This window comes from Haliotis rubra, unplaced genomic scaffold (genome assembly GCF_003918875.1).
Source record: "Haliotis rubra isolate DU_JTF1 unplaced genomic scaffold, ASM391887v1 Scf54, whole genome shotgun sequence".
NCBI lineage: Eukaryota > Metazoa > Mollusca > Gastropoda > Lepetellida > Haliotidae > Haliotis > Haliotis rubra.
The window spans coordinates 1,844,512-1,967,034 of record NW_025767235.1 but is presented as its reverse complement, the minus strand read 5'-3'; the positions used below and the strand labels follow the sequence as shown (position 1 = coordinate 1,967,034).

Here is a 122,523-nt window from a genome sequence, read left to right as displayed (position 1 = left end):
AAAAAGAAGGTCAAGAGGTGGTCGTTGATGTAAAGTGGTTCCGAAGTTCTCACCAAGTGTCGTGATTTGGGGTAGTATTAGCAAACTCTGAGTAACGCCTCTGACTATTACAGGAAGGATGGGTTCACTCAAGTACTGCCATCTTATACAAGAGGGTATAGTGGGATCACACACAGGTCAGAGCGGAAAACCTTTCAACATTTTACAGGACAATGCACCTGTACACAAGTCAAGACACACCTGTAACTGGTTTGAGATTAATCACGTGACTTTACAGAAAGTTCCAGCCGCATCACCGGACCCCATTGAAAATGTGGCAGGACAAACTAGAACCAAAGAGAGTCGTGGAATAATCCAACCTCATCAATCAAATATGTAAAGATCTATCCCAGGAATGCACAGACAATTTGATAAACAGCATGGAACGCCGCATCCAACAGTGTATGGAGAGAAACGGCGCACTAACAGACTATTGACTACATTTTCTTAAACTTTCGTTTCCAAAGTACGTGTATGTAAAATACAGTGTATCTGTGAATTTGAAAATAATTACTTCTGTGAAAAGTCGCATTCTTTCTGTTCTGTACTGTATGTGTAAAATATACCGCTGTTCAGATCTGTTGTCAGAACAGTCATTGGTAAGGCAATCAACCAAATAAAGATATTTTCTGTCGGATTGTACAGGGAGCTCCAAGGAAGTGACAATCTGCAGAAAAGAGGGATCATAATTAGAATCGACCTGGGATTCCAACCTAGAATCAGTGGATCGGCCAGCTGTTCAGAGCGAACGGATTCACAAATGAAGTTACGTTGTCATGGCAACAAACGCATATGTTCAAGATAGTGTGTCAGTCATAACGTGTCACGTACAGGCAGTTCCCTGCTGAGCGTATATCACTGATACGGATCAGAAAGTACTGGTGTTTACTGTTAGCTGGGTCAAGGGAGGTGACGAGTGTTATCATTACAATGATAACGATAGGCAGGGTACAACAGAGGGTTGCCACTCTCTCTACGCATGGAGGAAAACAAACTGTTGACGGCAACGTGTGTGTCTCCATCTACATGCTCAACATTGCCACTTCTAGTGAAGCAATTTGATGTTTTGAATTTGAACTAAACTTGAAAATGTGTTTTGACAGAATATTACATAAGCTGTAGGGGATGGGTATTGCAGAGAATTTTCATATTGCGATTTATTGCGATGCGAAAGCATATATTGCGACATGTATTGCAACATATTGCAACAAGGTGTTTTTAACAAAATTATGCTTATAATCGAGTTAATGCTTGAGATATAAAGCAAAAACACAACAAAATCACTATGCTTGATTAAGCTTTAATAAAAGCTTTTAATAATGACAAAATATAAATATAAATAATATTTGGCACAAATGAAACAAGGAAAAGAACAATTTAACATCAACACAGTGGTTACTAGTTTGAACTAGTTCTCCACTCTCACAAAAAAATCCCTGAGATTTTAGACAGCAACTTGACCTGGTCAGGACATATCAGAGATCACTGGTCATTAATGAGTAAATATTTAAAACATTAAGATCCAAAACCTTGCAAAACACTTGAACAACAATTAAGAACACAACTTCAAACCGAACTTAACTTGACTTGTGAATATCCGAGTGTTACGAAGTTTTCCGAATGCATGTCAAAATACCGGTTTTCGATCAGCGTATCGCAATACGCATCGTTTTCATATCTGAACCGGTAAATACCGGTAAACCGGTTATAATGCACAACCCTAATAAGCTGGAATTTATGAATTATTATAAACATATTCTAGATCAGGATCCACGTGAAGATGCTGTTTGAATTCGTCTTCAGGATCCAATACTTGATACAGGGTGACTAACAGAATTGGTGGTCAGAATCTGACTTGGTCGATGCATGCCACAGTATCCCCAAATGCGTAGATCGATACTCGTAATATCAGTCACGTGATTCCGTTATTTACATGTTGCTGACAGCTGCGTCAAAGACAAACCAACAAGTTCAGGATATATAGCTATCTCTTGTGACGGCAATGACGAAGCAGTAGTTTGCACTGGATGCTCCACACACAGTGAACAGATAAATACAGTGACTAGAGCGTATCTTTATATTCACCTTATCACGATACACAAGTACGTTCACCACCATTATCTATATGAAGTCACACAAAGGCTGGTGAATCAGTGAGTGTTTCTTCATGACAATACGTTTCACTCGCTGTAGGGCATTTTATTGTTTCCACGAGAAACAATGACTGACACCTATTCAGAAACAGTACAAAATAGTGGTGTTGATGCTCAAGAGGATGGAGTACACGCGGGTCAAGATGGCGGACAAAATGAAACACGGACACCTCGTAGTGAACGCATCAGTGAAGGTGGAGATCAGCCAGTTACGACTGATGGCGGAAACAGTGATATCAATGTTGACCACGTGCAAGAGGTTGAGAAAGGTGGGATCGAAAGAGCGGAAGGAGACGGGGGGCACTCGGTTCACGCAAGGTATTGTGGGTTGTGTGAGGAGGGTCACCATGCGGAAGGCAGGTGCATGAATTGTTGTGAAGACCTCTGTACTAACTGTATTAACTATCACCAAAGGCTTAGAGTCACAGCTTCTCATAAAATCCTCCTGTTCGAGCCAGGGGCCACCAGTGAAATTGTCGTCCCTGCCAGATCTAATACGAACTGTCAGAAGCACAACGAACCACTGAAGTTTTACTGCCAGACTTGTAAGCAAGCCGTGTGTAGAGACTGCATCCTGACCGCTCACAAGGACCACAAGGCCGTAGACCTGGCGGACGAACTGGATAATGCTAAAAAGGAAGCAGAGCGGCTTTTAAAGAGGGTTCAGAACAGCGTCCATCGGTCAGAAAGGGAAATAGAGGATTTGAGGACGTACCATGTTGAATTCCTGGATAAAGTCCAGAAGGTATCCGATGTGATTGACAAGCTCCATACAGCGGTGCTCCAAAGGGTGGAGAAGTCCTACCAGGAGCTGACTCAGATGATAGCGTCGACCAAGGAGGATGAAATGAAGCGCTTGAAGCAGATGGAGGAGTTTCTGCGACAGCGGCTGTTGTCTGCGTCTGACTTCACTGCGCTGGCTGACCACGTACTTGTCAGCCAGGATGGGGTTGACGTCATGGTGAAGCTTGAAATGATGAGGCAGTCAGTGACACCTGTCTGTCAGCTTGTCGATTTCCAGAAGGGACATGCTGAGTTCTTCCTGGCGAAAAACCCACGGTTTACCTGCAATACCGCCGACAACATTTTAGGCCGGGTGGCCTTCTCCGTGACGTGGCCCCCTGTAACCAATATCCCGGGGAGACGGGCATTCATACGAGAAATACGCCTCAAAAGAGAAGTAGCGTTTCATATTTGGGAGATGCATTGCACCAAACCGTCGGTCAGGGGGATCGTTGAAGGCTCCAACGGCATTGTATGGGTCTCTACTCCTCGATCCCTGCTCACCATTGGAGTCAACGGCGAACGTAAGAATAGTGTGCATCTTACAAGCGATATAGAGAGCATTACCGGAGGGCCAGACGGGAGACTCCTCGTAGCCGTTGTACAGGGTAATACCAACAAGATCGTGTATCAGGACAACTGGTCAAACTTTGCCCCAGTCCCGGGCCCCATGCCCTCCATAGCTAGTACCATAGATGGACAAAGAATTCTGGTGCCTCAGATGTGCCAAGGGGCTCCCAGACTTCTGATCATATGCAATCATGGCAAGGACGTCGTTGACGTGGACCTTCCTCCGCAGCTTGCAAGCGACTTTGACATCCCAAGCTTCAGCGTCGGACCTGACGGCGAGGTCGCTTTGTGCATCAGTAGACGAGACATGATCGTTATCCTCACTCCGTCCTTCCAGTACAAGTGTGACTACCATGGACCAGATGGCGTCTTGTACCCTAGGAGCGTCTGTTACGACAAACTGGGCCACCTCATCGTTGCCGACAGCAAGAGATGCAATGTCCAGCTGGTCAGTAAGGATGGACATTTTTTGTCTTACCTGCTCAATAAGGAGGATTTTCAAGACATCGGATCGCCAACTGCTGTGACCGTCGATAATCGGGGGAGGCTGTGGATTGGGACCGGGCACGGTAACGTGTGTGCCTACACCTACATGCACGACGTTCTGTGACGACAATGTGTGTGTGCCTACACCTACATGCACATCATTCTGTGACGGCTACGTGTGTGTGCTTACACCTACATGCACGACATTCTGTGACGGCTGCGTGTGTGTGCCTACACCTACATGCACATCATTCTGTGACGGCTATGTGTGTGTGCCTACACCTACATGCACGACATTCTGTGACGGCAACGTGTGTGTGCCTACACCTACATGCACATCATTCTGTGACGGCTACGTGTGTGTGCTTACACCTTCATGCACGACATTACGTGATAAAAATGTGTTTGTGCCTACACCTACATGCACGAATTGTGTGACAGCTATGTGTGTGCCTACACCTTCATGCACGACATTCTGTGACGGCTATGTGTGTGCTTACACCTACATGCACGACATTAAAGTGATGGCAACGTGGGTGTCTGGATCTACATGAACGACATTCTGTGACGACAATCTATGTGTACCTACACCTACATGCACGACATTAAAGTGATGGCAACGTGGGTGCCTGGATCTACATGAACGACATTCTGTGACGACAACATGTGCCTACACCTAAAAGCAAGACATCATAAAGCGGAAATGCCTGCTATATACTTTCTCGACCGATTGTGGCAACGTCGACGCCTGAGCCTGACGACAGGTGGCACCACCGCGCGAACTTACATGACATTAATGTGATTATAAGGATCTTCTGTCATACTTCCACCATATCAAAAGCATAACTTAAAAATCATAACTTGTCTTGGGCGTGTGTCTGCAATCCCAGTTAGAATATCTCTTGTGGCTAGTGAAGCTAGTCGACCTGGTGGATTGTATTTCATGGTACCCTGGCGCTGTCCTGTTTGCTCTTGATATCAATCACCTGGTTGTTTGCTTCAGATTTGAATATATGCATGCTCTAGTCATATAACACACACACACACACACACACACACACACACACACACACACCTCTTAATGCTCTCACTATCAATTATTATAACTGCATTCCTCCTTTATGTTGATGGGGAGGATGGTAGCCTAGTGGGTAGTGTTTGTTCGCCAAGCCCAATACACGCGTTCGATACCCCACATGCATGAAGTCCACTCTTGCTGTGCGCCATGATGATGAAGGACTAACATGGTGATAAAGGCGTTAAACACACTCTTCTCAACCAGTCTAAGTAAACTTAGGTTCAGTATTATTCGTTACACTGGTATCCTTAGTAACACTGAGCCTAAAGTTATTTAGCCTCTCTTCTCAATAAACATGGTCTACAGTCAAACCGGGGCGGTGGGGTAGCCTAATGGTTAAAGCGTTGGCTCGTCACGCCGAAGACCCGGGTTCGAATCCCCACATGGGTACAATGTGTGAAGCCCATTTCTGGTGTCCCCCGCCGTGATGTTGCTGGAATATTGCTAAAAGCGGCGTAAAACAAAACTCAGTCAGTCAGTCTACAGTCAAACCACTTTAATCTTCAATATCATACCGTCCAATTATGAAATAATAGACTATAAAGTTCTCATTCTGAAGGACACCACACAACGCATGGCATTTTACTTAATTCGGTAAGGAATACGTTTTTAGTTAAGGCTCAGGAATGTGTATGTTTGTAAACAAACATTGCATCGCTGTTGCTCATGCACAAATATTATGTTTACGTCTGGGCCATAAATAAATTAGGTAAGGGCTAGCAGTTAGCGGGCTTAGTTTATAGCTGCTGTTTGACAAATAGCCAATTGTGTTGATTGATTTGGATTATTGGCTATAGACCACAAGCAGAGTTACAGTACATCTTGGGGGGCAGCGCACCTGTCGCCAAGGAAACGCCACTGCTACCGACACCTGTTTATAATATTTCTGTCAGATTAGCTCTATGTGGCTTCATTTTGATTGCTTTCCGTATGGGATGTAATGATTATTGTTATAAACCTGGAATAACTCGGAATTCTTCACATGGGCAAATTGTATTAAAGTGACTGTTCTTTTGGATTCAGGTCTGGTTTTGAATTGTTGGAATATAACGGTAGTGGAGTGAGAACTTGTACAAACACAACTGAAATTGTCCAAACTGGAACAATCGTTTAGACTGAATACATAACACAGAAATAGGACACAAAACACACATTCAGAGGAAGCCACAATGAATTATTTTAAAAAGAGTAAAATTTAGCATTCCCGTTCAAATACTTTGCCATTTGAAAGTTATGTTAAAATTGTATCAATTGTATCAGTGCGTCGGTGTGCTGTGTACACATACTCTGCACCTCCGACGTAGTACCCTTTAATGCCGTCGACGTCGTTGTTGATGCAGTATGCCCCCATCAATAATGGTGTAAAGACAATTGGGAAACTTGCCTCCATTTTACACAAACATGATCAGGTACAAGTGATGTGATGTAATTTAAAAGATAAATGCTCCTATATAATGTAAAGGTCTCATCTATTATTCGTACAGGACTGACACAACCACAATGTTTCACTATGTTTCTCGCACTGTATGGTGTTGAGGAATGCACAAAGTCATACATATTCTACCTGTTTACCACCTGAAGAAGTCCATACGGACAGGTAAGGTGTTGATCAAATGGCACGTCTATAGGAACCAACTTTAGATGGCTGGGCCGCCCATGCACCCAGAACGTATCTCGGGTGGAAAAATTCACCGTCATGTGGCTACAAAAATTGACTACGAGCGCTTCGTATGAATTTTGAACTCGATATCTTGAACCACATGAACAATGAAGTATGATTCCTTTTTTTGCAATATAGGTATCATACAGACAGACAGACAGACAGACAGACAGACAGGTTTATTTAAGTCTCACTCGTAGTACATATAAAACACATATAACTTCATATACCTATACAATATATATATATATAGAATTGCTACGATCAGTCGCTGAGCGACTTATGAGAGACATCTTAACAATTATTGACATCAAATATTCCTAAAATATATACAGCTATATAAAATCATCATGTAAATTAGCCACATAAAATTTACGTCTTTTAACTAAAATATCATGGCAGGTTTGGGCAACGCTAAAACTACATCGGGGAAGTATATGTATTACCCCAGGTGAGGTCTGTCTTGTTGTCTTTATCAGCGTGACTGCTGGTCGTCTCATGACATGACATCATCTCAGTGTAGATTAGATAGTGCATGTTTTTTTGGTCGCGTCAGCAATATTGCGGCTATTCGAGTGTGTAGTATGGCAATAAGTTATATGAAACATCAAACCATATTACCGCCTCCGTGGTGTAGTGGTTAGAGCGTCCGCCCGGAGAGCGGAAGGTCGCGGGTTCGATCCCGACCGCGTCATACCAAAAGACGTTAAAATATGGTACTTGTTGGTCCCTGCCTGGCGCTCGGCAGTAATGGGTACAACAAGGACTGGTCGGCTCGGAGTCAGTATAATGTGTCTGAGTGGGGTATTCATGCTTCACTGCGGCGTGTTATCTCAGTGGGCTAGCACTATAAAACCAGCTTCAGTCTGGGTTAGTACAAGCAGCCGCACATACACATACACACGCATGCACATCGTCATATGAGCGAAATATTCTTAATTACTTGTCATCATTCACTTGATGGTCAGTTAATGAATTTATAACAGGTATAATTAGTGGTAACACACTTAGATTACCCGACAAAGGTTCCCATTTGGCATTTCTTGTGTCTGGAGTAAATATTCAACATTATAAACATCGATCAAAGGATTAACCGATAACACGCTGATTGATTAATTACTTTTATCTTACACAGCGGAATTGTCAAAAGGTAGTGTTTATGTATGTAGATTTACTAATCTATACTGAATACACTCTGTCGTGTCGGTGTCTGCGTAAAAACAACGTCCTTCTTCAAAGGATTAACCGGCAATACATTGATTGATTGCCCATTATTGGCTAACTAAATTACTGTTTTAAAGAAAGGCGGACATTATGCAATTAGTTGCCAGGTGTGCTATCTTGGGTGACCAATAAGACTATACACCAATACCTGAAAAGATTTATCACTTTTTCGTATATTAAACTGTTAAAAGACACATCATTTGGAACAGTTTTGTGGATATTGATGGATACATTCCTCAAACAAGGTAATGGCCTGATATTGTTCCTATAACTTTAATCTGTTTTAATTTTAATATTTGCATTTTGTTTTTATTCATTTGTCGTAGCATTCAACAGAATCATTGTTTTCGCCGTGAAGTGTAATGAGACAGACAACATGCACTAGGGTGTGTGTGCGAATTATGATTCACATTGGCAAACTATAAAATGTCTAGATATTACAGTTCTGTTATAAATTCACTATAAGTATCAGCAGATCGTCTGCTTTTTATTTAGTTTCAAAATGCACCAGACCAAATATAAAGACGCACATTGACTAGTATCTACATACTGGTGAGTGGACGTTAACCATGTGAATGTAGCAAGAAATTTATCGCGCAGTATTGTGACTTCGACCCCCACCTCGCTTCCGTGGAAGAAATCGTTATGTTATAAGTTGTGTCATGCAAAATCCGTTTGGTTATGATTCCAATACATATTTAACAACGAGTAGAAAGTAGTCTTGATTTTCTAACTTGATGAAAACAAACTATAATCTCATTAATTCTAACAGATTTTTTATTTTTTAAAATGGCGGCGCCCTGTCGGGAACATCCGCCGGTCTGAGGATGAATGCTATTTAGGTTTGTTTTCACCGAGTTACAAAATCAAAACTACTTTCTACTGGTAGTAAAATATGTATTTTATTGATGGCCAATAGGATTTTGCATGACATAGCGTATATCATAACAATTTCTCTCTCGTGGCAGCGAGGTGGATGTCAATAAATACTACTTACAATATTATTGTTACTTCGACCACAATCTCATACTTCCGAGGAAGAAATCGTTATGTTACAAGTTGTTGTCATAGAAAATCTTTATGGTCATCAATCATATGCATATTTTACTACAACTAGTAAGTAGTTTTGATTCTTTAACTTCCGTGAAGCGATCTGAACACAAGTAAGATATCGTTTCAGGCTTCCACAACGCTCGCTTCTGCACTCACAAACACAACCCATTTAGCACGAACTGCGGGGTCCTGTGGAAATCTGTGCATGGGGACACCATCGCCCGACCCCTAGGAGCAATTGACGACAAAGCAACGATTCGGCATGTCGTCGTTGATGTCGAGAAATCATAAAATGATGAGCGTGCTACACATTTTCTATACAACTAACTGAAAATCGTTCCTCATATGACGTCACTGCAGTGCTCTGGCGACAGAGTTACGTAACCTGTCTGTGGCTCTGTTGGCGGGCGAGAGGGAAGCAGGCGACTTTTTTGGCCACTTTTAATCGCTCGGTATTAATTAACCACAAGTTTTTAAAGAATAAATTTGGTGTTCCGCATAAGACTTACCACAAATCTGTCATATGTAATGGTTAAAAGAGTAACAAAAAACAAAGTTTAGTGGTTCTTTAAGCACGACGTTAAACCGAATTTCACCTCACCTCACCTCACCTCACCTCACCTCACCTCACCAGTCTATTGATATTATATAGCGTATGTTTTAGTGTAACTGAAAACAACATTTCGGAATAAATGCTGATAAATAATATAAAGCGATAAGGCTATTTAAACCGATAATTTGTTGGTATTAACAAGAGTACAAGCTGTAAAAACACGTTTTACTTCAGTGGACATGACGTATCGTAGGTTGGCTCCACAATTCGGTTGCATAGTTGTTTTCCTTTGAAAGTCCTTAAACACAGATCATGAGTTCGAATCCCAACTATGCTGTTTCATGGTTTGCCGGCATCATATCGGTGCTTGTAACTACTGGCCAGATAATTTAATGTCGAGTTAAGCTGAATAAACATATATTGGCAGAGTTGAATAATTGAATAAACAAGAACAAAAACAAAACAACAACAACAACAAAACCCTATCAATTCTTCATTACAGTGAAGGCGTGAAAGATTCAATGAAATATCTCGACTACTTTCGGAAATAATATAGTTTGCTTTATAGCCGTCTGAAATATTCTACATTAAAGACCAACAGCAAACTTCCGTCCATCTTGTAGAATCTGTAGAAAACCACATTTAACATTCAACACTAAAATATGGGCGACCTACTACCGCCATTTCCGTGCCATCAACACAGAAAGAGCGGACACGGTCAGGTGCATTTTCTCCTGTGTATCAATATTTGAAAATCTGGACAATTTGATTTACAGAATATATGGCGATCTAGCATACAGCGATGACGTGGATTGTTGTACATGGCATTTCAGCATACAGCGATGACAACAAGACAGACTGTTCTACCGTGATAACACAGATTGTTGTACATGGCGTTTCAGCATACAACACAGCGATAATGTGGATTGTTGTATATGGCATTTCAGCATACAGCGATGACATTGATTGTTGTAATGTATGACATGACATTTCAGCATACAGCGATGACATTGATTGTTGTACATGGCGTTTCAGCATACAGCGATGACATTGATTATTGTAATGACATTTCAGCATACAGCGATGACATTGATTGTTGTACATGACAGCGATTTGATTGTTGTACAGCATTTCAGCATACAGCGATGACGTGGATTGTTGTACATGGCATTTCAGCATACAGCGATGACATTGATTATTGAAATGACATTTCAGCATACAGCGATGACATTGATTGTTGTACATGGCGTTTCAGCATACAGCGATGACGTGGATTGTTGTACATAGCATTTCAGCATGACATTGATTGTTGTACATAGCACTTCAGCATACAGCGATGACGTGGATTGTTGTACATGGCATTTCAGCATACGGCACGGCTTTGATTTTTTATTGCATAGCATTTCAGCATACAGCGATGACATTGATTATTGTACATGGCATTTCAGCATACAGCGATGACGTGGATTGTTGTACATGGCATTTCAGCATACAGCGATGGCATGGATTGTTATTACATAGCATTTCAGCATGACATTGTTGTACATGGCATGACATTACGATGGCTTGGATTGATTGTTGTACATACAGCATTTCAGCATACATTTCGCATGACGATGACGATTGTTGTACATGGCAATTTCATACAGCGATGATATTGTTGTACATGGCGGATGACGTGGATTGTTGTACATGGTGTTTCAGCATACAGCGATGACATTGATTGTTGTACATGGTGTTTCAGCATATAGTGATGACGTGGATTGTTGTACATGGTGTTTCAGCATACGGCGATGACGTGGATTGTTGTACATGGCGTTTCAGCATACAGCGATGACATTGATTGTTGTACATGGCATTTCAGCATACAGCGATGACGTGGATTGTTGTACATGGCGTTTCAGCATACAGCGATGACGTGGATTGTTGTACATGGCGTTTCAGCATACGGCGATGACGTGGATTGTTGTACATGGCATTTCAGCATACAGCGATGACATTGATTGTTGTACATGGTGTTTCAGCATACAGCGATGACGTGGATTGTTGTGACATGGTGTTTCAGCATACAGCGATGACGTGGATTGTTGTACATGGCGTTTCAGCATACGGCGATGACGTGGATTGTTGTACATGGCATTTCAGCATACAGCGATGACGTGGATTGTTGTACATGGTGTTACAGCATACGGCGGTGACGTGGATTGTAGTACATAAGAGCCACCCGTCAATGAAATGTCCGGAACAAACTCAGAAGTTTAAAGGATGTCGTCATATGAAGCAAGAATATCTTTAGAGCAACTATTATATTTACAAAATTCGCTTCCCATATCCTACCCGTGAAGATCTAGGTTAGAAGTGATCTTCAGCAATCCATGCTAGTCACAAGAGGCGAGTATGCTTGTATGTAGGTGATTAACGGAATCGGTTATACAGGCTCGTTGGTAATGATGCCAATCATCAGATGATATATTGTTGTGTCAGACAATTAAAACTGACTGACTGAGTTTGTTTTTTACGCCGCTTTTAGCAATATTCCAGCAACATCACAGCGGGGGACACCAGAAATGGGCTTCACACATTGTGCCCATGTGGGGATTCGAACCCGGGTGTTCGGCGTGACGAGCCAACGCTTTAACCATTAGGCTACCCCACCGCCCCCAGACAACTAAAACAAACGTATCATATATATCATAACCGCATTTAACATATTAACACTGATGCACCTCTGTATTATCCTGAATATTGTGTACATGGATTAAATATATATATTCTCAAAATTCGTGCATATTTTCATGTTATCTTGTTTAACCTTGAAATGTTGTCGATTACATTCATAGTATTCTGAATATGCAAAACATAAATTATGCAAGCTTAACGACATTTAATATATACTACCCATCAAAAGTTTAGACTCACCTAAAGCACTCACTATATGTCATGTATAAATACATGGTTACATCGAAGATGAATTTCCCCACTAATACTTCGGGGAACCAACAGCACCTCATTCAGATTAATTGTACGAGGATCATGCATCAAATTGCTAAAAGCATGTGCAAATATCGTTCATGTGAACAGCTACGTTTTGGTGTAAAGCTTTGTTAAGAATTCGCCAATTTTCACTGATTTTCATCATTTACTTAACTCATGACAATAATCTTTTCCAAGATACGAATTTGTTTTACAATACATTAGTTCATCTGTAAACAGTACCTTCAAACTGAATTGAATATTTTGCAAAATCAAGTTTAGAACAGTTGACTGAAGTAAGTGGCTACATTTACACTAGTGAGTCTAAACTTTTGATGGGTAGTATATGTTACCCTTTTATTAGAAATTGCACGAAATTGTTAACGTCATTTTGAAAACAAAAATCCAAAGATGATATTCCCTTACTGTACATATGTATTAAAACATCTAGTTTTACAACATAATATGGCTAATGGGTTTTGAATTTATATTTATTGCTCAAAAGGGTCAACAAGCCAAACATTTGATATCTTTGAATTGAAAATTTAGATACAAACAACATTAAACTAGAAAAATGTCACTGCCGTCACAAAATCTGTCCTTACCGTAACAAAACCCATGATAACGGCAGTGACCGTAACGGTAGTGACAGCCACTAACAATATCAGTTTTAAAACAATAACTCCTCCCCAAAGTTTACTGAGCACATGGTTTCAAATGATTTCCCCTACTGTCTAAGGTATTGGCATTGTTTGGTTTCACAAAAGTAATTGGTTTCAGCGGTAACCACTGTAATGGTTAGGACATGCAAAAATCTCAGATATCATTTTGTACACACATTTTTTGTGATAAAATTAAGAACAATGAAGCTTTCGTGTCAGTGTTTCACAGCCCTGTTTTCACACTGCCATTGCTTGCAAATATGAAGTAGAATTAGAAGACAGTACAGGGAGTAATCATTATTGCAATGTTGGGGGGATGTTACGGTAGTGACATCAAACCTTGTGACAATGATTGACCTTTCTTTACAAAAGAATTTTCCTTAGAAAAAAGTCCAAACCACGCCAAGCATGTAGGTGTTACGTCATTAATTATGATATGGTAAATAATTTCTTTTGAAAAACATTAAAAAGACAAAAAAAAAACAAATTGCACATCGACCACTGGAGTTGTGACACATGAAAATTAAGTAAAATTGGGTGCTTTTGGGGGTTTAAAATAAATATAAAAAATATTTTTTTCCCAAGTCTGTTGCTGTAAAGTGTAGAATTAATTGAGATAAATTGGTTACCTTACAAAAATTACTGATTTTGACTTACGTTTGTCGGAAACAAACATATAACATAAATATGAACGAATTTTGAGAATGACTCATATATATATATCTATCTATATACCACCCAAAATACGAATGACTGAATGATTTTGACTTACGTTTGTCGGAAACAAACATATAACATAAATATGCACGAATCTTGAGAATGACTCATATATCTTAGATATATATATCTCCCAAAATACGAATGACTGAATGATGCATTTATGAATTGCACGTAATAAACAATAAACATTCTTCAAGAAAACTTCAGTCATGAGTCCATTTTTAATAGCACTTCATGTTAAGCATACCATCCATGCCAAGAAACAACTGAAAACGTGCCAAGTTTATATCCTTGGCGTGAGTAGCTTAAAACAAACAAACACGCAGCGGCAACTGCACCGTCAGCACTGCGTTTGATACATCGTCAACCTAATCCGCCCCAGCTCAAGGCCCTGTGCCCACGCTTATACATATACCACGCCCTCTTTGTGACATCAGACTTTGGCACCAGGGGCATCCTATATATGTACGTGTAGCTAGGAGTCTGGCATGGCCCTGTCTGTATCACCGTTGCCCGCTGAAATGCTATGCTCTAATATCTGCGAGAATGGCCACAGGAAGCATAAGGCTGGTAAAATGCGGATTATGCTCAAAGTGAACTCCAAAACTGTCCTGGGGATTTTGTAACTTATGAGTTAAGGTTCAGCCACTTGCTGATTATTAAGTATAATTATGTCTTTGCGTACAGGCCAAAACAAGAATGAAATGGATTCACAATTCACACATTCACAGATTGTAATGTTCATATAATATGTGCTAAACCTAATACAACATCTGCTTCTGGTCCGTAATCTTGTCGGTGGTTATTTAAAACTTGCCATGCTCCTGACATATTTAGTGTTAACGTTAACGGAAATCCGGCTCTTACGTATATTGAATAATGGCCATGGACCGGCAAAACAACCCTATAAAGTTCACAATATTTCTTTTCTGACATGGTTCATGAAATGCTTACAATACCTCTGTGTTGTAATAGCGGACTTGTATCCAAGTATTAGACGACTACATTTACACAGAGTAAGATAAACATATACTTACAAAACCTTACTAACATAATAATACTAACACTGGGAATATACAACAGAAATATTTTACACAGGTGCACATATAAGTAGGACGAATATGCATTTCAACAGTATTCACAGGGTCACATTTCACAAAATCGAGGGTTTCTTGGCACAGTTACAAATCTACCAGCTTCAACATTTCGACGTGCGAACTACATCTATACTGTGCCAAGTCGGATTGTTTACACTGATGGAACCAATAAATGTTTCTACACATATCTACAAGTACAAGAGAATACGTTTTTGGGATTAAGACAGCAAAGCGAAAACTCCTGTTGATGCATATACTGGATTCTAGCCATAGAGTTATTTTGTCTAGGAACTGATACAGACAAATGAACAAATTTGATACAGTGAATAATTCCATTTTAAAATACAAAAAACCTTCCCATGGTTGGCGTCAAACAATGATACTATGTTAATACCAGTTCTCTGCAAATAGAATTACTTAATAAGAAAAATGCGGCGTAAAACTAAACCCATTCACTTGATAAGAAAACGAAGTATGTCAATATTAATTTACACGATGGATAATTTTGACACAAAGTCTATTATTTGGACCTTTTCTGTTTGAATTTTTTATTAATCAATCAAGTGCAACAAAAGTGCCCACAGTGGCACCTCAGTGGCACCACTCCCCTAATTATATAATCCTCTGTTCTTTAGGAACAGATCTGTACTAATACTGAGTCTGTATGATTCACCCTTTCTATTGAGCAAACCATAAGTCTGTACAATTGTTCTTCTTTTAAAAGATTCTTGTCAATGACTTTTTAAACTGAGATTGCGGATGTTTGAAATAAGCAATGTATATGTATATATATGTATGTGTCATAATAGTTGGAAATATTACAACTATGGCAGGTTTGCAGAAGGTAGAGTATGTCACACCACAGAGGGGAACAACACATGTGGTTTTTCAGCAGCATCTGTACAACAAGAACAAGACAAGAAGAATTGTGTTCACTTAACATAATTATCCGCCACCAGACGGCACATGACTCGGTTTCATCAGCTCCCTTAGTAAACGTGCGCGAGAAGAACCTACCATGCCGATACCATCACTTTACCAGAATGTAGTTCTGAAGTATAGTCAAGATGATGCAGCCACACTTTCATCATACACGACCCTGGACAGCGCTCTGTCCAGACACAGGGGTCTCACCATTCCCAGACTTCCACTGACACTTACCAATGTTCAGTTAGACGGGATTTGGACGTAGACCCTGGACTCTGAGATATTCCTGCTCTATATCATTCATGCAAGAGTTGGATCAGCACCTTATCCTTTTGGTGTACACCCTCATGCCCAGCCGTACGATTGCTACCTACCGCCGCCTACTGAGTCTTCTCAAGACACACGTCTACCGCATCGTGAATCGTCCACTTGCCCCAACCATGATGCAAACAGATTTCGAGATGGCTGCCTTTTAATTATTCCATGTTGCTACACGTGAGTGGATGTTTTTTTCTCAATTTGCCCAGGCGATAAGGCGGAAGTTACAAGCCCTGGGACCTGGTTGAGAGCAACCGTGAAGACCTCTTCTTCCGTTGGCAAGTGTCCAAGATGTTTGGATGGATGGAAACCTGAACTCATGTGCAAACGGCCGTTCCATTCAACGACTACATAGTGACGAGCTGGGTGGACGATGACTCCCTATTCCCACTGTTTATGTGGAATCATCATGTCACCTACTAAGAACGAGCAACAACTGCCTGGAAGGGTTCAACAGCCCACAGAATGCCTGCCTATTAAGCCGTCACCCGAACATGTTTTGCCTGGTCGATATTTTGAAGAAAATCGAGAAGGCAGACTGCTTGAAAATTACCCAGCTGGACTTGGGTGCTGCTCCTACAGCACGGAAGAGGGTGTGTAGAGAAATAAACAACCGACTGGGCAGGTTGGAGGACCGGTTAGAGGGAAGGATGAAGACTCCAATAATTGAATGCTGTGTAGAAGCTGGAGAAGCTGGGTTAAATTGACAATATCAATGTATATCATCATGTGTTGACTTTTAGTGCTGCTCAAGCCAATATTTCATAAAGTATTAACTAAAATATCTCTGACTTTCAGTGCTTTACTTAGTTTAGTGCTTTTTTGCTCATTAAAATATGTGCTTTATTGTGTAAATATGTAAATAACATATACCACACTATAACTTTCACCTTGTTATTAAGTGTCTGACTACCGGGCTAACAGTTCGACTTGTCCATTATCGTAATGGGTAACAGCGTTTTGCTTTGGTGTCTGACAAATGGGGTGACACCCTTAAAACTTATTTCTGCTGGATGATCCAATTAGGGTAATTAGTCTAATGACTCAAGCAGGACAACAGTTGCCACGCAAATACGGCATCTGTTATCCTCAGTAACACACCGATAGGCAATAATCAAGCCAGTGGCAATTAATTATCAGGGTATGTATGGCCTAATTACAAATCACTCACAGTATGTTAAAATGATCTATAAACTGTCAGCAGTTGGGGATGTACAAATACACTTGATAATCCGATAATTGCTTACAGAATGAAGGGAAACTGAATATCACTCGTTACAGATGAAAGTCAACTCAATCTGTTGAAAAACAGTTTTTCGACGTAGAGGACAGCGACTGGTGCCCAACTGCGTTCAAGAAGTTCACCCGGTCGATGGGGGGGCATACAAGTCGGACAACTTATCAGAGGGGTACACAAAGTCCGTGGTCTCGACTACCAGTTGTCCGACCTCCATTTTGCAGAAGTCGCGTTGTGTGCTGGCGATTAGGCTGAGCGGGTTAGATGCCTGATTCTGAGGGTGTGGGTTCGAATCATAAAGATCTGATACCACCAGGTGTCCGCCAAACTGTTATGCTTCTTTTTCGGCGGCACCAAGCAATACCCCTGTCATACTTGACTGAAGCGATTCTTGATCCAGTGATCAATATCATGAGCAACGATCCACGTCTATATGGAATAATGTCACCCATCATATAACCATCCGATCCACTAAAGTGAATGCCAGTGTGTAAACACGTGTGAAAACCCATGTAAAGTTCACAGTATGAATAAAATGTATCTTTCCATGAAATCAGCAGCTTGTAACTGTAGTTTGTTTTTAGACATAAACGGGAAATGCACGATGTGCAAATCGAATTCGTTCTTTTTCACCTTGATACAGAATTTGCCATCAGTTTGAATTTCCATACAGAGTGAGTGAGTGCGTATGGTTTTACGCCGCTGCTTTTAGCAATATTCCAGAGCAATATCACGGCGGGGGACACCAGAAATGGGCTTCACACTCCATGCATAGAGCCAGCCAGGACACTGAATATGGTTTCCCGATCATTCCGCTGATGTCCAACTTTGGTGGATATACATGAAAAACATTCATCTTTGCATCGTATATGTCAAGTATCTCACGAGTGGCAGACTTGGTACTCAATTCCCATTAAAGTGTGACGCAAGCACATCTCACGAGTGTACGTTTCTGTGAGTTTGTTGCTCTCAGTATTGACTGTTTATGTGAGCTGAAGGTTACAATAATTTGATGTTAACCAGATCGAATCATTTGTAGATTATCACAGTATTCAGCAGACAGACGTTTGAGAATTGTGAATATCCGTTTAACCTTGTACTTTTCAGAAACAAATAACGATAAGAAGAAACAGTGTCTCAAAAGCTACGAAACTTTGTCCTGTAATTCTAAACATGAACTAAACTTTAAAAAATATTAAATGCACAGAAATCGTCAATTAAAGTAAGTGCTAGTCAGCGAAGAAGCGTGAAAACACCTGCCGTAAACATCAATGCTATCTCATAAATGGCTGTTAGGTTTTTAAATTCCGCCTGACCAAATACCTGGAGGGAAAAATGTGTTTCCTGAAGAGTAATAAATCTTTGTCCAATGTGTACCAACAAATGAAATAAACACATCAACTCTAAACATGAATCCACATTAAAAAGTACAAAACTTTGAATCCAAATAATAACTGCACGGTATTGGTCACTTGAAACAATATCAAATATTGGCTGATAAGATTGCATAGCTGTATGTGTATACTCAGCAAAATTAGGTATCGTTGTTGTCTTTCCCTCTGTTGCTGCTACAAATATTACTCCACAAACACCACGGCTTTCTAAATATGACAACTCTGCACTTTATGCTCTCTGGTAGTAGGAACGAAGCTTGTGCCATAGCTAACATTACGTGATCGATTCCCAGAATGGTTAGAATTATTCAGTTTCTTCCAGCATTGTATCAACAGGCCAAGCCATCAGATACAAGCGACAACATCCTTTCCATCATCAGCAGAAGTGAGTCCATTGTACGACTCACACTACATCGTAAAGCAGGTGTTTATGAATCAGCGTTAAATTGTGTCGACGCCAAAAGGAGGGCGTATCCTGTCCCACCAGTGGCACCCGTCATAAACACTCGCAAAGGCATGTCAATTGTTCACTTGAAAAATCAAGCTTATGGTACAACTCAGTGGACTCGATTATCCGTCGGAACATATTCCGTTGGGCGTAAAAAGCAAACTAATGATTGACAATTGAGTACCCCTGCCGTACCATGATCTGACGGATACGTCAGTCGTCCTGAGTCAACTTTGTACGCATATCTATGTTCTCGATGACGTCTAAAAACTAAAATTCTGTGAGAACTAGAAATAAATGAATTCTATTTTTATATAAAATGTTTTGTTCCTCAATCCTGCACAATTACTAAGTAATGACATTATTATCTTTTGTTTGATGTAGGGGGATGTACAGAATATAAACTATGACTAAATGTAGAATCTGATATATGTTCAAATCCAAAGGAAGACAACTGAAAAAAGCTATAGAAATATGTAAATTAGACGAGGGAAACAAGAAACCAATTTTGACACATATTTTTGACATTTTGCAACAGGTGAGTAATGACAAAGCAAGTGTGATGATTAGCTACAGATACCAACAAATGATGACCTCTTTCAACGAAGGTATACCTTTTGGTGTTGTTAAGCCCCTTTGGTTTGCATTATGTGTTTGTGTGTAAATGCTATTTTCACCTGTGAGGCTAAAGTCGATGGTCAAATTACCAAGAAAACTGTATGCTACTGCTCAATTTCTCACACTATCTTTGAGTAACTGTTCTAACCAGAATTAATTGTTTTTCCTTACATTACATTAGTGTTCTAACATGTGTTATTTGCGGCTTTGCTCCCACAATAACTGACATGCTGCCATATAAGGGAATGTTTTCCCATGCGCAGTTGAACCCTACTCACTCACTCACTCACTCGCCAGATGCAACACGTGGTTGTAAACAAATAAAGAAACATAATTCAGTGCATAAATATAACATTTTATTTCAAACAATTCGAGCAGATCACCGTATAACATTTCCATCGTAGCAGTTTCACACGCTAACATTTAGTACAACGACTCAAACAAACGAAGTCACAAAAGCGGGTTTCATCATAATTTACAAAAAATTAAAGACATTACGTGAAAAAAATGCGAATGGCAAGTAAGGCTACATCATAACATCGATCCAGACCTTTCCGTCCCTTCCCCGGGGTCCCAGTAGGACTGGATCCCTGGGAATGGTATCCGGAGGTCATAAATTCACATTGGCCATTCGCTTTACAAAAGCACTTTCGTATAAAAGCTGAAAACAGACTAGAATTTACAAGTTATAAAAGTCTCTACTCGCGTCGTCATGGTCATGTACGCTAACATCATTTACAACCCAAGAAAGGTAATATCATAATATATGCATAGTACTGGGCCACAGGAGACAACACAGTCATGGTTAACGCAAGGCATCGTTAACAGCGTGAGAATGTACACATTAATATCTAAGACATAGCCTAGTTAACCGTCAATAATAATCAACAATTGGCAAATGGAAGAACTACAGATGTATAGGCACAGTTATTATAAGATACACAGTGGAAAAGGATTTGATATATTTTACAATAAATAATCGTCTCCGTTTGTGAAAGACTTGAATAGTCATGTAACCACTCAGATATACAACTCTTCACGTGCAATATCAATTGTCCGATACATTTTGCACGTGCGGTCAGATTATCGTCTTCGGTTTGGAAGACCTGTGGCCAGTTCCACATCAGATGTGGACTCTGTACAATGGTGGATCTGAGAGTGCCACGAGTAGGTCATCATATACCTATATATTCTTGGAAGACTATCACCTTATTTCCACGTACTTGACAACATTGAGCACAGTATCTGCAAACTTATCAGTCCTGTCTGTTGTCTGAGATTATCATCTCGTGTCACCATGACAACCACGACTTTGACACATTTTATTCACCATCTGGCGTCCATTTCACTTTTTTTTGGAGAACATTGTTACATTTTGATACAGTTCGTGGTTTATGATGCATTTGTTTGTCACAGTAATCACTTTGGGGATTAGTCACAGATTGGGGTTATCACCTGTTTAGCTTGTTGAATCTGGCTACCAGATCCTCAGCGGTTTCTCTCTTAGGACTGGCGTTGCTTGTAGATGTGACTCGTAGTGAGCCCCCAGCCCCGTTCATCATGTTGGAGTCAGTATTAACATCCGCGGAGTGCTGACGGAGGAGTTTGGTGTACCGCCTAACGAACGCCCGTCGCAAGGTATTGTTTTTATCTACCATTGTGGATCTGCTTCTTCGGGCGCGGTTCCTCCTTTTCTCCGTCGTGGTCTCGCCAGGAGCACCCTCCTCAATATTAGGAGTCGATTCTTGCTGGAACGCGGGATTGTCGAACATTCCCGGGAAAGGATTCTCCTGTGCGGAAGCGTTAGGGACGTCGCTATCCTCAAATGGCCTTGGAGGAACCGATGTTGGTCCAAATTCTCCACTGCTAGAGTATAGGTTGTTGTAGTCGTAATCTTGATCAGTCAGATCTTCATCAATACCGCGCAGCCTCTGCAGCATGCGAGCGTACTCCACGGCTTCTCGGATATGCTTCTTGGGATCGTAGCGCTTTCTGCAGCAACGGAGATCGGTGGAGGCCAGGATGTGGAGAAGTGTTCCGTAACGATGTCGCAACATAGCAGCGAACTGCAGAAGTAGGATGAAGGCGAAGACGATGAGGAAGACAAGACCGAGAGGTTCGATAGGGAGTGGCTTGGTACCAGGTCGAGGGATTGGGATACTCACTTTGTCCTTGACGCTTTGCAACATGAAAATGATGATCATCCAGAAAGCATTCATCATGAAGAAGGCGAAGGCGACATTGTTTCTCATGGACTTGAGGTCTTGGGAAACCTTTGCCTCATGAGCACGATCCGATGGTATAGGGTGAAGGTACTTAGCAATACATCTCTGCCAGAACTCAATCTCTCTCATAGGCAGATACTGCACCTCACCATTTCTTAGACCCATGTCTTCCAGCCATCTTGGATTGATTAACTCGTCCCGTTCCTCTTCAAAGTATTGTTCCTCGTCTGATGAAGACGTCGTTGTAGCAGAGGCATCCCCATGTTCGGCTTCTTCTTCTATGTCGTTGATGTTGTTCGATCTCTTTGATCTTCTTGATCGTGATGACGAACGTCGCCGCTGATGCTGGAATCCTGTACCGACATTACGCATGCCTGCTTCAACCTTATCCAGTTTTTCAATCACCTGCCTCAGAATTTCAGTATTGAGATCCTGGTGTCTTCCGCCACAGATCCGTCTGAAGAACCGAACAAATCCACTGCAGCACGCATTGTCGTCTTCATGCCTGGTGAAAAAGGACATCCAACTGGCTTGATTGTTCTTGGCGTTCGGCATCTCTGGTGGCTTTGGTCCCGGGACTCGAGTTGCCACTTCTCTGGTTCCCCAGGAGACGACGTGGAGGTTGCACATGGCGTAGATCATCAACAAAACGTAGCCGGAGGGGATGCACAGGAAGTACAGAGCCCCTGGTATCAAACAAATAAACTCCTGCGGATGGAAGCACGCCGATATGATGAAGATTGCCAGCAACATCAGCAAGAAGACGGCGTTGGGACTGACGATGGTATCTTCTGCAATCTGAACCAGTGTTCCCACTACCACAGCCATCATGAGCAAGGAGTAGACCGCACTCATGATGGCAGCTATGTTCAACTGCATACTGCCTTTGGCTATGAAGCAGATGATGAGATACAAGACAGATGGAGCAACGGCCAGGATGTAGGACTGCCAGAGACTGGTTCGCATGACAGCGTTGAAGGCACCAGCCATCATAAGCAAAACGGTTGCAGGTCCGAGAATGGTGGACAGCATCAACAGACCTTGGTATCCCATGTACAGGTAGGAGATGTTGTCGTTGATGTTGATAGTTGTTCGGTAGCTCTGTAGTAGGTCCATGATGTTGGCGAGAGTGGAAGGAATCCATCGACGACGCTGGTTGAAGAACTCCTTGAATCGTTCAGGTGCGTGTGTCATAGCGTCTGAGGCGGCACAGTACTCCACTCTGTATCCTTGTTGCAGCATCAGTGTACACAACCATCGGTCCTCACCTGCACAGAAGATGACATGAGTGAATTAATAAAAAAACGTTTACGTACAAGAAATAGATATTTCTAGTCATTGAGTGAGTTGGGTTTAAAGCCGCTTTGAATAGCATGTAAATTATATTACTGAGCCAAAATATAGTTGACGTTAAACATTCGAGTGTAACAATGACAACCCAATTTAACAGATTCAAGGTGAATCTAACAGATTCAAACCAATGCTCAAAGGTTTATGTCATCCGAAAGCATAAACATTGTGAAATGAAGCCCTGTTTCAAAACGGATCATGTGGCCAATGACTATCTTACTTTCACACGGAAGTGTTCATTGAGATAATCAAGGGGATGTTCATGAGATATGTGTGCATACCCTGATCGTACTGCAGGTAGTGTCTGGCCTCACTGGAACGGGTAGCATAGGTCCTCATTACATTGTCGTCCATTAGAGCAGATCCACGGAACAAACTGAAGCACCCAGGTGAACACAAAACGCACCCCAACATGTGCTCGGCAGCCTTTTGAAGCCAATGACCAACAGCGTACTCGAAAATCTGGTACCAAACCATAGGACCTGCGAAGAAAATATGCGACGTTACTGAAAATGTTAGGAGAAAAAACATCGACAGTCAACATTTATTCTTCAAGGAGAAGCTCAAGGAGAAGCTTCAGACTGCGTGTTGTGTGATATACATGTGGTCAAGGTTCATGTAAGCCCGTTAGAGAGACGTTGAGATGATATATAACATCTGTCTAGGGATTTGCATTGACAGGATCAGCTCCCCGGTCACATACCTGATCCGATGGGGTGGATTCGTCCGCAGGCAGCTCCAACTTTCTTGCTTTTCCTCATTCTGTCCACCAGGAGCTGGACAGCGCCAGGTTTGAAGTCCACATCTCCATCCAGGGCCAGTATGAATGTGTTCTCAGCCTACCACCAGACAAATGCAGGTGTTAGTTTACAGTGATTATCCCAATCCGTGTTAAACATTTGTAAAAATAAAATAACATTTTGTATGTGTGTGTGGAATATATATTTGGTCACAGTTGTGATCCCGTGTCCAGATAAAAATCTCCAAATTGTGGAAAGGTCAGGACAAGTGTTTGTTTGTTGTTGAACGCCGCAACCAGCAATATGCCAGCTATGTGGCGGCGGTTTGTAAGTAATCGAGTTTGGACCAGACATTCCAATGATCAAGAGCATCAGCATCGATCTACGTTACTTGGATACGATGACATGTCTCAGCGAGTCTGACAACCCGATCTCGTTATTCGCCTCTTACCACAAACATGGGTTACCGAAGACCAATTCTGACCCAGATCTTCACGGGTTGGTCAGAACAGGGAATTATCTTTTTTTATGAATGTACATGCATGTAAATTTTCTTAGTCTTCCGAATTAACAGTGTTCGTAATTTCCGTGTAAACGGTGCCTGAATGTGACCCCCCTCACCTGTACTAGGACTTTCTCAGGGATGTACTTGAACAGGTTTCCTTTCACGAAATGACTGGCTGAGTTTCTCCATTTCTCTTCTCGTTCCAGAGTTGAACTGCTTCCGTGGAGGTCGTCTTGTTGGCCCAGGAGACGGTAACCAAGGAGATAGTACATGTACATGACCTGCAAGGATTAACACATACATGAGAAATATACACAAGGAAGGTTCTCATGATGTGTTTGTACCAAATTATTACTGATTCATTTTAAGTGTACATTGACCGTTCATTATACAAGTAAACGTTGTTGGTGTTTGTATTTAAGGTCTTTGGCAACATTCATAAGGGTCTTCTATTTGAAGTTATTTTCAGACTGTAAATAGTTTTGTCTTTATACAACACGTACCTGTGACCATCTCTTCTTGTGTCTGATCTTCAGCCTGTCCTTGAAATGGGCAATCAACAAGTTTCCCCAGGGAGGGTCCATACAAGACGACCGCCGTAGGGGGTGGGGATTTTCACTGGGGGCATCAGCTTGATCTCAGATTCATGAATTTGACTGAAAGCAAGCAGAGATATATTTAGCACAAAGTTCATGCTGTAAAAATATTTTGATACACCGCCTTTGCTCGAGTCTTCGGGGATTCTTTTCAGTCGACTCCGGTGTTTATCCGAGATGTCTTATGTGAGTTAAGAAGCACTCGAAAGGAGGGGAAAACATCAATATTGGGACTTAAGAATTGATAGCGAACTGAAATGGAAATGAAATCATTTTGCCTAATCAGGCTAACAGGCATAATAGGAACTTACATGTATTCCATATGTACACAAGATGTCGGTGGTCATATTTTATTCATATCAGGGAAATTAACTGAACAATTTCTTTCTGGCGACTTGGTTTGTGTTTATGTGGGGACATTTACCCCTGTCTGTGTCCACTAGCATGTAGGTGTTCATGTGGTAATACATCCTTGTTGTGTCTATTCGCATGAACGGTGTTTGCGCGTTTATATGTTGGCATTTACATTCTCCTGTATCTGTGTGTTTGTGGGTATTGGGATGACATTAAATCATAGCTATTGCCTTAACGAAGTATATGTTACTCCTATTTTCTAATCATTTCTAAATTCACCTCTTCATCCGGCTGTTTGACACATATAGTGAATAACCGAGACCAAAATTTTCACATATTTATTCAAAGATTTTTATCATATGATTATATTTGTGAGCCCCTTTTCATAATTTTTAGTTTAATCACATTAACGCCAGGAGCAGACTGTGTCTATCGTAACGTGGTAAAACAATCAGTCTCGGTGTCAGTGTTTGGCCCTGTTTACATTATGCTAATCGTGCCTGCCAGTATTGACACAACGTAATACCCACTAGGGCAACACACTAATTGAATACTTCAAAAATCAAACTTTTCACATACAAAGGTCGGGGACTAAAAACCCCCATTCCCGGCCGTCTATAACATTCCTCCAGGACAATTAACCACTGGACTGAGATTCATCCCGAATGATTCACAAGATGACAAATATGATCAGAGTTTTCGCGCTAACCTTAAACAATCGCCTGTTGAGGAGCACGGGAATGTGACGTCAGAAAAAGGACGTCTTCAACACCTGGCTCGGCCAAATGGTATTTGAAAAAAATCTTTCGATCCAAGGCGTGAAAATTTGCAATCAAATGTTTTCTTTCTCTATCAAATATTTAGTCATAACAAACTGGATGCCGGTCCTTGCCTCCGTGATCGATCGTTGACATTCTTGTCCCAAGCTACTGGGGGATCATGTTTACTCGTCTCACACAATGCTGGGGTTACAATGTCCACTTCCAAACTGGCAGGGAACGATCAGGGGTCAAAAGCACGGTTAAGATAGTTGAAACATCGACAGATTTCTCATGAATAAACACGTGTTAATCTACCTGGTTTGTATCACAAAGATGTACATTTGACTGAGTCTACATCCATGCTGAATTACCGTCATCTTTGTCATATTCTAGATCACCAAACGTGAGGTCATCACACTTGCCATTAGTATTCCATGTCAACAAAATGCTAGGTAAAGCTTTCAGGGAAATAGTATATAGTTTTATCAATTAACATATTTACCGGAAGCAAGCCTTGTTGAATCGCAGGGCTATATTATATCAGATCTTCCTAGCAGCTGTAGATTAAGTCCTGTAGTTTTACTTAATGTATCAATATTATATATTATTATTATTGTTAATAGTTACATATATTATTAGGGCGGTGGGGTAGCCTAGTGGTTGAAGCGTTGGCTCGTCACGCCGAAGACCCGGGTTCGAATCCCCACATGGATACAATGTGTGAAGCCAATTTCTGGTGTTCCCCGCCGTGATGTTGCTGGAATATTGCTAAGAGCGGCGTAAAACCAAACTCAGTCAGTCAGTCAGTAGACATATATTATTATTTGTAAAAGCCAGAATGAAACGATTCAGTTTCTAGTTCCGTTCACAAGATACAAGAGTATTTCTTACTTTAAGCTGTGTCTGGACATTTGAATTGCCTTAACCCTGAGAACTATTACCATCCTATTTTTTCGAGCAAATCTAGAGATCAACCCCCAGTGGCCTGGAATCCGAAGTACGATAGTTTGTGAGAAGCACTGGAGGCCCAATGTTCATGATAAACCCTTGTCCCATCACCAGGGTTGTGTTCGTTTGCTTTGATAAATCCTTTTCAGACCCCCACACAGTCACTGTCAAATATTTGTCAAGAAAAAACACAAAAACAATGGATGCTCCCTTCTAGTGTTTGAATGCATACACTGATAGACACATCTTACGTGGGATAAAATCAGTCATTGTCACACAGAGTTTCTTAGTCACATACATTATTGAGTATTTGCTTACATTGATTCACCATTTCGTAAGAACAGATCTTTCAGTATAGTGACAATAGTGTACATTATGTTTCCATCATTTGATAAATTCAACTTAAATATTAACATAAAAATATCTTAACTTTGATGTGTGATGTTAAAGAAGCATGTCAATTTCAGTGTGTCTAGTATTTATGTCACTATGACCTGGTGACGTGTACAGCACCACTACAAGGTACAGAAAACAGGTTTATATATTTCAGAATATTTGTCTTCTCTTTCTGCTGTCGATGTTTCCACCCACTAACGTTATCTGAACAAATTGACAAGGTCCCTTGAACATAGATATTTACATTTCTAACCCAAGAACAGTTTACGGTTATTTAATTCAAAGTAAACATGATGTAGAACAGGAATTAGTTTCTATACAAGCCCCTACACCCGCTTTACCATGGAAACTATTTAAAAACTAGGAGTTAACAAAATCCTATACTTAAGCTACCCTTTCAAATGAATATATACTCTTGAGATCAAGTATTCTAAATATTGAATTAATGTCCAAACTATCACCGATATTCAGAAAATATTGAAATTTCAGTATCAAAAGAATTTTGCCTTGGCAGATTGAAGTTTCCAATACTTTATAAGGCGTCCAAGGGCGTACCAGCTGCCTGCAAGACATAACAGCAATCAAAGATCCCTGTGCTGCCTACTCATCTGCCCTTAAAATAAACGAAACTGACAAAGCCAGCAGTTACACGCAGCCTGCCGAACAAATAGCCTACACTTTTGTTTGCCTGAGATTTATTTACATTACACATCATTCTCTTTGTAGCGCTATACAGCGGTCCGCCTAGTTCGTAAACATAGCCCTGAGGCAGGACGATGCGCCGTCTACTGAAGCTCGGATTCTGAGGCTTCTCGGTCTCTCTAGGTTACTGGGATCCTAGTGTGTGTGTCCAGACTTAACTAGCCACACTCCGGCTGCATTGCTACACCTTGATGGCACAAATGTGCTTTACTGTGAAAAACACATTTTTCTGTGATCTCTTAGGGTCATGAAATCTGGGATTCTCGAACGCTTTGGGGGCTTAAGTTGTACTTACGTACATGAAGAAAGACGTTATTTCATTTTGCTTTTAAGCATTTTAAAGTTTCAAAAATGAACATGATAAACCTTGCTGCCGTCTTACCAGCTAAGGATTTTTCTATATCTTCGTAGATTGTGATACTGTGGTGAGCTATCCCTGAGTAAAATATTACACCCTGCCAAGGACATTTGTTTCTTTATATATTCCAACACTTACAATTCTTCCTTTATTAGTGTCAGTGGAGATGGCACATACTTTATAACACAATAGGGATGTGTTATCTACCACATCGTGCTTTGATTCAACGTATAAGTTACCTTTCCACAATGTGTTCACCTATCACTGAAGTAGCGGAAATTAATAAAAGTCTAGAAACATCGTTTCTCGAGTAATATGTACTTGGATTAATTTATACTAAATATAACGTAAGTTACCGCTACAGGGCGCTACTAAAACAGCCCATTCTGAAGGACAAGTGTCGTCCCTTTTAAAGAGGGTCCGCTGCCATCAAGTGGAATCTTGTATGTAAAATGCCACGTATTGTTTTAGGGAGCTACTGAAACTACTACATGACGTTATTTACCTGGCTGCCCAATCAATGGATTCGACGAGTTGTCTGGCGAACATGTTGGGCATCCATTCGTCGTTGTCGTTGTAATCCATGGCGTCATCAACGAAGATGTGCGCTGAAATATCAATGATGGAATATTGTCATCAACTATGTGTGGTACTAAGACACTGTCGTACCGAGACATTGTCCTTCATACCCCGTGATACCGAGTGGTGTTTATAGGCTACAGTTGACCATAATCAGGACACCAGCTGTCATCTTGGAGTTTTAGCGATCCATTGATACAATTTTCACCATTATTTCTCATTTTACTCCCAAATGAATTTGTTTTGTCGGATAATCGAAACTGTTTATTTTTATCGTTGACAATTTATATATACAGCCATTTGATGAATGACTGGAATTATATTTTAACAGGTTAAATTATCCCTGTCTTTTACTTCCCAGTATATTTTGATAATAACAGGTTGGTGTGGGAAATCATATATTTGTTGTATTCTTCAAAGTTCATAATTAAGATTATATATGCCTCAAGAATACATCCCCGTTTAAAACAATGTTACTTAACCCCTGCCTGTTGTGTTAATGTCTTAATGTGCGCGTTAGTACTGTTGTAAAGATCAATTAGACTCATATTGACTTAACAAGTCGCAGCATGTGAGCCCTTGGCCCCAGATATCTATGCCGCAGAGTCTCAGACTGTGTCGGTTACCTCACAGATTCAGGCAATGCCAAATATTGCCACGGCCAGACTCTATGGGTGTAATTCAACAGTTCGAAAGAGACTGATTCGGTTCGAAAATTAGCACAACTTACAAAGCAAATTTAAAAAGAATTTTTATGCTGTGAATTAACATGGCGTAACGTTATCCGCTTCGAACGTCGCAATGTACGGATGTTCAATATACATGAACTAGACATACAAAATATTTACCGTCTAGTTACAATTTCATACTCAGGTTATTATGAAGGTAAAACATAAACCGACAGGAAAACGAAGGTTACACTTGAAAACAATAGACAAACGTTATCAAAACGTTATTAAGTTGGACTGACTGACTGACTGACTGACTGAGTTTGGTTTGACGCCGCTTTTAGCAATATTCCAGCAACATCACGGCGGGGGACACCAGAAATGGGCTTCACACATTGTACCCATGTGGGGATTCGAACCCGGATCTTCGGCGTGACGAGCCAACGCTTTAACCACTAGGCTACCCCACCACCCTATTAAGTTGAAACTACATATGCTACGGTAGCAAATACATCGCTGAATAATATACTTTTTTTTTTTTTTTTCACTTTTATCTACTACCAGATATCAGTGTATGATGTGGTCGACGGTTTATGTCTAGTTGTTCTGTATGGTCGAGCTGCCAATAAACAACCTTGTAATACAGCCGCCATATAGCTGGAATATTGTTGAGTGCGGCGTAAAACTCAACTCAATTGTAATACCGATATCTGGGGATTCCAGGTACCCTTGGCCTTGAGCAGATTACAAGTAGAAACCGGTGGCTACGTTGTGAGAAATGTCTGACTGTGTGTTATCGTACCTTCACGACATAGATCCTGGTCACGCCATCGACTACTGGTTGGTTTGCCCAAGATTTAGTTATTATGAGTCACTGTGGTTTGAATATTGAGGATTACAGAGTAAAAAACCTTCCCGTGATACATCCATGAGGAAGAAGACAATGAAACATGAAATGGGTTTTGAACAAACCTTCAAATTCGTAATAATCCGGATCTTGAACGTTGAAGTAGTCCTGAGCATTGCGGCGAGCACTCTGGTCAATGTCAAGCCTGAAACACAAGCAAAAATACATGGTCATGATGACTTTCAAACAACATTAACACAAAATTACAAGTTTGATAAAAAAATTACACAATCGAAATAGAAAACTTCACTTTACTTGTTGTTTCTTCAAGAAGTTGCTGGCTACAAATAATATTTCAATTTCAGTTTTCACCAAACAGACGATTATATAACATATGTCATATTTGGTATTACACTTTCTATTTAAGCTAATTTCTATTTTGCATTAAGAATCCTGCTTATAATTTGGTCGGACTCATACAATAGATTCTGCTAAAAGCAGACATTCGTTATAACTATGGATAGGTGTCTCGCTTTTATTCGATTGTGGATCTAATGACACTTAGAAACAATTCATGTTCAGAAACAGAAACAAATAAGATAACAGATATAGATTGGTTTAGATAACGTAAAATGACGGAGGGCGAGAAATAATGAATTTGCCCTTCACAGTGTTCTTGGTAATTAATTGCTCTCTGCGGTTGTAGGAAAGATAATAACTGTCGGTGTTTAAAGGACAGATTCCCATACACATACTACAAAGACATTAAGGACCACCCGGTTCGTTCATGTCACTACAGTTAATCTGAATCCCAGGACAGGTACACTATGGTAATATGAAAGAATCGGGTAGTCCCTTACTTATTTCGAGTAGAATTGTTTTTGGCTCCAGTAAATGAGCCTCGTGGGGTTGTGGAGATTGGTTTCGGTGGGAAATATTTGATACCAGGAATTCAGATGCAGCGAGTCGATGCAACATTGCCGATGAGGCGTCAAGATAAACTGACGGGTTCACTCTGGAATCACGACCTTCCTAACGTTTCTGAGTCAAGGTAACTTTTGTGAAATCCCCAGCTTGTGGGAGTCTACACTCAAGTCGGTGTTCAAGTGTAAGGGGCAATGTTATGTTTGTGTTGGCAAGCAGAGTAATAAGTTTGTTTGAAGAGGAGACAAAGCATTTTGACACTGTCATTATAATCTGGGGTCTTTTAGGGAATTCTAAGAGACACAGACCAGAGCCTTGCGTGATCTGTCTCACGTGTCTCCAGTAAGTCGGGGAATAATAACTGTATCTCCCTCACAGCGCCACATCTTACATCACCATCACTAGTGATGCTGATAATCCATCCGTACTGTCATAGAGACAGGCAAACCACGCTACGTTACATGACTATGGCTGTTTGATGGCTGCCAGAGTATTTACGTTTAGAACAGGGCTTCCATCCATTGGAGGATTAGTAGAGCTACAAAAATGACAATTCAACAAGGGAATACCAGATTCTGATTGAATCCCCATGATTCAAGTGTACAAATGCCTAGATCACGGCCGTTGGTGAATATCATGCCAACAAGTAGTTTTTGCGTTTGTGTAAACTGTTTGACCTTTTCGGTTGTGGAAGCTTAGGACTATTACATGTGTACACCTTTGAACACCTGGTGTCTCCACTGAGTTTCATTGATCCCTATTTTGTATTTTACCGTTATTTTACCCTTTACGCCCAATGGAGTCTGTTTTGTGGGATAACCGAGGTTGTTCGTTAAATCAAATTGCTCAACATTCCATTATTTGTAATCTGGATCATTTTGAATACCTGAATAAAGATTTGAGTAGTTGCGTCATTTCGTTTTCCGTTTCGTGCCACATTGTAGCGCACACGTAGATCTTGGGAACGATCTGTTCACGTTGTTTCCGCATGGCGTCGGTGGAGTTGCTGTCCATTGAGGCATCGTCGTTGAAAGCCATCTCCTTGAGAATACGTTCCTTGTCGTTCCGACGCCGGTTCAGCAGCAGGGACTGCTCAATGAGGGCGCCACAGTACATCGGCAGGATGAATAGTCTGCGGAGTAAAAGCGCGGTGTCAGAGAAACGAATATTTTGACTTGTGTCGTTTATATCATTACCAAACGTTACGATAACTAAACAACCACATTCGTCAGAATAAAGATTAACCTGTTGCCGTCAGACTTTCACATCGACACAAATACATGTCGGTGGGTACAACTAGATGAATCTTTAATCGTTTGAACAACATTTTCTTGCTTTTTTGTGTTGAGAGTTACAACTTATTACCTTTCCGTAAATGCCAGTCTTGGGGCTTTGGGAGTCCAGATATATCTTGTTATCCACAGCTGGGAGGCCCACCAAAGACCAAAGCCTAATCCAAGGTGCCATATTAACCATTTTCTCTCCGGCCCATGCCCAGTACAGGCAAATGTCAAGAAGTCTTTGACCAGTTCCGTCCTCTCGGGTCTGAGGTAACACACGGTGATGATGGTAGCCACAGACACCGGGGTAGCAAGACTCAGCGGTATAGCGAAAGAGAACCTCTGCATGCATAGTTTACACGCCAGTCGAGCGAAGTAGTAGCACAAGCCAGTAGAGACGATTTGGAGGAGAAGAGGCATGTATGGCCACCATTGACGCCAAGGGTCAACGTATTTGGTATCGCAAACGGTTTCGTTCTGAGCACCCATGGATTTGTTTTGGAAAGAGCAGTTGTGTCGTTCCATCAACATGAAGTGTTCTTCTTCAATTCCACCCTTCGACACTCCACCTGGTTGGTCGGTGAGAGAGATAGGTGGCGCTGTTGTCACTTGTATGGGTAGCATGGTGGAAGACACGGTGCTGGCGTTCGACATGGTAATCTCGGCGGGTGTCTCAAACAGGGAGCCAAAGGCGATATGGACCATACTGAGATTTGGGATCAGGAGAAAGGCAAATCCGAATGTAAGACCAACTTTCCAGAGACTTGCAACTAGGTAGGATTTGACGCGGACACGGTGGAGTGTATCCTTGTAGTCCTTCACGGGGATCTCCAGACATCCAAGCCGGACATCCTTGTCGACGAAGTTCTCCCACCAGTTGGTAGAAAGGAGCAACAGAGCCAAAGGAATCTCCCAGGACATGTCGGACAGAGCGTAGGTGGAGGACCAGGGCGAATCACCAGTCTGGGGAAGACTTTTTGGGGCTTCATATTTCGGGGTCTGCGAGTCGAGTGTTATAGCGTCATCATCAATATCAGTTTCCTTCACACATTCAGACTTCATGGAGGCCAGAACTATGACGAAGGCCGACAGCTGCATGAGCACGGCCAGGAAGTCCAGGATGATGGTGGTGACCTTCCGCCGGTTGTCTTCGGAACGCTTAGTAGCGAACAGTCTGAGGATGGAGGGCACCGTGCAGAGAGCGTTCATCAGAAGGAGACATCGGACTGTGTCCAGACAAGGCAACACCCGGAACACCAGCAGGCTCAGCCCGAAGGAGTGGAGGGATTCCATGAACAAGATCTGAAAAAGATGTTGGAAACGTAATACAATGTGAAACATAGCCAATGATGATTAACTTCCGAGAGGAGGATACCCGAGATTTCAGGTATCAAATATAATTTATGTTCGTGCTGGGTTAATCGAAAAAAGATGTTTATGCATTACTTTGTATATCATCATACAGAGGATAAAAGCACAGCTAATTTTTACAATGCCATATCGTTATGATAACACTAAATAATTAATTTGTATTTATCATCACCTTATAACGCTGTAACAATTTGGGAGGGTGATTGTTTCTTCTTAGTTTTGAATGATTGTAAGATAAATTCTTTTGTTCTTAGTTTTAAGTGATTGTAAAATAACATTTTGAATCCAACGTTTCTGAATTACAGAAACTGGTAACCATTATCAGAATTAGATTTAAATTAAATGTATTTAATATTTAATGTATTCAAAAGACGAAAAAACATTGTATATAATATCACCATAATTTGTACTCAGACTTCAAAGCATTTACTGTGTTTTCATATATCGCTTTAACTGCATTTTATCTTTGAGCAAACCATAGGATTATTTTTCAGTTCTTAGTGTTGACTAATTTGACACCTTCACAAAACCAGTGCCATATCCTTACTTCCTGCATCTAACAGTTACACACATAGAGCGAACTGTTTGTGTTGTTGAACATACCCATGCTATATTTCCAATGGACGGTCTGGGAAGATTTCCGAACATAGACTTGAAGAGACATTCGAAGAAGGTTACTAGGTAGGGAACACTGACTACTGCTATGACCATGTAGACCCATCGGTCGCGGTTCTCCCAGCCCTGGAACACACATGGCAGCCGATATAGAATGCATCAAAATATGATATATGGTAACGTATATAATATCACATTGACATATAGCTTTGAGATGTAGTTATATTGGAGACGTATTGATATATAGTCTATGCGAGATATAACATCATATATTACGAGGTTTAGTATAGATATATACTTAACATAGCTACATAATGAAGCCTTTATAGTTGAAAGCATGTAATATTGACATATAACATAGTTCCATAATGTAGCATTGACACATCACTCTCATAAAGTAAAATTAATATAATGTCACAAAGGATACTGACATATCATATGTTACATATCGTTAACATAGAAACTCATATAATATAACTTTGTTATATCGCCGCATACAACACCGACCTGGAGTATCTTACATTCGGTAATGAAATTAATAGATATTAATTATATAGCAAGGTAAATTGACTATGGCGCTAACTCAGATTAACAGAGTCACATACCTTGCTAGAATTGCCTATAGCATGGGTCATCAACAGTAGACTGCCCTTGCTGGCCAGGGCACTGGACAGGACACACAGGAATATGAACAGGTACGCAAATACTTTGAGAGTTTTGGCAGCGACTTCAAACCAATTTGTTGTGGTTTCATATATCGTCTCACTGCGCCTAGATACTGTCTTAAAGACATCCCACGGTTGAAAACTGAAAACACACAAAGAAATTGTTACATGAAAATGTATAATTGAAATATTATCAAACGGTTTCGTATTTCCAAGTAAATAATATCACACACAATATCACACATTTTGGAGTAACTTGTATGAACACTTCAATTAAAAAATATAAATAATCAAGGTAAAATAAAATAAGATTTAAACGTATTATCAGCATTCTTGGAATTGACTTTTACTGTAATATTGGAAAGGTCATATAAAAGCATAAGTCGTCAATGTTGAGCAACAAGTGAGTACATTATTTCTTTATATTCTTACAATTAATGGGAAATGATAATAATAAACTCAAACACACAGGAAAGTATAAGGGATTGTGTGAGATGATAACATGCTCACTATGTCAGTCAGTAGAAATAAGCTAAGAGAGAAAAACAGTTTCAAGCATAGAAAGAAGGCGTCAGAAAAGATATGTATTCCTATACAGAGAAGAGTCATTACATAACAAGCCTTCAGAAATGTCTGTAACAGGGAAGGTGAACTCCTATTGCCCCTTAATAATCACAGCCGCATCTTAAACATATGTCTGAAATGGTAGACGTTTGTTTTGATGCGTAGTACTTCCTTTAAGTTAAACCTATAATGATAGATCAGAGTAAAGAATCATTAGTTACCTTATAATGCTCGCTCTTGGAGCCTTCATATCGCGACCCTACTGTTAGGGGTGCTGTTACGCTTTGGCATAGATAGGTGAATGGGCTCATTTAGAAGTATTTTAAAGACAGCACAAGTCCTATGCTAACTTGGCCTCTGTCTTATTCCTCAACACGGGATTAAAAGATTTAATGATTGAAGCCTTGAGATCAGGAGAGGGACAAGCAAACAAGGAGGCGGTGGAGACAGAACTCAGTTGCCATAACAACCAGGGTGTGGCGTGTAGGACACTGTTGGGCATGGAATTACGAAGACATTCTTAGTTAATTACATCACTGTTTCTCCGCAGTAGGGAACAAAATGTACTGAAGTGTGTGGGAAACTGGCGACGTGGGAGTTCGAATGGAATTACTTTTCCGTGTGGCGATACAAAGTGTTTTTATGGCTTTTTTAATTGCCATGTTAACTCAATATGCAAGGACTGAAGTGTTTGAGGAATATGAGTACCACAGGGTTATCAGTCCGTGGACACCGACTATTCACAATCATTCATTACTTAGACAATGGTAATAAGGTAATACGCATCATTTGTAAAATGAATTTCAGAAAACGCTCTGCCTAGATGCTTACATTAGTGGCAATTTTTATGCGCAAAACACATGTTTCTACTTTGCCTGTATTTCCTCCAAAATGGAACTTACTGATTGGTTTAAAGGTTGACCTTCCAATGAATATTTGTAAATCAATGCTAGAATAATGAATCAGTATTTACTTCAAGTTCGATAACCTAACACAGCCAACCCAATGATGACAAGGATCTGATGCAAGTGTGAGAGAGAGTATTGGTTTACGCAATATCACCAATAGTACCACAATAGCATGGCCCAGAACATCATAAATGAGTCTCAAATACTGTACCCATGTTAGCGACCGAACTCGGGTCTTCCGCATGATTAGCGAACGCTCACCCCACATGGCTACTCTACCAGCCGTTGCGAAACATGTGTGATCGTATATATACTGAGAGAAAGAAATAAAGGAACACAGGAAAATGCAAGCGTTCCTTTAATATTTTCCAGTTTTCATCACCAGCTTTCATCACCACATAGCGCTGTGGGAGGAAGTCTGAGAATAAATAAAGGAACACTGCCATGGAGTGGTATTACCTTATTTGTTTCCCTCAGTATATGTATATATGGGAAGCTGAGGTGTATATATACAAACTGAAGGGTGTACAAAGAGGATACATAAAGGCAAAAGAAAGGTAGGATATAGGATATAATAGGTTATATATGTCAGTGGTACTAGTGTGAGACTATGGTTCTATGTCACTACAGGTTATGGGTTATATGCTGGTTCTAAGGAGTTATACCTCTCTTGTCTTAAGGAGGTTTTGATCGTGAAAGGCAAGTGGTGGGATCTGTGTAACACAATATAAGCACATGAGTAAACAAAACAAATAAATACATGTTATCTAAGTATAAAGAACAAACAAATATAAAACCAAAATGAATAATGCTCAGTGTTCATCAGGGTGTGTCAGCTTTATGTTACCTAGTTTGTAGACGTTTTTCCCTTCCATAAAACCTAGCGTGGGTATCAGTGCCGGGTGAGTGAGTGAGTGACTTTGGTTTTATTCCGCTTTCGATAATATTCCAGCTGAAGACACCAACAAAGGCCTTCTCGAATAGCACCTATATGAGTGAGTGAGTTTAGTTTTACACCGCTTTTAGCAATATTCCAGCAATATCACGGCGAGGGACACTACAAATGGGCTTCACACATTGTATCCACGTGGGGAATCGAACCTGGGTCTTCCGTGTGACGAGTGAACGCTTTGACCACTAGGCTACCCCACCGCCCCAGCACCTATATGAAGAATCGAACCTTGGTCTTCAGCATCACCAGAGAACACGCAAATCACTAACCTACCCACTGTTTCCCGTTAACGCTGGCCAAGTTTAACGGAATGGAAGCCACGTTAAGCATGGCGCTATTAATGACGCATATCTGAAAGCAGGTGGATAAAACCTCTGTCTCTCAAATGAACATTTGTTCTTACAAGTATGAACAACATGAAACAGGTTAGTTGCTCTCCTATTCGCGGACTGTTACAGTATTCGAATTCCTTCCTTTCATGGTAACTGACATTAAGTCAGGCTTCACAAATTGTTCTCTGAACTTTGCAGGTTAAATAACACTGCATGTTCAGCGAAAGTAAATACCACAGAACAGGTGCAAATTTCATACTATTATCTCGATAACTAATCGCGGTGTTGCGGCAGCGGACGAGTCAACAAGGGCTGGTGGAGTTAAACACTGTCCTGGCCACAGCATCTCAACTCTTGGACATTGCAAATAGTTACCAGATACAATTCGGTGGATCATCTTAGGAAATATAATATATCATTTTCAGAACGTATTCACTTGAAAGAATTTTTTTCATCTATTTCAGATTATCAATAAATTTGCGTCATTTGCATATTGAATGGGATTTAAAAGAATAAGAGCAAATTCATTGTAAACTTCGTTAACTGTCAAAAAAACCCAATATCATATTAAAAAACATATTTATATTTTCAAGCCATTATGTCATGTCAAAGCTGTATTGTACCATAGTCCCGATAAGATATGTATTCCTAGAATACAGTGTCCACACTGAGGGAAGAAAGGCCCGTGTCCTGATGGTTGTAGTGCTCAAATATGTAAAACGGTAAATAACTTCGATATATATTTCCGAAGACCTCATTTTAGCATTGATACAACAATTCCCCACCAAAATTCTCAGGCACAATTTATTGGAAGTAAGATGCAAGTCTGAAGAAATCAGAAATGGGTGTGGTCAAGTCTTCGTATTTAACCATAGAGGCGAGTCTTAAGACGGCGCTATGTAAAGTGTTTACTTAAGAATACGTTCAGACAGTAATGTTCTTGGAAGACAAAAACCGTATACTGAGAGACTGTCCTCATTATTCGCCTTCAGACGTGTGATGCCCACACACGTAATGAAGCAGCCACTATGTTGGCGGGTTTTAATCTGGGTGTTTACCAGCGTATCTATTGTGCAAAGCAGTTAATCTGCAGCGAGCTAGGACTGTCCGCCATTGCTACCACAGACATTCTTTCAAATCATCACTTGCACTGCTGTTTGCTTTCCCACACTCAAGTCTCCATGTTGGAGGCCTATTGTACAATTCGTACATCTTAACTCGCATATCTTTAAAAGAAAAAACAACCATGCCAAAACTGGAGTATATTGTTAGAAATTGTCTTTGAAGGCTCTTTCAGATTTAAGAGTATCAATTTCTCAGACAGTCTTAGTTTCTTACTGTTCCAATTAAGACAAGCACACCTATTTCATCCATATGTGCTTAGTACGTACTTAGTAGTATATAATGAATCTAGATAAATTACACGTTACCGAATAATCAGATTCTTCTCGTATAAAAAAAATAGATGTCTGAATAGTCTTGGGTCACATGGTACAAACCCCAAATGGTTCGACCCCCTAAAGTATTCTTTCTACAAAAACTGGAGTAACCCTACTTGAAAACAGGGTGACTTTAGTGTCCGTTTAATGCATGCTAACAAGACAAATACAGATATTCCGTATCTAATTATATGTCGTTAAAAAAGCTACAAATATCATTCACAGTAGTTTTTTACAATAGAACTGACATAAAATTGTTATCAAATAGTTGTCCTGAGAATTATCTGCTCTTTGACCAAAGTCTAGAATCGTTATTGGTACAAAATGGCGGACTGAAGTATTGATTTATAAGTTACCTTTCGTTACTAAAACGTTAGCAAGTTATGTTTACAAAAGTTCTATTCATTGTAAAGGTTGGTGCTACTTTCATGCAAGTGTGACACGCTCATAAACGAAAGTAGTCATCGAGACATCTCACTCCAAGCATCCATTTAGGAACTGAAAGATTTTTCAAAATGGACGCCATGCACAGACGGGGCAGGGGACGTGAAGGACTACAAAAGTTATCTCCGCGCAAAATTTAAGTTGATACAATAAAATGAAAGTGTTCCACTGACCTGTCAGATGCCATAGTATCATCGTTTCAATTAACAGACATAATCCAATAGAAGGTGTAAGTAGTTCCATAAATCCATGAACAGAACGTTCTAGTTAACATCCTCCATTTTGTCATGGATATCGCAAAGGCTTCTGGGAATGACGTATGGGGGAAGCGTTAAGGGGAAGGGGGCAGTGGGATGCCTCTCTAGTGTGTAATGTCTCGATCGATTCCTTCCTGTTGGTACTCGGGGATTTGCGTATTTCCAAACACCGAGATGTTTGCCCTTATAGGCGAAATCCCATGCTCGCCAACATACAATACCATCAAGATCAGAACAAAACTTTTCTCACGTTTTATATGTAAAAAAGGAAAGAAATTTTAAAAACTTTTTTTTATCATAAGGTAAGACGTGGAAATGTTTGAAGCTAGGAATGAAATGGAGGTTGTCAGTATGTTTAAGGTCACCAGGTAATCAATTGAACCAACAAAAGATGGGGACAGTCGGGTTGTTTCCCTGCAATCCAGTTCTACATCCTTTCCCTTCTCCTCCAGCTCCACACGCCATGGCAGGTAGTCATCATGCTATAAATCGATAACTGATGTGGAATTTGGCAGATGTCACGATTTTTACCTACAAAGGTGTACTTCATGCACAGCTGAAACATTGCGCTCTCTGTCGGCATCTATCGCCCGCCCATTGGGTTAATTACAACACGCCTGTAGGTGGCCGATCTGCCACGTAGACGATAAGAAACGGAGTTGAAGTAACCAAAAGCCAAGGGTTTATCTCGTTAAGGTAAATCCTTGTCCAAACATGCACAAGAACGGATTCATACAATAGCAAACTATCCCCTTCCCCACACCTGGTTGAATCAGATGCAGCATCAGCATCATCATGGCCTTCAATCACCGTACATTCCCTCTGATGAAAAACTACTTCAAGGTGTCATTAAAAAGGAATGATTAAAACGTTATATTCTTTTAATGATGTAAAGTAAGGTTTTGAGGTATTGTACACCTTGTATGACACATATATAATGTGAGGTGTATAACATGTATGGCACATATTTGGATTAAATATTTATGATAGTTTTGTGATGATCTCACAGTTTGCAAACATGTCAAATCCCCCATGATCCTTTGCTCAATGATGTCATGAACACACAAATGACGTCACCCCTACAAGCCGCAATGGCGGCAATCAAAACGACGGATACACTGTAATATTGTAGAATGAAAAAAAGCTTTCTCTCTAATAAACCCTGTAACTCCATGATTATAAACGCTCTTAAACCAAAGAAAAAATCATATTAACCTTATAGCATGTTGAAATCGAATAAATTTGGGGACAACCTTTGTTTGAAACTGTCCCCAAAAATCGATCAGTGGAAATTATCTTGGGGCAGAACCAAACTTTTTCGACCTCTTATAATGCTGATTCGTTGCCTTCCCATAGATGAAACTTAATTTTAAGCTATCCCATTTTAAAGGAAGAACAGAAGAGTAAAGATAATTTTATTATACATTACTTTATAAACTGAGGATTAAGTACCTTTGTCAAATATTACGGATTAAGAGATACGTGGATTTCATGATTCTCAACAGTGCTGATTTTACCTGTGGTGGAAGGTTTTGACAAATACTTACTTGCAGTCATCCACAATCGGCTGACTGGAGAGATTAGTTGTCGCCGTGCTTTCGGACGTTGTCGTTGATGACTTTTGTGAATTATTCCTTTTTCTCCTCCGCCTCCTCCTCCTCGTATCATCATCGGTACCCTGGGGAAGGATCCCAACGTCCGAGGGACCGAACTTGTCTGAAGAACTCATCACTGGTAGGCGGTCACCATGCTTCTCGCTGTCTTTACTGGTGATGGGTGAAATAGGCTGATTAAGGTTCTTGATGATCTGTAGGAAATGGAATAAGTTGCTTTAGTTCCACCACTTTAGTTCCAGCTATGAAACGAAATAATCCCACTGAGTGTGGTAAAATCCTCTGAGAAGTGTCACGGGAGAGGCAGAAGTGGCCGTGAGAATGGTATGGTGTGAGAGGCTATGGAATGAGAGGGACCGGAGTTCCAGTGAGGTACATCGTAAGGTTAAGGCCGATTCCGATGTAATTCAATAGGCTGGGTGTACTCCTATCTCTCTGCCCGATGGCCGCGTCGCATCATCACCACTGAACAACGAAAAGTGTTGCACATCCGAGTAAATATTACGTAAGCCCAAATCAGAAAAATACAATAATCCGCTTGCAAAGGACACTGGGGCCTTCTTTGTCTCACACAGCCTTGCGCATGCGCTAGGAATGTTCTAAGCACTGGAACATTTTTGCTAGTGTTTGAGCCCCAGTGAGTGTCTAGCATGGAGGTAGCCACGACCAATGGCTGTGCGATGCAAATGTTGTTTAGTGATTTTGTTGTTTGTCAACAAATATTGGTCCCGGGAGAGAGAGCTTTTTGTGAGAGAGATAATCCGAGTTCTGGGCCGACAGCGGAAGATAGAAACACTTGCAAATAGCAAGCCGTCGATCGCTGATAGACAACCCTGTTCAGCTGACGGTGTGCCCAATGTCGTTGCCAGTCTTTGTAACCCAGGCCTGAGTATTGTTACCACATTCTCACGAAAAAACAGCTCGAAATACCTGGAAATTCGTTCTTAATCACTCCTTCTGGATTCGTAGGGCTACATAGAGATCTAATCCCAAAAGCCAAAAGGCACTTTATCTAAGTCTTAATTTGTTAGGAATAGGACAAGGAGCGCTGCTGCCTCCTTTATTATCTTACTTAAACTGATATTTATTTAATTTGATGACGATTTCTTGTTGTGTGAAAAATATACGAAAAATCTTATCTCAAAAAGCCTCAAACAGACATGGTCAGGCCTTTACAAATATTACCACTGCATGGAACTTTAACTAAAAAAGTTAAACGCCCTTGTCTTTTTCTTTGGTTTCAAGAACAATTTTTTCAGGATTAACTGAGCAAAACGTTACCGCGAAAGCCTATTTTGAGCTGTACTTTCGCGGAAAACCCAAAAGAAAATACCATTGGGAGAGATAAAGCTCGGACTCTTTAATCTAGGTTTCACATAAGTATTGATTATGTATCCTGTGGCGTCCAATACAACACATAGTTTTTCAGCAATATCCTTCAGAGAGTGCCAAGGTTGCTTCGACAACTCCACGCCCTCATAGCATAAGCCAAAACCATCAAGCCTCCCATCGAAAGGCATATATTCGTCACGAATACTTACGAGTTAAAGTTATATTGCAAACATTAACAACCATATTGTCTGGACGGCCATGATGTGGTTGATGAGGCAAGTGTCATTCTGGCGGTCAGTCTGTCCCAGTAGGTCTTAATGTCGCCATTTGCAGTTTGAACAAGCAGCATTCTGTCTGCATTCCGCGCATGTTCAGTTCTGTGTGCCATATATGGGACTAACGTGAGATGTATGTATGTGCAAAGTCAGTGATGGGTGCTTTGTGCCACATTGCATGACTGCCTGAATCACTGACTGACTGACTGAGTTTGGTTTTACGCCGCTTTTAGCAGTATTCCAGCAACATCACGGCGAGGGACACCAGAGCCTGAATCACATTGTCAACACCGAAATGCCTTTTCATATCTTTATCAACAATATATAAAGACATAGTCATAAACCAAATAGATATGAGGTACAGAGTCAGGTGCATCTATACACATCAGTTTGCTTTATTAGATTATGGTATGAGGGGATATACTGATACATCACAGTTGCATAGACAGGGTATTTGAAGTATTCAGGCTGTGAACTTTATATGTTATGTGTTAAAGGACAAGAGACTTTGCGATAGGGCTGTGATGGAACATATCGTGAAATAGTTCTCCATGATTCCGTAAAACATAATTTGCAAAATCAGATTTAACGTAAACATATCTTTTCTTCACTCGATGGATAAGTGTCCACCATGAGCTTTTGCCAAATTATTGGTATCATTCTACACATCAATATAATGAGAATATGTTGCCATAGAGGATTATGATCTCATACCTAAAATGTAAGATACATACCTGTGCCTTTCTTTAAACACAAGTTGGTATAATGGAAAAGACAGAGTCATATATGTGAACATATACATGTACGTCTACATGCATATAAATATACTATTTGCCAAATTGTCCCATAGAAAACCCAGACAGTTCAAATACCTCATCATACAGTTGTTCCTAACGTATGTCATTATGATGATGATGCATAGGAACATAATAATTATATATCACACAATAAATTAACACAGATTAAACACATCTAGAACCGTGATCAAACAAGCAGACAATAGCTAAATCATACAACAAAAGAAAGTAACTTACATCAATGTCATCATCGTTGATGTTTTGGATTTTATGCTTGAGGTTTTCATTGTTATTGTCCCTGTTTTGAACTGAGTTGACTCGAAGTTGAAGTCATCCATGATCGCCCTCTCCTTTCTGAGGGCCAGTAGTGTCTTGTGGAATTTCCTTGCCAGGAACCCTCGGACTTGGGTCTGGATGACAACGACCTTGCTCTCTAGTTCCTGCAGGAGAGTGTTCAGTAGATCCTCGTCACCGTATTTGAGGAAGATCTGTAACGAGACAACACTGTGCAGCTGACAAGGGTAGGTTATCTGGCTGCAGAGGGAGGGGCAGGTTTTGTGCAGCATCTGCCAAGATGTATGGGTGGGGTGCTTCAACTGATTGAAGAATAGAATACACAGAGGGAGGGTGGTATGTTCTCTCTGTGTCCATTGCAATTTACAAATAAACCTAGAAAAACAATAAGTGACACATCTCTAGCGTGAGGTCATAGTTAGTAGTTAGGTACCATGTTAATTTATTGAATGCATCGACATGTAATACAAATACATGGTCATCGCTGGACTTCAAACAGAATGATGGAAACGTACACAGGCTGTATCTAAAACCTAGCTGAATTAAACAGTGATTAATTGATGCATGAGCTACCTCAATACCTCGATATTAATATCAATACGTTGTAATCTCAAGAGATTTGATACAGTAGGATAATGGGCTTACTTAAAAGAAGAGATTCATGATTGGACTATTTGTAATTATGATAGTTAAACTTTTCGGTAAAACCCCAATTCAAATGCTTTCAATTATTCACCTGTCCAAATCTATGACATTTAGTGTCCATTGATGTCAACAATTATTGAACAACGCGCTGAGTGACAGTCAAAGATGACAACAGACTTTGGCAACAACTCGTCAATTACTTACAACATGAGTTATGTTAGCCAAATGGTAAATCCATCCATGTGCTAAAGGAAGACGATATTGTAATGTTCCTGCCTGGAAAGTATCCACATATATACACACCACTTTTTACAGTTTAAACCTTGGCTCTTTGTTGAAGATGTCAGTTTTTCACCAATTCAATGTCATATTTTCAGCAAGCAAACACGTTGTCCTCCGAGTTTTGCAAGAATCCTGATCAATAAATGTTGCCTCGAATTGCAATCCATATGCGCAGGTACACCTGGATCCCTAGTGGTTAACATGGTGGCAGGTCAAGGGGATGGTTCTATTTATACAAAGAGTGTGGCTTATAGTTTTGATGGCAGTATTAATTAGCATCCAAGTTCCAGGTGCTGAAGGTTAAGTCTCGACCGCTAGAAAATACCATCAACGTTGAGGACGATTTAATGGTCACCATGGGACTGCGACTCCATTAATGAATGTAACATACACTTGAAGAGGCCCATGCAGAGGAGACAGGTATCTCTGATATTTTCAGAATTCTGGCGGGAGGATAGGAGCTTGTCTTTATTTAAAGGCCAACTTAACCCAATTCCACAGACCTTTAAGACAATCGGTAATTACTGACGACTGTGACCTTGAACGCAACCAGTCTTTGTAATTAACAAAAGCTTTTTCTAATGTCTGTACAATGTCATCTACAACTCCAAGAAGGGAAACATTCGTGGCCTTGATTTATCGGAGATGAAAGGAGTAATGACTTGCCTCCTAAGCAGGTGATTCTGATAGGTTATTTGAACGTAGATAGGACGTCCTGATAAGAAGACGGTTTTTCAGTAATCCACAACATATCTTAACTAGTCGTGTGGCATGCATTATCACCCCCGTGCAAACACATTGCAAACTTCATAACGCTTACGTCATAACAATGATTGGCAGCATCATTGACACCTGAAAATAAGTTTGATCAAGCTTGCATTTTATTGGGGGGAATTTTTCTTTGGGTAATCTCAGTGCATACATGTTCTTTAATCCCATGGATGAGCATGTTAGCTAGAGTCACGTGACTCATGGCCACTGGCAAACTATGCTAATTGGTCTTCTGCTAAAACTAATGGATTCTATCCAAGGTGCAACAAACGTGTTGACAAGTGCACAGCATGTGCAGTCGGTAGCCTTGACCCGCCATTAGCCTGTCAGTCCAGTCTAACAACACAGTATGCACTTTCATAATCCCACCCATTTCAAAAGACAGAACGAATAACAAACGATTTCAGAATGTTTTACTAATATTAAGTCTTAAAAGTGTTCTGAACATTAAGATATGAAAGGTGTTCTGAAATTCTTCTTCCACGAAGACATGTTTAATTTTGAGTTAAGGATTTTTAATTAACCTTGACTTCAAAGCATCAACGGCGTAGTCATGGTGACACGTGATCCTTCTTGTAGATTAGCTGCAGAGAAGTGAATATCTTTAAACCAATTAGAGCACTGTCTATACATGCGTCGATCAATGCTCCTTTTTTGCATTCGGCGAGTCTTTCCATTGTTAAAATCTCCATCAGCCTTTTGGCTAAAGCCTCTTGATTAAGACTTTATTTGCCAAAGGAAACAGCCCCTTGCATGTCTGGTGGCCCGGGTTTCATTGACTTACAATGTTTTATGTAGTTTTTCATAAGACACGTTTCCCATTTTTGCTTTTGAAAAACTAGTGCGGTTATGTATCCGATCTGGCTGTGTCACACTGTAGCCGTTGCTTCACTTGTTGATTACAGCGAAGGTAACGTTGTTGAACATGGAACAGGCATTTTGACAGTATGTAAACCATTATTTGTAAAACCATACGAGGCACTATATACAGAAAGCATAGGCATGTCTATATTGATAAATGAAAAAATGGAACATTGTGTTCTTGTTGTGTCGGCTTTTATATCAGAATGTATTTGGAGAGGATTTATCGGTTCCGCAAGTAACAACAGAGTATATGTAAATGCTTCTACTGGCATTTTACACCAGATAAACAAGTATAGATTTTCTTGAGATGAGTCGCTCAGAATGAAGCAATGTTGAGGGACCGTTGCTGTTTATTGTGTGACTGGAAATGGTGCTCGAATGGAATGCAGATGGCAACATACATAGAGGATATTATATGAGTGCCCATTTCATACTATGTTTACGACACGAGTGCCTAAAGCTTGGTATTTCCCGAGCGAGAGCGAGGGATATACCGATATTTAGGCACGAGTGTCGTAAACATAGTATGATATGGGCACGAATATAATAATCTGTTTATTACCGAAGTCGTCAAATTGAGGAAAATAACCCAAATATACTTTCAAACATAGGCTGTCTACCCGCCTTCGCCGCATTTAGAAAGCAACGTCACAGAAGAACGTCACAAGGTGATATTTTGCCCTAGGGCATCGTATGAAAAATATGAACTCCGATATGTTCGCCCTCGTAGGTAATACATGGAGTTTGGAGTGTAATCTTCCAATCTTACATTTGACTATGATCAATATTAAATTTATATATTGCAACAGAAGCGTCCTTCATTCAGCATTATCATCGATTTGGACGAAGCAAAGTCAAGTTCAGAAACGCTGTTAAGCTATCTCCTTGTTGGAAGCCACCGTTTGAACTATGGGCATAACATCTAGCTGAATAACATATGGCTCTTTGGAGACAAGAATATCTTGTTAACTATTTGTTGAATTTAATGCCATTCAGGAGGCCTCAGATTAAATAATGACAGAATTTGTCACCTGACTAGTATAATAAATACATTGCACGTATAATATAAGGCAAGTAAACTTGATACATGAGGTTGGGACAGTCACTAATTTGTACAGTGTTTTTTTTAAAACAAAGTTTGAAAATATCAAACATAATCGTTCTATTATATCTTATATATATATATTTGGGGACTATTTGTCTGAATATTTACAACATAAACTGTTGGACAAAAGAAGGTATATACGTCACAACTGAAATGAAAGAAAGAACGGATCATCAGACTGGAGAGGTACAAAGTTGATCATGTGAACATCCCGAAGGAATACTGTACGTCTAGTGGTCGCTCTGTATATCGAGCTATACGTATTTCGAGACAAGTGGAGTGCTGATGTCAACCGAACTGTTCCACTGGATTAGTACGTTTAAATTTAACGAAATAGGAACTTAACTAGTACTTATTATATACAAACATTACTGCACATAACAAACACATTTACAGTTTCCGCTATTAAATTTTTTTCCTAAATATTTTAAAAATGAACATTAAAGGAAGGTAATATCACCACATTTCATAGTGCAGGTCTCCATTTATACTTGATTATTGCAGTTGACTTGGAGTGGAAGTTGCTGGAGACAAGATGAACCCACTCACCTTGGCAATCATTAAAACACTAACATGGAATTGATTGCCTACATTCCACAGTCTACTGCTAATACTAGAAATGTCCCAAACTCTTCAACGATTTGAAAATCTTCAAATTTTGAAATAAACGTGGGATTAACACTTTGCGAAGTCAAGTGAAATTGAAAAACATAGGTATTTCAATCTTTTACAACGTGCATTAGCATACAATGTACACAAGGTATCCCCTGTAAACCAATTTGTGTGCAAATACGAGAACTAACAAGCTCTGTCGATCAGAAACATTTAGTTAAACCATGAATGGTATGTAGTTTGACATGAAGTGTTGTATGTTTCAATCAGACCCGAAAGTCAGCCTAAACAAAGGTACGAATGTCTACACATAAAAGAAATCCGACTGAGGATCACGATCCTAATTCTGACATTTTAAGTTCATTTTTTCTCCGTGTAAAAACTTGCAAAACTAAAAGCATTTCTGTTTTTTCTTGAAGAACGTTTATCCCAAAGGTGTGAAATAAAGCTAAACAATGTGCCAAATCAAATGGAATCGATTTGTTTAGAGACTTAAACTTTATAGACAAGACCCAGGAAATAACTGTCGTTCCCCACACTTGTTGATTACACTGATCGAGGTGTTAAGTCTAGCTCTGGCCCCTGTCCCAAGGTTGCGACTGCGACCAGAGGGGTATGTAAAGAAGGGGGACATTCGACTTATGTCTTGCGATTTGTTTCTACTTCTCAAGGTGATAGAAACCTACTTATTCGCACACGTAACGAGAAATGTCCAAAACACGTCTATAGAATCTGTGGTATGTCAGTGAAACAAACCTGATTATTTATTGTTAATTGTTTCCCTGGTTACTGGAATACCTTCCCGGGACCAATGTACAGTTGTGTTCAAGGACATACCTTTAAACACGTGAGAACTATGAGGAGATTGTCTTACATGTATCTGTAGAATACAAAGGCTGTAGAGTCCAGGGTGATGTTGTACAAAGCAACCTTAGTGCTAAGGTGGCCAACAACTCCAAAACCTTACATAGACTTAAGGTAGTACAACAGCAGCCTGAGCTCTCAGTAGGTAGAAGATTTGGGATTTGTAATACATACAGCCTGTCCATAACCTTCCATACAATAGATTAGATGATCCATACACATGTGTTAATAGCTGTAATAACTCAATGTAAGATTACAAGGGTATTATTTCAGAACAAATTACAACCCAACCATTATACAACCGGTGACAGTCATTAACCTTTGCTGAAAGTAAAAACTTTGTAATTACATTTTGGATGGGGTTGGGACAAACGGTTGGTGTTTGTCGTATCTCGCACCTCGTGTGATTTTCCCCTCCCGCACCACACACAGACATATGTATGTCGTTGGAAAACAGACTACGTCACCAGCATGTACGGTACACATGTGCTCATATTCAGCACTCCTCCAGCAGCAGGTGAGTGAGTGAGTTTGGTTTTACACCGCACTCAGCAACATTCCATCTATATGGCGGCGGTCTGTAAATAATCGAGTCTGGACCAGACAATCCAGTGATCAACATCATGAGCATCGATCTACGCAATTGGGATACGATGACATGTGTCAACCACGTCAGCGAACCTGACCACCCAACCCCTTTTATTCGCCTTTTACGACAAGCATGTACTGAAGATCAATTCTAACCCGGATCAAGCAGCAGATGAACACCAGTAGTATTCAGACTCATAAGCAGACATCACCGCTAGGGTAAATAAAGTGAGGGTACTGGCTGTAGTTATAGTGGCAGTATTATCTGGTAGAGGTATTGCTGTAGATGTAGGACGAGGTTGTGTAGTGGAAGTACTGTTGTACATGTAGCATCAGGTGGTATAGTGAGGTATTAGCTGTGCATGTAGTATCAGGTGGTATAATGAGGTATTAGTTGTGCATGTAGTACCAGGTGGTATAGTGAGGTATTAGTTGTGCATGTAGTATCAGGTGGTATGTAGTGAGGTGGTATTGAGGGCATTAGTGCATGTAGTATCAGGTGGTATAGTGAGGTATTAGTTGTGCATGTAGTACCAGGTGGTATAGTGAGGTATTAGTTGTGCATGTAGTACCAGGTGGTATAGTGAGGTATTGGTTGTGCATGTAGTATCAGGTGGTATAGTGAGGTATTAGCTGTGCATGTAGTATCAGGTGGTATAATGAGGTATTAGTTGTGCATGTAGTACCAGGTGGTATAGTGAGGTATTAGTTGTGCATGTAGTATCAGGTGGTATGGTGAGGTATTGGTTGTGCATGTAGTATCAGGTGGTATAGTGAGGTATTAGTTGTGCATGTAGTACGAGGTGGTATAGTGAGGTATTAGTTGTGCATGTAGTACCAGGTGGTATAGTGAGGTATTAGTTGTGCATGTAGTACCAGGTGGTATAGTGAGGTATTGGTTGTGCATGTAGTATCAGGTGGTATAGTGAGGTATTGGTTGTGCATGTAGTATCAGGTGGTATAGTGAGGTATTGGTTGTGCATGTAGTACCAGGTGGTATAGTGAGGTATTAGTTGTGCATGTAGTACCAGGTGGTATAGTGGGAGGTAGTTGAGGTGCATGTTGTGCATGTAGTATCAGGTGGTATAGTGAGGTATTAGTTGTGCATGTAGTATCAGGTGGTATAGTGAGGTATTAGTTGTGCATGTAGTATCAGGTGGTATAGTGAGGTATTGGTTGTGCATGTAGAAATTCGTTGTGTTTGTTTATCCTTACATTGCGCTAGCCTCACAAGGTGTATGCTCAAGGCTTTCACATTATAATCAAAGGCAACTGATCAATGTGCCCAAGGTTGACAATCATATTACCATTTTAAACTGCAGGGTACCCAGTTCAACGCAGGAATAGCTCGAGCAAAGTCTTTTGAATAAAGAGACCTATCATATGCTACATGTGGTTCTATGTGGAGGAAGACTGGGGAGTGAAGCTGACCCACCCACAACCCTTTCCACGTAAGGTACAACTGGGTATAGTCGGGTAATGGTTAGACAAGTACTGTATGGGGTATTGCTGTAACGGTAGTATCAGGTGGTATAACGAGGTATTGTTGTAACGGTAGTATCAGGTGGTATAATGAGGCATTGTTGTAACGGCAGTAGGTGGTATGATGAGGTAGTGTTGTAACGGTAGTAGCAGGTGACATAATGAGGCATTGTTGTAATGGTAGTAGCAGGTGGTATAACGAGGTATTGTTGTAACAATAGTAGCAGGTGGTATAACGAGGTATTGTTGTAACAATAGTAAAATGTGACATAATCGGGTATTGATTGTAAATGTAGTAGAAGAGGGACCGTGAAGTATTGATTGCAAATGTAGTAGAAGATGGTATATGAGGTACTGAATGTAAATGTAGTACAGGACGGACAGTGAAGCATTGATAGTAAATGTAGTTGAAGAACGGATACTGAAGTTTTGATTGTAAATGTAGTAGTAGGGGAGACAGTGAAGTATTGATTGTAAATGTAGTAGAAGGGAGTGAAGTATTAAGTGTCAATGTTGTAGAGGGTTGAATATGAGGTATTGATTGTAAATGTAGTTAAAAACAGACAGCGAGGTATTGATTGTAAATGTAGTAATAGAGGGACAAGGAAGTATTGATTGTAGTAGAAGGGAGTGAAGTATTAAGTGTAAATGTTGTAGAAGGTTGTATATGAGGTATTGATTGTGAATGTAGTTAAAGACGGACAGTGAAGTATTGATTGTAAATGTAGTTGAAGGGAGGATACTGAGATAAATGTGAGTAGGGGACAAAAGTGATTGTAAATGTAGTTAAAGACACAGTAGTATTGATTGGTAGTTGACAATGATTATATTATTGATTATTGATTGTAAATGTAGTAGTAGAGGACAGTTAAGTATGATTGTAAATCTTGTTGAAGGGAGGATACTGAGGTATTGATTGTAAATGTAGTAACAGGGGGACAGTGAAGTATTGATTGTAAATGTAGTTGAAGGGAGGATACTAAAGTATTGATTGTAAATGTAGTAGTAGGGGACAGTGAAGTATTGATTGTAAATGTAGTTGAAGGGAGGATACTGAAGATACTGAAGTATTGATTGCAAATGTAGTAGTAGTGGGACAGTGAAGTTATGATTGTAAATATTGTAGAAGGGAGACAGTGAAGTATTGATTGTGAATTTAGTAGAAGGTGGTACATGAGGTATCGTTGTAAATGTAGTAGCATGTGGTAGGGAGGTGTTAGTTGTAGCGGAAGATGAAGCTAATTTCTCACAACAAATTAACATCATAGATAATACATCTTTGATGAACAAGCCGAAGTATCTCCTCCTTTATAATACCAACACAAATAAACACCAAGGACGTCATAGGGCTGTATATCCTCGGTCCGGAGACGTGTACCAAGAGACATGATAATAGCAAAACAATGAGTTGAAACGAAACCACATCGATGTATTCTACATACAGGAACCGTTTCAAAAAGATACTCTGTACAAATATTACAACTAAAAACACAGGCCACGCGTATACATGATATGTATTCACTGAACAGGCACATCCGGTTATTAACATCCAAATTAGTTCAGCTATTTCTGATATACAACATTCCAGAACGTTTCGTTAGTTGGAAGAGAAGCTGGATATTGGCAAGAGGACGTAGACACCTACCTTCGTGTCACCAAGCTGATAGTCTTCTAACCCAGAGACTTTGGCTATGAGCCCGCAATTCTCCCTCGTCGCTTCAACATTGTCCGACGGATTGAATGCAAGGAACTTGTACCTTAAACACAAGTACAAGCACATCAATGCAAGCATCACAGAAACGTGCACCATACTTGTACCTTTTTGTAGAATCGTCTCAAGGAAACTGATTTCCCGTAAAAACGCATACTATGAACAGTAAGACATGCCGCACAGACATTATGTACATTTGAACGTTGGTAAAAGGTCACTTTTGGGTGTTAAAGCGGTATTTAGAAGTGATACACATAAGGAAGCGAGTTTTATGGACGTCAACTTCTTTGTTATGAGGAACACAACGTTTTGGAGTATATCCTTACTCCTTCATCAAGTGAATGATGAAGGAGTAAGGATATACTCCAAAACGTTGTGTTCCTCATAATAAAGAAGTTGACATCCATAAAACTGTGTTCCTTAGGTCAGTCATATATCATCAAATAAACCTGAAAGATAATAAATAAATAATTAAACCAAAGACGTAAATAATATGTCCTTCAACACTTCTAGACAAGTGACTATTTGGAAGAGTATAGAAGAGTATATCTTTACCTGTCGCACCGACACCTGTCCTACAATCCACAATTTTTCAATCAAAGTATCTAAAGATACTGAGGACTTGGAGAATATCCAGTTTCTCATTACAAGGAAACCGGTGAAGGGGTAACTGACTTATGACACAGCCTGCTTGAATTATTCCGATAGAGATTTCCACACAGAGTGATGAACCTATATAGGAGGTAGTATTTCTTTATGACTGACTTCCTATCACTTCCTAGAGGTGACGTCACCAGGCCATACAGTACTGCAGCATCGTGATGCACAGGGTTATGAGGACATACGACAATACATTACAGTTCAAACAATGACGTTTCTTTACAATTCTTATCCCAGCGTTTCCCGTGCTAAATCGGGGATCAACAGAAAGAGGTTATGCAGTCATTCCTCAGTGTGCATTTACCTATCCCTCTGTGAATTCACGATGTTCTAAATTAAACAACGCATAGTGATGATAACCGAAGACGGAGAGCGCTCCCTACCCTACCTATGTCCACACACATGGCCAAAATGCATGGCTGGAGTGTCTAAGGATTAGCTATGTGCCACAAAAACAACAAATCTGGAATAAGTCGCGACCCCAGATGCACTCGGGTCAGATATGCCGCACATGTCTTTATGACTTATAACTCTTTGTCAAGCTTGTAAGGACATTCAAGTTATCCCGAATGGAGGTATGGGTAAAGACGGGCACTCAAAGACGTTGTTGTCCTGGTGAAGTACGGAAACCCGTACGAGCCACCTGTGCTGCATTCTCCACTACATAACTCACACCTTCCTGCAATTTGGCAGCAGCGCACGCACTATCCCGTTCTCCACTTCGGACAATGGCAGCATTGTGAAGACAAGCGAGATTCGAACTGTGCATGGGGTTATCGCGGCTGGCGTTTGTCTGCCATCAAAACACTGTTTGATTTTGTCAAATAAAATATTAATTTCGGCACCTTTGGATAATTTTCTGTTATTCGAGGGATTTATATAACTTCCTAATCGCATTACACATTGATGCATTGTAACACTTATTCTAAATGCAGCACAAAACGTTCTGTTAAAATGGTTTGCCATTCTGAACACATGATTAGGTTGCGTGTTTACACAAACTGGGAATCTGGAATTATTATCAGCTGCTTACAAAGGCTTCCTGATTTCAACTCAAAGAAGAGATTCCATAAGTGTCAAATAATTTGACACGCCTTCGCTGGATGTTTTTTACATCAGTGTATATTTACATTAATATCGACACGTACCCTACCACTTATACGTATAAAACAACTAAATGAACGTTATGAAATTAGTATTTTCCACGATTTTATCTACGTTGGCTGTGTTTGACTTCTCTTCGTTAAAGCCCCACCCCTAATATGAAGTATTTTGATCTATCAAAGTCCACGCTGCTTAAACGACGTCCCGCCAACAGTGACGAGCTGACATTATCAGAGAGTATGTAACCTGTGAATAGCGTCCACGTGTGGATTCACAACACTGAGTATACCCACACGGAAATATATGAAACACTTACTTGTCAATGAATTCGTCGAATTCAAATCTGAGGGGATATCCCATTTGTCGAACACGTGATATCTCGAACACGCCGTTTGAACGCAGTTGGCTGAATACTTGCTCGACTTGAAACTTGTCCGGGGATTTCTGATCGTTGGGTTTAATACACCTGAAAAACAAAACGTTGTCTACACATTGTCTCAGTATTCAGGAAAGTAAACGTCACCTATATATTGCAATGTTTATATTCAGAGCGCACATGAAGTATACGTTGGTACGTACCATAGTGTGTGGGCATGTACATGAGACTTTAGAATCTGAACACTGAACAGATAACTGATAGCTCAGGTAAGGGGACAACACTGAGAGTAAACATTATACGTTGTCCTAGAAGGACGGGTCTCACACTTCAATCACAAAGCCGGGCAATAGTATACGTAACTCCAATGTGAAACACGTTAAGAGGTAATGTAACGTTTGAACTTGCTTCGATGGAATGGAATATAAAACAACTGACTGCCACAAAAAATAATGGTGCGGGTTGGGGAAGATTCTCACCAGTTGACGTTCTATTTCGAGTATTTAAATAAATTCCTCAAGTTAAAATCAAGTTTAAAGAATGCACTTAATGACCTCAAGACGAAGTTCTCAAATGTAGAAATCAATTTAAACAAATACGAGTCGGCCTGTTCCAATCGAATTGTTAACACAACCATTGAAATGTTGTGAGGATATGGGTAACTAATAAAATAAATAGCATACTTTATAATCCAGTGTATCCACCATATAACGAATAAGATCATCTTTTCAAATAAACAAATAACTTAACTTAACTTAACAAGGTGTTAAACAAACCACTTTGTCAACCTAACGATCGTTGAGATTTAAAGAAACCATTTCCGTAAAACAACAGGTAAAATATAAACAGCATCTAAAGGACATGTCCACTGCATATAATTAAATAAAATTCAAATGAAATTCAAAACAAAATAAACTACAATTACATGTGTAAGAGAAAGTTGAAATACCTGAATATGTAATGAACTTAAAGGTGTATAAGCCAATGGATGGTCCTTGTACGAGTTAGTTCGCGCCATCGTTGCCACTGAGGCAAGTGGGTGAATATAAGGACTTCTAAAACCTGCTTCCACCTACGTCAGTCTCTCTGTGACGTCATCAGTATTATTATTATCCTGAGACGGCGAAGGTTGAATGAATCATTCGGAATCAGGACGTTAAGTTAGAAAACAGACACGCACCTTACAAAATGAGGCTGGGTTGAGTTCATCCGCGTCATTAGATCCACCAGCGAGTTCTGAGAAACAAACAAACAAACAAATGTTGGTGAATACTGTCTATCCAGTAACAGCATGGGGTAACATAAACACGGTAACCCAACAGCATCGTCACTGGCCACGTCATCACCACAACAATCACAACCAAACGAGCAGAAAACACACAAAGGAAGCTAATTAACAATGTCTTGTACGAGTGTGAGAAGAATAGGTAGTTATATATAGTCCTGAAAAATATATAACATCAAATCTATTTCAAATTTCTTTATATCTTAACCACAATCGTAAACACTCCTGCATCTTAAGTCATAGTTTACTAGTGTGTATTGTTTCAGCATTTCACAGTTGATTTTGCTAGACCAACGACTGAAACAATATCCTTTGATCTTTTATTTCCTTTTAAATCATCAATAACCCTGAAGTTTGAACATTTTTTTATTCCCAAAGTATTGATAATATACGTAGAGAAACAAATAAAGGAACATAGGAAAATTTAAGTGTTCCTTTATTATAATCTAGTTTTCATCACCAGCTTTGAATAGCGCTGTGGTGATGAAAACTGGAAAATAATAAAAGAACGCTTGAATTTTCCTGTGTTCCTTTATTTGTTTCTCTACGTATATAAATAAACTTAAGATAACATTTTCCATATAACGTACCCATGTTGGTGAGCGAAAGTTACGGTCCACCCCGCTCTGTAATCCCTGCGTGTGTGACTAGATGGTGCGGGACTGGGAGCCTCAACAAGTAGGCAGAACGTGTGGGTTTACATTATCTACAGAGGAACACGACACGGCTAGACTGCACGTGTATTGGTTTACACAGACTTTACACTACGTCACAAACCAAGCACCTAGCCCCTGGCGCTACTTCAGAGGTGGACCATTGACAAGTGGTAATTAAGCTAGTTCCGACACGATCATACCGGTGGCCAGTCTTGAAAAGAAGCACTCCCTTATAAAACAAACTTATGGAACAACTGCAAAATTCAGAAGCATCTGTTAAAGAATCCTGATAGGTTTGTTCCTAACTAATTGTTGACTTACAGGTATTTCACCTGTAGTTACTGCAGACTGCACCCTTCGTGTCATCGGAGCCACGCCCACAACCCCGCCCCCTGCTGAATGTAATTGGATATAGCAAATTCTTGAATGCTCATGAGGTTACGGGCTAAATTTATAATTCATCCACGGTAGATGTGTCTATTTTAAGTGTTTTTCCAGTGTATATTCAACGTGAAAGGTATTACCTATCTGTCGCAACTATAAATGATTTGTTAATACGCAATCCTTAACGAGAAGCTGTGCAAATATGGCACCGACCTATCATATGTAGGCGTAGTTGATGATGCAACACATCCCTTGCAGTTGCATAAAATTAATCTGTCATCTCAACAAGTACCAGATGAGTCACCTCATTATTTCCACCAAGTACCCATGTACCTGATATTTACATGAATATAAATATAATAGCAACCAAAACGTTTCCACATGCACATGCCAAGACTTTCAATATTATGTATGTAAGCCACCTTCATTAGCTTTTAAACTACTTCCTTCATCAATTAACCAGCATGTTATGACACAGCTGTCGTACTATATTGATTATGCTCTTATTATTCACAATTTGATATACAGTTTTGTAGATCCATCGTAATTCACTATTTGTAACTATTTGTATTTACTGCCTGCCACATGATTCGCTGTTTGGAACACTAATTACTATTTTGCCATAATTTGTACAAAAGACATGTTTGACTTTGCCTTAACTATAACATGAGTGTCTCTAGTACGTCAAGTTAGGTACAGTTACGACGAACCCAAAATGACCACTAATGTTAATTCGTTACTGCGGTTGTTCGTTATATGGGTTTTGACTGAACTATACAGCAAGCAGCCTGGACAAGAACGCCAAGTTCATTATAGCCGTCAGTTCGTTATAAGCGCTAATACATCCTCCCACCTTCACAGCTTTGCGACAGGAATACACATATTATTAAATTGCTAGGAAATACCACCGGTAACTCATTCAGGGTTGGACATTGACAACACATTTTATTTAGGGCAATTCATCATGTCAGCATCATTGTTACATTTCCAGGCAAAATGTTGTTCGTAAATACCAAGTTTACAAACATGGGATATGATAACTCCATCCGTTCACCTTCATATACCACGTCGTCATATGAGCGAAATATTCTCAAGCACGACGTTAAACCCAATTTCACCTCACCTCACCTCATATACCGTTACAGCACACCAGCAGATAATACATAGGATCACATTCTCTCTTGAAGAATTGGAAATGGCCACGTCATCAACTTCCACATACGTTCTATATAACACAAGCCGAATGTTTAAATAGGATAAGAGTTTGCACAGACAAACACATTCAGTTATATTCCCTCAAGCCAGTGACATTAAACTTTGCTGTACATCTGGTAAAGGTCAGATGTATTAGGGTCGAGTACCTTTATTCTCAGTCAATCATTAACCGGCGGAGTAAATTTGCCAATCTCTGTAGAAGCGTCGCCGTGGCATACTCGACCCAACATGAGAATCTTACCCATATACCGGAGGGAATGGGATGAGGCAAAGATCAAGACATTTCATGTTGACACAAACTGTTTGTATAACAGCATGTGTCCAGGTGAAACAAATATTTCAAAACAAAATATTGAACAGTTTTACCAATACCTCATTTTAAACCAAAGCAATAGGACTTTATAGTTGAAATCATAGGCTTCATTATTTACGCACCCACGACAAGAATGCCGAACAAACAATTGCCTCAATTAATAACATTTTGCGTAATGTCACTTACAACGTGGTATGTGACAGCGGATCATTTATCATGAATTCAGAGGATACAGATTTCAGTTCTAGTTTATGTTTTATACCTCGTGAAACAGGGGAGTGAATGACATCATCATCTTTATAACGGTAATCATCATCCTAGGTAAAACACAGTATCGTATTATATTTAACATATAAACATTTAGAATCATTTACCCGACAAGAATCGCATCAAATTATGAATAAAATAACATACCTCCTCGTCGATTTTATAGATTTTATAACGCTTTTCACGGTACCGTTGTGCCATTACTAAGTCCTCATACAATGGCTTCGAATATAACGGTAACAATTCCAGGAAATCCCACCCAACTCCGCAAGATACATGTCCCGCGAAGTATATGCCTTTAAACGTCTATTGACCATCCCTGGGTTACATGCTATAATTTGTTCCAATTCTTCCCTTCAGTCTATCATATCCTGTTACCTAAAGACTCTTTTGTACTTTTATTTAATCTTGGTCTCTTCGTAAAGAGGACAATTAAAGACTTCACCCACTTAAGAAATCTTCCTTTTGGAAAACCGGTCTGAATGCCCCGGATACTTTCTTTACAAAGAATGTCTCCGTTATACAGCTGTTTTTCCTTTTTCATAATTACCAATGAAATCGACAAACAGTTAAATATTGACGCAACTGCATGGTACCAAACAGTTTCAAAATGATGGCCGCCAATGTTTGTCAAGGGAGGTAACCAAGTCACGTGAAGCTTTCATCAGTGTCCGCGTGATTTCAATGCAAGTGTTAGACATAGCAGTGTATCAGCTATGAATAATCCTGTTAAGCATATAACATCGGCGATATATTGACTCATGTACTCCACGTTTAGGGATGGTAACACATTCCTAGCACTAAGTCAAATATTATTTCGGGTAGAATATTTGACATATGAATAATAATCATAAAGGGAAATACATATTTCTTGGTCCCATGCCCCACATAAATTGATACATACATATACACAGGATACATTGCGCCTAGCAGATGCTGTCAGAGGTTTATGTATTATCAACGGGTTCGTCAAATATGTTCATATTATCAGTTATTAGATGGAACTGAAACCATCAGTAATGAAGCACATATTATTAAAGGTACAAGCACAAAGAAAATAGATGTGGAATCGCTGATCCTCTATTCCGTGATTTCACTGTTTACATTCTCATCGTGTACCCTTCTTGAAATTTACTTTCAGTACGTAATTACATTATCTAAATCGGTTAAATGTTTTCAACTATGACCTAACCGTATGTTTCACTTCCTATTTAAATAATTACAGGACAGGTAAACACTTTTCGTTATATCCTTTTCCCCAAAATGTTGACATTCCCTGAAACAATGACGAATCAGTTATCCTCTTCCAGAAGGTTATATTTTCCTGGACGGGTGCACTTAGTGACCTCATGGGTTGGACATACAACAATTAAATCGTGTTGAGATTGAATTCAAGTGCTTGCTGGAACCCCCTCCCCTCCCAATAGCGAGGGAGTAACGGGGTCCACCACGCAGTTGGGAAGCAGCTGATGACACCTGACACCTGTGTACAACAAGGGGGTGTGCTACAGCCATGTTGCCATGACTCAAAGGGAACATGGAGCAACCTGCTTTGTACACACACACACTGTATCTATTTTCAATCTATTATATCGCAGATTCCCAAAACAGCGTCTTCCAATAATTATGCAATTGAAAGCTTTAAGTTCATTTTCATAAAAAAGCGTTTGAATTTGTTATTGGTCTGAAGATATTTACTTTGAATGACCATCCCCTGTCTACAAACCTAACCGTCACTAATGCCTACATGGAGCCATTGCAAAAGCAAAATGCTGTTTAAAGTTGATTCTGTTCATAATGAAAGTCCATGTCAGCTATGTGTATGGGCTGTGATATTGCAACACTTGAGGTAGCTGGCATACAGGTGTGTCAGTTTGCTCAGTACTGTAGGTGAGGCAGATAAACAAAACTGATTCTGATGTGTTGGGGAAATGGGGGTGGAGTTACACGTGCAGGATGAATAAATAAATAAATCACTTTCCCACATTCAGAAAGTTCCTAAAGCATTAAAAATACAACGGTTCTTTCTTCAGTGCAGAAATGTCAAATAACGCTTCATACATACTTTTTAGCGTCAATGATATGTGCGTGCAATTTCGATCGCAAAGGACAAGTTGTGATGTTAATTAAAACACATCAATGGAGAGCCAGACAGAACGTTTTTAGACCTAGCTCAGCATACTAATTAGAAGGCTACCTTTCAGGTACAAATATTTACCTGCATTCCATCATGCATGTCACATGACTTAATTGGACAGGTAGGCCTCATCACGAAGATCTGTTTTCCTTTAAAATGGTTCTATAGCCTTAAAAATATAGGCGTAGACACTTATTTGTATAATGTCACTTTTCATGAGATACTGTGAATCAGACATGTAACCTTATCGTGTTTGTCAGGGATGAGTTCTGAACAAAATGACTTCTATATCAGACCATTCAACAATTATTGTTTAGAGTATCATATTGTTAAGACACTGATTGCGTGTTGGATTATATAATGATAATCCACTGATGCTCAAGGGATTCATATTTCATTACCCCTACCATATCCTGTGTAGCATACATTCAAAATACTGTTTTCGTTTGTGCAGTGTTGGTCATCCGTGCCAGAGGCATACATAAATAAATTATATTGTTTTTGATGATTAGTAATTAGCAAATAAACATACTGAATTTGGAAATTTCAACTGTTAAATATTGCAGTTCAACACAGCGTGATTGTCTTCATTCTACCATGCCATAATGAAACCGATATGTTTGGTGTAAGTGTAAGTATATTATAGTATATAGCATTAGTTTAGTATTAGGGAAGATAATGTGTGAATAGGCATCGGTTGAGTTCCCTGGTTTGAGTAGGTTGTCCATCTGAATTATTAAGACACCTATGATAGAGTATAAACAAAACATGTCGCTGTATATATTTAAACACTAACGTCAATATACTTTACTGGCACATATGAAAAGGCCTTACAAACACTTTAACACAATCGAACAAAGAATACTGTAATGACGTCACAACTCTATGGCGTCACAGCACTCATGTTGGAGATAGAGCAGCTTAAATTTCAATATGTTGTACCTAACTTTCGAAATACACTTTGGGAATGCCGTACTCTGAATATCGTTGGAACACCAGGGTACCACATTGTAACCGTTACCTGTTCATGTTATAGATACTGCCTTCCGCAGTTGATAGAGAAGTTTGAAGTTTGAGAAATGGTTTCATTCTAGTTGACAAGGTATCGTCTATCATGGTTATTGTGCTGTAACACGTGTGTTCATTTGTGCAGCCTATACGTGACATTTATCCTGGGCGCCGAAGATTGCACATATATTAGTATCTACAATCTTACTGGGTACGTAGTATTGTGGCATATTCTTCACAAACCGAAAAATGAAGACCCATCCCAAACTTCACCAGCCAGGCCTGAGCCGCGTATGCTCTTGGTTATGCTAATCTTGTACTTCAGAGTGCTAATAAAATGACATGCTGTGTACTATTTACACATGCTAATTCACGCCAAGAGTGGACATGGGTCAACACACGTGAGTACATAGGAAAAAGTTCACCTACCTTGAAATACTGTGACACAGTTGTAGAATGCTTGTCTTTTAATGAACGGTCATATCTGTGACAAAGAGACAATGCATCTATTATCAATGGTATATCCTTTGTCACGGACACAGTAGAAATGTCAGCAATGTTTGGTAAGTAAGACAATACACAGCTGTTCCTTGCTATCACTTCTGACTTCTCTTGTCTCAGATTTCTGTACTTTAAGATCTGGTCGTGTGTTCTCAAGGGGTAATACTTCACACTCAGTGTTGTCTCTTCTCACTACACCATTGACAAGCCTAATGGTCAAGAGCCAGAATCTACCTCAACTAAAAACTTGTTTGAATTCGTCGAAAAAACAAACACGGTATATAATTGCCAGTCACGATCCGATGGAATCAAACACAAAACATGTCCTCAAAAAACGGAGAGTTCATCTTCAAGAAGCTGATGAACAGCCTTCAAAGAACGGGAGTTGTTTGCAAAGGTCGCCATTTGTACGTTTCGGGTTCTAATAGGTTCAGTCCTGTGATGGCGGTCGTCTAATTAGGTCTGCACAACAACTGAAGCCATGAGCTGCATTAAACATCAAAATGTATGCAGGGCTTGCTTACTAGGTGGAATGGGTTGTCCTATTTGTGTGACTTCACGTACAGGTAGAGGCAGATACCAGTCAGCACCTCCTGCCCGTGGAATTCAAACCTTGTGTTTAGTGTGACATCAGTGACCTAGACTGTTCATTTATTTCCACCGAGCCTCCAAACAGGGGTCACACTATCAAAAATGTTTTCAATATTTGCTAATTGAAAAAATGTCGTTCATATAAACAGTCAAATGTTATATTTTAAAACATATTAATAGTGAGATATAAGGTTGTATGTAATTGATGTCTGATGAATTTCGTGTAATTTGAGGATTCTGATTCTGAAAATATCAGTGGAATTCATTATTTTGAGTTGGGATCACCCATCTGGCCCCTCTTACCTATCATCCGGAAAAGCATCGTTACTGTTGTTTGCACGTTGGTGCTTTGTCCTCGGCCTCGTAGCGAATGAGCTGAAACAGAGGACGTGACGTCATGATACACACCTGTTTCGTACAATGTTGAAATACCTTAATTGCAATTCACTTGTGGGTGGCTCGTGTTCAGAGGGCGGTGGATGTGGAGCACTACATTTACAAGGCTGGTGACCAAGTGACGTCACTTTGGAATTAAGAAAGTGACGTTTGACAACGTCACTTACATAAAAGGGGACATTTGACGTTAGACAACGTCACATACATAAGATGGGACATTTGAGGTAGTTTGGATGTTTGCGGGGGGACAGTGTATATTTAAGAGGTGATGAAGTCCTATGTCAGTCGGAAAACAATTAAAATACTCGTGCATCATTCTTCCGTAATTTACATGTATTTTATCAATTAAAAAACCCCACATCACACAAACAACAGTAGGGTGATACCATGATGCCTATCTATGTCCACTCAAATATTAGTTTTTAAACGCACATGAAAAGATAATAAAATCATGAAAATGTCAGACTTAAAGGTGCGACAATATAACTAAATAAAAAATGTTACGGATAAAAATACCTGATATAATTTCAAAGAATACAAATCATTGAAAACTAACAGAATGAACTGATACATGCTGCTTAGTTATAAAATTCATACTGTCAATATTTACTTACATTTTATGCGCTTAATGTGTACAACTCAAAACACAATCGAAACACAACAAAAACTTTCAATCACAAACATAAATATCCGGCTCGTCACTGAGATGAATGCTTGGTCCTCAAATCACTGGGTAAGAAACGAAGATCGACGTTACAACAGCTATATACCCAGTTACATGAACCGTTACTCACTGACCTAAGGTTATGAGAAGATACATCCGATGTACTCTACCCCCGAAATGTTCATAATGCCGTCTTTATGAATAAGTATGAGTATGTGGTCGCGTTATTATCTTCAAGCTGTGAATAGGCTGTATCTACCTTGTGTCATCTCGCTATATTTGTACAAACTCTATACAATTCGCAATCCTTTCAATGTGCACCCCTCCCACCTCCGCAGTGACAACACTTCCCATTCACCCAGAGGCGTTGTTACCACGGGTACGTCATGGGTACACGTAAATAGAAGATATCAGTCCCGATTATCTGCTGAAGCAATTGGACTCAATAGTGATGAAAACTACATGATTGGATTACTAAACATTAGTGACAACAGAGGTTGCTTTGTCACACATAAGCACATCTGGGATTGTGGGATATTAAAAAAAGGTTACATTTTCTTTCATATTTTTAAAAATAACGGGTAGCACAATGATCAACTTAGAAACTATCCCTTATGATAAACTAACGGGCGTGTTCTTTAAACATATAAATTAGTATGTTTGCTTTGAACGTTACTTCAGCTGTACCACGGAGTGTCAGTTTCATAGGGAGGAACTGTATTGGGTGTTTTAGACTTTATAACTTTAAACTTTAAACCCAAAAATATGGGTACAGTGCTGTCAAAACTACAAACATTATCTCATCAGATCTGGAACTGGGACCCACGATCATGGATGTGAGTGAGTGAGTGAGTGAGTTGGGTTTTACGCAGCTTTTTGCAATATTCCAGCAATATCACGGCTGGGGACACCAGAAATGGGCTTCACACATTGTGCCCATGTGGTGATCATGGATGTCTGGCACTGTACATATTGGTAGTCTGATCGCTAAGGTTACCGTAACAACTGGTGTTAATCATTTCGTATAATGTTTGCCGCTATTTTGCCTTGTCCGCCCTGGTAAGACGGGTAATCGAGACTGGTTATTCGCTGACTTTGACGTTTATGTTCAATAAGGCCATCAGTCCCATGGCTTGATCTTAATTGTTGATTGTTTGAATTTACATCATAATCAACATGGAACATTCATGTCTTATTGAAAGATAAAACAGATTGTGAAGGCTATAATATCACAATAGCTAATATCAAAACGCAGTCTTCGTTTCGTAAGGTCATTGTCGAATGAAACAAAAATAATTCATCTAATAAATTATTGATACTGAAAAGGTTTGTATGTACCAGTCCTTTAAAACCAGCCCATACCCGTCTGTAATCCACATAAAACGGATATTGCATGTACGCATCGCAAGGGGATGCTAAACACGAATTCGAAAACCCCAATAGATCGGTTTTATTCCAAAAAACATAAGTGAGAGATCTTTCAACCAAATGCCAACTAAATGTACGCATCGCCAGGGGCTGCTAAACACGAATTCGAGAAAAACCAATATATCGGTTTTATTCCAAAAGACATGTAAGTGAGTGATCTTTCAACTAAACTCCCAAAGGCGTACATGTGACGGTATCCTCTTGCCGTTTAACGTTTAGTGGAGGATTGTGCGTGCAGGAGTTACTCCACTTCTAGCACTAGTGTACCACTATTGCACCACATACGGAAACTGACAGAAATGCCTCATGAACGTGGAACCTTCAAAGAAGGCAGGGGTCATCCAAATAGACAAGCATAGTTGACTCCTCAGCTTCTGGGTGGCAAGGCAGTATTCCAAGCCCGGGGACAGTGCGGTGGGGAATCTGACAAATGTCGCTTGTAACTGCCGGGGTAAATGGCAACACGGATTCTAGTTTGGATTAGCCATGAACACCCCGATTAACACTGAATTTACAGCGTTACGAAGTCGCAAACATTGCAAATTAGATTGGAGTTTTGCTTACAGACGAAATTAACGCCCAGGAAATTTGACATCCGGTACGGTGTTTTTTCACACAAAATCTACTTTGAATGTTGAGCATAGGTCATGTAAGGGGTGTTTTGCGTCATTCACAGTTGTCTTTCAGGAAATACCATTTAAAACAAAGAGAAACATTTTGAGATAGGTTCTGTGTAAACAGGAATACTTCTGAGTATTCTGGACATAAAAAAGTTAGCTCCGGGGAATACCCAGTCTCGATTATCCAGCGACACATCAACTGGGCGTAACAGGCAAATTTGCGATGAAATTATATGAATGGATCACTGAAAATTAGTGAAGACACCAGGTGTTCGCAAAAAGGTTAGCACTTCCTCCGCTATCGGTAGCAGCCTCAACTCAATTTGCACAAAAAGGTAAGTGAAGTATTTAGAAGTTATTTACTGCAATGAAGTTCCAGGATGATCATACATCTGCTTGTGTGGTTCCACCAATCAGTTTTGCCGTGCTGTAATTAGTGTCATTTCTTTTAACTCTGTCAATGAAAGCTTACTTTTTTATGGATAAGATCTTTCGCATATACCTGACATGATACAAATACACTGGTGTTCCACTTCGGATCAGCTCACTTCACGACTGTTCAAATACAGACTTCACGCAAATAGCATCAGATCCGTGGGGTGCATTTATCCGTCACATGATTGTAGTAGGACTAAATGGGCGTACATATTTGAGCACGTACAGTCAGAAGTCACTGTGACCTCTTGTTACGCCTTCCGTTACAGTACACCTTGCTACGTGTTTCTTCGGTAGGGCCAAGACAGGGTGACACTACATCGCCAGCTTTGTTTTCAGCATGTAGACGATAAAGCAGACACGTGCCCTCGATAGTTAGCAATGACGTTTGCCCGCCAGGTGACGGACTCATTCATAAAGCTGGCGTATTCTTTTGAATGTTGATAACTACTCGTGCTCATTTTCAAGCTTTTTGTTCTGGAGAACATGATTGCTTACGAACACTTTCGCTTGTTAAACAGTAAGCTTTCCCACAAAACTTGGATCAAACAGCATTGTCTTTTTAAACTTATTCCAGTTGCTTTGGGAGAATATTTGCATTAACTGACATTAGCTGTAACCTACCAGGTTGATATGAATGGAGCAGCCACGAGTGATAACGTCAGCTTCGGTCATTTGATTTCTTGCGTATTTTCCTGTATTATTTTCATGATCTTAACCTCAGTCAAAGTCTCGATGAAGTTGATTGAATCTAGTCCAGGAATAAATTGCCCTTTCACTTGAGTGAAATATCACTTCTAGATCTGGAGATATTTGACCACAAGTACATAATGTAAATAAAATCAGTGATATACAGGGGCTTGGAATGTTGAAAGGGTGTTAATTAGTTTTTTTACCTGGAGATGGTGCCAGTTCTGGAGAGTTTGGCCTTGAAGAGGTCACTGATGAGGGTGTTCTTGCTGCATTTCATGCAGTCAGCCAGACAGGCAGACAGGTTGTCCCTGTTCTTCTCCAGAAACCCAGCAGCCTGATACTCCACCTGCAGCCAACAACACCAACTTTACGTCACACCAAGGTATTGGTGTGACATCATATCCATGAAGGCTAGCATTATGATGTCACATTAATACGTGGTAGCATTATGACGCAATATGCATAAAGGGAAGCCTATGACGTCACATGACTGCATTGTGGCTTCACATTCATACAGGGCAACATTATGACGTCATATGCATTTGGGAAACATTATGTCATAACTTGCACGCAGGGAAGCATTGCAACGTCTCATTCACTATCAAATACTTAAAGCTGTTAGGTGATGTCATGCATGTGTTTCATATTCTGTTTATCAACATATCATCATTATTAACATCATCAACATCCTCGTCATCATTCCTGTCGTGGTATTTCTTCTAACTTTATTGATTTCAACTGCTACTGTGGACATCTTATTGCTTTGAAAATTAAAACAACTTATGTATTTATTAAATTTGAAACATAATAACCCGAACACGACAACATACTTCAAAATTGTATAGACTTTAAAGAAAACTGTTTCAAACAAGTGGTCCTTGAATTACAAGTGAATCCTGAAACAAGTGTAGGTCTGGTCTGCTAGTGTCTACAAGTCTTCAAGAGATTAAAGCACTCACAGTGCCCGCATAGTGGTGGATGCTGAAGGCGAGATCTGCCGCCTTCGACTTTGTGAGAAGTTTGTGGTTTCGGCAGTTGGCGGTGATCTTCTCAACTAGGGTTGAGTCGGAGGCACGGGGGAACTTGGACTCCTCATCCAGCAAAGCAAAGATGCTCAGGGGTTTCTGAGAGTAGAATAACCAGTGCCATTCAAAAGAAATGATTTAATATAAAACAAGATGATGCAACGCGATGAAACTTTCTTTGTCGTTCTTGCGGGTACTTGCGGGTACTTGCGGGTATCACCAAAGTGATAAATATCCATGACCCAGTCATTTCAGGGCTTCCTCCAACATACCGGAAATAAACTATTTCACAATTGAATGGTGATACTTCCGTTCAAAGGAAGATGCTTATTTTCAATTTTATGAGGTTTTCATTTTAATGGTATTCACAAAAATAATTAAAATATTTATATAAAGATTGGATTCGTTTTGTATTCAACGTTGCACGACAAATTTATTTTAAGGCAGACCATGAATAACAACAAAGCCAGTGATTGGCATATGCACCAACATCCCACTCCTTCACTGTACCATCCATTCAGTTGCCCTTTAAGACAAGCATACATAGCTAGGGATCTATGCCATCCGGAGACAACATGTTTACAAGGTGACATCATGTGTGAAGAAACACTTGTGAAATCCTGGTATGACTACATGACATTGGCAGATCGTGCTCCAGGTTGACGTCATAGTGGCCATAGTGGAACATGTTTATACAGCATCTACACCCACACCCACCATGATGAGGAGGTCCAGGAGGTCCTGGTTGTTCCGGAAGTTGATGTGCCGCCACAGAACGCCTTCACGTTCATATTCCCGCCTCTCCAGGACAAACACGTGGTCGTTGAAGAAGCTCTGCATTTGCTCATTGGCCACGTTGATACAGAGCTGTTCAAAGCTGTTAATTTTGAGGTTTTCGAATCCAGGCATATCCAGAATACCGATGCTTGGCCCAGGTGTGAAACTGAAACATGTACAATAGAGCGGATGAGGAAGGGGCGAGAAATGTTCAATATTGAACGTAATGAATAAACCAGGATGTTTGATCTGATGACGATCTTTAGGGTAGGATGAGTGAGTGAGTGAGTTTAGTTTAGTTTTGTGTGGAGGGAGGAAGGGAATATTCAGATATTTGTCTTAGCATTGTTAAATTTCAGTGCGCGTGTGAAGGTGGGGAGGTGGTCTCTGGGTGATCAGTAAAGATGTGCATGGGTGTTAAGATAACACCAAAGAGCTTATGGTTCAAATATAATGACTCACCCACCCAAACACAAACACATCCATACCCATCCGTCATTTTACATAGGGGTTTTGGTACAGGGGTAACCATCGTTATGCTGAGGTGATTTTGGGCCGATTTGGACCAATCAATATCCAAGTGAGTATTTTCTTCGCATTCATAGTTCCCCAAACGCGAACAAACACCGTGAAGACACCCACATGTACCACAGGAATCTATGACATAGGACAACGTTACCAGTGATGATCGCACCTGTATGCCTTGTCCGGCTTCAGTCTTGAATTCACTTGTTTCACAAGCCAGCCAAACAGTCTCGCATAGAGAGCCTTAGCCAGGGCATCACGACCATCGGCAGCTTGTTCGGCCGTCTTGGGGATGACCACTGTCTCACCTGAAATGTGTTATATCATAAACAATGAACCTATACCAAGTTTAAGCATTCGGATTTTTATCAAACATAGAATTATTGTAGAAATACAAGCCATATGTCTCTTGAGACGTACCCATGAATGGGGCGTATATTAACTGACAGTAACGGGAAATCTGTCAATAAATGAGGATAATTATTACTAGATAGATAAGGGTACGACATTTGTAATGAAATGAGTCGGTGGTGTAATGGTAGCAAATCCTTGGTGTGAACCTTTCACATTATCCCCTAAGCTGAACATACATACACACTTAAAACTGTGCCTATTTGATAGGGGTTCGCTGATTTTTTATACAGATGTTTTAACTGTTACAGATTTCAAATAATTAGAATTGAATCAAAATTTGAATCAGTTATGTCGAAAGAACGACATCTTATGTAGAAATGAAGTTTTACCTATACTCTAGTCAAAAGACTCATTTTCATTTAAACTGTGACGTCAGCATGACTTTAAATGTCTGACAAATACAACAAAACGAACTTGATGACTTTAATTTACATGGCAATTATCCCCTCATCCCACTCACTGCTCTTGGCACCGATTTGATACATTGTTGCTGTAGTTTACGTAGGGTACAAAACAAAAACAAAACCAAAAAAGCTAGTTTGATTAAAGCGCGACTAGCCCCTGCGGATTACACTTTCAGAAAAATACATTTGGCAGCAAACCGCCCGAATCTGGCGGCTCCGGGCACCGGCCACACACCATTCCTGTACTGTCGATTTTCCACTTAGGCGTCGGGCACAAAATATCTCACATTCCAATATGCATCAAGAAATGGATTTTTTTTCTAAGTTCACGAATGCCAAGAAAATCCCCCAAAGAAGAAAAATCCAGCATAGATTGAAGTACTTCATTTTTTCCAAATGGAATAAAATGATGGTCATTGGTATGAAGAGATTATCATTCGTCCAGTTTTTCTTTCACCAAATACAAATATATCGAAAAAGGTTTGTAATATTATACATGAATAAAATTTAACATTAATACTAATATATTTTAATTCAGCCAAAATCAAATTGTCATTAATGGTTGTTCTTACCACAATATTCGTGTATGTGCAATAACGCTGGAGTCTATATGTTTGTTTGTAAATCCATGTCGGGTAAGACGAACCTAATCAAGTACTACGACACCAAGAGCAGGAGAAAAAGGAGGAAGTTTTCTTTTTAAATCTTCTGGGAACGTCTCTTTTTTTAGAATGTTTAACAATTGTTTTAAATATCCGATGTGTTTGTGATAGAGAACAAAATATAAACGTATTTCCTCCCTTTAACGCAGTTCCAAAGACAATCGCGATGTTCAAACTCTTTTTGTACAAAGTCAAACAGGTTTTTAAGTTATCAAACGATCTTGCAGTTGACTGTCAAAGTGACTTTTTAAATGAAAAATCACTGTTTTTACACTCTTTCTCCTTCACGCCAAAATGCATTTACGAAATTAAACATTGAAAGCCAGTCGGCTTGACATGATTCTAAACGCCGGCTATAGTGCCAAGATTCATGTTTGTGACGTCGTTCACACTACACGGCCATCCTAAACGCAGTACCTGCAATACCCCTGTAAACATACAGCATTGGCATGGCTGTGTCAGAGACAGTTGCCTTGACACGGCGGGGACTCGGCCTATATTGCCATGCACCTGTGTCTGTTTATCTTAGTACTAAGTCATAATCCATGGATGGACTTTCCACATATCTGTCACCCGATGTCAGACACACGATAGAGCCGAAAGGTCAGACATCTATGTGTTATATTTTGGGAGAAATTATCGATGATATGTATGTATTGACACATAGATATATAAGGAAAACGCGTGGGACAAGCTAGATCTGCTGATTAACGTTACTATTGAAGTTTAGACTAAATTTTATAAGGTTTCTGAGGAACATCAAAATGATGGCATCATTTGCAAACCAGATATGTTTCGAACATTTCCATTTTGTCCATTTGACTCAAAATGCGGTTAGAATCTCCAACTTCTACTGATCTGAACGGCTCTTCGTGTAAGCATCTTCTTTGCATCTATTCATCTATTTGTCACTTTCTTATCCACTCCTTATCTACTCCTTTTGTACTATCCATCTACTCTTGACGTCCATTAGGATTCAAGTTATAAGGAGTAATACCTTAACTGAACAGACTGCCCTTATCCATTGTGCATTTAACAGGAATTATACTCAGTTGTCTTATGCCATGTCCACAGGTTTCCAATCGTGCCTTTTGTGACATGGCCTTGTGTAATCAAGGAAGCCGCCAAATCGTATACATAAAACTGACTTAAATTTTGAAGAATTGACAGTTTGGGACAGGCTTCTCTTTTAATCCTTGCCTTCCAAAACAAGGAACATTTTGTGAAATGTTTTCAGAGGTAACTGCAGTCGAGGGCTTTCATGACATCTGATCGACCTCTTAAGGCCCGGTTGAAACAAATGTACTTTTATTATTCTGGTTAATCTATGCAGGGTCAGCAGACCATCTGGGCCGGACTAGGCTGTATACATAGGCTAACTAACAGCATGATCTTTCACCTCCGCTAACACATCTCGACACCCCACTATACAAGTCTTCCAATTTGCAGAAAAGACGTGACAGACAAATCCTACGACAAACAGTTAACAGGTCGCCTGTAATAGGCTTTCCAAGCCCTTCGCTATGTCATGTTTGTCCATGCAGCCCACCAAGCTGGCCTTAGCTGAACTCCGCTGACCCGAGCTCCCATATGTAACCATACTGGTATTTGAAGCATGTTGTCTCCCCTCACTGTCCAGCAGCCCCCAGCACGCACACCCCACCCCCTCTCCCCGTCACCCCCAAGCCTTAACTTCTGATTTAGGTTTATTCCCATGACTCATTTCTTTAGCATTGCTTCTTCACCATTGTCCATTCCATCAGGAATGCGCAAGCGCACTGTTTCATGCTGGAGGTTTAATGTACCCTGCCACATATTGTAAGTGAGTAGTGATCACGAGTGATCTCCCACCACGGATTCTCCCATTAACGCATCCTCTACGTACTGTGCCCATGGTGCCCTTGAACTTGAAGGTAGCTGATATGCTTTAAGTACATCTCCTTGTACTGTTCTCTGTTAAAGCGTAAACGAGTCATCGTCATCGTTTCAAATTCTTGGTTTTGTTCAATCCAGAGGTATTCGAGGTTTGGGCAATATTGTTATATTATATCCAGTGGAGAATTCACACACGACTAGTCAGTCAATACATAGAGATATAATAGTGTAAGGTACATGGTAGAACGTATATTACAGCTCCCCAAATGATAAGTTTAAAATACCGGACCAAAGAACGTATATACCCATTTCTGATGGCAGCTAAAAATAAAACCAACATGGTGGTGTATTTGATACGGTATAATAGTTGTGTTATCATCCTTAATGTGTATCATTTCGGTGACTGTTTTCAGCCTGGTAACGTTTTTAATGTTTCGGTCAAATCCAATGTTCAAGTGGATAATTCTGTTACATCTCTCCATCCATTTCACTGACTGAAACATTTCCCTACAGTAACCGTTAAGAAGAGTACTGACTACCATGAATGTTAACACTCACAACCATTATGATTAGGTACATATAGACTCTTAAAGTAGGTCATATTTTGTGTTTAAGAAAGCGCGCGTCATTTACACTTGTTCCAGTTACTTTTCACGACTTTTTGTGACAAAGCCATCACAATTCCAAACTCGAAAACACAAAGTCCAAACCACATCTTTGAATCCCTTCCTCTGACAGTATTCCAACCCAGTGCCAATATGGTCCACACCAAGCATGCCTGTGGTTTAGTTCCTGAGAGTGTCTAGTAAGCGGATTTACACTAAGGTGTGAGGACTCCCTCGTTCCTTGTCCATCCCGACCACCCACCGGCCTCCCCCCGCACTCCCAGCATACTCCGTCCTTCGTCTGTTTGTCCTTGTCGACCCATGAGGTATTTCGGCGAAAACAGAAACTTGAAAGTGAAACTCTGACGCATATGCGATGAAATTTGGATATTTCTTTGAAAGATTAAGGTGCACATGGACCCAACATAAACATGAGGATATGTTCAGAGAACTACATCCTGCCCGCTGATACAGTGAAATACCGTTACTCTTAACAGTACCCTTCCAGCAGGGATAGTCCGGATTAAAACATTCATATCTCTGGCATGTGTGTGTGTGTGTGTGTGTGTGTGTGTGTGCGTGCGTGCGGGTGTACTGTAATTGTAAGTAGTGCTTATATAGTGTGTGAAGTATTGCACAACTTTAGTGTGTAAAAGTGATGTATGGTACTGCTAGAAAGTGATGCGTGAAAGAGTTATAGTGTGTGAAAGTGATGTAGTTTACAGTTATAGTGTGTTATAATGTGTGTGTGTGAAGAAAGTGACGTTGTTTTACAGTTATAGTGTGTGAAAGTGATGTGAAAGTGATGTAGTTTACAGTTATAGTGTGTGAAAGTGACGTGAAGTTATAGTGTGTGAAAGTGATGTTTACGGTTATAGTGTGTGTTTAAAGTGAGTTTACAATTATTGTGTGTGTGAAAGTGATGTAGTTTACGGTTATAGTTTACAGTTATAGTGTGTGAAAGTGATGTAGTTTACAGTTATAGTGTGTGAAAGTGATGTAGTTTACAGTTATAGTGTGTGTGAAAGTGATGTAGTTTACAGTTATAGTTTGTGTGAAGTGATGTAGTTTACAGTTATAGTGTGTGAAAGTGATAGTTTACAGTTATATAGTGTGTGGAAGTGATGTAGTTTACAGTTATAGTGTGTGAAAGTGATGTAGTTTACAGTTATAGTGTGTAGTTTACAGTTAAAGTGAAGTATGTTTAGTTATAGTGTGATGTGAAAGTGAGTTTTACAGTTATAGTGTGTGAAAGTGATGTAGTTTACAGTTACAGTTATAGTTTACAGTTATAGTGTGTGAAAGTGATGTAGTTTACAGTTATAGTGTGTGAAAGTGATGTAGTTTACAGTTATAGTGTGTGAAAGTGATGTAGTTTACAGTTATAGTGTGTGAAAGTGATGTAGTTTACAGTTATAGTGTGTGAAAGTGATGTAGTTTACAGTTATAGTGTGTGAAAGTGATGTAGTTTACAGTTATAGTGTGTGAAAGTGATGTAGTTTACAGTTATAGTGTGTGAAAGTGATGTAGTTTACAGTTATAGTGTGTGAAAGTGATGTAGTTTACAGTTATAGTGTGTGAAAGTGATGTAGTTTACCGTTATTGTGTGTGAAAGTGAATGTAGTTTACAGTTCTAAAGTGTTTCTTACCTCTGGCCACGCTGACGGATGAGATGAGCGTCTCCGACAAAGTATCTTTGTTCACTTGCAGCAGTTTGCTCACTGAAACACAGATGGGGAACAACGCGTCAAAACACACTACATAACATAAGTAACCAGAGACGGATAGCTGGTAAGCTGACACACCGAGTGTGATTTACAGATCCCCGCTACTAACATCTATAGTACTGGTCTGACACAACATCCACTTTAACCTAAAATATTCATTTCAGTTGAGCACATCTTAATTGGTATATTAATTTGCAAAAACATGGTACATGTTGTCAAGGTTAGGCTGTAAACATGTAACATGTCGCTTCCATCAGATTGAAATGTAACTTGGAATAACACAGAGAATCTCTTTACCAGACATGTGGTATGTTTAGTGGACCCTCTCTCCTCTTTTCCTCGTGAGAAAACTCATCATAGCAGTATTTAACATTGACATTTAAAAACGTTTGGGCTGTACACATTCTGTTTATAAAATGTGCTCTTCGCAGATCGACATGTATGAAATGGAAGAGAAAAAGAACGTTGGCAATTTGGATACTATATATTCCCTTTCTCGACTGAGGGTTGACATAAGAAACAATTCTTAATGAAAACGTTTGTCGCCATAGTTTTAGTTCTACCCATGAAGGACGATTTGCGGTTGTTGAATGACAAGATAATGTAGCCGATTTCATCTTTCGTGCCATGAACCTTTGGAAATATACGTATACAATCGTGAAATTCATTTAGCTTTTTGTGTCTCGCTCAAATGAACACTTTTTGCGGAATAAATCGTATCATTATATTCACGGACAATGACGTCTTTAGCAGCATGAACTACATGCTTAGCTTACTTCATGATATGAAGCTGTGAACCTGTTTCATGATTTGTGAAGTGAATATTAAGTATTTTGTATCATTGCTATCTGTGATGTATACCCACCCACTTGATATACATGTAATCATTCCAGGGACTACATCATTCCATGTATCGTCAGTATTGCCCCATGTAGAAAGTTCCATATTACTAATACAGCGTTACTATTCCTTGTATTTTAATAATTGGCTTACAATATGTTTGCAACTTCTACCTTCTGAATAACAGTATTATTGGTGTGGAATATACCACTGAATCCAGGAGGATGCATTCTTCTCACAGACAACATGGAGACCAGTCATGTTCTGACAAGAATTTTGGTTTTTCTCTTATTGACACAGGGGCTTCAGCTGCATTGCTTCAGTTAACCCAGTTGTTGAGAAACCATGAAGCTTGTCACCCCTGCTCTAAGTCGTCCACGGTACACTGTGCACTGAACAAAATCAACAATACACGAATATGCTGTTTCGACAAAACACGCATTGCTCTCGTGGGTTTTTTAATGTCGTATTGCTGAAGTCAGTTGATATGTTCAACGTGTAAATTTGATCTCTGCATTTAAATCGACTTGCGCTCATTGCTACTGTTTACATCTCCCCTTCAACCAGTGGTGAGAAAGAACGCAGGACCGACGGCACAGCAACGTGAGACAACCGGCCTGAACGTCTACAAAAACAGTTCCCTTGACTGGAGAGACATCTTCCTTGCCTTAGTTTTTTTGTTTTGAAGTCTGAGTGCAAACTTGAAAACCTTTAAAGCTTGGCATGTTTTTCCGGAAATGGATGCTGTAATCTATTTGGTTTACAATAAATGTTTACGCTAACCATAACGTGCTGTCATATTCTTGCATTATGCCTTTCACAATATTCAGGAAGGTTTATTATCAAGGTCTATTACACAGTTATTTCAATAAATACACAGACCTCATAAATACACTTATAAAATTGTCAACTTTGTCTGGTCAATGGACGAGAAAATGAAGAGAAGACAAAATACAAACAAACTCATACTGATCTCTCATAATCTTTTTCCCAAACCCTGAGGTTGTAAGTTCCGGGAAAAGTGTTATATCAAGTGTTCTCACGCCAGTGACTTATAATAGATAATATATCAAGACAAAATGATAAAATTCAAACCCCTGAGGATGGTAAAGGAGCTCAAAACTTTCAGTACCGATTATTTTGATATAACGAGAGACAAGGGTGAGATTCTATGTATTATCCTAGATTCATGTTCTAACCATTTCAGTCTGACAACAGTAATGATCTGCTGTCGCTAGTGTAACAATTGCAGCTCAACAGCTTCAGCAGCAGAGAGATTCGGATGTCATTGGATTAGAACACCATCATAACAATGGCGTCACAGTGGTCTGCAAAGCTGTTTGTTTGTTGTTTCAGCAATATTTCAGCAATATGGTCTATAATTACCGAGTCTTGACCAGACAATCCAGTGAATGACATCGTCAGCATCGATCTACACATTTGGGATTCGATGACATGTGTCAGCCTAATCAGTGAACCTCACAACCCGATCCCTTTAGTCGCCTCTTACAGGCATGGGTGCTGAAGACCAATTCTAACCCGGATCTGGCTGGAGCTATTTTGGGATGATATATCGCCTAATTACCGAATACATAATAACAGCAATGAGAGAGAAGATTAAAAAGGTGGATATATAGTTACTTTTGAAAGTAGTTCCATAGTGTAATACATTGTCATTCAGGGATGAATAACATTCCCACTGCTTCCAAACCACGCTTCAGCCTATTTACTTCACAAATCCATCGACATTTATAGCTAGATCAAGCGGTGTTTGTGAAGCATTCACACCCATTTAATCTTAGTTCTACGTGGCAATTATATCAATGTTAGATTCTGTCGATTGGCGTACCGATGGATAAACTGGATTTGTCTGCAAACTGCGCTTTCTCTGTACAGTCATCTCGCACGAACGAGATGTTTGTCACGTGCAATATGGCGGAGAGAAGAGTGAAAATCATCGTGATTTCCTGAAAAGAAACCAAAATACAGGAATTAAACGACAGAAATGCATGTTCAACTGTTAGTCATAGTGAAGCAGTCTTTCATTTTCATTTATTTCAAGGCTATTGTGATCATAACAGCCACGCATAGCAATTACTCCAGAGAGATGAGTCGGTATCGATGTCTGAAACATCTATTATTTAAATTATTCCAAACATTTTGCCCTAAAAGCCTGAAAAGAGAACTCCATTTTTATTCAATAAATCGCAAGTTACTGAGTAAGTTTCAAACATTAAAAAAATAAGCAAAACATTCGGGGATAAATGTATGTTGTTTCTAGAGTTTTTCAGTATTTATTGTTTACCCAATCTGTGAAGCCAACGAGTTTCATGACATTGAGCTGCTTGTTGAACATGAGTTTGTTCTGCTCTAGGTCACGTGTGCTCCGGAATACAGGCAGGTTCCTGTTGTCGTTCCTCAATATCCTGAAACAGCGCCGGAACTACTTGTTACATATGATAAGACACCTAAAAGGCAACCTGCCCGTGTTTACTGCAATTGAATGGTGTGTAAATACTTGAAACGCTATAATTAACTTCTGTAGGAAGAGAGAGGGGCAATGTTTTGTAGTTAGGATGTTGGATAGGAGGTGGACATAGGGAAGGACGATTTGAAAGGTAACCTGACACTCGCCTTGCACCTAGACAATAGACAGCTTGTACAAACAGAGAACAACAACTTTCTGGGAACTTTTTATCTATTTCGTGCGGAATATGATTATTAACACCAGGTGATCTCCATGATTTCAGGTAAGATTTGAGGTGATATGATGACTTTATCCATCGACAGCAACGGTACGTCCTTCTGAACTCTATTTGTATTGAAGACCCGTGAAGGTCCGGGTTAGAATGAACCTTCATAAACCCATGCTTGTCGTAAGAGGCGACTAACGGGATCGGGTGGTCAGGCTCGCTGGCTTGGTTGACACATGTCATCGGTTCCCAATTGCGCAGATCGATGCTCATGCTGTTGATCACTGGATTGTCTGGTCCAGACTCGATAATTTACAGAATATAGCTGGAATATTACTGAGTGCGGCGTAAAACTAAACTCACTCGCTCACTATTTGTATTGAAAGGGGCATGGGTATAACAAATTATGACATAAAAACATCGTGGAGAACATAGATGTGTATGATGATGTATGCCCTGTTTCCTTGAACTGACATTCATATGGTCTGCGCTGACTCATATGTTCCAGGTGTACTATCACAACATTTTAGTTTGTTGTTTAATATCAGTGATATTCTAGGTATATGACGGCGCTCTGTAAACGCTGTGGAGATTGGTCCAGACAATCCAGTGATTGACATTATGAGCATCGATCAAAGCAACTTGGGTAGCGATGACATGCAATTAACCAAGACACCGAGACTGTTTACTAATTGAATTGCATTTCAGAACACACTTCAGTTGCTGGGGATTCAGATTGTTAATGTAATCTCAACGGGTCTACCGCAACGTTGGTGCCATGGCCAATGTCTCCACTGAGCAAGTCAGCATGGCGATCACTGGTATCCACCATGGTTCGTTGCATTTCTTTTAATTTACTACTCGTTTGTTGACTCGTGAATATCTCTACGACATTGGCGGTTGTACCAGAATTTACTTTTACTCGTCTTCTTATCGTTCAAGTTTTTTTAAACTTCGTTTACGTTGCTGATATAACAAATTCTATTTATGGAAAATGATTTTTTTTCGGTGATAATGCAATTTTGATGACCCAGCAAAACAAAAGCATCTGCATAAGACGAGCCATGTCACATTCCATCTGTGCAAAAACACACTTAATGAGCCTAATTAAAGATGATTTAGCAGGTCCATAGCCCGAAATGTAAACAGCCCAATCTTAGCATTGTGGCTCAGCTGGCGGGAAACTAAACACGACTGTGTCACCACACGCTGCTTGTTCGCACCAGCTTGTTAAAGACTGGGATAATTACCACAGTTCGGTTGACATCGATTGAGTTTAAGTCAGGGCAGCTAAACATAAACAACATTCTGACTATGCACATCACCTGTTGGTTAGGAAACATAGATGAAGAAAGAAATCTGGAAGTGTGGTTTACTTGTATTTGAAGAAATGGTATTGTGAGTATATATTTATTTTGTTGTCCGTAGATTCAAACATCGTCAAACTATGTCAAACAAAGACATATTGTCATTACAGTGATTTCAGAACATTCACAAACAGTTTGTACTGAAGAATTCAGTTTCTATAAAAACAGAATGGATAATATAAAGTAACTTTTGGTAGTATGCATTTCTGTTACACAGTTAATGGAATTTTAATTTAATCTAAATTTTCACTTCCGCTGAAGTTTTATATTAAATTAATATACAAGAACATTAATACATTAAAATTATTTTACAACACTTGGAAACACATAGGTGCAAAGAATCAATCCCAAGAACTGCACGGTTATTATTTCGTTTCTATATATGACAATTTGAAACAAATAAATATTCAATTATCAAACGCCCACAGTTCTTTTTCAGATTTGAAATTGTCATATCATGCTTTAAAGTGAATAGAATAAAACGTTTTTATTTCAAAAGTATAATACACAGGTAATCGAAATGTTATTCCAGGAATTCAAAATCATATCACTTCGATCATATTTCAGTCAAAGTCTTTTTCCTCCATGACATTTTAACCCGTGGGTGTGTTGTCTCTTAATGAACATGGATCACACTCCTTGGATCTATTTGTACAGGGGTGTTCACGCCCATGCACTGCCCATGCACTGAGCGTTTTGCGATACTAGGAGCCTTATTCAGTAGATACTATACATATGCGACCCATATTTGTGAGGTATATGAGTATACTTTATGAAAACACTAAGTTTAAACCAAGAAAAGTGTGTTCATCGCGTACAAAATATATGTCTTTATAGCCTTACATGGTTAATCTCTTGTCAGACGAAAAAGCTGGTATTGAAAAATCCCACACCTTGGTGGAACCCTTTTAACATTACGTATATTGCAAACTGTGAAGTGAAGCAATTTTTTTAAATAGTTGATAATTGTAATTGAGTAACAGAGACATCATCGCCTTATTCAAGAATACCCCTGGCAAGAATGTTATTTACATGTATTTAATATGGTGTAAGCAGTTTGAACTTTTAAGTTTGAAAACGTGTAGGGTTATTGATTGTCCTCTTCCTGATCGTGTTCCAGTGATCCCATTCTTGACATAGAACCCGTCTGATAGTTCCTTATAAACCAGGTATTCCAATTTATTTAGTGTGATAAAATCAAATACTGCAAAGCCAGTTTGTTCGATTGGTCCAATATAACTTCACTGGCGGCTGACCGCCATAACCACGCGTGCGCCCTCGTGACCTCGGCCATTGAGAGCCACAAAGTCCATCTAGTGTTTAATAACTGTCCAGCACCTGACCATGTGACAGTGGAACAAATCAAGACAAGGTCTGTATAATGGGATTGTACAGCCATGTTTGAACTTGACTTCACAAAGGTCAGTTTAATATGGGCCATGACTGTTCCATCGTATATTTACAACAAATTCAACGTCGGCATGGTCTCTGCCCTTGGCCATTGCTTACATTCCTTCATCTACCTAGATCATTAATGAGTATCCCCTTCTGTATATATTAACTAACCGTGCAATTTAATTAATAACGGATATTTGTACGGATATTTGTCCTAGAGTTTATTATCATGTATATGATATCTGCACCAAGCACAGCAGAACGGTGTTCTTTAGATCCATGAATAAACTTTATATCTATTCAGTATGACAAAACAAATCACCACAAATTATGATGACGTCAACTTTTCAATAGTCATGCATCTTTCCCTTTCTGTCTAGGACAATTCCAACAGCTCAATCCTTCCGTTTGTACATTTCTATTGAGGTACAATTGCGCAGCCTCCTCTTGGAGGACTTCACACAACGTCTTAGGACTCTTGCTCAAAGGGTGGGTAAAACATTTCAAGTCCCCATAACGTTTTCCAACAGTTTTATGGTGGACATGTGGAGAAAATATCCAAACTTAACGCATAAGGAGCAAAAATGATGTCCCATGCTATTCCCTAGGCCTATTTTGACTTCACCATACGTTCTCGTTATGGATTTCAGGTGAGCAATTGTCTGGCCTAAACACACCTGTTGACGGGTGCCACGGATGATGCCGAAGCATACACTCACCTACTCGCGAACACCTTGTACCACCACTTTTTGATAGTGAGTTAAACAAACATACTCTGGGTTTCTTGAGAATATTGTACTTTTTTATTTTGTGTTCAGTAGCATTTTGTATCTTAAGGTTTACCTGAAGTCTTCCGGGGCTGTGAGACTGTACCCGCGAAGTTCGTCTCTGCTCATGCCAGCGAAGAGATAGTAGAAGATGTGGAAGTTCCTCTCGCCAGGTCCCTGTTGTACAACGCGAGTCTTCTCCAGCAGGTAGTCCAGCAGCAGAGCTGTGGCAGGAAGGGGCGTTCATCATCACTTATGTGACACTTTCTCAGTCATTATACAAATCATACTTATATAGCACTGCCTGAGTGTGTAGAGCAGTACACGCCACCACCTGCATAACACTGAATTAGTGTGTACAGCAGATTACATCACCACTTACATAGCACTGTTTTAGTGTGTACAGCAGATTACATCACCACTTACATAGCACTGTTTTAGTGTGTACAGCAGATTACATCACCACTTACATAGCACTGTTTTAGTGTGTACAGCAGATTACATCACCACTTACATAACACTGTTTTAGTATGTACAACAGTTTACATCACCACTTACATAACACTGTTTTAGTGTGTACAACAGTTTACATCACCACTTACATAACACTGTTTTAGTATGTACAACAGTTTACATCACCACTTACATAACACTGTTTTAGTATGTACAACAGTTTACATCACCACTTACATAACACTGTTTTAGTATGTACAACAGTTTACATCACCACTTACATAACACTGTTTTAGTATGTACAACAGTTTACATCACCACTTACATAACACTGTTTTGTAGTTACATGTTTTAGCATGTACAACAGTTTACATCACCACTTACATAACACTGTTTTAGTATGTACAACAGTTTACATCACCACTTACATAACACTGTTTTAGTATGTACAACAGTTTACATCACCACTTACATAACACTGTTTTAGTATGTACAACAGTTTACATCATCACTTACATAGCACTGTTTTAGCATGTACAACAGTTTACATCACCACTTACATAACACTGTTTTAGTATGTACAACAGTTTACATCACCACTTACATAACACTGTTTTAGTATGTACAACAGTTTACATCACCACTTACATAACACTGTTTTAGTATGTACAACAGTTTACATCACCACTTACATAACACTGTTTTAGTATGTGTACAACAGTTTACATCACCACTTACATAACACTGTTTTAGTATGTACAACAGTTTACATCACCACTTACATAACACTGTTTTAGTATGTACAACAGTTTACATCACCACTTACATAGCACTGTTTTTAGTATGTACAACAGTTTACATCATCACTTAGTGTGTACACATACATCACCACTTACATTACACTGTTTTAGTATGTACAACAGTTTACATCACCACTTACATCACCACTTTATATATGTACACTGTTTTCAGTATGTACAACAGTTTACATCACCACTTACATAACACTGTTTTAGTAAGTACAGCAGTTTACATCACCACTTACACTGTTTTAGTATGTACAACAGTTTAACACCACTTTTTAGTGTTTTAGTGTACAACAGTTTACATCACCACTTACATAACACTGTTTTAGTATGTACAACAGTTTGTCACACTTACATAGCACTGTTTTAGTATATGTACAGCAGATTACATGTTTTAGTCAGTTTACATCACTGTTTTAGTATGTACAACAGTTTATAGCACTGTTTTAGTATGTACAACAGTTTACATCACACTACTTACATAACACTGTTTTAGTATGTACAACAGTTTACATCACCACTTACATAACACTGTTTTAGTATGTACAGCAGTTTGCATCACCACTTACATAACACTTACATCACCACACTGTTTTAGTATGTACAACAGTTTACATCACCACTTACATAACACTGAATTAGTATGTACAACAGTTTACATCACCACTTACATAACACTGAATTAGTATGTACAGCAGTTTACATCACCACTTACATAACACTGAATTACATTTACATCACCACTTACATAACACTGTTTTAGTATGTACAACAGTTTACATCACCACTTACATAACACTGTTTTAGTATGTACAACAGTTTACATCACCACTTACATAACACTGTTTTAGTATGTACAACAGTTTACATCACCACTTACATAACACTGTTTTAGTATGTACAACAGTTTACATCACCACTTACATAACACTGTTTCAGTATGTAGTCAGTGTCTGTGTTGAATCACTAATGTATTCTACGCAGTTTGCATTGCGACACCCTCCTCAGCACTAATACCGTTTACTTTACAGGAAGAAGAGCTGAAACGTGGACACCAATTGAATGTGTACCATAAAGATAGTTTAAAACGAGTGTGTGTTTCCATATCAACACAGCATCATTTACAGAATACTACCCACGAACGGCCTCCTACATAAAATTAAATATACGACCAATAATAAATGTGACTAAAAAGTGACACACCTCTTTTACGAATGTACATAAGTTGGCCATATCTGGAGAGAACTAGAAGATTGGATCGAGCAGAAAACAGGAATAAAACTAGATTTTACCAAACAACATATCCTATTTGGCTATTATGAAAATCGAAATGATGTTGTAAGTCTGATCATAAATACAGCTAAATTCAACATTTTTAAATGTAAACTATCGAAACGACCACCACATTTCCAATATATCAAAAGAGATATAGCCAATACATATCATACAGACAAATATATCTCATCCTTAACTTGAGATTACACCAAATTCATGAAATACTGGTCAATTCAATTCATTGCCTATTTCCCTGAGCAATACATCTGTAAAAGCCATAACTATCAGCTCCTGAATTGTCATACCCATTTTGATTAAATACCATGTGTATTGAACTATGAACTATCCATTTATTGTACAACATGTACCGATGAAAAGAAATAAAGTTATGAAAAGGACTATATATTGTGATATGTTAGTACGCACTGATAATATATTATGTAACATAATAACGACATAGAACCACATGAGGGTAAGACCGTATAATAACAGATACAAAACAGTGTTTTTCTATATTTTCAAATGTATAGATTAATATATTTTCCATTACATGGTCAAAATACTACATACATACGTTCTGAATATCAACCATATGGAAAGTCTACCTTTGAAGTGTGTGTAAAGAATACAAAATATATATGCCTTTCTATTTTCGACTCTCCAGTTGACTAGTATATGTCCTACAACACGATATTATCGTCTCTCACTGGGTCCAGTGTGGTATTCCTATCACACAGCATAGGTGCTGAACACAAGGTGAGGGCCAAAACTGGGTTCTATAGTAGATGGGTTTATATATTGTAAACCCGTATAAAAGGATTTTGATATTCTCCTAACAGTATCCTAAAAAATGATATGCCTGCATGTCATTCGCTGAGTTGTTACAGAAACATTGATTTTTTTAATCAATTATCAGCTTTAAATAGATATCTCCAACAATGCATTCCGTGTGATATACTGTTCTGTGAATATCCATGTATAACCGAAGGTGCTGATGATGAAGGGAAGATTCGGCAAATATGGAAACTGTCTGGACGGGATACTTTCTGACAAACTAAGGTTGTTCTCAAACTTCTCTCACAGAGTTTCCAAGTACTTAAGCAAAATGGGCAAGACGCCTTCACATCACGCACTTGAACTGAAATCCACTGCAATAAATCCAGATAATTTAATTCTTAAAACATCTAAATCTCGGGAGTATTGTCTCGTGGCGGAAATAACATGTCCTCGTGGAATTAAAGGTGGCTGCGGGGTCGAGGGACATCACACACGTGAACTAACACACTGTTATGAGTTATGAATCTCTCTGTTTATTTTTGTAATAGTCCAACATCCTAGCATTAGCCTACCTCCTGCCATATTGCCATCGGCCGTGAATTTCAACTCCAAATATTTGCCGAAGCGACTCGAGTTATCGTTCATGGCAGTCTGCGCATTTCCAAAGGCTTCCAGTAACGGGTTCACCTGCAACAAACACATTGATTGGCTGAGATCTGGAGCTATTTATAGAGACACTAAAATATCTAATGTTGCTCGCGCTCATGAGCACGTGATGATCATAAATACAGCTAAATTCAACATTTTTAAATGTAAACTATCGAAACGACCACCACATTTCCAATATATCAAAAGAGATATAGCCAATACATATCATACAGACAAATATATCTCATCCTTAACTTGAGATTACACCAAATTCATGAAATACTGGTCAATTCAATTCATTGCCTATTTCCCTGAGCAATACATCTGTAAAAGCCATAACTATCAGCTCCTGAATTGTCATACCCATTTTGATTAAATACCATGTGTATTGAACTATGAACTATCCATTTATTGTAAAACATGTACCGATGAAAAGAAATAAAGTTATGAAAAAAGGACTATATATTGTGATATGTAAGTACGCACTGATAATATATTATGTTACATAATAACGGCATAGAACCACATGAGGGTAAGACCGTATAATAACAGATAAAAAAAGTGTTTTTCTATATTTTCAAATATATAGATTAATATATTTTCCATTACATGGTCAAAATACTACATACATACGTTCTGAATATCAACCATATGGAAAGTCTACCTTTGAAGTGTGTGTAAAGAATACAAAAATATATATGCCTTTCTATTTTCGACTCTCCAGTTGACTAGTATATGTCCTACAACACGATATTATCGTCTCTCACTGAGTCCAGTGTGGTATTCCTGTCACAAAGCATAGGTGCTGAACACAAGGTGAGGCCAAAACTGGGTTCTATAGTAGATGGGTTTATATATTGTAAACCCGTATAAAGGATTTTGATATTCTCCTAACAGTATCCTAAAAATGATATACCTGCATGTCATTCGCTGAGTTGTTAAAGAAACATTGATTTTTTAATCAATTATCAGCTTTAAATAGATATATCTCCAACAATGCATTCCGTGTGATATACTGTTCTGTGAATATCCATGTATAACCGAAGGTGCTGATGACGAAGGGAAGATTCGGCAAATATGGAAACTATCTGGACGGGATACTTTTTGACAAACTCAGGTTAGTCTCAAACCTCTCTCACAGAGTTTCCAAGTACTTAAGCAAAACTGGCAAGACGCCTTGGATCACACGCACTTGAACTGAAATCCACTGCAATAAATCCAGATAATTTAATTCTTAAAACATCTAAATCTCGGGAGTATTGTCTCGTGGCGGAAATAACATGTCCTCGTGGAATTAAAGGTGGCTGCGGGGTCGAGGGACATCACACACGTGAACTAACACACTGTTATGAGTTATGAATCTCTGTTTATTTTTGTAATAGTCCAACATCCTAGCATTAGCCTACCTCCTGCCATATTGCCATCGGCCGTGAATTTCAACTCCAAATATTTGCCGAAGCGACTCGAGTTATCGTTCATGGCAGTCTGCGCATTTCCAAAGGCTTCCAGTAACGGGTTCACCTGCAACAAACACATTGATTGGCTGAGATCTGGAGCTATTTATAGAGACACTAAAATATCTAATGTTGCTCGCGCTCATGAGCACGTGAGGGATTCAGATGGGTACTAAGTCATGTGATGACCTTTACCGGAAGAGATTAAAAATGGCAGCAAAAGAGATGGGTTTAGGAATTTAAAATCGATACCACAGAATGAAGAGGAACCTTAGATTGATAATTTTATGTTTGTTTACTGTGGCTCGACAGACTCAGTGGCCGTCATTTATTGATCAGAGTGAAAAATAACCCTTCATTTCACTTTCCGCACTCCGCGATAATAGGCTTGTTGCGTTCCAACAATTGCAGCCGAGATCTTTCGTAATCTTAAGAACAGATAAACAAATCTAAAATATGCTTTTGTTTGTTCATAAACAGGCATCATTTTTGTGATATCGGAAGACTTTCATCTCTACCAACAGCAGCAAAGATGTCTTCTCACACAGGAAACACTTGTCACGTGATATATACGCGATACTCAATGCCACAAAGGTCTGGCGGCACCGAGTCTGTAGAAGTCTCATTATGAAGAAAATTACACTAAATGTAACTGAAGTTTTACAGAACCTCCCGTGAATGTGTAAACAAAACAACAAGATTAATTTAAACGAAGAAAATAAGAACCTCTCCCACCTGATACAGATACGTTTTCACCTGATTTTGTGCAGCATGATTTGTGATGATTTAAAACTTGGTGATAACCCGATGTAGTAGTGGGAGAGTATGGGTATATATGACTTCGGGAGACCAGCGAAATAGGATCCACACATAATACCCATGCATGCCTACTTACTAACTATTATTTACTATAGTGACTGTGTAAAATGTATATAGTTTCTTTTATAGATGTAGTTCTGTTTCACTCCAGTGAATAGGGTTTTAAACCGTTTTGACCAGTATGTTATCTACAAAGATGTGAGCTTCATGCTGGAAGACATCCTGATTGCTGTGGGGTCTATACGTTCAGTTTGGTCAAACTCTCTGTCAGGGGTATAGTGCTGACATACGTAGAAACAGTCATGGAGAATCTGGGATTCGAACCCACGGTATTGGGCGTCACTGACGATTTTGCCAGCCGCACCTTCAGTAAATACATCATATACCTCATTGATCTTGACATCCAGGAAGGGATGAATGCTGCCGCTCTTATGTGTGATGTGGCTGATAGTGTGCTTCACGCTTTCTGTCTTCCCGGAACCGGATTCTCCGCTGACCACAATGCATTGCGGCCTTCGCGTGCGGAGCATACGCTTATGTGCATCGTCAGCGATCCAGAACATATGAGGTTTAAGTAAACCTCTGACTTGTACATCGCTGTATTTTTGGTGGTCCTAAAACAGATGCAATTATAGTATAACATCTGTACATGCTATACAACTATTATAGCTAAATAAATTTAAGATAAGTCCTTTCCGTCCGGTAAAACTAGTACAAACACGTACACCTATATACACGAGTTTCGACCTCGTATTGTACGTCATCGATGAATAAGTGACCTGAATGACTATGACGCCACTGTTGCCTTGAATACCTACAAAGTGGCAGAAAATACGCCTGATACACTGTATAGACCCCGATGGATATATATAGCATTGCTTAATACTCCCCAGTTAGATCACATAACATAGCTATATGCATCCCAGTTAGATCACATATCATACCTTTATACATCCCAGTTAGATCACATATCATAGTTTTATGCATCCCAGTTAGATCACATATTATAACTTTATACATCCCAGTTAGATCACATATCATAGCTTTATACATCCCAGTTAGATCACATATCATAGTTTTATGCATCCCAGTTAGATCACATATTATAACTTTATACATCCCAGTTAGATCACATATCATAGCTTTATGCATCCCAGTTAGATCACATATCATAGCTTTATACATCCCAGTTAGATCACATATCGCAGCTTTATACATCCCAGATCACATATCATAGCATATCATAATAATGTATCCATTCCAGTTAAATAGCATATCATAACACTGTATACATCATAGTTAGATGAGATGTCATGATAATGTATACATTCCAGTTAAATGACATAATCATAACACTGTATACATTTCAGGGTAAATGACATATCATAACACTGTATACATCATAGTTAGAAGACATATCGTAATAAAGTATACATTCCAGTTAAATGACATAATCATAACAATGTATACATTCCAGTTATACGACATAGCATGACACTGTATACACTCTAGTCACACGACATACAAAGTCTTATATACCTCATTTTGATTATAGCTGTATATACCGAAGTGAGATCACATATCATAGCTTTATACATCCCAGTTAGATCACATATCATAGCTTCATACATCCCAGTTAGATCACATATCATAGCTTTATACATGATCCCAGTTAGATCACATATCATAGCTAGATATACTTTATATCATAGATCCCAGTTAGATCACATATCATAGCTTTATACATGATCCCAGTTAGATCACATATCATAGCTTTATACATCCCAGTTAGATCACATATCATAGCTTTATACATGATCCCAGTTAGATCACATATCATAGCTTTATACATGATCCCAGTTAGATCACATATCATAGCTTTATACATCCCAGTTAGATCACATAGCTTTATACATGATCCCAGTTAGATCACATATCATAGCTTTATACATCCCAGTTAGATCACATAGCTTTATACATGATCCCAGTTAGATCACATATCATAGCTTTATACATCCCAGTTAGATCACATAGCTTTATACATGATCACAGTTAGATCACATATCATAGCATATCTTAATAATGTATACGTTCCAGTTAAATGACATAATCATAATAATGTATACTTTCCAGTTAAAAAGCATATCATAACACGGTATACATCATAGTTAGATGAGATGTCATAATAATGTATACATTCCAGTTATATGACATAGCATGACACTGTATACACCCTAGTCACACGACATGCAGAGCTTTATATACCTCATTTTGATTATAGCTGTATATACCTAAGTTAGGTTAAGTATTACAGCAGACATGATCGTTGGTAAATATCAGTAAGTTATGTCTATCGCCCAACAGATACTCAAAAAATATTTTAGACACAGTTTTTTTTCCAATATAAGTAACTAAAGAACAGAAATACACACATATCACCTTTCAAGGTAAAATGCCTTTCTTCTTTCCCTAGGTACTTACCGCGTGTGTATAGATGTCAACAGGTTTGAATGGGTTGAGGAAAACAAGGATGTCGCCAATGTAAGTCTGAAAATGAAATGAAAAACCTGATTAAAGCAGCACATTCTGTGTTACGGCCATTTGATATTACTGTCTGTTTATGCTGTTCCAAATATCGGGGTAGCGATATGGCATTGTATTATTTTCATAAACAATTGCTAAAAACAGTATCAAGATTTTGTTTGTTTTGTATTAAACCTCAAACCCAGCAATTTTCCAGCTACATCACGGATGTGCCGTGCATTGATCATTGTAACTGGGCAAAGTTCCCTGTCGATATCTCCCGATATTAATGCATTGCCATATTACAAAAAATACCTGTATAAGTATGCTTGTTAAATACAAGTTTCTGGGAGGTCTCTTAACTACTCTTAATATGCTTAATACGCACGTGATGTCAAATGAAATGAACACTTCCAAACACAAACTTTACTTAAATGTCTTTGATTTTCATGGTGGATTTAGCAATGCCATAGCAAAGGTTCAAACGAGTGATATGGATCCTCCATTTTCGATCAGAATTTACTCTGATGCATCATAATAATAATGAATGAAATAGTGCTGGTCGAGACGTGTGTTTTCTCTGTTTGTTTATCTTTATCAACCTATTTGGTTCCGTTGTAATGTTGTTGCGAGCTGCTATATCAGTAGCAGCAGATATGGCGTAGAAGTTGTCCGGTAAACGCATGTGTGCCATGGCAGATTTGCAAACTTGATAACAATGTATATTCTATATTGCTGTAAACAAAAGGTGTTCCGTCTTGAGCCTACATATATGTAATACGTACACGTTGTGTGAAGGATGTTTCAATTTACCATCGTTTATCTATTGTCCGGAAGTTCAGAATATCTTATCCTAATAACGCTGTGGAAATTTCTCGCCCGGATTCCAAAAGAACACGGCAGTTAAGCACTCCAGCAATTACTGACGAGTTGCAATGTATTTTTAGATGCAAATTCTTTAGTTTCTCTAGATCTGTGAGTATTTGTGATACATTTATCTGATGGTCAATCGTCTTCTAATTCAAACATATGTTAGCTTCTTAAAAAGAAAGTAGAGTAAACGTATAGAGTATATATTTCATAAATACTCAGAAGAAATAAACAATACTCAATCTTTACATTCTCACGTGACAACCCTATGGTCCATACTGATGTAGCAGACAACAGGACAATGATAAGACACCAACTGCGTGAACCGCAAGTGATGATAAAATAATTTCTTCCTGTGTTGGGGGTTGATGGAGGTTTTCTCAATAAAGGAGGTTAGATATTGACTTCCACCATCAGCAGGGATAGATGAAGGAACCCATGCATGTTAAAGAAACGGTATTATTTGAGAAATAGTTGCACTATATGCATAACGTTGTGACAACAGGTATTTAGGACAAGGCGACGCGTGTGACACGTCCATTCCATATTGCCGGAATTAAAATTTAAGTATAATGTTGGATGTTAATATCTCTTATGAGTTCCTCACCACGCCCATCAGCGTTACCTACACATTAATAGTTACTACGCCACAAGCATGTACCAAGACATCATCTAGACATACAGGACATTGTCCACGTCACGGCGTCGTGGACTACGATATGACATCCGCCACAGCATGTCACGGTGTCATGCCTTTCATGTGGTTCGCATCTGAGTTCCAGTTATTTTTAGTTCTGCCTAATATTGACAGCTCTAGAGGTGTGAACATATTCTGTTGACCAAGCTTGTCTCGTTACATAAGCCATGCACTTCTCAGATGCGTCACAAAGAAGCAATTCACAGCAAGGTCTCTTTTACATTCGCGAAGCATCCATACAAATAATATGTACATATGTCCACAAAGGGTAGCTTCTATGTTGTGTTTTACTTTGGCCAACACGCTATACGTCTTTAGGCAGCTGGTATTTAAACAAGTTATTCTGAAAGGTAGATGTAGGGAATTTAAACATTAAAGGCTTGCTTTGGTGCAAACAAATAACAATTTCAGCATCCCAGGACATTTGAAAGGAAACATGACACGTGTACAGCGCCAACTGCCGATGTTATAATGTGAAAGACCTACCTTTGACATTCTATCGCCCAAAGCCGAATAAACTGACAATTGTGAAATGAAGAAATGTTAGTTCAATGCTAATCACGTTGACACCTGAAGTAAATATTTCAAACCTGATTCATTAACATTAACGGGTTTTTTTCAATTTACTTTATTAGTATTTCCACCAAAGTACATAACTGACAAGGCAGACAGTCGATTAACAGTCTAATGCAGGATACAATGACCCATCAAAGCGAACATATATATTTTTTTAATATAAAAACAGGACTTTGTGTGAGACGATTTTACCATGCAATAATCATATTGATGACTTCTAAACAAGTATGTGCTCTATTGTAGGCAGGATCAATGTAGATTAAGCATCAGTATATGGCCACACATGACCAACAGGAACGATTTTGTTATGGATAGACAACTTCTTATTGCAATTGATGCTATGATTGTATGTGGATGCTTATATCGTTATCAAACCAGTCTACACCGATACGTCGCATCCAATACAATCAAGAAGTTGTCTATCCATCTCCGTGGTGTAGTGGTTAGAGTGTCCGCCCGGAGAGCGGAAGGTCGCGGGTTCGATCCCCGACCGCGTCATACCAAAAGACGTTAAAATATGGTACTTGTTGGTCCCTGCCTGGCGCTCGGCATTAAAGGGTACAACAAGGACTGGTCGGCTCGGAGTCAGTATAATGTGTCTGAGTGGGGTATTCATGCTTCACTGCAGCATGGTATCTCAGTCGGCTAGCACTATAAAACCAGCTCAAGTCTGGGCTAGTACAAGCAGCCGCACATACACATACACATGCATGCACGTCGTCATGTGAGCAAAATATTCTCAAGCACGACGTTAAAAACCCATTTTTACCTCACCTCACCTCCATCAAAAATCGTTCATCATACTAGCTTCTAAATGCCACTCAATTAAAGAAGTCATACATGACCGGTAAAGACGGACACAGGAAGTAAGTTATGTGTTCGTTGAACATCCCTCCCCTTTCAACTCGCTGATAAAATGGTATCATAGTATATAATTAAAAGTCAAATGTCAAAACCATTACATGAACGTATCTATATTCTACCAATGTGAGGCAGCTGTTAGCGAACTATAATATAGTCAGCTATATGGTCTGAACCTGGAAACAACCACGTGACACTTTTAAACGGAATGAGCAAATACACGTGTTACATAAAACCCGTTACAGTAAATAACCTCAACGGTTCCCGGTAGACCTTCTTTTTACATTGTAACTATACGACTACAGAAATACTGGTAAACCTTCATATTTATTCTGGTGCATGAAGAACGTATTACAAAAATATATATGTAAATAACAAATAAATATTTATGCATTTTAATAGAATTAATATCATAGTATTTAATACATGTAATATTATGTAAATACACTATTACTGGTATTAATGTCATCAATGTATCAATAACCAAATTTAATGCAAAGCTGTTCAAAAATAGAACAAATACAAGTACAGTGTTCTGTTAAACACAAGTAAACTATAATATACACGCTTTGCTATGGATCAAATCATTGATTCAACAGAAAACATGGGTCAAATTTGGTTTAAATATCTTAAACTATTGTAAGCATGGATCCAAAGTTTCAGTATGTCACTACATTTTGTGGATCCCATACCTACTATTGACAGGCGTTGTGTACTTGTCATTGACCCGTGCCATGATTTGCAAAATGGTTGATTGGTGCCATGAAAACCATTTTTATGGTTACACATGTATCAAGTGCATATGGTTAGCTTAAAGTGGCTGTTTTCCCAAAGATGTGTTACCATATCATTATTTATCCAGTTTTAAATGGATACAATTTCAAATTATAAATCTACGTTTAAGTAAAGTTGCGAATTTTTGTGATCCTTAGCAAAGTGTGAGTAGTATATTATAAAATACTAAATACATAATATATTATCAACACATCTTTGTAATTACCATTAATGTCACACTGTTTTTGGATTAAATATTACTTTTCCATTGATCTATCACATCGCTTATTAACAGACTTGGTGTGTTTTAACATTCCCAGTTATTAATCATTTGTAGCATTGCTGTATTTGTATTAACTTCTTCATAAGCAGATGCTCTTTATAACACGGCCGTATAAACATTCCAAAACAGGAGCAAAAGTGCCTAAAATAAATATCATCAAACGAAGCAAGGATAAAAATCAACAAATATAAAAGAAAATGTCAGCGTGCCCCAAGATGAGCGGTTAAGTATTTTAATCCCAGGTAGGGCTCAGTCTGGAGGTGCGGTCTGGCGGCCTAACAGATATCATGGTGGTACCCCATCCAGTTAGTTCCCACTCTCTACCTCAAGTATGAACTCCCTATGAAGATGGATGCTACTACACTCACCACTGAAATCACCTCAGAATTCTTACACAGAGTTTTGTCGAACAAAACCTTGACTAAACTCTTAATCGATGGATTTTGAGCCAGCGAGACGGCCTCAGTGTTGCGAACAGTTTGAACTGGCTAAAGAAGTTTCAAAGTTTGATATTCCTCCTATATTCGGTCGTCTCCTTGAGTTAAATTTCCCAAACATTCGCTGGTCTCATCTTGAATTTTGATTTTCTAACATTGGTATTTTAAGAGTTTTGTTCTAAAGATGTTCTTGTTGATACTTGTTTTTTTTGCAGCGCGGGATGAGTAACCGGCTGGGGATGCTGCTGCATACAAAGAGCGATATTGTTTGAGGGGGAAACGGGAACAACATATATGTCACACGTATCAGTTTTACAGAGTTGTACAACTAATTCACGTGGAATAACACGCAGCCTGTTTGCCTCTCATCAAAGAGTCTTCCGTGAAGCTCTACCCAAGCAGGTATTTTCTCTTTGGAAAAAGGAACATTTCACAGGAATTTTTTGTCCCATTCAAGATTTGAATTGAAAACAGCCAAAGTCCTTACAGATGAATCAACTGACAACTGTAAATTAAATATTTCCATGTTTTTATCTTCAATCTGTTGTCTTCAGCTACAAACGCCAAGTGGTTTCCGGACAGTGTCCCGACTCTGTGTCAATGAGGCAGCTTAATAAGGAGAAGTATCACTGATGCGACTAACTCTGCCTAAACCTCGACCAAGCACACCGATTTTGGTTCACCAGGACAAATCTTGTTTCGCCTGCAGTTAGTATTTTCGAACATCAGGAAATCTGATATCTTACTCAGTATTCTGGCAAGATAATTCTTAAGGTCAGATGAAATCCGTTAACTGTAATTCTGAGATATACAGGAGAACAGGCAATGTGAATGCATTATTTCAGTAGGTTCGGCGTATCACGGTTTCTGTACTATAAATGCAACAGAAGGACGATATTTGTTTGTCCATGCACACCCAGGAAAGATTAAATTGCTCAGGACAATAGTTACATTGTAAACACTCTAGATACCATATAGTTAATCACGCAAATTATTGTACATTGTATATTGAGCACTATGGGTTTTTATCGAGACAGTATGCCTAATCTCCTCTATTATGGGTCTAGTGGAGTAATCCCCGAACATGCTCTTACCCTATGAACACTTGGGAACTAAGCCTCTGTGTTAATGTCTCGTGTAAATGACAGACAATCAGACACAACCATGTCCCCCCTCTTCTAATTAGTTGAGGGTGAGGTGACAACGCTTTCTGCACGGTTTTCTGCACAGCGTGCAGTTCTGTAACACTAGCTTCTTAACACCGGATTACAGCAATAAAATCCACTTCTCCCCGCGTACCCGTGTAATCCATATGCAGATTGCTAACATTGGTGTTTGTTTGCGTGGTTTTTACCCCTTCCCCAAGCTTACAACAGCGCATGTTTCCCAGATGCCGCCACGTCAAATGTAAGCTGATGGAGGGTCCATACAAACATAACGCCACCTCGGTAATCAGAGGACGAATTTCACAGATTTCCAAGATTTGTAAAGAACAATGGTTTACTGAACACATCTCTGTCCTGCCCCATGTTGGTCTGGTGTCTTTAAACAATTACAATTTGCAAATATTTAGCAGTTCTTGAAGTCGGCTGTCCCTGTTCTCCGTTATGCAGACGTTCGCTTTATACGCCAGTGATTTATTATGTAATACGAGAAATATTTCTCAGATTTGGCAAGCAATTGCTAAAAGAGATTAGGGAAATCAATATTCTAAATCCAAAGGCCGTTTAATTCTCAGGAATTCGTTTTCTGACCCGGTTTTGCCGTTTTACAAAAATCACTGCAAATATCAGTTGCGACTGTTATTTGCATGGTCTCAGATAATCATTTACATATCTCTCATGCAAATGCTTAAACGGAAATATAATATCTCAAAATAGCTCATTATAATCACAATATCCATGTCAGGATACAAGGATGGTTTGACCCAGGTCGACATGGTCCTTATTCTGAATTACAAATATGTGCGATATGAAAATGATCTGTTAGAAAAGAAGTTTTCCTTTCATGTTTGAAATATTGTTTTTTTGAAATAATCTCTCTACTATGTTTCGTCTTAATAAACAATAAGAGAAAAATACCGTCTTGTCGCTTTATTTTAGCCGCTTCGTGTATATTGTAAGGCGGTAACACAAGATACATTAAATCAGTATTATGAGCCAATGGGAAAGCCTTTATTCTCAGTATTGCACCAATAAAAGAGAAAAACAGTGATGTACAGGTGATAGCATACGGTGTTTTAGTTCATGGTCGACAAGGGGCGGTGGGGTAGCCTAATGGTTAAAGCGTTGGCTCGTCACGCCGAAGACCCGGGTTCGAATCCCCACATGGGTACAATGTGTGCAGCCCATTTCTGGTGTCCCCCGCCGTGATGTTGCTAGAATATTTCTAAAAGCGGCGTAAAACCAAACTCAGTCAGTCAGTCATGGTCGACACAGAATTCAATTTTCTTATAAAAAACCAGTTACGTCAGTTCGATCACAATGTTTACACTGCATGTACACCGTTTCTTGATATTAGCCACACTTGCTTTACCACCACAACAAATAGTAGAATTTGTCAGTCCGTAATATACTAAATTTGGTCTGCATCATATGGAAGCACCAAAGTGGGGGACCAATACGGTTTTAACGGGGCAATGCGAGATTTGAAGGGCAAGTACAGCTTTTGCACGAAACTGCATTTCAGCCATTGTAATCACACGACGATTGCCTCGCGCCAATACAGTCTGCCTCAGATCAATAAGAGTGACTTTCGACCTATAACGAGGCCATTATAACAAAACCTATTAACACAATGTCAGAATTTCAGTCAGAAAATATATGTTAAGTTCACATAGGTTAAACCAGTAGAAGGTATTTGGCCATTAGAGTGAAGTCAGATCATCGATATATTTTAACTTCTTATCAGCCATTTCGATAAGAAATTCCGATTCGTATGCATAAAAAAAATTTTTAGGAAGAAGTGAAGAACAATCTGTTAACATGGGGGTGCTAACTTCTGTCACAAATATGCAGCATTCCAACATTTCACTGAATTGAAAATAAAATACTTTCACACAAATTATCTTGGCGTTTTTCTGAAATTGCAAAATTAAATTCTTTGAGGTTTAGAATCCACACGGTGCAGTGCAACTTGTCTCAAATACTTTCTGTTAATATAGTGAATATATAGAAAGGCATTACTTGATTGTGGCAGGGATAATGGTTGATCCTTGATGCAGTGAGCTGATGGTACATTTGCTGAACCGATCAACATATCTCCCTTTGTAAGAGCTATGGAATCCAGTAGAGACGAGAAATATGCATGAGTCATGTCAACTGTTGCTGGTTCTGATGAATAGTTTGGACACATGGGTTCCTCGCGCGACCTCCTGGTCTGATAGTCGGCATTATTTGACATGTTACTCATACCAAGATCCTTAATGAAACAATCAATTAAGTGTATCCACATAGCACTGTCACATATAATCTTAATACCACCAAATATCCGACACATATCTAAAAAAATAGGTAAAACCCCATCTAGCATTGTCAAACACATTTCTATCAGTAAACCACAATATATCACTGACTAACACATATCTAAAACCCGTAAACCGTCTGAAAACATTGAAAAACACCATCGAGCATTGTCCAACACATGTCTATAAGCAAGTACAAAACAGCTAGCATTGTCCAACACATGTCTATAAGCAAGTACAAAACAGCTAGCATTGTCCAACACATATCTATAAGCAAGTACAAAACAGCTAGCATTGTCCAACACATGTCTATAAGCAAGTACAAAACAGCTAGCATTGTCAACACATGTCTATAAGCAAGTACAAAACAACATTGTCCAACACATGTCTATAAGCAAGTACAAAACAGCTAGCATTGTCCAACACATGTCTATAAGCAAGTACAAAACAGCTAGCATTGTCCAACACATGTCTATAAGCAAGTACAAAACAGCTAGCATTGTCCAACACATGTCTATAAGCAAGTACAAAACAGCTAGCATTGTCCAACACATGTCTATAAGCAAGTACAAAACAGCTAGCATTGTCCAACACATGTCTATAAGCAAGCAAGTACAAAACAGCTAGCATTGTCCAACACATGTCTATAAGCAAGTACAAAACAGCTAGCATTGTCCAACACATGTCTATAAGCAAGTACAAAACAGCTAGCATTGTCCAACACATGTCTATAAGCAAGTACAAAACAGCTAGCATTGTCCAACACATGTCTATAAGCAAGTACAAAACAGCTAGCATTGTCCAACACATGTCTATAAGCAAGTACAAAACAGCTAGCATTGTCCAACACATGTCTATAAGCAAGTACAAAACAGCTAGCATTGTCCAACACATGTCTAGCAAGTACAAAACAGCTAGCATTGTCCAACACATGTCTATAAGCAAGTACAAAACAGCTAGCATTGTCCAACACATGTCTATAAGCAAGTACAAAACAGCTAGCATTGTCCAACACATGTCTATAAGCAAGTACAAAAGCTAGCATTGTCCAACACATGTCTATAAGCATAGCATTGTCCAACACATGTCTATAAGCAAGTACAAAACAGCTAGCATTGTCCAACACATGTCTATAAGCAAGTACAAAACAGCTAGCATTGTCCAACACATGTCTATAAGCAAGTACAAAAGCAGCTAGCATTTGTCCAACACATGTCTATAAGCAAGTACAAAACAGCTAGCATTGTCCAACACATGTCTATAAGCAAGTACAAAACAGCTAGCATTGTCCAACACATGTCTATAAGCAAGTACAAAACAGCTAGCATTGTCCAACACATATCTATAAGCAAGTTACAAAACAGCTAGCATTGTCCAACACATGTCTATAAGCAAAGTACAAAACAGCTAGCATTGTCCAACACATGTCTATAAGCAAGTACAAAACAGCTAGCATTGTCCAACACATGTCTATAAGCAAGTACAAAACAGCTAGCATTGTCCAACACATGTCTATAAGCAAGTACAAAACAGCTAGCATTGTCCAACACATGTCTATAAGCAAGTACAAAACAGCTAGCATTGTCCAACACATGTCTATAAGCAAGTACAAAACAGCTAGCATTGTCCAACACATGTCTATAAGCAAGTACAAAACAGCTAGCATTGTCCAACACATGTCTATAAGCAAGTACAAAACAGCTAGCATTGTCCAACACATGTCTATAAGCAAATTACAAAACAGCTAGCATTGTCCAACACATGTCTATAAGCAAGTACAAAACAAATACAAAACAGCTAGCATTGTCCAACACATGTCTATAAGCAAGTTACAAAACAGCTAGCATTGTCCAACACATGTCTATAAGCAAGTACAAAACAGCTAGCATTGTCCAACACATGTCTATAAGCAAGTACAAAACAGCTAGCATTGTCCAACACATGTCTATAAGCAAGTTACAAAACAGCAAAACAGCTAGCATTGTCCAACACATGTCTATAAGCAAGTACAAAACAGCTAGCATTGTCCAACACATGTCTATAAGCAAGTACAAAACAGCTAGCATTGTCCAACACATGTCTATAAGCAAGTACAAAACAGCTAGCATTGTCCAACACATGTCTATAAGCAAGTTACAAAACAGCTAGCATTGTCCAACACATGTCTATAAGCAAGTTGTCCACAAAACAGCAGCTAGCATAGCATTGTCCAACACATATCTAAATATGTGTGAACCACCATAATAACACAAAACAGCTGCAACACATATCTATAAAATCAAGCAAGCAAACCACCATCCTATAATATCGTCAATCAAATATCAACTGTATAAACTGTCTTCAAACATTGTCCAAAACAAATATAAATAACAGTAAAATACCATCTAGCATTAACATGAATACATGACGTATTATGGATAACAACTTTTTTATTTTGTATCACGACGTTTCAGAGATAATACTTGCCCCTTCATCAGGATGACCATCTGACATTGTCCAACGTATCTAAATATCGGTGAACCATCTAATAACATTATCCACCTCGTATCTTAATATCAGCCAACCGTCTTAAAACAGTGTCCAAAACATATCTTGATAAAAGTAAAACACCATCTAGCATTGTCCAACATGTATCATTATAGCAATGAAATACAATATAATACTATAATATTGTAAACCACATGTCTAAAAGCAAGTAAATCACCATCTGACGTCGTCCAAAATATATCCCAAAACACGTAAACCACCATTTAGCATACTAGAATGACCTGTCAGTAACTGGATATTAGTAACAGGAGACTACTAGTTCACCATCACATTACAAAGCTCTATCAGTAACTTGATATCATAACTGGAGGGGCGGTGGGGTAGCCTAGTGGTTAAAGCGTTGGCTCGTCACGCCGAAGACCCGGGTTCGATTCCCCACATGGGCACAATGTGTGAAGCCCATTTCTGGTGTCCCCCGCCGTGATGTTGCTGGAATATTGCTAAAAGCGGCGTAAAACTAAACTCAGTCAGTCAGTCGATTCGCCACATGGGTACAATGTGTGAAACCCATTTCTGGTGTCCCCCGCCGTGATATTGCTTGAATATTGCTAAAAGCGGCGTAAAATCATACTCACTCACTCAATCAATCAAACCTGGATAGTAGTACATCACCACATTACAATGTCCTCCCAGTAGCTGGAGCGGTGGGGTAGTCTAGTGGTAAAAGCGTTTGCTCGTCACGCCGACGACCCGGGTTTGATACCCCACATGGGTTAAATGTGTGAAGCACATTCAATAAAGGGTCCACAGGCCCATTATACAGTTACATAAGTCTTATCATGGAAATCTGGACACTGCAGAAGGTCAATAAACAGAGAGATTCTTTATTTTCTCCAGAAATCAATCCGAAAATTATTGATACATGAATTCCCTCAAACATAAAACACATTAGTATTTACATACAGCACAATGTCATTCATAGTTGACAATTGATATGTACAGATATATAATCAAACATTCACAAAGGGATGGCGTCACTTGTGTGCAGAGTGTCTCCATTAAAATGCAAACTCAAGATATGGTTTCAAATGATAGACATTGTCATTGCAATGTTTGAAATAACAACATGATATGTATCCCGAACGAGGGATCGCGTGAACTGTGTATCTGCACCTTGGAGTGTTGACAACATTTTGTCGTCTTCCAACATTCCAAAATTTATATACGTTTCAACATCACGTAGATTAATCAGAGATGAGAAAATGTTATTTCGGAGAGGTAATACTTTTTCATAGTGTAGTGTCAGATGGTTGTTATAACCATAAGCGTGCTTCTTACAAAGACAACATTCTTTTGAGACTTTATTTCGTGATGAAATTTTCAAGCATAATTGCAATGCTGCTCTGTGTTCAAGATATAAATATGTGAGTATGTGATATGTCAATATCAGTGATGTAAGGGTCGCATTTAACGAAACAGTCTTGCATTAAGTAATACATTGTTACGCCACCTTTCTTCTGCATATATCAGCAACTGGTTACCAGTAGCTGGAAACTGGTACATCAACACATTACAAGGCCCCGTCAGTAACTGGATACTAGTACATTAACACATTACAATGCCCTGACAGTAACTGGATACTAGTTAATGATCACATTACAATGAATTGACGGTAACTGGATACTAGTCCATCAACACGTTACAAGGCCCTGTCCGTAACTTGATACTAGTCCATCAACATATTACAAGGCCCTGACAGTAACTGGATACTAGTCCCTCACCACATTACAAGGCCCCGTCTGTAACTTGATACTAGTCCATCAACATATTACAAGGACCCGTCAGTAGCTGGATACCAGTCCAACAACATATTACAAGGCCCCGACAGTAACTGGATACTAGTCGATCAACATATACAAGGCCCCGTCAGTAATTGGATACTAGTCCATCAACACATTACAAGGCCCTGTCAGTAACTGGATACTAGTCCATCAACATATTACAAGGACCCCTCAGTAACTGGATACTAGTCCATCAACACATTACAAAACACTGTCAGTAACTGGATACTAGTCCATCAACATACTACAAGGACCCGTCAGTAGCTGGATACCAGTCCATCAACATATTACAAGGCCCTGTAAGTCACTGGATACTAGTCCATCATCATATTACAAGGACCCGTCAGTAGCTGGATACCAGTCCATCAACATATTACAAGGCCCCGTCAGTAACTGGATAATAGTCCATCTACACATGACAAGGCCCTGCCAGTAGCTGGATACTAGTCCATCAATACATTACAAGGCCCCGTCAGTAACTAGATAATAGTCCATCAACACATGACAAGGCCCTGCCAGTAGCTGGATACTAGTCCATCAACATATTACAAGGACCCCTCAGTAACTGGATACTAGTCCATCAACACATTACAAGGCCCCGTCAGTAACTGGATAATAGTCCATCAACACATGACAAGGCCCTGCCAGTAGCTGGATACTAGTACATCAACACATGACAATGTCCTGTCAGTAGGTGGATACTAGTACATCAACACATGACAATGCCCTGTCAGTAGGTAGATACTAGTACATCAACATATTACAATGTCCTGTCAGTAACTGGATACTAGTACATCAACACATTACAATGACCCGTCAGTAGGTGGATACTAGTACATCACATACATTACAAGGCTCTGACATTAACTGGATAGTAGTCCATCACCACATGACAATGTCCTGTCAGTAGGTGGATACTAGTACATCAACACATGACAATGTCCTGTCAGTAGGTAGATACTAGTACATCACCACATGACAATGTCCTGTCAGTAGGTAGATACTAGTACATCAACACATGACAATGTCCTGTCAGTAGGTGGATACTAGTACATCAACACATGACAATGTCCTGTCAGTAGGTAGATACTAGTCTATTTACACATTAAAATGTCCTGTGAGTAGGTTGATACTAGTACATCAACACATGACAATGTCCTGTCAGTAGGTGGATACTAGTACATCAACACATTACAATGTCCTGTCAGTAGATACTAGTACATCAACACATGACAATGTCCTGTCAGTAGGTAGATACTAGTACATCAACACATTACAATGTCCTGTCAGTAGGTGGATACTAGTACATCAACACATGACAGTGTCCTGTCAGTAGGTACATACTAGTCCATTAACACATTACAATGTCCTGTCAGTAGGTAGATACTAGTACATCACCACATGACAATGTCCTGTCAGTAGGTAGATACTAGTACATCAACACATGACAATGTCCTGTCAGTAGGTGGATACTAGTACATCAACACATTACAATGTCCTGTCAGTAGGTGGATACTAGTACATCAACACATGACAATGTCCTGTCAGTAGGTAGATACTAGTACATCACCACATGGCAATGTCCTGTCAGTAGGTGGATACTAGTACATCAACACATGACAATGTCCTGTCAGTAGGTAGATACTAGTACATCAACACATGACAATGTCCTGTCAGTAGGTAGATACTAGTACATCACCACATGGCAATGTCCTGTCAGTAGGTAGATACTAGTACATCAACACATGACAATGTCCTGTCAGTAGGTAGATACTAGTACATCAACACATGGCAATGTCCTGTCAGTAGGTGGATACTAGTACATCAACACATGACAATGTCCTGTCAGTAGGTAGATACTAGTACATCAACACATGACAATGTCCTGTCAGTAGGTAGATACTAGTACATCAACACATTACAATGTCCTGTCAGTAGGTTGATACTAGTACATCAACACATGACAATGTCCTGTCAGTAGGTAGATACTAGTACATCAACACATTACAATGTCCTGTCAGTAGGTGGATACTAGTACATCAACACATGACAATGTCCTGTCAGTAGGTAGATACTAGTACATCAACACATTACAATGTCCTGTCAGTAGGTAGATACTAGTACATCAACACATGACAATGTCCTGTCAGTAGGTAGATACTAGTACATCACCACATGACAATGTCCTGTCAGTAGGTGGATACTAGTACATCAACACATGACAATGTCCTGTCAGTAGGTGGATACTAGTACATCAACACATGACAATGTCCTGTCAGTAGGTAGATACTAGTACATCAACACATGACAATGTCCTGTCAGTAGGTAGATACTAGTACATCAACACATGACAATGTCCTGTCAGTAGGTGGATACTAGTACATCACCACATGACAATGTCCTGTCAGTAGGTAGATACTAGTACATCAACACATGACAATGTCCTGTCAGTAGGTAGATACTAGTACATCACCACATGACAATGTCCTGTCAGTAGGTAGATACTAGTACATCACCACATGACAATGTCCTGTCAGTAGGTAGATACTAGTACATCAACACATGACAATGTCCTGTCAGTAGGTAGATACTAGTCCATTAACACATTACAATGTCCTGTCAGTAGGTAGATACTAGTACATCACCACATGACAATGTCCTGTCAGTAGGTAGATACTAGTACATCAACACATGACAATGTCCTGTCAGTAGGTAGATACTAGTACATCAACACATGACAATGTCCTGTCAGTAGGTAGATACTAGTCCATTAACACATTACAATGTCCTGTCAGTAGGTGGATACTAGTACATCACCACATGACAATGTCCTGTCAGTAGGTAGATACTAGTACATCAACACATGACAATGTCCTGTCAGTAGGTAGATACTAGTCCATCACCACATGACAATTCCTGTCAGTAGGTGGATACTAGTACATCACCACATGACAATGTCCTGTCAGTAGGTAGATACTAGTACATCAACACATGACAATGTCCTGTCAGTAGGTAGATACTAGTCCATTAACACATTACAATGTCCTGTCAGTAGGTGGATACTAGTACATCACCACATGACAATGTCCTGTCAGTAGGTAGATACTAGTACATCAACACATGACAATGTCCTGTCAGTAGGTAGATACTAGTACATCAACACATGACAATGTCCTGTCAGTAGGTAGATACTAGTACATCACCACATGACAATGTCCTGTCAGTAGGTAGATACTAGTCCATTAACACATGACAATGTCCTGCCAGTAGGCGGATACTAGTACATCACCAGATGACAATGTCCTGTCAGTAGGTAGATAATAGTACATCACCACATGACAATGTCCTGTCAGTAGGTAGATACTAGTACATCACCACATGACAATGTCCTGTCAGTAGGTGGATACTAGTACATCAACACATGACAATGTCCTGTCAGTAGGTGGATACTAGTACATCAACACATGACAATGTCCTGTCAGTAGGTAGATACTAGTACATCAACACATGACAATGTCCTGTCAGTAGGTAGATACTAGTACATCAACACATGACAATGTCCTGTCAGTAGGTAGATACTAGTACATCACCACATGACAATGTCCTGTCAGTAGGTGGATACTAGTACATCAACACATGACAATGTCCTGTCAGTAGGTATATACTAGTACATTAACACATGACAATGTCCTGTCAGTAGGTAGATACTAGTACATCAACACATGACAATGTCCTGTCAGTAGGTAGATACTAGTACATCAACACATGACAATGTCCTGTCAGTAGGTAGATAATAGTACATCACCACATGACAATGTTCTCTCAGTAGGTGGATACTAGTAGATTAACACATGACAATGTTCTGTCAGTAGGTGGATACTAGTCCATTAACACATGACAATGTCCTGTCAGTATGTAGATACTAGTACATCAACGCATTCAATTGTCATAACAGTACGTGAATAGTTGTACACCACCATCTAACATTGTTCTGGAAATGGATAAATGGTAGACATGACAACAACTGTTTCTAACTCATTAAGTCTCAGTCAGCCAGATGCCTCTCCAGTTAGTGCTCCTTGTCCAGACTAATTATTCTGTTACTGTAAAGATGTATATGCCTGTATCCTATCGTTCCCAGGTATTTGCATATTCCTGTTCATAAGTTGATTTGAAAATTCATCTTTAAAGCAACTAAGTAAACTGTAGAAACAGACGAACCACAGGATGAAACACGTTGAGAAGCGAAATACTGCCATAAGCTTCAAAACACAACGGCTGAAGGGAGATAACTCTATTTACAGTAGCGAGAGTACACGGCCATTAGTGATTGAAGCGCTTGCATTCTACTCTCACATGATTAAGAGCATTTGTGTTCCATTAGGATAGGTTTCCTTGCTTCCAGGAGTGAGATATTTATATGTATATGGAACAATAAATAAAAACATGTCTATCTGATTAAAACCCTGTTTACGTGAACATGCATACATGTATATGAAATAGACATACTGACATAGACATACTGACGTGAAATACACACGCCGTATATCATGATAATCAAAACGTGAATGCTGACAGACTCACAGACAAGTGACTGAGTGACTGCTATAACGACTATGAATATTCCAGACAAGGTAGAAGTAACAACTGTATGGATCAATAATTTTAGTGCTGATGTAAAAATACTTACACCACACAAGCCAAACTGAGCATTTCAAAATTCTGGTGGAAAAGACCATGGAGGACGAGTGGACGTAGATGTAAGATTTTACAGACGCTTTATTCAGTTGAGCTTGCGTAACTTACGTGGTACTCTCCCTTGGTATGTCTTGCTTTCAGGTTGTCAATTATGATGCGTTCATCGAGGTATGGAAGCTCAGACAGGTCATCGCCTGACGGACTGCGGTCGGTGGGCGCTGAAAATCTGGAGAAGGAAACAACATAATGACTCGGACACTTCGTAACAGTTAAGAAAAGTATGAGCCAGCAAATTATCAGAGTCTCTTTGGAAAATCTAACTCTAGGCACGCGGCATGTTGAAACCGACTTCCGACACCGAGCATTTTCTTCATAACGAATATAAACTTCTACATTCCGGACGCCGCTTCCAAACTCCACTTTTCAGACCTAACAGGGCAAAAAAAACCATTTATTCCAACCAGCATCGCTATTTAAAACATATAAATTTACATTAAGCATTTATCGGTTTTATTCTTTTACGCCAACCTCACATCTTACGCCCCGTTGATATATTATCTCCTGTATTTTAAATCAGTAGCTTCATGCATTTACCTCAATGCTATATTCACCTAACCTGTTTGCGTGCTTTTTTACTTCTTTAATGTTTAAATTATACATCACTTAACATAATATTCTTTTACCCAAATGTACATTTTTTATATACCAGTTATCATTGCTCTGATATGTTTGAATGTATTACTTGTTCTGTGTGTCACGTCATAGTCCCCTTGTGTAAATACTGTGTTGTTTTGGTGATTCTTATATTGTTACATGTACTGTTTATAACCATGCATCACAGCAGCTGATGTACAACAAATCCCCTTTCGGGCGAATAAATTATTATTATGAACATCATATATGATGCACGTTAGTATCGAGTACAACGTGAATTTTCAGGGTTGAGTTGATGTGACGCAATATTTTGTGGTCTGTTTGTCAGGAGCGTCCGCTCGGAGGTTAGAGCGTCCGCCCGGAGAGCGGAAGGTCGCGGGTTCGATCCCCGACCGCGTCATACCAAAAGACGTTAAAATATGGTACTTGTTGGTCCCTGCCTGGCGCTCGGCATTAATGGGTACAACGATGACTGGTCGGCTCGGAGTCAGTATAATGTGTCTGAGTGGGGTATTTATGCTTAACTGCGGCATGGTATCTTAGTGAGCTAGCACTATGAAACCAGCTTAAGTCTGGGCTAGTACAAGCAGCCGCACATACACATACACTCGCATGCACGTCGTCATATGAGCGAAATATTCTCAAGCACGACCTTTAACCCAATTTCACATCACATCACACTGTTTGTCAGTAATCCAGACGAATCCGATGACAACGTTATGTGGGCTCCTGCGACGCTCTGACTCAGTGGGGACATGTTCCATTCTGGAATGCCTTCAATGATTTTGAATATCAGTATAAGATTAACCACACTTGAGACGTGTTTCTTTTATAATTATGTAACAGCAAATGTCTTGTGATTGAAATGAGCTTTAAATAACTATTATTGCATTGATATCATGGCGTGCCTGTTTCAGAACAGAACAGAGTCTTTTACGTATGTTTTGGCCATGAAACCAATTGTACAGTGGTCATAATATTTATAATGACACAATTAATAGAGCGCTTAGTGGTTTACAGAGTTTCTAAACTTTTTTTTTTCTTAAAAACATTTCACAAAAAAGAGCATGTAATTTATGACCACTGTACTATTGGTCTCATGGCCAAAACACATGTATTAAACTCTGTTCTGTTCTGTTCATGGAGTGCCAGTTTCTGGTTGGACAAAAGCCCCAACAGACCACAATCATGTGAAAAGTGTTTTCTGTAATGTGTATTCGTACCGCACATGACGACATAAGTTCTGTTCTGGCACTACAAACACACATTCCGAAGACACCAATCGTTATTATCCATGACACATTCTGAATACTTCATATGGTATTTACAAATCATGTAACCCAAAGAAGTGTACAAGAAAGTCATATGAAATGTTCTTTTACGGAAATTTAAAGTTCAAAATTGCTAGTAAATTATTGTAAATACGATTATTTATATTTCCCAGATGACGCACAAGCAAAAATAAAAGAAGGAATGACAATGACAACGTTTAACTGATATTCACAGAAATATAATTCTTTCAAAGATATGGATATATGAGTTTCTGTTATTTTGTAGTTATGTCCATGTTTTAACATTTAATCCTAAACAGTAAACACGACATACAAATTGACAAATAGAATACAAAATACAATTATAATCACAAATGGGATCACAAAGAGATTATTGTTTTATATACTGCTGACATTTGATATTTTATGGAAATGAAACAACTTACTGCCTCCATGTTGATAACTTTCGAAACATCCTGCTTAAAAAACTCGAAACTACACATTAAACACACATATACAAGCATCGTCCTTTGGAGACTAAAGCCTTTCGATAACCAGTTCATGTCACTTCTTTCTTGTTAAAAGAAACATAGATTTTAAAAACACCCAACCTATATTTGTCGAAAAAACATTCAGTGCAGTATATATTGAAAAATCTTGCCACCGAACCCACCCTTGAGTTGACTTAGGATAACCGTCCACTACGGTTTACACCTAGTTCAAACATAACTTTTCATGATATGTCCTCCATATTTGAACGGAAGAAGTATCCATAGCGCTTTGTGTATGTATATGAATCTGTGCGCCTGTTGAGCGTGCTTGGCAATATACATTAAGCAGTTGTCAATATCAATGGTAGGCTGGCCGCGATGGTGTAAGTATATAGCTACACAGAGATGTGTACACACACTCTGTCCACACCAGCACGATTAGCGTGACACCTACCCTCGTACTTTATTGGCCAGGAAACAATGATAAAGGGTGTTTGGGATCACACCTAGTAGACTCCATCCTTGGAAAACAAAACAGACTGCACTTGTAAATTTTGCATGAAATAGGCATGATTCAAGTACATGTAGGTGACTGATTGCATAAAAGTGGCTGTATTTGACACAGAAACGTGGTAAAACTGCGAGGCAATATCCCTGGACAACCCCACACACGTGGGTTTAGATAACAGTCATGTTTATAAAACCATCAATTATCTGATTATGAATGCTCTTAAGATCTCAACAGCATTCACTTAAGGGGATATCGAAAGAAAACACAACCTAAAATAAATTTAACAATATATATCAATCAGCGTCAAGCCTATCCTTGAAAAGCCTGTAAAGAAGTTATTCCCATTCTAATGTCATTTGTTTTGGAAGGTGATATTCATTCCTTACATTTGTTGCTTTAAGTGACGAAAATAAGTAAGAAAAAAAGATTTACTGTAATCCATATTGTGAGTTATTCGTTAATCGTAGTGCCCATATAGAACAATATACAAGGGAATACACATATGAAATTCAGTCGCTGAAATGTATCTTTAAACTTCCATACATTGACTTATATATCATTTTCAGGAGTTAGCATCCCTTTTTTATAGTTAGTATCCCTATGTTATATATATCTGCATCCTTGGCGTTCCAACGTCCTGTAGCCGTGCAAAATCCTCTTCTTCTTTCTTTCATTTGTCATTTGTTTGGAGAGAATAATATTCTTTAATAGCAGTCAGTCTAAAAACAGTGTCCAGACTACCGAGGTTGTACTATAGTGATCTGATTATGAACTGATTAGGCCTTATCGTTTAAGAAATTCGATAAAACAAATATGGATTAAAACCTATTCTGCCATCGTCTTACGTACAGGTAGTCAGTTATACCATATGATTTGTTATTTAACAATACTTGTACTTCTGAACACTTCCTACTCGACCTGAATAAAAGTACACAAAAAGTAGGCTTGAAGTGTAAAACACATAGTTTTCAGTTTGTATGATGTGTGTAAATATCCATATTTGTAAACAATGCTGAGAAAAAGTGACATATTTGCGGATGTGTTTTCTATTGGTGTCCGTGTGTGGCTATCTTTATCTGCGTTATGATAGCCAGGATGACAGATGCGTAAACACACCATGTACAGCAGCAGCAGCACGGGGACACAGCTCAATATGTTTGTCTTCATAGAGAAGTGGAATTAAAACTCACGAACAAGCACACAAAAGTGACGATGGTCTTTCTTGTTTTGTGGCTATGGCCAGAGTGTCACCAAGGCGCAAAGCATGTTCAGATACTCATATATCTGTTTAACATTAGTTTCTTTTCATACATACGGTGATGAATATTATTCATCTTCATTGGCTTATGTTATATCGGGACGGAATGGTGATTATCGGTATCGTGTGTCGTTCAGAAGACCTGGCACTATTGCTAGCGTCAAACGACGTGATGTTATTTGAACATTGATAAAAAGAAAGTAAAATCCAACTAACTCACTCTAATGGTACTAGCAGATGGAAGGGGTTTTACGTTGCCATAGTGAGTCGTCTGTGGTAACATTCCACTTAACACCCTATGTGATATATTTGCCTGATGTTATATCTCAATAAGTTGATTATCTGGTTCGTCGGTGCCGTTGTTTAAGGGAAGAAGATTTGAATGTCGTCTTGTATGACGTGATTGATTTAGTGGAGACTGACCTCACATTTAGACATATATCCTGCCGCATCATGGCTCCAAGTGAGGCTTCACACATTGTACCAATGAGAGAATCAAACCCGTGCCTTCATCTATAATCTCTGAGAACGTCTGACCACTATAGGTTTGTTTTTACGGAGGATGCAAGATGTTAGCTTATCCGAATCTGTCTTCTGTCACGCAAATGACATGATCCTTCTCTGTTTTCACCTTTGCATGTACAGTGATGTTTGAAACATGTACATTCATTCAATCCGTGTTAATGATGTAGAAGTTTTATTATATGATCCAATACCAACAGCTTTAACAACGTAGTGAACATGTTGGTATGACTTCGTTCTCAGGAAGGTCAACAGAATGTACAGGGTTTTTCCTGTACATCACTGCAGCGTCCGTTCTTGTAAATGTCTTGTATATAACGGCAGCCAGCACTGGACATATATGTTGGGCGTCCGACTTTAGAGGATTAGATACATGTCCTGTGTATTTACATTGACTTGGATGCACACAAATCAATCAGCAAAATCGATTCACCCATTTAGGACATGAGCCCTTTCTGGTTTTATATTGATACAATGAAATCTTCCGTGGAGAACAAACAAAATGCATTTATGTGTTAAGTACTGTACATTATTTGTTTCATCTATGCGTCGGTGACGAATATGGATCATATTGAGGTCAATCGGCACAGGAGGTGAACAGTTAAGTGTGACTAATCTAATCCGCTATCTGACAAACGTCTCAGGGAATAGTGTCAATATTTAGGCATCTTTTGGACGGGTTAAATGAACTATTCGTAGACAGTCCCAGGTTGAGTCTCATGTATTGACGAAGAGCCTCAGAAAGCTGGTTTGTCAACACGTGTATCCTGTTGGGAATATTAATGACCGATTTGAGCAAACGTTTCTTCTTAATTTGTTTATGCATATCAATCTTTTCAAACGGCAGAGTCATTTCCTAATACCAGGATAATCCTGTTATAGGTCACTGAGGAAGGAATCAAGATCCTTGAAGAACCGTGCCAACACACGTTTGCCAAGAGCAGATCCTGCACAAAGCGTAGCAGATGTTAAATAATCGCTATAGACCAAAAGCTTAATTTTTAAAAATGTTTTTCGGGTTAATTCAACATGGCAACGTTACAGATTTCTTTGTGTCAAATTAAAAAAAGAAACAACTAATTGATTCTTTCTGAGAATTCAGGCAGTTAAGATTGTGCCATGAGTTGAGTGCCATGACGTATACTGTCCAGAAATCTGGTACCGATTATCAAGCATACAGGCTGAGGCGTGTGGAATCGAACGAGGACCTTCCGAGTGATGGGCCAACGTTGTAATCATTTGGCCACCCACTGGCAATACAAAAACAACTCTATTTGGCGGTTTAGAAACGTGTGAGTATAAAATGTCAATGGAAGAAAACAAGCAGTCACGAGAATCTGAAGAAACTGTTTTACATCGGGCGTTTGTGAGTCTCTGGTGAAGTTAATGATTGATTGGAAATCAATGTGATATCCTAGAAGGGATATGGTCACGTTTTGTTTAATTTTGACACTTTTTGCTTGTTTGAAAGCGCGACAACGTAATAATGTGACAACACGACAATGTCTCTTGTATGATTCCATAGTGATAACACCGTGTGTTCGCGCCATGATAGCATCGATTTGTTGTTCGGCAGAATTTCTGCAGCCATTACCTTTAAGAGGGAAACATTTGAGCCACGCATAAGTACGCTTGTTTTACTTTGTACTGATTACTAACTAGAAAATTACTAATTATCCATCATAACATCATCCTACAGTGATTCTGATCGGCAGAATTTCTGCAGCCATTAACTTTAAGAGGGAAACATTTAAGCCACGCATAAGTGCACTTGTTTTACATTGTACTGATTACTTACTAGAAAATTACTAATTATCCATCATAACAACAACGTACAGTGATTGTAAACGAATGGTCACGTGCTAGTAGTTTCCTTGGATACAACGCAACGTCGCTCTTTGGTAGATAGAGTGAGTGAGTGATGACTATGGCTTATCTGTGGTGCATTACAAGGAGCATTAATACTTGAACAGACAGTTACGCGTAAAACAAGTTGGAGATTGCGGAAATATTTGCAAGGTTACACCCTCAACCATTAAGTGTTTTTCATAAATATTGTCCTTAAACAAGCCAATGTAGAGCTTGTACAAAGCAGTACTGTGCGGAATGATTACATGATGCATTTGTATTTCATTGCATTTGGACATACACATGCAGCCACGCGCGCACGCACGCACACACACAGACATAACATACATACATACATACATACATACATACATACATACATACATACATACATACATACATACATACATACATACATACATACATACATACATACATACATACATACATACATACATACATACACACGCACGCACATACACACACACACATACATGCATACATACATACATACACACATGCATAAACACATATATATACATACATATTTACACATACACACATACATACATGCATACATCCACACACACATACATACATGCATACACACACATACATTCACACATACACACATGCATACACACATACATACACATACACACATACGCATACATACATACATATACACATACATACATGCATACATACATGCACACACACATGCATACACATATATATATATACACATACATACACACACACACACACACACATACATACATACATACATACATACATACATACATACATACATACATACATACATACATACATACATACATACATACATACATACATACATACATACATACATACATACATACATACATACATATATATATTTAAATTTGAGTGTACCCTTAACTCCAATTCAGATGTTGCTTGGTCAATGTTAACAAAATTTAATGTCTTAGCACATTTGTTACAGTTTTATGGTAAATATGGGGGAAAACATTTTCAAATTTGACGCATTACTGACCACGATTATGTTGATCAAGTCTCTATTTTTCCTTGTACCATACATACATATATATATTTAAATTTGAGTGTACCCTTAACTCCAATTCAGATGTTGCTTGGTCAATGTTAACGAAATTTAATGTCTCAGCACTTTTGTTACAGTTTTATGGTAAATATGGGGGAAAACATTTTCAAATTTGACGCATTACTGACCACGATTATGTTGATCAAGTCTCTATTTTTCCTTGTACCATACATACATATATATATTTAAATTTGAGTGTACCCTTAACTCCAATTCAGATGTTGCTTGGTCAATGTTAACGAAATTTAATGTCTCAGCACATTTGCTACAGTTTTATGGTAAATATGGGGGAAAACATTTTCAAATTTGGCGCATTACTGACCACGATTATGTTGATCAAGTCTCTATTTTTCCTTGTACCAAATGCTCCCGTGTTCGGTTTCAGGTGAACAATTGGCTTGTCATTGAACACATTGGCGATGGGTGCTCACCGTCCACAAACACCTGGTGTCATCACTATTTGATAGCTATTCACGAGCATAGTCACAATCGTACAACAGACACTTCTTTCAGCAGTGATCTTTTATGATTGTGGTAAATATGCCTGATATTCAGCTTTGGTTTGTCGTTACGGTTTTATAGTTCTGGCGATAATCGAATGTTTTTCCCTATAGAAAACCCTGAAGACCGATAGTTATGAGAGACTGTAAAATGTTTGAAATGATTATAACCACGTAATTTAGGATCAACTAGGACAGTCATACCTATAATGATTAAATAGAACAAGTGTTTCAATCGCAATTAGAAGTGGTACACATTAGGCGGTCCTCATATTACAGACGTTGACATTCATAAACCAATACAGTCCTTCGCAAGTGGAAAGCAAGAAAAGACCATGTTTCTTTATGAACGTCGTTGGATAAAGACGGCATTGTACTACGTATGGTCTATCGACACCACTACAATATGTATGATAAGTATCACAGATCGAAACCTATATGTCAGAGGTCACTATCTTTCCGGGAGATATTTATAGAATACCACATCAGAGGACATTGTTCAGTGATAATGACTTGCTAATCCGGAAGTCTGTTGGTCCGGATGATTTAACGGGGATTTCCGGTTTTATGCTTTTTGTTAGAAAACATTTACTATTTACTATGCTGAACATTATGACATGATTACACCTGGTGATCATGTCTAAATATACTGACAGGCAAAAGGAACGTCGTAATTTTGGACATGACATTTAAGCATCAATGGAGTATTTGAACCTATTTTGTTTTAACTATACACCGGAAGTCAAGTTTGAGCAAAACATGAATCGTGGTCGTATAGCCTGTTTTGCCCAATAACGTATTGTTTGAGACTGAGGTTAGAAATGTTTTGATTGTGGAAAGTGAAGAATTCGCACAAACACGCATGCATCATGAATGCATTCAGGCGTAAATTGCCGGCTTGAATGGCAATGTGGCTGTGGTTTCTTTTGACTTTCAGTATATGTTCAATTAACAACATAATTTCACCCATTTAAATAGTTTAAATTAAAAACATGCAAAAATACTTGCTGTTTCATGCTTCTGTCGTCTAATTCTTCTGGTTGGTAATAAACAACGTTACCGCAATGAGGAAAGCACATACTTTCTAAATTAGGGGCCAAAATATCAAATCTTTACACCTTGAAAGCAAACTATTGTACACGTTTGAATTGTTGATCTACTCCTTTTGTCAAAGCCGGGAGTTTCACGATCAATGCCGGCATTGTTCTCTCCCAAGAAACCACATTCTTTACAACTATCCGGCAATGTATTAGGCATACATTACGCTCGGACCATCGCCAATGTTTATTTGCAGAATCTTAATGAAATGTGATGGAACACAAGCAGCGAGGTCCACAGTAGGGCTAGCATTGACACTGGCAAAGAAACGACCACGCCGCTTCATTAATATTTGTTATAATGTTTTTATGTACAAGGTGCTCGCTACATTTACACTAGGCACTGCTGGGAACTTGAAGTCTTCAGGAACACATGATCAAATTCATGATCATGGATGCAGGTGGCTCAGAACGATGATAACCTATTACATACAATTATTGGTAATAATTTTACACAGCTGATAATTATTCGTTGCTTAACTATCAAAATGCCACTATGTTTCCAACAGAACATGTTGCAATGAACCAATACGTTTCTGGAGGGAGATTTCTCTACGGTTACCGCATACCATAGAATGTCTTACATTACAATGCACAAATAAAAGTAATAACTATCATTTTAGAAACTACCGTATCCATGGAGACGCTGTTATGGTTCTATGTATCAGAACGGGGAACATTCTCACTCTCAACACCTGAGACAACCGACAGAGAGACCATGTTACACATGGCAGGATCAGCGGTAAAACGGGGAACATTCTCACTCTCAACACCTGAGACAACCGACAGAGAGACCATGTTGCACATGGCAGGATCAGCCTCAGTAATGGGAATACTCTCACTCTCAACACCTGAGACAACTGAGACAACCACAACAACCCTGCCTACACAACAACCCTGTTACACATGGCAGGATCAGCAACCCTGTACACATGACAGGATCAGCTGTAGAACGGGAACATTCTCACTCTCAACACCTGAGACAACGAGACAACCGACACAACAACCCACATGTTACATCAGCTGTAGAACGGGGATCAGCACTCAACACACAGCTCTCACTCACTCTCAACACCTGAGACAACCGAGGAACATTCAGCTCTCAACACCTGAGACAACCGACACAAGAACCCTGTTACACATGGCAGGATCAGCTGTAGAACGGGGAACATTCTCACTCTCAACACCTGAGACAACCGACACAACAACCCTGTTACACATGACAGGATCAGCTGTAGAACGGGGAACATTCTCACTCTCAACACCTGAGACAACCGACACAACAACCCTGATACACATGACAGGATCAGCTGTAGAACGGGGAACATTCTCACTCTCAACACCTGAGACAACCGACAGAACAACCCTGTTACACATGGAACAGGATCATTCTCACTCTCAGTAACAGGACAGCCTCAGAGCTCACTCTCAACACCTGAGACAGTAATGAACATTCTCACTCTCAACACCTGAGACAACCGACACAACAACCCTGTTACACATGACAGGATCAGCCTCAGAACGGGGAACATTCTCACTCTCAACACCTGAGACAACCGACACAACAACCCTGTTACACATGGCAGGATCAGCCTCAGTAATGGGAATACTCCCACTCTCAACACCTGAGACAACCGACACAACAACCCTGTTACACATGGCAGGATCAGCTGTAGAACGGGGAACATTCTCACTCTCAACAACTGAGACAACCGACACAACAACCCTGTTACACATGGCAGGATCAGCTGTAGAACGGGGAACATTCTCACTCTCAACACCTGAGACAACCGACACAACAACCCTGTTACACATGACAGGAGCAGCCTCAGAACGAGGAATACTCTCACTCTCAACAACTGAGACAACCGGCGAATACTCTCACTTTCAATACCGGTGTCAGTGATTGAAGAACTTCAGTATTTAGCAGAGTTGGTTGGGTCACATATGTGTGGGGACTGTCGACATTCTGTACAACAGGGACCTACAACAACAGAGAACGTATTTCTTCCCCACAATAGGTGCGCATGTCTAGGTTTCTTTCTTTACATAAACTGATTGGAAAATTGTTCAGTATCTCCCCTTGTGTTATTTTACGATAATGTTGGGTCATATTTATCAAGGGTATTAGAATGATATCGTATTTCATGTACATATATTTGGTTTTGTTCTAGGGGAAGGAACCAAGCTAGTTTATCAGCTGTTTGATTGAGATGTCTGTGGTACTGAAAGAAGAGTACTGGAGACAGTTGAACTGCCTTGTGATAATGATGAACATCATTGTACTTCGTGTCTATTGTGTAGTATGTTTGAATCATTAGTACAAGAACACGACGATACGAAATCTAAAATATATTCACAGCTGGACAGTTTTAATAGATGTAGGTGGTATTGGTATGTTTCTCTTCCCGTGTCACGTACAAATCTCTACCAACAAGACGTCTTGCGCAGGAAGCCATGGCTATTATATAATAATTACTGTATATATAACTTCTTCAAGAGGCTTTTTGTGTCATTTCCAAGTCATTTAGCTCAAAGTTTTCAAAATAATTTGACCTCTCCATGTACACTCAACTTGGCTTTAAATGAAGTTTTGAAATAAAAATGTCAATGTATTTATTTAAGTGAACTTGAAAAACATGTACGTCCTTGCGACAGTTTACTGTCAAAATTGAAAAGAAACAATTACCGTCGTTGGCACGGCCCCCAGTACATCTAATATAGTTAATCATGTGTAGATCAGTAAGTAGAATAAGAATTATGTAGAGAACCTTCAACAAATATGTAATTATGTAATATTAAGATCCACAGTGTATAATAGGAGAGCATTATGAGCCCTTTAAAGTGAGAAAATCGTTCTGCTACCCCGTCGTCATCGTCTAGACGACCCCCAGCACCCCACCCCCACCCCACCAACCCCCAGGCACCAGCCTGCATATACGCGGGTCCAAGATGGTGTGTGTCCTTGTAGACTGGGCTGCTGAGATGAGCTCACACTTCATGACACTGATTACATATACGGTAATCTTTGTGTAAAGTTTATCCAGCGGAATCATTATCGCGTAAGACTGAAAATAGAGATAATGACATTTTAACTTGGCATGTGATACCTTCATGTGTGTGGCAATCGCAAATCTCACACGACCGACCATCCTATCAAACATTGCTTGATTAAAAATACCGCTCCTTCATTACGCCAAATGTGACAGTGATTTCTCTAGCACATGGTAAGTGTCGATTCTCCAGTATAGCAACAGCGTGACAGGTGACTCTTCTGTCACTACCCATTGCGGGTAAAGCTGCTATATATTTCACTGGTTTGCAACAAGTATCACTTTTTCCACTCTTGTGGATTTTCCTGTGATTTGTTTGTCCAGCAGGCGAGGTTGTTGTGTGAGCTGGCGGCCCTTGTGAGCGGCCCCTTACCTCTAGCTTATAGGGTGGACGCATGGAGCGGAATGCCGACGTCCGCATGATAATCCACAATTTGCAAAACCCAGACAAACTCTCCACTGATCCGCTCTTCCTCTTCACGGCTGTTGGCTTATATCAACACACAAAAACACGGCTGCGGTCTTGTGCGAATTGTACAGAAAAATATATTTGAAAATAAAGTTTTGCTGAAGATTTGCTAAAAGCTATTCCTGAAACATTAGTATAGTATATATGTTATTGGTTAAATGTATAGAAATTGTTACATTTCGGAG

General features: G+C 39.3%; 1 protein-coding gene and 1 pseudogene across 1 annotated transcript; one reads left to right on the top strand and one right to left on the bottom strand.

Annotated features, from left to right (window-relative positions):
- The first annotated feature begins 2,127 nt into the window (after positions 1–2,127).
- LOC124253426 (E3 ubiquitin-protein ligase TRIM71-like) lies at positions 2,128–6,131 on the top strand. The gene has a single exon (XM_046687192.1). The coding sequence runs from the start codon at positions 2,260–2,262 to the stop codon at positions 4,153–4,155; it is 1,896 nt and encodes a 631-aa protein (XP_046543148.1). The 5' UTR covers positions 2,128–2,259; the 3' UTR covers positions 4,156–6,131.
- Positions 6,132–20,336: 14,205 nt separating this feature from the next.
- On the bottom strand, positions 20,337–114,223 carry LOC124253353 (annotated as a pseudogene).
- Positions 114,224–122,523: the final 8,300 nt, after the last annotated feature.

Bases quoted from the DNA above. Each gene is read 5' to 3' on its own strand.
- LOC124253426 (XM_046687192.1), top strand. From the start codon at position 2,260: ATGACTGACACCTATTCAGAAACAGTACAAAATAGTGGTGTTGATGCT.